The sequence below is a fragment of the Serinus canaria genome, chromosome 6 (genome assembly GCF_022539315.1).
Source record: "Serinus canaria isolate serCan28SL12 chromosome 6, serCan2020, whole genome shotgun sequence".
Lineage (NCBI taxonomy): Eukaryota > Metazoa > Chordata > Aves > Passeriformes > Fringillidae > Serinus > Serinus canaria.
The window spans coordinates 16,202,177-16,346,355 of NC_066320.1; the positions used below are offsets into that span (position 1 = coordinate 16,202,177).

Consider the following 144,179-nt stretch of genomic DNA (forward strand, 5'->3'; position numbering starts at 1 on the left):
CAGTGAAATAGTTGGAGCACAGGGTATAATTTAAGTTTGTTTTGATTTATACTAAAACCCAAAAGGAAGTTGAATGGTGAGTATGTAATCTAGTTGGTAGAAGAACAGGGTGAGATTTTTCCCAATCAACCTAAACCTCAGAATTTTCAAAGAAGAGCAAGTTAAGAATAAATGAATTAAAGTTAAGGTCTGAGTAGACAGAAATGAAAATGATGGATGGGTTTTCAGGGATCTTTAACAAAAAATTCAGAAAAGCTAAAACTCAGTGTATAATGTGCAACTGAGTGTCAAAACACTTTTCAAAGTCTTGTAGTAAAAATACTGAGCTGTACATATTTACATACCTAGCTCACATTTGAACCCTTTAGAAGAGCTGGTCACAACTGCAGAGACTGAGTCTCTGGAATATTTTGACAAGGAGAAACCAAATAACAAAAGGTTATGCAGTTCAGAATACTGGCCAGTATCTTACAGTTGTTGGGCAGTGAACCTACACAGCAAAGTCCTGGGATGGGAATCAGTCATGGAAGGAATTCCACCCCTGCCTACAGCCACAACAAGAAAAGATGCTCGTGAACAGGGAAAGTGCTGGGCTCTTGGTGATTCTGGGAAACCTGGGCTGTTTGGTTAGATCCTTGAGTATGAGTTACATTTTAGAGAGCTGCTCTTGGAAATCTTGGCTGAGTGTCTTCCAAAACATTGACATGAATTAAAAACTTTATGGACATTCTTTGGCCTATTGGTGTGCTCTCTGTTAGCACTTTATTTCCACAAAGCAGCCTTATAAAGTTTCTCTTTTTTTTTTGTGACAGTGTTTTCCAGTTCATTTGCTTAGACGTTCTGTGTATTATATGTGTGTACTGTCCTGCCAGAAAATGATGCAGCAGGTAGAAAACCTGTGTTTCTTTCATTTACTTTCTCAAGAATCTTTTTAAAAAAACCAAAAACCAAAACAAAACAAAAAAACCAGTTGATGATGGTTCCCTTTGCTTTTATCCATACCTGCATAAAGAGCAGGAGGATTCAGCTGGTAGAGCTGGTGAGATTTATCTGTTGTTCCTTTGCTGTCAATGATCAGGTGAGCAGCTCTGAATGAGTCACTTTCCCTTTCAGTTTTGTCTAATGATAAGTAGGCTGGTCAGGACAGGAATGGTGTTTTACTGTGTACAGTACATAAGGAACAGAGTTATTGTCTCAGTATCTGTAAGTGGCATTAATATGGTTCATAGTCACAGTTTGCAATGTTCCTTTCCAAGACTGCAGCCTGTGGCTGTGCTACTTTGTGTATTCACTCAGTACCCTGTAACCTGCCTGCTAAAAGCAGTCTTTTACCAGTCTGTTCAAGACCTCAGACACTGAGGTACAGATTGTATTTTGACCTGATATGTGTAGCCCAATAGGTGTGTATATGAAACCTCACTAGTATCACCTGGTCAATATTTTATCAGATTCATCTCACATGAAAATCTGTACGTTGTATGTCCAGTTTGGCAAGTCTCACACACTCAGTAAGTAAGAATAACGGCATGAGCTTTAATGTCGTAAAGAGCTTTTCTGCAGTTTGATTTTAAGCTTTTTGTCTTTTGTTTTTGAGCCTGTAATTGGCACTGGAAGGTAGAACCAAAAGAATTCACAACTGTTTAGGGAGGCTGAGATTTCAATTTTTATCACATATCCTTCTTGGAGCAAAAGCACAAAACTTTGATGTGACTTACACAGCAAGTGTGAGAAATAGTCATATACTGTATTCTGATTTTGAGAGAACTGTTTGGGTACTGCCTTGCCAAGATAATTACAATGATTCCCGCATACAGTGTAAGTGACATATGAAGGCAGAGCTGTTCTGAGCAAAACAAAGGAGAAAGAAAAAAGGGAGGTACCTGAGATGGGGTCTGTGGTGGGGTGCCTAAGAGGCAACATAAATCCAACATCAAGCAACAGCTCTGTGGAAGAAAAAGTTCCTTGGTTGGTTTAACAGCAACCTAAAGCAAGTATGCAAATGAGAACAAGGTAATGCAATGCAAATGAGAATAATTTAAAATCAGTTTTCGGAAGCAAAAGAAAAAATTAATAAAAATTTGCCCCCCTTTTTTGGGGCAGACAGCAGATTTCAGAATTTTCCAGTGAAAACTGGACAAGTTGAGATGTCCTATGAAGTTCTGCTCTCTCTGGGGAATGTTCCCAGAGTATCATCAGCTCCTAAGTGCAAGCTCCTCTCGAGTCCCATGGAGTGAGCTATTGACTTTTGCTGCCATTTTATTCCCTCTTTTATGCCTTTATATAAAATACTTCCTTTGAAATGCAAACATTTCAAGTTTGAAACCCCCTTCTTTCCTAGCAGAGAGGTAGAAATACTTTCTCTGCTTTTCCTCAGTGGATGACCACATAGGCACAGTGGCACAGCAGCTTTGGATAGGGGTTTGGAATATGTCCTGTCTCTCCCCTGTGGTATTGTGGCTTAGTTCCCAGAGCCCCAGGGATATAGCATGTCATATTTACTGCTCCTTTTAGCCACCAGAAAACCTGCAGTTTAGGAAATCAAAGAGCTCGCTTAAGATGTGAAAAAAGCGGTTTCAGAACAAAAGGTGATACCAGTTCCTTGCTTCCCACCAGTGCTATGAGGAAGGAGCCAAGCTGCAGATTGTAGTGAAAGTGAGAAGGGTAAACTCCCCCTTTCTCCTTTCCCATCCCAGCCCCAACCCAGCCCCTGATAAGGCTTCATCTCTCCGGGAATCGAGTCCCTCTGAGCATGATGCTGAGCCAGAGGAGTGACAGGTGCCTCCTGATATGCCTAAATGAGAAGAACCAATCGGAGGAGCCTGCCCAGCTTTTGTTGTCATCTGGCTTTGCTCACGAAAGATGAGTTTGATTGACAGATGCATCAAGGTTCACAGTTTATTGGTTTTTGCAAAAGAGCCAGATCTGCCAATTTAGACAGGGGAGTGACACAAAACTTTCCATCTAAATGGACTAATTTTACCACAGGGAATTCCCAGGCAGAGCGCTCCAAGGCAGGCGCAGTCCTGTTTTATATTTTAACAAGGACTGAATGACAAATATAAACGACAGTTCTAGGCTGACGGAACATCAGCATTTGACACTTCACAGGGGAGCAGTGAAATAAACAATAGGCAGAGAAATTGAATTAGAATCAGATGAGAGTCAGCTAGAGAGGGAGAGGAGGGCCTGATTCTCTACCAAATCATTTTTAAAAGAGCAAACTGAATACTAAGTAGCTATAACATTCTCACATCCTGGTTGATTAGCAAATTTAACCTACTAGCATATTATACTTGCTTGATGTTAATGGGTTGCTGGACAAAGGTGGATGCGGTCATGTACAAGGAGTTTCTGTTCATGACGGTGCAAACCCCTTCTGCTCATCTTACCCTGTTACTAACAGACTCCACCAAGTTAGAGAGTAAAAAGTATGACAGGTTGATTTAATTTCTCTCCTGTTCCCTCTGGCACATTGCCTGCAGAGTTCTGTCCAGTCTTCCTGTATTCTGGCACTTAGTAAGTTTTGGGTACCCTGCTTTGTAGCTTTGGCTCAATTCTTTTACTACTTTTTTTTTTTCCTCTGGGACTTTTCAAGTTCAAACAGGCAATTAATGATATTTTAAGGAGAATGATTCTGTGCAGAGTCTGTCTGGAACTTTCTGACTGTGGACTGTATCGGCCTGAGAAAAAAGGTTGGCTCAGGTGGTAGCATTAGCAAGCTATTATCCTATTTCTACTCAGTTTTGACAGGAGGATAGAATATATAAACTTTCCTGATGGGTTAGACAGCTAACTGTTAGCTAGATGTTGCTGCTTAAAATTAGGGTTCCTGGATTTTATGTCATGTTCTGAGATTTAAAGCATGTCTAGATAAATAATTTTCAATCTTTTTCAATTAGCAAACAGTAAGAACAAAAAGCGAGCAGTAGAAAAATAGCTGCCTGTACAGTCCATCTATGTCCATAAGCTCACCTTTCCCAGTTACATTAAAAGCATTTTCCTTAAAAATAAACTAGTGATTTTAAAAGTGTACCAACATGAAAACTGGGGGCTTTGGGTTGATTTGCTTGGTAATGATGATTTGACTTTCATATATGAGTCTGTGAAGTGTATGTGTGGAAGCTGCCTGATTATCTAGGCAGTGTAACTAACCATTACTGGTGTATCAAGGACGTTCTAAATGCAGAACCTCTCTGTGGTTGAGACAGGATTCTCATGGATGCTGACATGGGGAAAAAAAAGCCTCTTTCTTCTGTGCAGAGAGGTTCTCTATCTGTGTGAAGTTTCACCCTGTTCAGTCCATTTGAGTTTTCTGTGTAGGTTTTGTCTTCCTTTCGTGGATGTTCAGCAAGATGTGTTTGAAATTAGTCTCACGTTAAAAGTCATCACAGAATCGTAGAATGATTGGATTGGAATCGTAGAATGTTTTGGGTTGGAAGGAACCTTAAATTTTGTCTTACTCCAACTCCCCTGCAGTGGGTGAGGATGCCACCCCCTAGACCAGGTTGCTGAGAGTCCCATCCAGCTTGGCCTTGAACATTTCTTGGGATGGGGCATCCACAACTTCTCTGGGCAATCTGTTCTAATGTATCACCACCCTCACAGTCAAGAATTACTCCCTAAAATCTAATCTACATCTATCTTCTTTGAGTTTGAAATAAAACCAAACAAAACCTTCAAAACAGTCCCCTACAGCTTTTCTCCCAATGGTCAGAAGCCACAGAAGGTTGCAGTTTCAGAGGGTCAGCATTTGCTTACAAATGGCAGCAGAAAGTTAGGGTGCCTGTAGTAAAGATGAATGTTGCCTCCATCCTGAAACCTTCTGTTCCTTACTAAAGGGGACTGTGAAGAACAATGAAAACAGTAAGGATAGAGAAGGTCCTTTGAATGTGTGAGGGAAAGGGAGTAGTGTGGAAAAGCCAGTAGTACCTAAGTATGGAATGTGGGGTGCTGGATGCTCTCCCCAGTGTGTATAAGAAACATGTGGGGGGTTATACCTGGGAGGGTAGGAGGAGAGAAGGAGGAAGAGAATTTACAGAGAGTCCATGTATTCCTCATCGTGAGCCATATCAGGGGTCATGCCTGGGGAAGAGCTGGCAAGGCACGGAAAGAGATCTTGAAGGAAGGGCATGGCAGGAGACAGGGCTTGCAAGAAGCAGCCAAGGTTGAGAAGAGGGGTTCTCCTGCTACATGGCTAAGAACCAGTGGAAAACAGTTCTATCCAACCTGCTACTACAGAATGCATTTCCAGGCAGAATTTTGAACCTGAAGTTATCAAATAGGCTTTGGATGGCATCTTCCACCAAAATGTCACACAGGAGAAAACATGAAAAAACCCAAACCTTTGATAAACTTTGGTATCACACCAGCCCTGTCAGCCTTGCCAGGAGTTACTGGGTCATGTCCAGATCTTGTGACATTTGAGCTCCTTCCAAAAGCACTGAGCCACAAGGTCCCTGTGGTACAATGAGATGCTTCCTTTTCACTATAAGTAAGTTTCTGACTCTTACAGAGGAAGAGGCACCATAAATAATGGAGCTGTAGATGGCTTGAGAACACTGAAACTAGAAGGAAAATATAAGTCCTTTTGTATTTATATTATATACATGTATATAAATATACATATATACAAAATGGTGTTATATACAAATTGTATTATTTCTAATTTATCTTGTGATTTTTGCCTGTACTTGGATAATGATTTTTAAGTATGAGGTGCTTACAATACAAACATTCTGTACTTCACTGCAGACAGTGCCTGAATCGTGTAAGTTAACTGTCCTGAGGATTTTTCCAGCTTTTTTCTAAAGCAGAGAAAAATTTATATACGGATGGTTTACAAGGTGTATCTTCATTAACTGCTACTTTTTTAGCAAGTGGATCCTTCCCTCAATATTTTAAAGCATTTTTCTTTGGACACAGACATCATTGTATAGATTTACTAGATTATAGTTTTCAGGATGATCTTTTTCCTTGTTCCTTTTCATTGATATAATGTATGCTGTACTTCCATTTTTGCCAATCCCCAGGTTCTTACACTTTTTCAGTACTGATTTTGTCTCCAGTAAATTCTTCTGCTACCTAAATGAATACCTTGAGATGTGTATTATGTTTTCTTGCCTACACTCATTAAAGAGTGTATTTAAAGAAGGTTGTCATCATCTCAGAATGTTCAAACTTTTCTTTATTTTTCTTGTCAGAGTAATCATAAAGAGAATTTCTTTACTTAGTGTTGAATAAACCCTCATAATATCATTTTCCTCATTAGGAGACAGACTGTGGTGCTCTTTTTAGTTTTATCACAACATTTTCACACTGAGAAATCCCACTGATTATGCAGAATTATTAAAGGAACATAATACCAGTTTGAATGGCGGAAATAGCTCTTTCATGCAAGTATTTATTTTTGCAAAATATATAAGTTCTTGAAAGTTGGAAAAGTTTTGCTGTAGTTCTAGTGCCAGTTATGGAGACTTACACAGGAATATCAGGGTAATGATCTCTGGGCTGTATTTTGTGATACAAATGAGATAATCATGCTAGTTTTTAATCATTCTTGTAAGATTATTTTACCAGGATGAATTTTGAAAATCCATTTTGCATTTGTCTGACATATCTGGTGATTCTTAGCTGTCTTTCACGTCTGACAATGAATGTACATTAATAATTTCCTTTTATTCCAGTCAATTTAACATCTAGGATTCATCTATCAATTTGCTTTTTTGATTTTTATCACTGAGGCTTTGGTAGAGAAAGAAAATTCTGATGTATAAAAAGTGTCAGAATTGGGGAATCCAGTTTTATTCCAATTTTGAGTGCAAGCCTATACCTACATAACATCCCAGGCCTGTCTCTCTCACGGGCAGCAAACCCTGGGAACTTGAGGCCTCCAACTTCAGGAGAGTTGCCAGGCAGTTTTGCTGCAGTATTGTGAAAACTGAATTGCTTTTACAGTCTGTTTGGATTTTAGTGAATTGACGTTCACTTACAGAAAATGTCCTGTTGGGGGATTTTCTGCCTATGCCATTAATACTGCAAGGGAAAAATAGAAAATAAACAGAAGGCAATGCTTTAACTCTCTGATGAGCAAAAATATTTGATTTCATGACAGCCCTTATGCGCAGGCTTGCCTTAAGATACACATGCACTGGCAGAAAATGGGGGTGGGGCCCACTGGTTTTCATGAGGAGTTATGAAAATATTTTATAAGGACTAAAAATTGTAGGAGCAAAATTGGTTTGGCCTAGCCTGACTTCTTGCTACATTTTTAGTCCACCTCTATGACCTTAAACTGTATAGAACTTCCTGGAGAAGTAATGCTTAACTGAGGAGAAATTGGCTGAATACCTCAGTATTTGGTATGTTTATAGCATACCTGAATATAATGCCCAGCTGTTTGTTAGGTGGATAATGAATAGCTTGGAGAATGCGTAGTTTATGACTTTACATTGGGTTTTGTTCCCCAGTTCCCCTAGACAGAGACTCCCACTTGGGGCTATGAGGAAACAGGATTAAAGGGGAAGGAGGCTCTGGGCTTTACTCCACATCTTTCTGATGTTGTCGCTACCCAATAGCATTTTAATTTTTTGAACTACCTGGGGGTACCTGATGTGTTATGGATCATTGGGAATCAATTGAGTGAGATCAATAGAAGAGGGAGTCCTGCTGGCAATGCATAGGAGCGTGTGGTGGCTGCTGGGGGCTCAGAGGCTGGATTGTGCTGTAGGGTGTTGCAAGCATGTGCAGTGCCGTCCATCATGCAGCGTGGTGGTTGTTAACAATCATAATGTTGTTTACACAGTGCCCAAAGGGTGCCAGGTGCAACAAATGTAACTTCCCAGAGACCTCAAGGTGAATCTATTGGAGAGTGTGAAGTGTTGGGGGAGTGGAGGAAGAGAGAGAAAGAAGGAGAGGGAAAGAGAAACAAGCCAGAAGCCACAAAAATGACATAGAAAAAAAAATTTGCTTTTATTTCTCATGTGCACAAAAAGAGAAAAGAAAAGAGTCAAACAAAACTGAAGTGATGAGGAAAAGCCAAGAGGGACTGCAGAAGCCTAGAATGGATGTGACCCTGCACCTGGCACTGGCCCCCTCCCTCCCTGGTTTCATGTCTAGCTTAGCCTGGAGATCATCAGCAGAGCTTCTCTACGGTTGCATTTGTTATCAGCTCTGTAATTGTTGGTTTGGTCCCTCCTTCCTGCTTTGCAAGTTTGCCACCATCTTGGGCTCAGCCAAGGAGCACTCTCTGGTATTTGTGCGTCCCTCAGAAGCCCTTTCTCTGTCAGTGCTAAAGGGGGCAGCTCAGCTATGATTCTTATTTCTTTTTCCAGAGGGGTGCTTTTCCTTGGGGACAAAAGGGTAGAGTTTTTCCAACAGTTCAGCAAAACAAAGATTCCTTTAAGAAAATGTTAATAAGCAGATATAAATTTATATTCAAGAGAAGAAGGAGGTGCAGGGCTTTTTGCTTTCCTTTTCTTGTATAACATTCTCACATTTATGTTGTGATTAATTCCAAAGTCTTACTCTGAGTGTAATTCATCGCTACTGATGGGTCAGACAGCATGCAAACTTCTCCCTGTTTCCACAGCAGGACTCATTGCCACCAACTCTCCCCAACAGATTTACAGGCCACAAGTGTCAGCTTTACTGCATCCACCTCATGCAATCCTCCGCACATCCCTTTGGGCCAAAAGGATGAGAGCTTCAGAGAGCAGGACTCAAAGATACTGCCCAGTTTTGAATGCCATGGTCCCTGTTGTTTCCAGCCAAGCACAGCATTTGAGATTTTGTGAGATTCTTCCCCCATGATCGAGTGGAGACAGAGGAAACTCAGTCTCACAACATTTCTGCTTGGTCCATTAGATAAAGCTAACATAGCAACAGAACTAAGAATGACCTGAGAAAAAAGAAAGAAGAGCTAAGGAAGAAGAATAAAGAAACAAAGAATGATTTGTGTGAAAAAGGAAAACAGATAAATGTCATGGAAACATTAATTATTATTCACAATAATGCTTAAAATTTTGATAGAATTTTCTATCCAGAATCTCAAAGCACTGAGCCGGTGCTAATTAATTCAGCTGTGCAATCCCCCTGTGAACTAGAAACTGTTGTTATTCCCATTTCATAGTGTTGGAATTGAGGTGTCTGGGGAAGCTGGAGTTGACAAAGGTTTTCTAGAGCCACAAGGAGAGCTAGGGTGTTTGAGATCCCAGAAACCTGTTCTCATATCAGTGATGCTCTTCTCTCCCTGGATAGAAAAGCGCATTGGGAATGAGAAATAATAAAAGAGACGGATAGAAATTGAATGGAAAGAGAGTATGAGAAAGAAATGTGAGAAAGGTAAGAGACAGCAGAATGGAGGAGAGGTTTGTGTTATAGACTTCACTTGATTTTGCATAATGATTTCTTCTTCCAATCCTTGTTCTTTTTCCTGTAACACTTTTAAAAGGAAAATAATTAAAACCCCCCACCTATAGAAAAGCAGCTGTTGGCCTGTTGGGGAAAGGGTCCTTACAAGGTTTGGCTGTTCCCTCAAGTTCTGGATTTGTGCTGTGCTTTATTGAACACATTGTTTTGTTTTCAGTGAGCACAACGAGACTTGCACAGTACACACAGCGTGTTCCTTATCTACAGGATGAGACGAGGCTGTTTTAATAACTACCATGATGAAGATGGAGATGAACTTATATACAAGAGGAATTGCCTTCACATTACACACATTATCTTCCTACAAAGCAGCAATTGTTTTTTGCAAATAACATAATATTAAATAATTGGTAGAATTTTTGCGTTTCCTGCATAGTCCAGTCTAATGGAATCTAGATGAATATTGATGGTTTTCTTCTGCATAATATCACCACATAAATCCCCATGTCAGCTACTAGACTTGGGCTATAATACTGCTTTACAATGCATCCACTGACTGTAAATCAAAACAACCAACACAAGAAACTCTTTGGCAAATGTAATTCAGTACATTCGCATGAGGGTCTACAGATGGTGGTGGAAGAGGATTAGACTGCCCAGTCCTTTGCATAATTCTGATTTCCTTTGTTTTTTCCTGGTCAAACTACATGTTGTACTTATGAACTTTCCAAACCAATCCAATGCCTGGTGGAAATCCTCTTTTACCAGTGGAGTTAAACCAACAATAGATTTGGCCTTCCAAGGGTCAAATCAAGCCAGCCATGAGTGAGACAACTAAATCCCGCTTTCAGACTCTAGCTCATGTCCTCAAGTTTAGTGAAACACCATTAGAAAAAAGAAGCATTTCTGAGCTTCTGGCTTCTCTCAACCTGGGCCCTGGACTGCAGGTAGCCAAGTGTGAGTTGTGACACTCTCCTTTTCTCTAGCTTCCTCAGGAGCTTGTCTTTGCTGGTCCTGGGATTTCTTGCGTGTGCACTACCTGCTGAGTGAATCTGTGTGGGGCAAATAGAGCAGAGGTTGTACTGAGAGACTAAAAGAGAGACCATTCTAACAGGGTTCAGCATCTTTCTGGTGTCTATGAAGGAAAACAGAAGGAGTGGTGAAAGCGTTTTTTAGAAATTGAACAGAATTTTCTTCTCTCACAAAGTAAAATCAGACAACAGGCCAAATTCTGGTAGTGGTGATAGTGTAACCACTCTATTTGAAGCAGGTTACTCAGAGGTAAGATGTGCAGAATGACACTTTTAATAGATGAGAAGTAACCTCTTGGATTTTATTCTGTACAGGAACAGATTTTAGCTCTATATCTTCTATGTAAATGTCCCCCCAAACACCCTTATCATTTGGGCACCCCATTAAAGAAGACACAGACCTATAATCAGCTAAAGCCATGCAAAGGCTGAAAAAGTTAAGCGAAAGGGGCCTTTGGGATCAACACAGCTGTTTACTGATGGTAGATTTCATACATACAAGTTAAACTTGGAGACAGAATACCAAGTCCACTACCACATCTCCTCAGAGGCTTGGAACTTTGGATTTTTTACATGATGTTGGCTGTAGAGATTGCTCCACTGTTCACTTTTATGCCCTTCAGGGGTTTTATTCTCAATCCTGTCTTTGTCCATGGACATTAGCCCACGAGTTTTATCTGAAACCTCTCTAAAACAACAAGGATCTGCTTTGGCAGACTTGGTGCCCTGGGGACAGGCTATAGCTGCCTTCATGTTTCTTTGAGTAATTTTGAGGAAGTGTCAGTGCAAGGAACAGTTTATGAGTTTGCTGACAATACAGGATAATAAGCATTTCTATTGACATTTAGCCTTTTGCAGAACAGTGTTTGTCCGTCACATGGGAACCAAAATGAGCAGAGAATCCCTTGAGAATCATCAGGTGAGCATTTGGGATAAGGGGTAAATATTAGGGTGCACAATACAGGATTGAAGATGAAAAGATGGGACTGTATATTGGGTCTGGCTGGTAGGATGCAAGCATATGGATTTGAATGGAGGCCTATAAATTAGTAGGTGTATGAGCAGATGGGTGGGGAATCAAAGGGGGGGCCCATATAGCAGGGCTATAATGGTTAGGAAATTAGGTGTTGGGCACAGATAATGAGGTGGTTGTCACCAGCAGTGGAGATCTGGAGAATGGGTGTTGGGCATATCTAAAATTGCAAAAGTTGGGATGCAGGTGAATTGAAGTCATCACAGGTACAGAGTTTAAGGTAAAAGGACTGAAGGCTAAGGACTAGGGAACCAAGCAATTATACCAGCCAATCCTGAATTTGTCCATCTCAGTCTCAGCTGTCCAGAGGGCAATCAGATGGGCCCACATGAAGCCCCACACTTTCCACCACACAGCGCAGTGAGAGCGCAGCTGGGCTTGTTTTCTTTGTTTGCCAACCAGTGACATGGAAAACGTTTGTTGCCTCAGAGTGCTTTTTTTTTTTTGTCGACTGATGTATTTGGTAACTTTGTCAGATGTGACTTGTCCATACTGCTCCCCAGAGACAGGATTTGGGAAAGGAGGGGGAGGAGGAGGCGACCGGGTGGAGCTGGCATCCAATCCTCTCCAATACCATCATCCCATTGTAGTGCAAAACAGAAAGGAAACAAAACCCTAGAGTGAAAGAGGAGCATCAAACGTCAGAGGAACTCTGTCTGCCATTCAGGTGGTGGGGAGAGATGGGACTTGGAGTTTTATTTTTGTAGGGTTTTTTAATTATTATTTTGGGGTTTTTTTGTTGGTTTTGTTTGCTTGGGTTTTTTAGAAAACTGGGGATTTTTTTGTTCCTTTTTACAGACCTTCATGACAAAGCATAAAAACACAGTTATATTTATATATCTATTTATATATTTCTTCATTTCGTCGGTTTGTTTGTAAATGTTGCTCCATCCTCCTGTCTGAGCTGATTGTGTGTCACAGAAATTGTGGGTGTATGTGTGAGGTTCCTCCCAACTCTGGCCTGCAAAGTCACCACCCGTGAGGTGCAGCCAACTCTGGGGGAATCCATGCTGGAAAGTGGGGATGAGGTGCACAGAGAACCCCTCATGGGGTGCAGATCATTACTTGGTCTTTTCTTCATTTGCCAGATGGGCCAGGTGCTGCCATCTCTGCTTTAGCCAGACCGTTCCCTCTGTCCAGGGTGAGCATCACAGGTTACACACACTCAAGAGTCCACCACAGAAGAGCATATCTTTGGGGAACAGTGTTTCACAAGCAGCGTTCTCCCCTGCTTCCCTGGCCCTTGCCGCTCCCAGAAAGGGGTCCTGTAAGGCAATGGTTGCCAGCTGCATTGCTTCCCAGTCCCCCTGGAGTCCTGGAAGCCGAGGGGACTTTACATGGCTGAGCTTTACCCAGGGGTGTTGGAGGGCTCCTGCAGGGGAAGCCACTTGGCTGCAGGCTGTTTCTGGCGGGGGCGGAGGGCAGGGGGAACGAGGGGGTCTCAGTCTCATGTGGTGAGCGCTTGGTTCGGTGCCTTCGTGGCGAAGAGGAAGGAGCTGGACTGTGGGGAGGAACGGAGAAGGTCTCTTCACCCTTCCCAGGGATGGAGGGAGGTGATCAGACAGGTACAATGTGGAGGCCTAAGCTGTCGCCCTGCAGTTTCATGTGGTTTCCATGGTAACTAGTGGCGGTCATAGGCAGCGGCAGCAGTGGGAGGTGCGGAGCCCCGGGATGTGGCACTATAATAATAAGGGGAACCTGAAAGTTAACACAGGAGAAGAATGGACTGGTTGAAAGGACAAACAGTAAACAAAAAAAAAACCAAACCAAACCAAAAAAACAGAAACAATCAAACTAAGAAAAGAAATTAAGGACAACTGAAAACAAAAAGAAAGGTAGAAAGAAAGAAAAGCAAAAGAACCAAAAGAAGAACTTGGAGACTGAGCTCCTAATGGGATTAGGGAAAGGCAATCAGTGGAAGCCAACTGAGGGCCATACTTCAGTCGACAGATGCTATGGTGGCCTCTGGATAGGATGCCCCTCTACGGGAAGGAGATCCTTTTGCATCCTCTGACAATCAATAAGTTAAGCCCATGAGCATTTGTGCAGGTTTTGGCTGGGGTAGAGTTAGTTTTTTTCACAGTGGCTGGTAAGGGACTGTGTTTTGGATTTGTGCTGAGCACAGGATTGATAATACAGATATGTTTTTGTTATTGCTGAGCAGGGCTTACATAGAGCCACAGCTTTTTCTGCTTCTCATGCTGCCAGACCAGTGAGGAGTCTGGGAGTGCATGGCAGGCTGGAAGGAGACACAGCTGGGGCAGATGACCTGAACTGGCCAAAGGGATATTCCAGACCAGAAAATATCTCAGTCACTATATGAAAGCAGGGAAGAAAGGAGGAAGGAGAAAAGTTTGGAGTGACACTGGTATTCTTCCCAAGTAACTACTGTGCATATTGGGGCTCTGCTCTCCTGGGGATGGCTGGACGCCTGCCTGCCCATGGGAAGGAGTGAATTCATTCCTTGTTTCGCTTTGCTTGTGTGTGTGTGGCTTTTGCTTTTACACTGTCTTTATCTCAGCCAAGGAGTACTCTAGTTTTTATCCTTCCAATTCTCTCCCTGATTCTCCTGGTGGGAGAATGAACGAGTGGCTGCATGGGGCTTGGCTAATGCCTGGAGCTAAACCACAACAAACATTGCAGCATGATATGCCACACCTGATCCGTAGCCACAAAGAAAGTATCAGGGCCAGATGTTCTGAGTGCACCTGACAAAGTGACTTTAAAACCAATCGGGGAGAAATGAAACAAAATTACAGTGTTGTATTAATTGGGATTTGGGTCACAATTGGCATAAAAGCTCTTTAGATGGTTATCGAATGTGTGTTAAATAGTGATTGATTATTAAGATCACATTTACTGAAGTTTAACAGCTCTGGAATAAAATGTGCATCTATTATCCAGTTGTTAAACCTCAGTAAATACATAGGCAATAATTACAACTGATTTATTTTACATATAGTAAATCTCTTCCTGTTCCACTGCAAAGAAATATTGTATTAGAAGCTAAAGTCTCATAGGAGTTTTTTTCCCCCTCTGAAAAAACCCTGACTATTTCTGAGTGTATCAGTGACTGGAGATGGATATATATCCCTGCAAGAGAACTCTACTGGCTATTATAAATCTTGTGATGCAGCCTGTCTCCCACTCTAGACATTAGTCCAACTGGTCCAGTAAGAAGAAATTCTATGGGATTTAAAGATTTCCCAGGAATTGACTCTGGATTTAGCCTGGGAGAGGAGTGAAACCTTATCTGAATTTTTAACCAGGCCTTGAAAGTATGCTGGTTGTGGCCTAAGAGTAGCAGAACGTAAATTTAACTTTTGATATAATTTGTTGATATAATTGTGGATGCAGTCCATGGAGAAGCCAGAGCCAGAACTCGAGTTCTGAACTGTCTCATGAAAGAGGAACCCGCTTCAGAACTGGTACAAAATATACCTGAGGTATATACCCATGTCAAACTGGACTGGAGAGTGAGGAAAAAGGCCTCTCAGCTGCCCAAATAATTGAAACCCCTTTTCAGAAACAAACAAACAAACAAAAAACCCAAAGGGAACAAAGAAAAGAAAACAAAGAGACAAACAGAAGGAGCGCGAGGCTGGGGGTGTGCTGTGGGAAAGAGGTACTCACTTAGTAATGCAGGGTTGCTGAACCGCCAGGCCTCGTTGTAGGTCGTGTACTGAGGGTGGCTGTAGGGATTCCCTGAGAACTCGCTCCCTGGAAGAGACCAAGGAAGGTGTGCAATACAGTAAGGAATAAAGATTAATGTCAGCTGTTCTATCAGACCAGTGTTCATGCCGAATCCATTTGCCAGCAGGAAACCTGGAGTATGTAGCTACCTTGTCTAACTGGAACTCTCCCCTTCAAGTCACTGCCGTGGCTGTTCAGTGCAAAGTTGCTTACCCATACCATTAAGCATCACAAGATTGACATCTTCACAATCAAGAAATCAGTTCAAATTCAATAATACAAATAAAATATTTAAGTGGGGTGTTTTTTTTTCTTTTTTTTTCATTGCCTTCTGTCTTCTAATTCTCAAGCTGCAGTAGGACTGTATATGCAAGTTTTTATGCACTTAATTATCAGTTTTCTTATTAATAACATCAGAGGTTCTCCAGTATTGTCGAAACAGCAGGCATGGAAGGTTAATGGGACAAGCTCACAAGGAACTCTTTGGAGCTAGCAGTGCTGTTGATAGCAATATGTATTGCTAGATTTTTTTTATTAGGGTACTGAGGGTGATGGCATATTTGTGGAGAAGAGTATCATTCATTTTTGGAAATGTTCTGAGTTGGCTGTGCTTAAATACAAAACAAAATGGAAAACACATGAATCACTTTCTTTCTTACTCTGGATGATGGTATTAGTCAGAAAAGTGATTCATACATGATTAACCTCTCTTTTATGCTTAGTTACTGAATTATAGAGAAAACTTACTGCATTCTAGCTCTGGAAAATGTTTTTCTAATGATTAGCACTTTGTATACTGAATCTGAAAGACAAGTTGTGCTACAGCTCCCCTTTCCCCTGCAGCTCCCCATTAGGAAAATGGGCTCAAACCAAAATACTTCCAAATTTTGTGACCTAGTAAGACTCTGAACCAAGATCTGAATGGTGCAGAGTCTTTTGAAACATTCAGTTTTATTGTGCAGAAGAAGTTGAGTCTCCCTGTTTCTTAGAAGGCTGTGCAGGGTATTTGGTAACTGAAGGGGTCCAGTGCTGCATTCAAAATAAACAAATCTCCCCAAACTTAAACATGTATGCTTCTATTATGGAAAATCATTACATGATCTGATCAGAAGCTCAATTTAATGTAGTATCAAGAAACTGTGAACAATTAAGGCCATCTGAAATGCCTTATGTGCTTAAAAGGCAGTGGAAGAATAGTGTAGGTATTAGCTTCTGGTCTGCCCTAAGGCAGAGGTGGAATTGTTACAACAGAAGTGCTTGAGAAGCACCTGGCAGTTCCTCCTAGATACTGTGGAACAGAAAATAAGGTAATGCAAGATGGGATGGATGCCTGTGATGCAATTACCAAAGAATCTCAATTAATTATGGCATAATCTCTGCAAATCTCCTCTCACTGGAGTATTGAAGCCAAAACCACAGATTCTCAGAGGGTGGAAATGAAGCCTGTTCAAGTTAGGGGATTTGTACTGCTTTAAACTTGAGGAGAATCTTTCCAGCAAGGTTTTTAGAGGTACTCAGGGTGATAACCAAAGTAGTCAGTGTAAAAATGAGTATGAATCAAACTAAATCATCATCCAAAGGTATTTTAGTCCCAGTAGCTTTGAGTTTCAGTATAAAACCTCATTTTATGTGAGAGATTTTGCTAACTACTGTTTTAATGATGATAACTCCACATAATTCCATAGCTAGAAACATCCTGCATGGAAAATCTGACAACTAGCTGGGAAGGAATAGGCAAAACCTGTGAAGATGACCATGCAATGCACAATCCAGATTTTTCTCTACTGAATTATTTGTGGAATATACTGGAATTGGTTTGCTTCCCAAAGAAGGAGAAAAAACCTATTCTGATGAGAATTTCTGCTTTTGAAGTGCTTCATACGACAAAACTTTACTGTATGGAGAGAAATTGTTCTGATATTTCAAGACTTTTCTCTCACTCCCTGCTGAGTTGACGCCCTAAACTGTTTATAGTGCTGCTAAAGCATGGGTTAAGCACAGGAGAAAGAGCCACAGCTATAGAGCGCGGGGAGGAGGGAGGGCAGCCACTGGAAACAGTGTTTATTGACGAGGAGTGAAAGCATGCATGCAGCAGGATAATGAGCTTTTGAGCTCAACTGTGACCAAGAGGAACTGAGCTATCGCCTTCCCCGATCACTAATGAAACAAGTGTAATTTCCTCATCAACATTGGATTCTGTTTAACGACTCCCTGCCGCTGCCGTCCCCAGCCCTCTGCAGCTCTGTGCTGCTCTGTGTAAACTTCAGTTCCTTCCGTGGATGCTGACTTCACTAAAACAGTTTGCAGAAACTTGACGTCCTTTCTGGGAAAGAGGAAGAACTGAGAGAGGGATCAAAGTTATTCTGTTACCTTTGTGGGTAACTTCTCTCAGATATGTAGGTTAAGTGTAGCCCAATACCTGATTCATTTGTCTGTGAGTGACTAACCCCTGCTTTTCCAAGTGTGTGCTCAGGACCAATGGCCTTCATCCATGTTTACAGCCTGGGACCTGAAGTTACAGGAAGGGCAAATGCAGGAATACGTATCTTGTCACGTCATCTGCATAAACCTCAGAGATATTTGCATTTGCTGGCCATGTTGCACGATTGTAGTGCTACAGGAGACATGCTTTTCTCTAGACTGTGTGAAGTGAAAGGTTGTGATGGGTAGAAAATAGCAGCTTTGATTAGCAATGGTTAAGCAATCTTCTCAGAAACGGTTTTCCACTGGAAAATGCTGTCTCATTGAAATGGAAATGTTTTGCTCAAGCTTGTCAGCTTCAATAGAGTTTTGGAAAGAAAAGTTCTGAAGTTATTGCATATTGAAACAAAGTATTATGTTTCAACTTTCTTGTTTTGTTTCATTTTGCCTTTCTCATTTCATTTAATTTCCTTTCAGTTCTTTCATTATTTTAATATGTCTTGACATCTAGAACATGTTGATGTTATTGAAATGTTTCATCCCTATGTTTGCAAATTGAACTGTTGCAAGGTTCTGACTCTACATACCAATATAAGATAAAAGCAAATATCAGGGAATCAGAATTTTGAATGGGTTAGAAATCTGATTTCTGAGCAGTTGTGTGTTTAGCTCTGCACCTTTGTTAAAAGAAGACAGAGCCCGTTCCCATGTGTTCTCACATCTGAACAACAGGTTTGTTTGCATGTTAGTATGTTTCTTAAAGATACTTCCTGAGTAGTCATCTTGCTGGCTTCTTGTTTCCGGTGTAGGTAAAGCACTGGCTCCTGAACTTTCTTGGCCTGAGGGCACATAACAAACCATTGACACCACTGTATTTGATTGTTCAAACTGGACTCCTAACAGAGGTTGTAAGTCAGCACAGAGGATTGATCTCAGGAGGCCTATATTCTGTGCAATTTGTGCTCAGGAAATCTTTACTAACACTATTTCTTGGCATCTGTATTTAAATCTTATTGGTTTAGCCTTCTAATACAGAAATGATGAGGCATGAAGTGAGCCTAGCAGGTGTCAGGTTCAGAAAAAATAAGGGATATAGTTTTCACAAAATATGTAGTTTAGCTGTAGAACTTTTTGCAAAAGATTTCTGTGCATGTTAAAGGCTTATATGAGCTCAGGAGACTTTTTTTACATTTCTAGAGGGAAAGCCTATCAAGGGTTTAATATTAAATAGAAAGAAGTCTGGCTTAAAAAATTTCTTAGCTGCAATGTGGAGGCTGGGAGATCTTTCAAGAAAGTACCAATTCATGCTTGCTCTACTCTTACACCCTTCCTCATATTTCCCCTGTTGGCCCCTGGCACAAAGTAGTGGCTGCAGAGATCTGCAGAGTGACCTATTAAAGCAAAATCTCCTGTTTCTTCCCAGGAAGCCTCTTTATCTCCATCTTGTTGGCTTCAGTCAGACTAAAAAACAGGAAAAAAGGGGCTTCCTGGCTGGGTCTGACCAGTGGGGTATGACTGAAACAGCCAGAACCTGATGCTCTGTTGAAAGATGCAGTAGCTACTGCAGGATGCCCAAGTAGGCCACTGGAAAAATTCCCTCCGATTAAATGTTGACATCAGATTTAATGTGAAGATATCGATTTGACCATAATAATTTTTTTTTTAACTTTGAAGTATAACTTTACTGGTTTTTTCTGTATAATTCTGTTCCTTTTCTTTTGGGGAATATTTCTGGGTTGGTTTTTTTGGGATGCTACTATCTTATATGCATCCTCCACATCAAGGAGCTGAAATACCTTATTCTTGGATAAATGACCCCTGATATTAGTGGTCTTAAAATTTTTGTCCCAGTTTAGAAGTCTGTATCATCCTTGTCATGAGGACATTAAACTTACAATCACTGAACAGTTTCTACTCAAAGAGCCAGCTATTTTGATATTAATAATAACTTCCATATGCTGTGACCTCCTATAAGTTTTGACTATAAATGATCTAAATATTGTCATCTGAATTTACCTACTGTTACTGGGAGAAGTTGTGTGGGGGTGTTAATTGATTTTATATTGTCTTAGTGCATGTTTGATTCTGGAGCAAACCACCTTCCTGAATAATTTAGTGTAGGACATACCCAAAAATTTGCCACTGGAATAGGTTGCCCAGGGTAGTTGTGGGTACCCAATCCCTGAAAGTGTTCAAGGTCAGGCTGGTTGGGGCTTTGCACCTCCCGTAAAGATGTCCACCCATGACAGGGTGGTTGGAAATGGGTGACCTTTAAGGCCCCTTTCAACTCAGACAGTTCTATGATTTGTCACTTTAAGATGTTAAGACTTTGACTTGGAAACATTTCCTGAGGGTTGTATTTTCACTGTCCTCATTGATGTGAATGTTCATTTAGCTGTCTGTTCTGAGATCTGGGTAAGGGTTAAATTAGGCTTTCCACTTGTAAGCCCTGGCAAATCATATGAGAGTAATTTAAGAGCTTTCTGTCCTCAACTTGTTGCTGCTTCAGTTCTGGACTCATCTCTTCAGAAGCAGAGGCTGCAGAATGGGCTGTGTACCTAACCCTTAATCATCACAACTCACAACCATGGGCCATAAAAAGCAGAAATCAGTGGCAGATGAGTTCTGAGCTCTGAGCTACCAAGTCTGAGAAAAGAAAATCCTGCCTCTTCATTTATCTACTGGGGACAACTGTCATCAGAGGAGAGTGGGTAATAGAGCCTGAGGTAATAAGCTCTTCAATTGTCCAAGAGTAAATGGTTCTCTCTTCTTCTGAAAGAGTGGGAGAATCCATGTGCTGAGATAAGGTATTTCTCCAAAGCATTGGGTGTCAAAGAAAGAGTTGGATATAGGATTAAGTTGGTAATTTCTTGGATTGGAGACACTATTTTAGAAATAGGAGGTCGTTAAGTAGTTGGTTGCTAAGAGTGAATAGTTAGTTTCTTGTGAAATGCTGGTGATAATTTCTGAGTTCTTAGTAAGTTTAGGCTATATAGACAGTAGGTCTTCAAATACTGTAGGTATTAAATTGCCATTGATAATTTTCAGCTTGATGGCCATAGATTTAGACAGAAGGTGAGTTGTCACCCTTAGTTAGTGGATAGGTGAGTTTCTTGAGCCATGAGCAGTACATAATAATCTACATGGGTCATTGGAAAATAATTACATTAGTTAATGAATACTAGGGTTAATTAATTACCAATTAATTGCCACAGGTTATAGCTAGCTAGCTGCCCATTGCAGCAGAGAATCAGTTACTAGGGGGAAAGAGATACATTACAAAAAGGGTTGTTAGCTACATTGGTTATAGGCTCCTGATGGTTTCTTTATGAAAAGAATAGCTCTTCATGTCAGCAAAGCAATAGCCAAGCCAGCTGTGAAAGCTCTCACAATACTGGTAAACGTTCAGACATGTGTGCACCATTACTGAGGGTTGGCAGCTGACTTACCAGGAACCATTCCTGCAAGAGTTGATGTTGGGTAGCTGCCTTGTCCGGTTGGGGGAACATGGGGTGGGTAGCCAGGCAAGGTGGTGCTTGCCATATCACGACCTGGAAAGGCAGAGAATCAGGACAGGTGATCAATACAGATAAGATCTTTCAATATTGATTTGGTATCACCTCTTGTCCCACTGTCACACGACTTGATAGGCAACTACTGCACAGCCTTCTCTTACATGAGTTCTGTCTACCCACTGAAAATTTTGGGTGAAGATTGGGGCAATTTTGATCTCACACTATAAGAGAGGATGTTAAAACTTAGCTTTGATGAGGCTCAAAAGAATTTGGTTTGATTTTGGATCTATTTTAACTAAATCAAAATGGCCTTGATCTGCACAGAGAATGGCAGCGTATTCATTGCCAGAGTAGCTGAGGTCCTGTCTATATGCCATGGATGTGGTTCCAAAATTGTGCTGATGTTGCTTTAGGGCATGATCAATGTGCAAGGCACTGGGAAGTGATCCAAGAGTTTTCTGTGCCTGTCTCTCTTCCCACCTTTGCCATTCACTTGCATATGGTTTTAGGCAAGTCACTTAACCTCTCTGTGCTTCTTTTTGTGCTGCAAACTCTTTGGTGCAAGAGCACACTTTTAGTGCATTTGCACAGTGCTTAACATGAGACCAATAATGGTTGGACTCCTTACAGGTGCTGGTGTGTACTATATGTAATAATAAGATCATGCAAATTAATTTGAGTCTCACTTCATTTTTATCACAGGTACAAGTTTTTGTTTATAATACTTTAAGTTGTGATAACTTTTCATCACCAAAGAAGTAGAGGGGTGTGGATTTGGTGTATGATTGTAGTTTATTTTTCCTCTCTTAGGAAGTGCAGCTGGGGGTTTCTTGGTTGATGCCAGAGGCATTTCCTCATTTGGACTGGTTAGCCTGAAAATGGGCCAGCCAGAAGGGCATTTGCTGTTAGTGCTTATTGCATTTAAATGGACTAAAATAATCTCAGAAGCTGCTGGGAGTTTCAAGCCAAAGCAAAACAAAACAAACAAAGAAAAACAAAACAAAACAAAAAACTAAATAAATTAAGATAATCTTTCCCCCACAGCTGCTGAGAGATTTACAGCTCAACCTCCAACACTGCCTGCTGAGGTGTCAGCCTGTTCCAGGCATCAAAAGCCTTTCACATTCCCTAGGTGAACTATAGCTCGCCAAGAAGTTTGTGCTATTTGTTGTTCTTTTGTTAAATTTTGTCTCTCCTGGCAAGAGTCTGATTCACCTTTAGGAGTGACAGGCTAAGTAAAGCCCATTAACACCACTGGAGTCACAGGAACCATGCTGGGATATGCCAATGAAAGAAGAAGCATTGGGTTAACTCTACTACCAGCAGAATGATAACTGATAAAAGCAGGCCCTGGAACAAGCATGAACCTTGGCTGGGGAATCAGAAATAATTAACAGTTACAAGGCAAAGCAAAAACTAATAAGCATGGAACATTAACCTGAAGGGGGGAAGCTTCTCTGGGTTGAGGTAGGCTAAACCAGTGTCATTGCTTTCACAGGTCTTGAGTAAGGATTACTGAGGTGATTTACTCAAGAAAACAGAGTTGCAAGTTCATTCTTTCTTACAGAAGAGGTTTCCTATCAGTGGCTGATGTTCCTTGCTTATGTCCTCTTAGACAGCAGCTGAGCCATTTTCCAGCCACTCCCCAATACTGATAAAAATAAATACATAATGTATCAGGGATTAATATTCTACACTCTTTTAATCTCTTATCACCGTAATTCCTTTAGTGACTTGTAGCTGTACGTTAAACCATATGAATAACACCTAGTAGATGTAGTCATTTTTTTTTTCACTTTGGTTTAAGGCAAGAATTTTTTATGCTTAAAATTCTTGTTCTTTTAGTTTCATTTAATGACTAACTTGAGAAATAACAGGTGATGAGCTTGGAAACGGTGTCACTGAAAAGTTAGAGATAACATTATCTAGCTGCAGGCAAAATTAATTCATTTTGACACTTTCATTCACGTGGGATCACATATACACTAACTCTGCTACTGGATGTGTGCACATATGCCTCTGTGTTTTTATTCAGACATGAACACACAGAGGTTGATGTTCAAAACTGAGCATGGAAAATTTGTTGGGAAGCGATAATTTGTCAGAATCCCAGTCTTGAAAAGGAAGATAACAAATATGTACTGTATCAGTAACATCAGTAAGAGTCTCACAGAGAAACTCTTAAAATGCTGTTACATAAAAACAGGCCCCTTCCATAACCTTCTCTCATTACAAACATGTAGACAGGATTATTAAATTCTTGTACTGCAGGGCTATGGTAAAGCTAGCTCTTGACATGCTTCCAGCTGCAGCCATTCTTCTTCCTGCAAGAACTTTCTGAGTGAGGAACAGCACCTGAATCACTGTGACATCGTTTGTGCTTTTGAATACTTAGTCCCATGTCTAATTCCCTATAAGAGTCTTAAGGCATGTGCCTCTCAAGAAACACAGTGCCTTCTAGGCTACAAGATGATTGTATATAACAGTATGCCCAGATATCTGTACTTTGGAGCCACTTCTTGGCTTAGGAAGTGCCCAGAACTCAGAGGCTCTTACTGCCTGCAGTAAGGTAGGACCAAGATGGTCTTATGAACACAAGCCTTCTTACTTGCTGTTTTCCTTCATGGTGGTTTAGAAATGGAAATCTCGCATGACAAGACAAAGGAAGGATATTAAGTCAAAAGAGAAAAATAATATAGGAACATGAAGAAGGCAGAAGTAAGATATATTTCTTGAGTGTTAGGAAGAAGATATGTTTCTTGAGTATTAGTGTGGTCCGCACTAAGACTTGTCTGTTCTGAAAAAGCCCAGATTACATCCTTTGAAGAATAGTCAGCGGTCACCCAAGAAGATACCCACTATTTCACCAAAGTCACCCCTGAGATTCTGCAGCAATGTTGCTTCTGTCACCTTGCTCAGGAGTTTCCCTTAGTACCTACCTGAAACTTGACCTTCCTCCCCATCTTTCCCTCCTGCCTACTGCCTATTAATTCTGCCATCTTCTGCAACCTATTTCTTCACTTCTGTTCTTCCATTAAGACCTACCTCAGCTCTGTATTCCTTTGGCTGTAAAATATAGTCTTTCACACATCCTTCCTGCTCTTGATGTTCAGACATGATGCTGGGTTTCTTAACTGCTTGGTCTGTTGTGTAACGGCACCAGCTCACACTGACACTCCCAAATCAGGTGACTCAAATACTGCTCACAGCATAGCTATGGCAGTGCTCACCAACTGCCCGTGTCTATCTGACTTAGTAGCTGCAGCCCATGCTGAACAACCCAGGCAGGCCTAGAGCTGGCTGGGATCTTCACGCTGCTGTCATCTACCTTAGGCTAGCACACTGTATTCTGTGCCTGCAGTACTCAGGGACGTTATGGCTATTGAATCAACACAGGATTTTACTGTATGCATGTTTCTATACTAAGTCCCAAAACCAATCCAACTGGGACACCCAGTCACTTCTAGGTAGTTACAGCTTCTTTTCCCATTTTATTCTAAAAATGAACAGGCATGAAAACTTTTTGATTCTTCATGGAGCTGAGAACATACACTGCAGATGCAGACCTGGAACATGGTTCCCACTTGCAATCAAAGAGCTTGCAGCATTTACTTGCCTCCCCATCAGACGAAACTGAACCCCTTGCCTGCAGCATCCCCGCTCAGTTTGTGGCCAAGGCCGGTTACCTGCTATCAGAGGCTGGCTGCTGGACTGCCCAAAGTGGGCACCATGATGAAGGAAGGCACTGTAGCAAGGCGTGGACGCATCGTCTGAAAGGGCCATGTGGAAGGGCTGAAGATCAGCCTGCCCAGAGCCGACCGGCGTGGTGGGGGTGAAAGGGGTGAGAGAGGCTCCATGAGGCTCTTGCTTTATACTGAGGGGAGAGGAGAGGTTTTCTGTGGTAGGGTAAGGGATGGACACAGACAGACAAAGGGAACAGGGGAAGGAAGAGGAGGGTGGGGAAGGGAGGAGAGGAAGAACAAAATGGGTAAATGAAAATGGAGTGGTTAAAATCTACAGGGAAATTAATTTTAAAACAAAAATAAAAATAAAAAGGCTAGGAGTAGATCAGAGGAGCCAGTGCTGAGACAACAGCAGTAAATGTGCCTGGGGGCTAGGCTCAGACTGCAGGAATGCCTCTGCAGAGCAGCAGGAGATGAGGGGAATGGAGTGCAGTGGCAGAGGGGAGGAATGGGAGGCAAGAAGAGAAGGAAGTGAGGGAGGGAACATGCAGGAGAGGGAGGACAGGAACAAGCATAGGATTGGGAAGAAGAATGCTCTGAAGCTTTGATGCTCCCTTTTCTGCTGCTTTCTTGCTGGCCAAGGGCATATGAAGATGCTACACTTACACAGTTTGGCCCAAGGAATTGCACCACTTTTTCTCTTCAAACCCAAGGTAACCTTCCTCAGGAGAGTAGCCTTGCTATAAGCATCTATTAAACAGATTGCTGGCTGTAATGGCCAAAGCTTCTCCACCCAAATTTCATAAAAGCGTGACAAGAAGGGTATAGCTGGAGTTTGAGGTTAAAATACAAATGGGACTGTGCAATTAATAGGTGGATAGACAGATGGATCAATCAGTTGATCTTGTTCACAGTGGCACATTTTGGAGATTTAATAATAAAAACAGTCAGGGCTGATTCTGATTATCCCTAGAGTGTAGTTTTGCCAGATAGATACCTTGACAGAGAGACATAATGGAAGAGAGGAAATATCGGGGACTTGTAAAAGGTCTAATTTTCATTGTTGTTTGCATTGGGCCTCCATTTCTGATGTGCAGATTTTCACAGGCACAATAGATTGAGCTTTGCCACTGTTCCTAAGTTGGTCGCCAAGCAGGATGTTTGGGAATTGGAGAACTCTGTGACCTAAAGCATGAGTACTCCAGAACACCCACTCCTGTTGGGTCAGCAGTAATAGAGTCCTGTATTTGAACACCTGAAAGCAAAGCATGGATGATGTGATCAAATCCAATCCAAATTATCTAGCAAACTGTCCATCCTCAGGTAAACAAATTCAAGCCAATAAATGAAAGCCGTCTCTCTGCTGTGATGGCAACTATTGCCAATGGCCTATGAAATAAGTTAGTTCTGGTGATTTTGATTTATACAGAGAAATAGAAATGTGACATATAATTAGGTCATAAATCTGACTTCATTAATGTAGAACTGGCTTAATTAACTTTAGGCACCTTGTTGCGAGGCTGTAGTGCACACCTAGACTGTAAAGGGCTGGGCAATTTCTCTCTGTGAATGCTGTTTACCCTGAGATATTTGTTTCCTAAAGATTTGCTACCTGGCAAAAATGATAGTTTGCCATCGGTGTTCTACTCCAAGTACTTCTGACATGGGTGGCCAGCAAAGGTCTCTCATCACTAAGACTTCTTTGCAGCAAAGACATACGCTCATGTTTCAATTAGTTGGGAAGGATCTGTCCAAGAGGGATACACTTCCTCTTCATTTACTAAGTGAAGTCACTGGTATGCGAAGTGAGGATCGTAATTTCTTTTCCCTTTTTGCTACAAAGCTCTGTTTGGCAAGGACCTTTTGTGGAGGATATGGGGAATGGAACTTGGAGTATCTGGATTATGTTTTACAATTAATTAAAGTCCCCAGAATAGGCAGCCCATGAGCACCCAGCTTCTGCCTTTTACAACCATACACTGTCCTGCTATCCCACTAGTGAGCCTTCATGAGCCAGAGCCAGTCTCTGTAGATCGAGAACCACCCCAAGCTATTTTTCTCCTGCATCCTCTGTCTTCTGCAAGGCAAGGAATGCACAGATTTACTTTCAGACCAAACAGGCAGAGTCACCACCAGCATTCTGGTAGTGCTTGCAGCGTTTATTCAAATAATATTGATACAAGATAATTTGGATGAATACACCAGTCTGCAGGCAGAGGCCCAAAAGTTCCCTGGGCTTTCACAGGCTGCGAGTGAAGGGATATTTTTCAAGGAAGCCATTTGACAGTGATACATAAATAAACTGGGGACAGTTTGGTCCTGGGCATTTTCCATACTCCTATTTCAACTCTCTTTATTGTACAAGAGACAGCAGGTGTGGAGAGCTGCTGAGGAGGAAAGGGCAGAGAATAAGGTGGACGTGGAAGCATGGGTGGGCAGAAGCAAGAGGTGCTATGGGCAGGGGTTAATCCTGTTTGCACAGCCCCCAGGCACGTTGGGTTTCTTAGTCCCTCCCCTGCTTTATTTCTCTTTTAAAGCATGGAATTTTCACCTATAATCCTTCCTAAACCACAGCATTTTTCAGGCGCTCTGTGTAAGTGAAACCATAATCTCTGGTAAAACAGACCGCTTAAGCTGCTGTAGCATTAGGCCAATCTGATCCAGCCCCTGGATTTCCGCTCTGCCCAGCCACCACAGAGAGGATTTCAGCCTGAAAGACTGTGTAAAGCCCTTTCAATGGGAACAACAGTGCTAGGCCTTGCCTTGCAAAGCTGGGAAGGGTTAAGGGACCAGGAGCTATTTGTCCCAATGTTGTGAGGCTGTTAAAACCCCTGTCAGACTCACAGCGGAGATGAGCCCAGCCCTCTCTTGAACACATCAAGGCTTATGAAGAAAAATTCCTCGCACCTTCCAGAGCCATCGCCACTTACTCAGTGTGTGGGGGGATAAAGAAGTCAACAGTAACATGGCAAAGAGACTTGAACACAATAATGCTTAACACTTTTCTCTCTAATAGTGGAAAGGAGGCAAGGATAAGGTTAGACAGCAAATGATTGCACAACCAAAACTGAGACTTATATGTGTCTATTTATCTGTCTATCTTTCCCTCTATACTCTGCAACTGCACAGACATAATTTATATCCCATGTATCTTTACTGATGGATGGCATTTACCATTTTTTACTCCTTTGTTGTCCAACTCTCCACTGACTAAAAGCACTTGAATTCTGTCTCTGGTATAACTCCTGCCACTGCTATGCTGGAATAATTGCCCCAGCAGTGAATTATAGCTCCAAAGCATGTCACTGTATATGAAATCAATTGATTGATCTATCTATCCACCTGTGAATGGCACAGTCTCATTTTTCATTTTAACCACCTCAAACTTCAGCTGCATCTTTTATGTTTTCAATTTTGATTTTCTCCATTCTCTAATTCTTTAATATTTGTGATGGAGAACTTGCCTCTGCCTATCCCAAGTCCCACTACTGCCAGCAAGCTGTGAAGTAGTGCAATTTTAGCTTGTCTATGTTTTGTTGGGAGTGTTTCTTAGTAAGGCTCCTTCAGTGAATCCCAAGGTATATCCTTCTCCTAAGGCTGGAATAACAACCTGAAATCAAATGGGAGGGGAGTGGAGTGGAATGAGTTTGCAGCCCCTTTCCAAAGCAGCAGAAATCTACTCCTGCCTCAGTCTCCTTTATTCTTCTAAAAGGAGAACAGGATCCTTGTTTATAGGTGGCATAAAGAATATCACCCACTGTCATGGTGGGGGAAACATGAAAGTCAGCAGGGTGGGGATATAGCTGGAAACATGGCAGAGGACAACATTTTGTGAATCACCTACTCCTCTCTTTCTGACTGTATTTTCTGAGTTATGGTTGGTTTTCTTCCATTCTAACCCTCTCCTCTGTTATTTTGGCAGAGAGCAAGAACTAGTGATCTCTAGCCTAAATTCCTACTGTGAATGAAGGGATTTTGGCCAGACGGAGTGAGAGGAAGATTCACAGCTTTGGGTTCCTATGGAGACTCATTTTAGCTTTTATCACACTCTCTCCTGCTGAAGAAAAGGGAAGTTGGGTGGGGGTTGGTTGCAGGACTACATAAGCTGCTTGTTTTTCATTGCTGGTTTCCTGGAGGATAAGCTATCTGCATCTAGTGCTCCTTTTCTTTATAGTACACAAAGAATACCAAAATGGCACATCCATGCATGAGGGATGGCTCTCACACACCCACTCTACCCTGCTTGCCATCTTGAATACGTTTCCTGTTCTTAGTCTTTTCCTGAGGTCTCTATCAAATATTTGTACGACTCCAGTGTCCCACCCTTTACAACACATATCCTTACAGAATTGCTTAGGGGTCACACTTTTATCAGTGAGGAACTGAGCCCAGAGAAGAATACTCAAATTCGTGTAGGAACCCTGTGCCAAAGCTGAATCTTATCTCAGGTGTTTTGAATTCTATCCTTGCACCCACCTCTGAAATGTCTTTTTTTCTGTATTTGTGTTCTCTATTCCTTAGAAAAGTTTTGTTGTGGTAAACAGAATGGGACTGGGTCCTCAGAACTCATAAACTGGTGAGTTTACACTATAGGCAGTGGAGTTACATCACTTTCTCCCTTGTGGTGATCTTGTCTCCAATTCCAAAAGTGATATAAAAGACCAGACAGGACTCACACAGCATATTGTTGGCTTTTGCTTACTGTCATATCAGAATAACCACTCTTTCAATTCTTAGTTTCCTGGGTTTTCTGTTGCAAGAGCATTTTTCAAGTTGCACATAAAATAAATACTGTCCTGTGTTTTTTCTCTTCTCTGATCATAACAGACCTTTGCTAGAAGAACTTACAGGTGTGCTAAGATTAACCTGCTTCTCATTATACCTTTCTTGTCTTCCTTCTGACTGGAGAGTGTGCCTTGTGTGTTTAGGTTTTTTTTCTGTTTGTGCACACATTCACCCATGTTCTTATCTTTGGGCTGCTTTCCCCTAAGAGTCAATGCTGTTGTGACATCACATCCCACATCAAATTTTGTAATGTATTTTCTGTATTGTTTTCATTAAACTAAATGTTATAAATCTAGATTTTATGTCTGGTCTGATCTGATCAAGTTTACCAAGTAAACTGACCTGCTAACTCTGTATACTACTTTGAAGAGAAAATTTTATACCCTTCATATAGAATAAAGCATGGAGCTTCCAGTAGACCTGTGACCTGGACTTATTCTTTGAAGTTACTTGAATACTAATTAATTACTTGGGAACTCTACTGGAGCCTATTTCATGTGGCTCTCAGTACATTTGTTTAAAGATGGAGCTGAGGAGGGAAGATATGCTTTGAAGTCCTGGGTGGAGAGGAGAAAGATATGCATGCAACTTGTGCACTTGACAAACAGAGAAGTTCAGTGGAGTTTACATTGCCCCCTTTCTTCAGTCCAGCCCATTGGATTTGGCAAGTTCTTCCTGTCTTGAAATGAATCATGTGCTTATTCCTTGTTGTTTTGTGACTTGATTGTTGCCTCTTAAACAAAATGCTTTTGAAATATCTACTGGGCAATGCAAAAGCTGTTAGTTTTTCATGCAGTCCTCATTATAGGTAGCTCCAAGGATTCTTCATAATGGTATTTTCTGATCACAAGATAGGATAGATCTTCCTTGGTAGCCCACAGCAGGGGTAAATTTAGAAAGATGGGACAAACATTACTCTAAGCTCTCAATTTCTCTGAAAGACTGCAGTGGACAATTTTGGTTGTACAAAAAGTGGGCCTGATTAAGTCCAGTACAGTTGACAGACACCAAAAGTTATTAATGTCTGCTTAACTCAGGTATAAAGCACAGTCTTTGCTACACTGGGCATATGTATATATCGTAAGAATTTTTATCAAAATTGTACTCATTGGATTCTTCATTTAACCTCAGAAGAAAAGGCAAAACTTGAATTGCTGGAAAGACAATATAATACAATTATTTTCTTTAAAAAGTCCCCTTTTGTCCAGCAGCATAGAGTGTGGCAGCCTGCAATGCTGCCTCTTGCTGAAGAAAATTGGGCTGGGAATGCCAATTCACTGCTATTGTCATGATATGACATTATTTTCACTCACTGCTATTGTCCACTTAAATGCCAATTTAAGGAAAACTAAGATATTATTTCTTTTAGGCCCATCCATTTCTGTGTTCTTCAGTTGAATATGCCTTTAAAGCCCATCAGCTGCTTTCTTAAGCATCATAAAGTTACTGTCAGTGAAAATTCCACTGAATGCATATAAATAGCTTATGTAATTCCTTCCCCTTCACCCCCATTCCTGTCTGTTTCAGGGATCATTCATCTGACCATCTATCATTCTCGGCTATTTGGTCCCAGAGAAGAATAGTAACACCTTTTGCTTTTACAAACTCCTTGACTAGATAAGAAGATGCTATCTCTTCTTAAAGAGGGGAAACGGTTGATTAAACTTGGAGGTCCTGTGGACTTCTGGTTTTGCCAGCTCCTCATCTTTAATATGAGAGGCTTGCTCTCAGAAAATATTACCTTCATTTTCCTGAGGCAGGGTAGTAGCAACCTTGTAGCAGATGCATGAATGACTATCATATTCCATTTTTTGGGCGTTGGAGCACCCAGAGCTGTGCCCAAGAGGCTGTTTGAGTGCTGCTGACTGCAGCCCTGCTGCTGGGCTGCTGGGCAGGGTCAGCGTCTGGGATCTGCCATCACCAAAGCCAGCTTGCCCCCCCCAGCAGTTTGCTACACAGGTTTTTTTAAGTCAGATGAATCAAGCCCTGACCAGGGCCATTGCTTGCTGGTATCAGAGGCTAAAGTAGACTGGAGTAAGACAGGAATTTTTCACCAGTACAAACAAGGAAAAGGGGAAGGAAATACTTCCCCTCTCACTGTAACATTATAAGTACAATTGAATGTAATGGTCAGTTTTAGTCATGATTTAAAACAGCAAGCTAGATCAACTTGTTTTACATTTCCACTGAGCGGCTGGTTTCTACAGGCTTGAATTTTATGGGAGGTAACAAATATTTTGACAAATACAAAATTCACCCTAAGCATAGTTATTTCAGTTTTTGCTAAGTAGATGAACAGCATCATGTGCACATTTATTTAAGCAATTATGTTGTTTAATATAATTTGTCTTCACATATTATTACATGGCAAAATAGTGAACGATGAGTCCATATTATTATTTTATTAGATTATTAACTTTTTACTTGTTATCTGTGTCAAGTTATATTTGGATGGAAATTAGAATTAAATTAAAAACAGTATTTGTAATTATTCATGCTAATTAAATAAAATGACCATAAGTTCCCTGACTTCCTAAATATATTAGAACAGAAAAATCAAGCTTTTCTAAGCAGGTTTTTCATTAAAAAAATTATTTATTAACTGGAGGAATGGAAAGCTAGAAGGAGGAATTTGGATTGGTTTAAGAATCCTATTTTTAAAAGAACAGCTTTCATCCTTTCATACCAACTCTAATTTCACTTAATTTGAGGAAAACCAATGTTCCTGCTTTTTCAAATCTGAGTTTGTTCCTTCATTTTAAATGATCAGGTTATTGAACTGAACAAAATTCTCTTCAGTTCACTCGCTAATCTGAAAGGAAGGAAGTAGCATCTTTTCACCTTGCAGGAGGCTAAAGTTTTCAAAGGATTGTTTAGCATTTCAGAAAATCTTTCCAAGTGTCTAGCCAGTGATTTCCTCATGATTAGCATCACTGCTTTCCTGAAAATCAGATTCTGTTGGAATACTACTTTATGTTGTTCAGGAATAGCAAGTATCCTTTTTGGTCAGTAATTCCTCCTTTTTTTTGCATATATTCATGTATGAATTAAAAAAGATAAATTGAAAAAAACCCCTGATTGTATGCCAGAGAGGGGAGGTCTGGAGGAAAGTAAAATCCATGAACTTTTTTCTCTCTCTGAATCTTCACAAGGCAGTTGAAAATTTCTGTTCCATATGAACGACAGCAGGGTAGGTTTCCTAGCCTGGTGTTCAGCAAGTCACTAAGTGACAACTCATTCATGGACATTCCTTGGACATATTTAATAGGGAGAGATAAGGATGACCTGTTTGCTCCATAATAAAAAAATGGTTTTGTTTACTTGCTTTCAGAGATGTGAGTTATAAATGAGCCATCTAGGATGTGTTAGTAGAATGATTGTCTGAAAGGGAGTGTTTGATATTGGCAGTACTAGGCAAGGCTGGGCTGTACACAGTGGTGCTAAGCTGTGTCTTTGAATAGATGCCCAGGACTTTGGGGAAGGCCTTCTGGCCCATTGAAGAGGTGGCTGCCTGTTTTGTAGCGTGTCCAGCTCTTCAGTTCTAAGAGGCTCCCAGACGAAGGGACTTCAGCAACATCATTCTTTAACGATCTCACTACATTTCTTAGTTAGCTACAGATTGTTGAGGGATTGATGGCTTATGGAGAGGTGAGGTCTCAGAAGGGTGTGAGCTGAAAGAGCTTGCTGAGGACAATTAGTCATGAGCCAGAGAGAAGGACTTTCTCTGAAGTCTTCAGACAGGAAGACTTTCTGAAGACTGTATGATCTGGTATCATACAGCTATGGTTTGGAAAGACCAGGTGATATGTTTTTCTGTCTGGGAAGACTAAGCTGGGGAGACTTGCCTATAGACTGAAACTCTAAATCTCACATTGTGAAGTGACTCCACACAGAATCTGTACCCTGAATGGGTTCACATTTGTGTCAGGTATCACCTGAATTTACAGACTGCCCTGGGCATTTTGTGGGTTATTTCAAGGATGATACCATAGCAGCAAAAGAGGCAGCCTGCAATTCAGTACTCACTATTACTCCCATATCCCTTCCTGAGATCAGGAGCTGGGTGATACCAAAGAAATCTGCATGCCTCTTCCTTAATTTCCTAGCTGGGGTAGATCAGTAGGCAGGACAGAGTTCCTCACATCTCTGGTCCTTCCTGAAAGCGTTGCCCAGCCCCATAGCAAACATATCATGAATCATTCATCTTTAATAGATTATGCAAATTGAGAACATCTGATCAATGAAGATCAATATCTGCAACCATTTAATTGCCAGCAAAAACATTTTAAGAATAAGCATTATCTGAAGTCCTTTCTTGGGTAATGGCACCATTAATCCAAACATTGGATCCTGGCCTAAGTGTACAGGAAAAATTCTCCACCCCTCTTCCCCTGACGCCTTTTAGGTTACTGAGGGGCTTTTTCTTCCCCTTTTCATTTCCAGTTTCTAAGTTTCTCCATCATTACTACCAGTGAACAGCTCCCAGTGCTAATAGTTCTGCTTTTGTTACTCTGCACTGATTGAAATGTCGCATACAGATTGAGATGTTAGTGCTAAGTTGCCACCTGGGAATGTCAAGCTGGGTCTGAAATGAACTTTTCTTACTCTTGGATCCAGATGGATCAGATGGGGATGTTCTCAAGCTGAGCTGGGAGTGTGGCAGAGAACAGAGTAGGGGTAGCAGAGGGTGGGAGGGACATGAAGAAAATGTTTTTCCTCAGCCTATAGTCTCTTCTGTGAGACCAAATCTGTCTCATGCTGTGCCCTTGTGAGAGTCATGTCCAAGGCTTGTTTAGTGTCCTAGCCTTCTCATTGACAAGCTAGAATGCACCATCTTCACTTAGGCAAAAGGCTAAAAAGAACTATTTTCATGGCCTCTTTGAATCTTAAACTCTGATTGTAGACACATCACCTTTACATTTAGCTGTGGGGATTTGCCTTGCTCTCCTACTGGCTTTGCCCCTCAAAGACAAGAAGATATTTCCTGTAAGAGATGTGGATCTGCTAAACAGCTGAGTTTTGCAAACACAGAGAAAGGTAAAACACTTTTGCCACAGCTAAGCCATTTTGTTTCTGGTTGGCTAAGAAACTGCATGTCTACAAGGATTCTGAATCAAGCCTGATAGCTGTAAAAGCCATGAAAAAGATCTGGGATGTCATACTTTCTAGACATTCCTGAACAATATAGTTCATCTCCCATGTTCTCCATGATATTTTGCAAACACTCTGTGTTTGAGTTAACTGTTACTAATCCTGCCTGGTCCCAAAGTTCTTGGTAGCCAAAAGTTGCATGCAACAATATTCCTTTGCTCAATGTTTTCTGAACAAGCAATGACTGCCTGCCTCAGCCATGAGCTGCCCTGACATCAGGGGCTATTAACTGGAGCTTCTGCAAGAAAAAATTGAGATATATACTCCAATGCTCTTGATTCTGTGCCATCACAGGACAACTTTTTGGTCAAGGGACAAGAAGCTTCTTCCCTTACTAACAGGACTTAGACCTTTGTCATGAGTTGTTTCTCAACTTCTGCCACGATGTTTCTAGAGGGGCTACAAAAATTGTTGAGAAAGGGGAATATTCCAAACAGGGGCAGGTCACTTGAACCTTGCAGCCACTTTAGCTACTCAGGAGGAGATGTGCAAGTCTGGTAGCAGTGTGAGCAGCCACCAATGGCAACCAAGGCCTCAAGAAGAAGGGCTGTGACACCAGAATATTTCCTTCCAGCTCTAGACACACACAGGACAGGCAGCCTACACCAGTATCAGGACAGTGTGGGAGTGACCCGTGGCCTCAGGCCAAATTGTGCCACTCAGGTTCTGCACATGCCACCAGGAAAAAAGAAGTTTCAGTGAAGCATCTGCTAGAGGGGTTGCCTCCTATTTCTCTGCATGCCGATTTGTCTGCTTTCATGTGTTTGCTCACAGTTTCTACTCTCCCAGACACACCTGAGTTTAATGTGCCCACACATGAGGAAAGGCTGTGAACAATTTTTTTTTTTGCCAGCTTTCCTAAGAGACTCATGGACTTAAGGAGGAGGGAGTTTAGCAGTTGCAGTTCAGCAGATCTCAGTTTTCAAGGCGCAAAGGCACCTTCCAAGTGCCAGGGCTGAATAAAACCTAAACTATTATTTCTCTGAAAGAAAAGCAAGTGAAGATCATGGATAAGCCATGACCCTGTTGTTCTCAGATACAAAGGAAAAAAATCACAGTGCATATTTGAACATACTTGTTCTCCACCAACATCCCAGCCTTAAGCCCCATCTGGGCACACAAGTTTGTGATTCACATCTGGTTTTCCCTTTGAGCCACACTTGGACACATCTAAGTGTACCCAAAACTGCCAACACTCTGAATTTCAAACTTCTGTTGAACCCTTATGTTCTCCAGAGTCTTTATGTCTCTTTCCTTGTTTGCCACAGAGGGGTATCTTGCATTAGCAGAAAAAGCAGAAGCTAATGGTGATGAGGGAAATAAATAAAAAGCTTGGTTCTGCTGTTTGGTCAGGCAGCTTACCGGTCACCACAGGGTACGTCTGGGGTCCTGACACATTTGTCCCCAGGTCTGGGTTAGCAGAGGTGGATAGACTTGATTTGACTTCATCGAGACCAGGGGTCAGAGCTGGGAGGGAGTACTCATTACCCTGGGGAAGAGAGGAGAAAGACAGCTCGCTATTGATGTGATGGGAGAAAGGGAAGGGTGTACAGATGGGGGGGAGGAAGAGGAGAGATGCAAACCCTTGCACAGATGGAAGAGGAGGAGGAGGAGGAAATGGAGAAGATAAAGTGACAAGAAGGTTGAGGGGGGATGAGGAGGGGGTATCCTAGGATGAACTATCCCACCTGCCTGCTTGATGCTGTGAAGGGGAAGAGAGGTGAGGGATCTGGCCTGTTATCTGTGGTATGGCTGAGCCCTCATTTGATGCTGTGGGGATGAGGATGGCTGTGCCAGCCCATGGGAAAAGAAAGGGGAAACCCACATCCCCTCCTCTTGGCTGAGTGGAGATGGGAGGTGTTTGCCCTGGTGACAAGGACAGCTGGGGCATAGGACTACAATGACATGACTAGGACAGGCAGGCTGTAGGAAGCAGCCAGTGTTGGCGCACTGTTGCCAGGGTCTCTGCCTGGGTCGCCTGCCTCCCCTCCACTGTTACCTCTGTCCTAGCTTTTTTAAAACAAAGAAGCCTCATCCCCTGCCTCTGTCACTCTGTGCATTGGGGTATGAAATTGGGGAGGGGGGAGCCACATGGCTAACAGAAGGGTGGGAGGGGGAGAGCCATTGAATCTGAAAGGGTGTCCTGTCCGAAAGGCTCTGGTAATTGCCTTTTTATTGTGGCAGCCTCCAGACCAGACGCGGGAGCTGGAGAAACCAGGAAGGCTACAAAACAGCAGGAAAAGTTGCTCTGATTAATATTACGTTAAATTAAAACTGATTTTCTGCTCTTTCTCCTCTGTTTTTTTCCATGCACTTCCCCAGCCCCCTCCCCACATCTTCCCCTCCTCCAGCAGGTTCCACGCATGCTGCCCCCTCCCCGCCCCTGTCCCTGCTTGGCTAGGACTGCCTAGTCATTTCCAATTCCTTCTTGTATTGATCTTCCTGTAGAAATCAGTTTTGTAATTAGCTGCAAATTAGGCCTTCTACTGGGGGTGAGCCTGCCCCCTGATTTATCACCAGAGTAATTCGCTGTGATCGGAGAGAAATTAAAATGAACTCAATTAGGCTTTGGATTTGCTTTATGGGCCCTGCTCAGAGTTTCAGGGGGAAAAATGACTGTGCTGGTGCTTAATAGTCTAATGAAAGTAAATAAAGGTTATTCATTGTAATAAACCCAGGGACTCTGGGATGAAGGGAGTCCACAGCCAACCTCTCCTTCTCTTCCTTTGTTGGTTTATGGCTTGGGGCGGTTTAAAAAGACTTTTGATTTTCATTTTATTAAGACAAACAGCTTTTGGGATAAAAGGCTGGGAGAGTGGGGGAGTAAAGAAAAGGTGGGCAGAGCTGCAGAAGTGTGGAAAACTATGTTGGAGATGGGAGTTGAGTCTCAGCTTTAGGCCATGAAGGAAAATGATCCATTTAAACCCATCCCTGTGGCTCACTGGTCAGCAGTGTGATCTCAGAGTGCAGGAGTTTCTATGCAGTGCTGTCTGCCAGTGAACATGGATGGGGGGTAGGCATATTCATGGCAAGGTACAGACAGGTCTGTGTGCAGAGGGAAAAGTGGTCATGGGGACGTAGGGGAGAGCACAGTGTGCACATATGTGGCAGGTTTACCAGAGGAGGTAAAGCTTGTGTATAAGCACAGTGATACAGTTACAAATAGGGCTGTAAAAGGTATGTGCAATAACAGGTCAGCATAAGAACAAGGGACAGAGAGGGGAATTGGTGAGGGAATCTCCCTGCCATCATCCTCGCAGTGCCTGTGGGTTCCCATTACCAGGCCAGGCCCTCACCTGCTCAGATTTGATGTGCTCTGATGTTTGAAAGACGTCAGGGTAAGAAGGACGCTCAAACACTCGATCTAAAGCTTCCAGCTGCTGCTGGGTGAAAGTGTCGCCACGAAGGTGCTTCCGCAAACTGTCCACGCTGCTCTGGGAATCTCCATTGGGAACTGAGCCCTCGGATACATCTGCAGGGCACAGACAGAGAAAACAGGGAGTTAGCACCACCCTGGCTTGGATTGGTAATGGATGCAGGACAAGGACAGAGCGGGAAAGAGGAAGGCTCTGTGCCTCCACCCAGGTAGCTGTGCCACTCCTGAGGGAAGAGGAGGCTGCAGGGGTCCAAAAAGAGCCCCCTCCTCGCTGATGGAGTGGCCAGGCTGCTCCAGTGGGTTCTGTGGTATTCTCCTGCCCAGAATGAGTGAGGCTGTGGAGAATGGCGCTTAGCTCAGAGATGAGTTTCGGTTCCGCTGATTTTCAGTGTTAAAAATTGCCAAATCTCCACTGCCAAGCATAAAATGGGAGCAAAGCACAGCGATTAGCATCGCTAGAAGACCACTGGAGAGGCAGTTCGCAGAGAAACAAGAGTGCTGAGGTTGGGCTGTAGTGGAGAGGACTGAGGGAGCCTGCACTGGGAAAAAGGCTCTCTTACAGTTTGGAAGGGAGGCAGTCTCTCTTGTAGCTCCCCAGTCCTATGAGCAGCTATCACTGTTCTAATTTCATCTGATCACATCCTAGATGAGCCTTTCATTCCCCATAGATAACAGGGAAATCTGGTTTCTGACTCCATGTTTCACCCGAGACAAATCTCTCCCTGTGGGGCAGCTGTCCCATCCAACATATGTTGGTTTCTGTCCCATTCACTTATGTGTAGCTTGTGATTTATCATGACCCATATCTCTGTTATAAAACTACCTCCAAAATGGGATGAATCTTTGTCTCTGCCAGTCTCCTTTCTTATCCAAAATGAATTATTGTATTACAAAACCTAGGTGGGAATTACAAAATTCCCACCTGCTCAGTAGAATTCAGCCTTCCTTGTATTACTTTGTTCTTATTAGGAATATAACTGCCTTCTGGTAGAAGCTTCCCTGGAAGTGCATCTCTGTCCCTACAACAGCCCTCTGACACAGTCCAATCTCACAGCAGTGCCTCCTGCCATGCTCCAGGGTGTCTTTCTTTCTGTTGTGCCATCCCATGTCTCTTACAGCCCACTCATCCCCTCTGCTGTGAGTCCATTATAAATGGCCTGCCCCATCCAAAGCGATTTTTTTCCTGTGATAAACCATCTGATCACCTGTCTGGGTTTGAGTTTGGTTTGGTTTTTTTCCTCTGTTATCCCCCAACTCAAATGAGGTGCATTTTTCTCTGTTATAACCCCTTTTTATCTAGAGTAAGTCTCCTACTATTAGCATCTATCATATCCAAGGTGAGTCTGTCTGTTCTAACCTCCTGTCCCAGCTGAAGTGAATCTTCCTCTGTCATAATCCCTCATCTCATCTGAGGCAAGTCTTCTCATTATAATCTCCTCCAAATGTGCTGAGTATCTTTCTGCTGTCACATCTCAGCCTAACTTTGGTGTGCCTGGTAATAATCCCCTCCTTCATCCATGCTGATATGCCTCCATACTCTCCATGCTGAATCCTTACCTACTGTGCTTCATCAGACACAAGTCTGACTGCCCTATCACCCCAACTAACCTAAGATCAGGTTCTCCCTCTTGTGCTGTAATTATCTTCCTGGTTTTTCACTAATATGCCTCATACTTAGGCCTTTCTTGGTGGCCTCCAGTCTGTGAATCTCAGAAATCTGCTGCCTGTCAGGAAATTGGTCCAGGGTTCTGTATAGACCTTTTCTTTCCTCCATGCAATCATGAGGTGCTCATGGACACATGATGCTCCCAGAAGCCTGGAGTGACATTCAGTGTGCAGCATCCAGAACAATACCACTCTGCTGCTTCCTCTTTTAGCTCATGGATAGTGCCAAGATGGTATTTTCCTGGCACAGTTAATGCCCAGCTGGTGGCCCAGAGTTATGACTGAGCCTGCTGCCTTCTGGCTATGAGATATATCCGTTTATAGGTGATTATACGATATGATATAATCAATAGTACATTATATACAGTAGCGTAGTACAGTACCACTCACAAGACCATAGAAAATATTACATATTGATTTGTCCCTGCCAGCAGCCTTCCCTCAAGCAGCCTCTTCTCTCTTTTTTTTCCACCCCAAGCCAGAGCAAGGCTGTTTACTGGCACTGATCCCTGGAGTTTTCTCATCTCCCTAGGCTTATTTGCCCAAGAGAAAGTTATCAATTTCCTGAAATATGGAGTTCATGCAGATTTGACTAAGAAAGCAAAACAAGGATCAGGCTTGGTGGACTGCACACTATGTGGGTCAGTACAGTTTTTATGTTTTATATGACATTGGGCTGTTTCTGTAGGTGCTGAATATCAGGAGAATAGAACTCTGGTCTTCCCTGCAGAAAGCTAGCACAGAACTCCTGGGTCCAGACTCAGAAAAAAAAAAGTTTCTGTATCAGCCTCAACCTGTCTGCAGTCTGTGAAGCTGTTTGTCTTTGAAGATTTTTCCACGTGTCAGTGAGTGTGCATGATTGTACACACCATGACACTAATACACATGGGTATTTTTGCAGTAGATAATTATTCTGTTTTTCTTTAGAGTCGGCATCACAGTACATACCTGACTAGGCATTCATCTGTGGCTGATGGTTTTGGCTATACCTGATTTTCAAGGATGGCAGCCCTAAACTTCGCATTGTGTTTGGTTTGAGTGGACTGATGTACAGTAAAACTTTCGCTGATTGTCATTAAACTAGATTTTACCCTTAGTGAGTTGCCCTGAGTGGTTACACAGATTTGTGCACACATGCATAGGTATTTGCAATTCTGTCTGCCTTCAGAGCCCTGTGCACATGTGTCTCCTGCGTGTGCACAGGCCATGCCTTTGTGTGAAGAAGCTGAAATCACAGCTTTCCTGAGTAGCTGTAAGAGTCTCTTTTCCTTCATTTATTCAGGGGCCCTTCAGATCTTGACAAATCTGTCACTCTAAATTTGCGGGAGATTATGGTGCTCTCTGCCTAGCACCGAGAGAGGTGATATATGATATCTGCTGCCCCTATTGATTGCCTGATCTGGTGGCAGAGGGCTGGCGAAATGAACTTGAAATGAACATCATGCCTCAACTCATTGTGCGTATAATACACTACTTAATCCCACATTTTTGAGCCGCTATGGAATTCAATTGATCAATCATGTCCCTCTGATAGTACTGTTTTAGGGGTTATTGCTGCTCTGCTCACTGACCTTTCTATTTATTTATTTATTTATGTCAGTATGTGTGCGTGTGCATGTGCACACATAAGCGTGTATGTGTATTTGGGAAACCCAGGACCAGCTGATGAGAGAGCATCTGTACAGTCTATGGGAAATGAAAGAGAAGGATGAAGGAAAGAGAAGGGTAAACAATAGGGTTAAATAAGAAATAAGAATGATCAAAGCAAATGGATAGAGAGGGGTACAGAAGTTGTAAGGAGAAAGACAATGCCTTAGTTTAGGTTGAAATTCCTGGAGGGGAGAAGGAGGAAGGAGGGGGATGGGCGACTCTGCCCTAGCCTGTGCTTTAAAAATCTGCGTAAGCAAGAAAACTTTGGCAGAGGCCTGTAGGGTATCTCGAGGCCAATCTTGTCTAAACAGCTTGCAGTAGGATTTGGCTTAGTAATGGCAGAATGCATGAATCCCAAACGTCACAGAGCAATTATATGAATTGTGCATATATATTTTACTTTTGAAGCAGAGGTTTCACAGAGGTGATCCTGAAAAACAGATTTGCATGTCTTGTGTTGCTAAAGCTGAGACATTCACAGTCACAGATCGTTTTATTTTCTTCAAAACCAAATGACTGTAAGTTCCCTGTGTTTGTCTTCTGAAGTCAAAATCTACAGAGGATGTGTTTTCATTTTTTCCCTGAAACTGCAAGGGCCAGACACTCATATCTGGTTTTATATCAAAGTTGCAATTCTCATCTAAGGGTATGATTCTGTAAGCTGGACTATCAGGAGAAGTTTCAAACAAAGTATGAGCGTTGACAGCCACGTGGGCATGAGCAAGGGTGGCAGAAAAGACAAGAGAGGACTTTGGAGAAGAGACAGAGTCCATCAGAGGGCTGTGGGTGCTAGTGAAGAAAGGGGTTAAGGGGAAAATCAGAGGGCTGTTGGTTCTAGTGAAGAAAGGGGTTAAGGGGATTTGGGAAAGACTAGCAGATCCCAAGAGGAATGGCACTGTGGTGGGCAACAGTCACTTCAGCTGATGAAGAACAGTGCTAAAAGCTTATGGGACAGGTATTTGCCAAGAAAGCAGATATTGGAAGGGGTCCTGTTCAAAGGAGTAAAGGAAGACTTCAGCTGCAGGATGAGTCTGAGGATGCCACATGGGTAACTGTGGTAACTGAACCCAATAGGAAGCAGCATCATCACCTTTCCCAGTTCCCTTTTAGTGGAAGGGAAACCTCTCTTTTAAATCATAAGAATCTTAACAAACAGCTTGAGAGGCAAACCATGGCCTCAGTCACTGTGTCCCTCACAAAGGCACACATTGCTGTCAGTGTGATCAGGCCTTGCACATGTGACAGGAAATAACTCTCCTCCAAGGGACAGCCAAGGGAGTACACACAGCGAATGTTCAGAGTAAACCCTCAACACAAGACGCAGAAATGCTCCACGGGTGTCACAGAACTATTCTGACAAATAACAAGGAAATGCTGTGCCAAAGAACAACAGAACAACCTTGACTACATCTTACAACAGGGAATATGCCCATTAAATAATTCCAAAACAAAGAGACATTCTCAGGGCTGGAAGCCACAAAGACACCAAAATGTACATGTAGCACAAAGTAGCATAATTCATTACTTCCCTGGCTACAAGTGACAGAGAACCCTTGCTCAGGGTGGGACAGGACCATCTCAACAAATAACTCAAAAGTACTGCTGACATAGGGAGATCATTGTGGCACAGAAACATCTAGGAAGGTCATGAGAAGCTGTGCAGCTACCACACAAACATGGAAATACTGCTTTCTTTTAGAGAAGGGGCTGTTACCATCCCTATGACATGTCTGCCTGCAGTGTCGTGGGGCCCTGATCTCAGCTGGGCCCTTGCAGCTTTACCAATAAAAATCGCAGTCATAACAAAAGCGAATGTGACTGGCATGAGAACTGCCAGCCAGGTGACACAGCAGAACCCATCTAATTGTCAAAGGCTCCGAGGGAAGCGCAACTGTCTGATGCAGTGGTGCTGAGCTGGCTGCTCCAATGCTGTCCCTCTGCACCAGCAAGGCTACCCTGTCCTCTCTTGCAGCCTGCCTGCACCATCCCTGCCAACTCAGGGATGCTCCACTCAGAGCAGCCCTCTCCCACTCCCTGAGCATTTGTGGACACATGTGCTGCCCCTTCCCAAATCACACTTTTGTGTTAAGACTGCTCTTTCCCTTTTTCCAATTTCTCTTCTCTTTTTTCCCCCTCTGATGTGTTCCCTTGTCCCCATGCAGCCTGGGGCTGTCAGGCAGCTTTCCTGTCCATCCCGGGGGGCCTTTCCCCACACTGCCAGTTGTTGCAGTTTCAAACTCAATTGTTCTCCTCGGTACTGAGGCAAATGGAGTCATTAATTACCTTCTATCGGCTGGGCCGAGTTCAGAACGCGATCGATAGCCAGTGCTTGTCATTCATGGCAGCCAGCCCTGCGCAGGCCCTCGCGCTGCGTTCAGTGCAACACGAAGGACCCCAGCACTAGCAGAGCTGGCCTTCAAACCCTGGTCTCAAGCTCCCGCTGGGAATAGCAGACCTCCTGCATCTGTGTCTGAACTGACCCCCAAACAAGAGAGAGACCAAGGACAAGGACCTTGTCATGAAGTAGTGGGTCACACATTTTCGGATGGCCAGGATTGTCTGGTACTGATGTCCTGATCCACACAAGGTCATTCAGTCTTGCTGTCACAATGTTTCTAGAGACACTGTTTGCATCCTCAGTAATTATTAAACTAATACTGTACTCCCCCCAGTAAGGATAAGCGCAAGGACTGGCAGTCCTAATCTGGTGATCTTTTTGCCTTTCTTGCCCCACTGGTTAGAGATTTGGAAAAGGAAGGCTGTAAATTTTGAGTTACATTTCCTTCCAGGAGAATTTTTATGGTCTTTTAGACAGTGCGAAACATGTAACCTCTAGATGGGTCAGCTCTGTGTTTTAGCATGTGTTGCAAGAATTCTGAATGCTTTGATTATGATAACTGGTGGAGAGAAAGATGAACCTCAAATTCAGATGGGAAGGATCCTAAGTGAGTGCAGAATAGAGCTGATGGAGCATGGAAGGGGCTTGCAAGGTTCAGGATTGCATAGAGGAAGAATGTTACCAGGGATTTACACTGCAATGATGAAAGATACAGTACAAGTTCACCTTATGTACAGTATCCTGCAGAAATAGGGATGGTGGGACATAAATACTGGAGGATTATCACCTCAAGGAAGACCATCAGCCTTCATGAACTCCATAGTTGTTCAGATTCCTGTTGTCCATTTGCCTCAAGGGAATCCACAAACTTGAATTTCAGTATGCTAATTGATAGTACTGTGCTGGCCTATGTGTCTCTGTAGTTTAAGTGTGTCAGCAAGATATAGACTGTGTGTATTTCTTTCTTACATGCTCAGGCTTAAAGCATAAAGGCTCAGAAACAACGGATTTTACGTTTTGAAATGAGGGTATAGCTCACATGAGGAATTGGTGAGCAAGGAAGGCTGCTCATGCAGGGAAGTGAGTGTGCCTGACTGAGGAAGAGTGAGATGTGTGCTGGTGCCTGACAGCAGTGCTTTTTACACAGGGGTTGTGTATGACTGAGTACCCTAGATGGAGCAGGGACGGGCAATGCAGCTTGAATACAGGGCTTACATGAGCAAAAAACGGCAGTGCTCAGTGAGAGTGTAAATGTAATGAATTGTGTGTGCAAATGTGTAATGAAGTGTGTGCTCAGATCTGTCTTGGATGATCATGGGAGCATGTAAAATGCATTTAAGGAAGTGAGTGTGTATATGCACATGAAAATCATATGTATTTACTACTGTACCTAAGTGTATGATTGCAAATTTGGACAAGAGCATCTGGGAAGCTAAGTCTATGTTGGATAGTAAAAATCAGCACATTCAGCCTTACTGAAAATGCCAGAAAAAGTCTTTCCAGGTGTTAGGATGCAAGCAGCTGTCTCAGATGTGTATACAACATGTGCTACAACATGTGTGGGTGTGCGGGTAAGGGGTTTTAGCCTAGGTAACAGTTTCCTAGTTCCAATATCTCTTACTAGTGCTATTAGGTTTGACTGTTAGACAAACAGAAATGCAGCTGCCTCTAGAATCTAGTATACTGGCTTTGTTTACATTGACAGAGTAGCAACTGGCCTTCTCATACAGTGAGCCAGATCCTCTGGTCAGTGTAAATCTGTAAGTCTCTTGCATTCAGTGGTTATACTGATTTACACATCCTAAAAGTTATCAGAAGGGTTATCCTGATTTATGCTGTTGTGGTGTCCACAATATTGCCTTTAGTGCACTGTCCTCAGGTACAGCTGCTGCTGCAGGGAAACAGGGCTCCAGAAGCTATGCTTTCCCTCTGCCAGAGAAGGTGATGCTCTCAGCATCATTGGCGTGGCTTAACTCTCTTCTCTCATCTTCCTAAACATGTTTGTTAGGGAGCTACTTCTTGGCAGGATCCCCCTTGGTGAGCATATAAAAAAGGGTGGCTTTTGTTAGCTCCAAAGGAGAGAAGCAACACAAAAAATTACATTGCATGCAGCCCTAACTATGCTTGTTTAGAGAAACTGCTTGCATTTATGAAGTCTTTGGTGCGGAAAGCAGGGTTGCAAATGACTGCATCAGAGCGACAGTAAAGGCCATTAATTTCCTGTTATGTTTTCCTGTGTTGGGGGCTTTATTAATTTAATTTTACACTGTCGAACAACAGCGAGCGCTGACACCGCCACACTTGGAGGGTTTGTTTTTTTTTTTCCTCAAGCAGTTCTTTGCCTGACATGGAAATCAACACTGCTATCAGGACTGCTAGACACAAAGCAGGGAGCCCAGAGCTGGACTGTCACCATCCAGTTCCACCTCCCAGTTTGTGGGAATCCCTGAGATTCCAGTGGAGAGCACTGAGAGGACACCAGCATACAGACTCAGCAGATCTGGGTCAGACCATGGATGGTCTAGAAAATATTAATTCTCCTTTAGACTGCTTGGTCAGCCTGGTCCCCCACTAATATGCCTCCTTTCCTTCTGTTTCCCTCTAGACTCCACCTTCTTTTCATTCCACCTATTTTCCCCTCATGTACACTTTTACCTTAACCTCATCAGTCAAAGGAGTCTGTACCTGTCCCTGAGCCAGATACTTGTGAATCATGTTATTGGAAGCTCTTCTGAGTCAGCACTAAACCAGTATTCCAGCAGAGTGTTTTTAGAGCTGCCATTTTTGACGTGCCATAAAACAAAGGCTCCAATCACTCAGAGTCATTAAAATTCCCATGGCATTTTTTGCAAGAGTGCAGACATTAACCTGGCTGTCCTGAACAAAATCCAGCCTGAGTGATTACCCACAGCATATCTTAATTCTCCTGTGGTTTCATTTGGACATGGCACAGCAAAATTTCACAGTTGATGCTCTGTATTGTTCAACATCTGCCATGGTCCACCTGAGAGTCAGCCACGTTTCAGTAGAAAATGAGATCTTAAGAATGGGACAGTTAATAAACAACATATGATACAGGATGGATAATTGTAAAATGCCAGGCAATAAAAGAGCTACAGGCTTGCAATACGCAGCGATCTGCTTGAAATATCACCATGCAAAATATTTTTTTTGATTCCTCATTCCTTTAATAACTGTAAACCATTTGTAGAATAATTTGTCATCTTTTTGCATGAGGTCATATGAAGGCCATTACAGGTTCATGAAGGAACCTATACTGATGTGACCTCTATAAAATGTGTATGGCAGATATGTTCCAAATTGTAAGAGGTAGTCTCCAAACAAGAGAGGGGTCAGCCATGGGCAGCAGTCAATTTCACAATCAAGTGAGGTCTCTGCAGAGAAGAGCCACAAGTATCTTTGAAGATTAGCTAGTGGAGTATTGTTTCTCGTTTGCTGGGATTTAATAAAGTTGTCCCAAACTCTAGAACAGTTCTGATCTTTTTGGAAAGTCAGTCCTTCTGTTCAAGGCCTACCTCTTCTCAGACTAGATGCTGAAAGCCAAAGCAAAAGAGCACCAGGTCCTTTGAGAAACCAGGCATGGAAGTATACCTGTCCTTTATAACAGCCTTTTCTAGAGCATTTAAGAGAGGAGTAGAAGGCACTCAAGGTTTGATGGACATTTCATAACAACAATCACCTCATTAAGGTTTGATCAGGTGTCTAAAAATCTGTTCCAATGCAGATCTCCTAGTTTAAAAACAGGATAGCTCCTCTGACCAAAAAAAAGGGAGGGCCAAGAGAGAGCAATCCTGGCCTGATGCACATCCAAAAGAAAACCGTGATACCCATGACCTGGCTCCTGTGCTGGCACTGTATTCATGTGTTTTCTGTAGCTGTTGACCTCTGTGGGAAGAGGCCTTTGTACCTTGAACCTGTTGGGATGTAACCAGTAGGATGCTTGGATGAATGAAGGAAAAGTGAAAGGAAAATGTGGATCTAGACATTATTTTTAGGCCCTTTAACAAAACTCTGACATTTTAAAGGGCCTTAATATGGGCAAGAATTGCATTTGACACCTATTTAAAGCATCCTTTATTTTATCTGATTGATTCTTGGAAAAATCATCTTCAAAGAGCTATGGATAGAGACAGAAGACAGAACATGTCTGGTGTGTGTCAACAGATAGCTACAAATATGTATCTGTAACTGCTTATTTCCAGCCATCTGTACTAACAGAGTTATCCCTCATATGCAATATCCTAGAGCTTAGAATAGCCTCTGCAGGCCAACACAAAATGCTGTTTTATCAGCAGAGATAGCTGGAGACCAGAAAGTCCTGAAAGCATCATAAAATGTTCACAAACTGCATTTTTTTAAAGCAAGGTCTGGTGACAAAATGAAACACACTGTTTTTTCTTTCTTTCTCCCCTCCAATCAAATTGCCTCCTTGCCCTTCATCTATCCAGTCGAGATTCTCATGGGCTAATCTCTTGGTGAGATCTTGTTGTTCCCCTGGGATCCAGTGAAACAAGGCTAGAGGATCTGATACTGTCACTTAGGGAAGTAAAGAGCTTCTGCTTTCCTTCCAAACAGCAGGAGTAGCAGCTCCCATTTTGGGAGGAGGAGTTTCTGTGGCCCTGACTGAGAACAAGATGCTTAGTGTTTTCCTTTAGCACAAGAAGACACTCCTCTATAGGAATGATTTACATCTATAAACAGCAAGCGATGCTTAATGTTACGCTGATGTAGACTTGGGAGTGCAGAGATAGCCAAATTAGGAGCTAATTGGTGCACTGGGGACTGACTGTTGGGCCCCCTTGGATGCTGGATCACTAAGAGAAAGAAAGAAAGAAAGAAAGAAAGAAAGGGAGAGAGCAGGAGCCATCCTCCAGCCAATGCCTCTCTAAAGGTTGGGATTCCTGAGGCCGCTTCTGTCTAGTGCTGTCAAGGTCAGCAGGTTCAGGTTCACTGAACGGTCAGGATGGTTTGAATTACTGGCACTGCCTGCCGATTCCTCCGCTGATCGTGATCCGTCTTCCAGCACCAGCTGCGGGATGATGCTCCCCAGCCATGTGCTATGCACCGTGTGGGGCACAGGGAATGTCAGAGAGGCAGATGCTCTTGTTAAAAGGATAAGTTTTTAGGAAGATTTAAGGACCCAAGGCAACGCTGAAGAAAGGCACATGCTCCAACTACTGAGCATGGGAAGACTAGGTTTCTAGAAACAGCCATTCTGGTCCATTTTTCTTTTACCTGGATAACTGCACATTAGTATGTGCAAGTCTTTATTTAAACAACATCGCTTGGACATTTTCTCCCCAAACACACATAGCTGTGTGAGCAGGCTAAAAGGCAGGGCAGCCAGCATGTTCCTACAAGGCAGTATGCAGAGAGTGCCAGAAGGTGCTCAGAAAGCCGACTGCCAGTGTGCCCCGCAGCAGGTAGTCTTGGAGCCACTGAAGAGACCTCCCCAGAGCAGGTGGGGAGAAGCTGTGTCTGCAGAGGTATGAGTTTGCATAGCCAGGCTGGCAGTGTCACGCATGGGTGCTGGTGGTGGCACCAGTGTGTGGCTGAGTGCCTACGTGTGTGTGTGCCATCCAAGCAGCCACAGCAGCAGTGATAGCAGAAGTGAGAAAGACAGTGGCAGGAAAGAGCAATAAGAGGGATTTTGAAGACAACAGGGCTGTGTAGAAGTAGTGTCTAGTGCTTGTCTTAGACAAGAACGTCTCCACAGGCATCCTTTACTTGCTTTCAATAGAGTTGCATTACAGAGAAATCTGGCCCTCTCAATCTGTAAGCTGAAGTGCTTACTCTTGCTTCTTACTCTGAGCTCTGTTGTGTTCATCTGGGAGTCAGTCACTTGTGTGCAATAGCTAAGAATACACAGCTTTTGTACTCACATCTCTGTGTCTGCTTGCATGCACATTTCTACACCTGTTGAAAACTCCACGTGAAGCTGAGAATGCAAGGGACTGCCCATACCTGGTGCCCACACACAAGGCCTCTTGCACAGCACCCTGGCTGCTCACCAAGACATGGAAGAGATCAGGGTTAATGTCATATGATCTGCTCCACAGAAGGGAAGCCCCCATCTCCTCTAAGCTGAGCACAGGTATTCTAACGAGCTCTGTGTGTAGCCTGCTCTAGGAAGTATGTTGTGCCTACTGTCACCTCTCTTCAACTCCTCTCCCACTTCCCTCTTCCACTGCAGAGGAAGGGGCTATGGCAAGAAGGGTCAGAAACAGTGCCCAGTATCATGCTGGTTAACATTAATGAGATGCACACAGTGTAATCCTGCAATGGAATCAGCTCTACAAAAGGAGGTAATAGCAGGCTGCCATGAGCAGAGCAGCTCAGGTAATTGGTTTATCTATCTAGAAGCAGTAGTAGCAATCTCTGCACAGACAGAGTAGCAGTAAAGTCTCTTCCTTAAGGCTATTTCCTTTGTCTTTTCAATTGCTTGCACATCCATGTGAGATAGAGAGAGAGAGAGAGAAAGAGCTAGAGAGAGAGAGAGGGAGAAATGTTAATTTGTGAATTAATGGCTTTTCTCTGCGGAATTGTAAATTCAAATGTCACCTCACAGGGTGACACTACACTGGGCTGCTGAGGAAGCAATGATAAGATCCCCCCATCCCCATGCCGACATATACCCATGCCCCTCCCCTCCCTGAAAGATAGCTGCGAAGTGGAACATGCTACTTTTAATTTGCAGTAACACCACAGCAGAGGGATGCAAGAATGACTGCTTTCCAACCCTCCCTTCCACAACAAGCTGGGCCACATCTTTCCCTCTCTACCTCCTTCCACCCCCTCTTCAACCCCTCCCATTTTAAACTGTGTCCAAGACAACACATTATCTCAACTCCCCCCACCCTGAACTAATCAAAGGATGAGCTAAGGGAGGGCTCTTTAGAATGGATGCCTCTGCAACCCTCTCCTCTCCTGCAATAATCAGGTGAATTAATGACCCTGAAGTTAAAGTGAGCGCTGATACTCAGGCGTTGTGCAGCGTAGGGGAGAAAGCCTTCATTGTTTTCGAGCAGGAGGCGGGCAGCAGCAAGGGAGATTCATGGATGGAGATTGAATATGCAATTTTCTTTCACCTTGCCAAGAGCTGCCCCTGGGCTGTGCCTGGCCTAAATTTTTTTTTTCCTCTTGCCATCTCTGCCTTATCCGGCCCTCCCACCTCCCTTCCATTCTTTCCAGAAAATTACCTTCAAAATTGATTTCCACTTTTACAAACAAATATAATGGGAACATGAGGGGGGAAAAAATCTTGGCCTGTGATGAATTAGGGCTGTCAGGTGCTTCCAAGTCTCCTTTGTTTTTGTTTTACTGCCTGTTAGGTTCTTTGTTTTTCCAGCAACTGGGAATAATGCCCCTGCCCACACAGTCCCCGTGGTCCATGGCTACCTTCACAGGATATGGCTACCACCTGATGTCATCACTGTGTTATCCCTGCTCTCCATCACTGTGAGCAAACAGCCACTGCTAAGAGACTGCCCTTACCCTTCACACCAGGACACAACTGTTCTGGCGGAGACACTGCATGTCCCAAACTGCTGGTGATCTGGGTCCTACAGCCCAGGTACAGGTCTGTTGATTTGCCTTCTGATCTCTTCCTCCTGTTTTCCCTTGCCTTATTCAGCTGATGGACAGATTCCAGCTCTCCCTGTTCTGACAGATCAGCCTGGGTCATTGGCATGTCACCATGACCCATGTTTTGTCTCAGGGCCATGTCACCTTTATTCCACTGTAGTATTGCCCTTATGTCTCATTGCCATGTCACTGGCCCCAAACCAGTGTCTCTCACTGGTCATGGCATCCTGATCCGCTGTTATACCAACAACCCTCTGAAGTACCATTTGCTTGCACATTGCCAGCTATTTCTGATTCCTTTTGCGGTTGATTCTGTCATTCACCGCACATTAACTTGGGACCTCATGGATTCAGACAACATGCTCCCTTGGACTCCCATACTCTTTACATCCATGACAACATATAACAGCCACCTCCATGATTGCAGGCTACTCAATGTAAAACTCATCTAAAGTGAACAAGAAGATCCAGAGAATCAGGCATCTAGCAAAACTGGGGAGCGGCCTTTGCACAGGTAGAATCATTGAGGAGGCAGAGACACTAGGAGGAGTTGTAGCTGCCTGACTCCTGTTGACATGTTAGCTGCAACAACCACTCCCAAAAATGAGTCAAAAAGTGGAAAAATATCTAACCACAAACTAAATACCCATAATAAGCAGTCAGAAAAGCACCCACTTATGGTACTCACATAAATGAATGTAAAGAAAAGCTCTGTGCATAAATAGCTCTCACAAAACATAGCAAATTAACATTAAAGACACAAGAAAGCAAACTGAGGCACACAAAGGTACTAATGTAGGTGCATATCAATTAAATGTAATTTCTGAATAAACAAATAACTTACAGAAGTATATGTATGCTAACTAAATGATAACCTGCAACTCAAAGTAATTTCCTTAAATTAACATGTACAGAATCAAATAAGGTAAATAAATACAAAATATTTACATAAATAAACAGCCTTTATACAGGCAAGAACAACCAATATGTGTATATATAGATATATATATAACGTACACACAAATATATAACCTCAATGCAAATACACATCTGTACAAACTATATACAGAAGTGCACAGCACTAGCAGGCTACATATTCTTATCCAGCAACCACAAAGATACAATAATACTCCAAGTATGTAACAACACATACACTCAGAATATACATACAAATATACAACATTCACATATGTGCTCAAAATCTGAATACAAATACCTCACATTCATAAAAATACATAGCACCAATACTGAGCCATACATGCCCAGACATCCATATGATCCACAGTATCCATCCTCTTACTAGGCAATATTATACACAGCTTAACATACACGTTTTCTAGGTCTCTATAGGCATGCACAAAAATACGGGTCCAACCTGCCACTCACCCCAGTACATAAGCACAGATAAGTAGAGACCAGTGGTCCTAACAGAGAAATGCAAAAAACCAACAGATGTGCATTCCTAGAGACACAAATACACAATCAGAGATGCACACAAATACAACTGAAGCCAGATCAGCTTGTCTTCAGAGAATACCAGACCCTGCCAAACTAAGCAGCACTATATGCTTTAGAAACAGGGCATTCTGTCCAAACTGCTTTCTGTGATGTAAGCTGTTAACTCTCCCTTACCTGACTTCTTCCTGAGCAATGTGTACTCCCTAAACTCCCAGCGTGTGTGCCGACACCTCACACAAATACATGTATACTGTTTCTCCTGCTTACAGACTGACCTCCAGATTCCTGGTGCAGCAGCCCACATTTCTGTCAGTACTGTGCTGCTTATTCATTGTCTTCTGCTTCATCCAGTTTCCCCCTCCTCTGTTTTCCTATACATACTCTCCCTTTTCAGACATCCTCCTGCAGTTTATTTATAGAGGTGCAGGATGAGAGCCAGGTGCTTTTCTTATGTCCTTCCAGGGGTCTCACTAGCCAAAAACCCTCAGGAGGGAGAAGTGGGTGATCACTTAGAACAAACTCCCTCTTCAATTTTTATTTTCATCTAGAATGGCAGGGAGTGTTATCTAGACTTGTGTGTATAAACACAGTGAGCCTGGTCCCCTGTGACTGCTCCTGTTTGCAGAGATACACGATTGCTGCAAGCTGCCAGCCACTGGAAACTCAGCTGTGCTGCATAAAACAACAGTCCCAGGGAAAGTAGGAGAAAAACATTGTGAGAGTTTGAAAGACTCCAGAATCTGCTCAGCCAATCTGTACATCTATAAACTGCTGTGTGGACACCCCACAACTCTGTGTGATGGTTGGAACATGGGGTTAGCACCTGAGGCAATATAACTGCATGTGTCTCCAGTGTCATTAAGACTATTGCTGACCTGCAATAAAGCAGTCATATAGAATAACACAAACAAGTCTGCTGTGGTGACAAAAAATCACACTGTGAAACAATGCAGGCTCACCACAGACAGTAGTGCTGTTCCGTCACCTGTAGGGGTCCAAACACACCCTGTTGTCTTCAACAATTATTAGGGTTTGAGGAGAACAGAAAAATACCTAATATGCCCAGAGATGAACATACATCAGGCCATGACACAATCAAGTGGAATGACTCACTCATATTCTTAGCAAACATATGCAGGCAGCGTAGAAAAATGAATGAATGCATTTCCCCTCAGGACAGTTCTGGGCTAGACCTCTGCTCTGGTACAACTCCAGCATAAGCAAAGCATCACCATACTGCAGATGACAGCATAAGCACACTGTATGTTCTGAAATGACCCCAGCATGCTGGGGAACACTAATATCACACTTCATGAAAACACACCATTCTGAACATGGTGCTGCAGTGACATAGCTATATTGACTTCACTGTCATGGCCAGTCTGTTTTCAACCAACACATTATATCAGCTGCAGTAACAACTCTATGAATTGCAGTGACAGCACAGTAGAAACTGCGCCAGTGAACCAACAATTACCACGTTGAAACACCCTTACTGCATGCAGTGATGCAAACATACCACAAAAAACAATTCACAGCTGCTCCTGTGAAGAGTGTAATGGCCTTGAGTGTAATGGGGCAGCAGCGTAAGTAGTGATACAGTTAATCTCATCATTAGCATCACAAACCCACAACCTATAGTGATAGTTACAACAGGATAACCACAACCAAACTGCCTGCAAACATAGTGTGCCACTGACAATGACACAGTCATTTGAAATCTCATAGCTATGTCTCTCAAACTGTATTATCCCTGCCACTCTGAACAACACAAATGGGGTCATACTTGCGTTGGCATACTCAATTGCTGTATATCTGCTCAAAAACTTAGACACATTACACACCTCTCTGCTCTGTGTTACTTTCCACTTGAAGAAAATTTTGAACTCAAGTCTTTAAAATAATCTATGTCCTGGGGCAGTTTTTAAAAAACTTTCAATACTGGGACTGTCACAGGTATCCCTGCCTCACACTCCGCCAGAAGGAGTCATTTTTAATTTCCCAATATGAAAATCAGATCACAGCAAGGTAGGAAAAGTCCCAAGCTAAACACTGTCAAGACCCTGCTCTGCACTAGAGTCCTCCCATTTGGAGTGAGGAAAGAGAAAACCACCTGTAACAAAAGCACTGATTTTCAGTAGAGGGTGTTCTGGCAAAAACAGTCTGAAAATTATATGAACAGCACCAAATAGAAGGGCAGTGATGCTGCCTATCCTATAACTCCAGGATTAACAGTGCAGATGCTCCTACAGAGAATGGGCAGCACCCTGTTCAGCACAGCCCAATCCCATTTGAGGAGTATGGTGAAACATCTGCACTGATACTGCTAACACTTCTTGGAAAACACCACCAGATCTGTAGAAATCTTGGTGACTCTTCATTGTCCCCCTGCACTGACACAGCCCTGCATTACTAGGCATGTGTCACTCACTCTAATCATCAAAATGACAAGTCAAGAATGGGAAGGAGAGACTTCTGCCTTCTCAGGCTTGCTCCCCATCTCTGCTGGGGATTCCTTCATTGCAAACGCCATGAGTATTATTGCCATTTACAGTAGCAATCACTCCATTCCCTCCTCTCCCACAAACCTAGTGCTGATATTAGCACTGATCACACTAACAAGCCTTTGGGTTTTATTACTACTGATACTAATAATACTGGACACATTACGTCTGCTCTCACCAATAACAGACTGCAGATATGATCCCTGCTAATGTCGATAATACTGGGGGATATTATCTCTGCTGTTGTCGGCACTGCAGATATTATTGCCAGTAATGCTGTCAAATACTACAGATACTGTCAAGGACCAAGATTAATAATGCTGAGAATGTTACAGCACCAACCTCACTGGAAGTTGAATCCCAAATGAGAATTTAGGTTTAAACAGGAAGTCTGTTTGCAGCCTATTATGGAAAGAAAGGGCCGTGTCTCATAAGAATGGTTTTGTAAAAATTGCTGAAGTTTCACCCAGCTGAAGATGCTGTGGTACACTGGCAGCAGCTTGATACACTCTTTTCCTGTTATCTAATTATTTATCTATATCCATCTATCTATCTATCTATCTATCTATCTATCTATCTATCTATCTATCTATCTGTCTGTCTGTCTGTCTGTTTTTCACTTTCTCTTAATTTCTCCTTTTTTCTCCTTGTACAGTGCTTAAGACTACAATATGAGTGATACTAAGTTTTTGTTAGTGCCCTGGGTCACCCCAGTTCTCATTCTTTTATCTGTCAGTTAAGGGGTTATGAAAAAGCAGAAGTAGTTGCATATTTTTCCCTTTTGTCCTTTTGGATATTGTATTGCTGCTTCTTAGTCTAGCAATGACCCTGCTGAACATGGTTGGCCTGCCATCATAGAGTACAACAGCACTCAAATCATAAAGAGACAGGAATTCATGTTTTCTGAAGCAACTTGATAGTGTAAGACTGGTCTTGAGAAAGTCATCAGATGCTGCAGGGTGACTTCTGCCTTTGGAAGATGGAAAGAGAATACCAGAAAGGTATACCTGCAGGTCTTTCCATCTGCAGGTGAGTGTAAGTGATGGTGGGTGTAAGGTCAGAGGGAAGTTACAGCTCCACTGGCAACACCCACAGACCACAAGAAATGGCACACAATGTGCTACACAAATGGTGGTGAACTTTTTTAGTCAAATTATTTTCAAACTCGCAGGAGACCAACTCTATCACAGGAGTCAGAAGTTTTGCAATCACTGGTTATAAACTGAAACAAAAGTGTAATTTGATCTTAACAAGGCACATCCTGACCATCCATTGTTGGCATTCACCTGAGGAAGACAAACTGAGTTTTGAGGAAGGACTCATTGCCAATAGTTCTTTGTTGTGACTAGTAGTAGACACTCAAAGCTGCTTCCCAGCTAGCTCTCTCTCAATGTCATACATCACCCAGACCACCCTTGCACTTGCAACCAGTGTATTTGGTAGGTTGGGATTCCCACTCTTCCCTCTAACTCCCTGTGGGCAACACACCTGGCTGTCAGCGTCCATCTCTGAACCCACCTCATGCATCCGTCTGGCTCCTTCTCTCCGACTCGGGAGTTCTGCTACATCATCTTGACACATAATTATCTCTCCTCTTCTTAATCATCTGTGCTACTGTCTAATGTAGACACCAGCTGCAGCAAGGAGGACCTGGGGGAGGGGGTGTGCTCGCATAGAAGCTTCTCTGTCTTTCTCCTACCCTCTTCCCCCCAGCTATCACAGAGGTTGCTAACAAGGTTTTCAGAACTGGTGATTCAGGAACAGCTTGGTACTTCCCCTTTCTGCTGAACTGTATTCCTCACAGAGGAATCCTTGCAGCAGAGCTGGTCCAACAGAGCGGAAAGAAAGAGAGAGCAGTGTTGCTTCTTCTGCTTCCTTTCGGGAAGAACCACTCCCTAAATGCTTGGAAAGTAGATGTGCAAAGCTCACAAGGGCTTTTCAATGTGAGAATAAAACCTGAAGTTAAGAAAGAAACTGCAAAAAAGTGTTCAGAAGCTCTGGGAAATGCAGAGAAGGTGTATGCATCCTGCATGAATGTGAAAGAAATACTCACGTTGTATCTCTTGACAAACTTTTCCTACTCCCCATCTCAACTAGAAATAATCAGATTTTTCAGAGCTACAGAGGAGACTGCCCAGGAATCCATGCAGATCACTGGCTTTGCAAAACTTCCCCTTGCACCCTTCTAACCTTAGAACTCAGCTCCACAAAGGGACAATATTTTCCAGCATTTCTGAAGGTCAATGTGAGCCCAGATAATGCAACTCATTGTTAGAGATATTGAGCAGCTAGCTTGGGGTCCCATGTGAGCTTTCTCTGGGTCAGGAGCACAACGTGTCCTTGCAGCAGATATCTGGGATGGCAGGATTAAGGCTGTTATCTAAGGCAGTTGCAACCATGTCATGTAACTGCCACCTAAAACTCTGAGAGCTAAAGACAAGCAACATCTTCAAGATTGTCTGGTTGGTACCTTTCTGATTCCTAGTGGGATATGTGGGCACTTGGCCAACAGCAAGGAGCTGCACAGTGTCACTTGCCTAAATCAAATCCTGAATTAAGGACAGACACAAAGAATAGTTCTTACTGTCAATATATCATTGTCAAGTGTCACAGTCTTAGATGGCTGCTGTGCTGTTTCTGTGTTTAATTGTACTGTTCCAAAGAAAGCTCAGGTTCTGAGGCTGGAAGTGACTGTGTGGCTGCATCTAAAGTGGGATGATCTTTCCAGGTATAGCCTGAATAGTAGCTAAAGCCAGATTGAAGAGCTTAATTTCTAATGGGATGTGGAGGCACCATGTTGAGAGACGGTGATCACCACATAGGACGGTATGAGAAAAGGGATTCACAAAACCCTCAAAGAACTGCCAGGAGATCTGCACAACTGTTAGAGAAACGTGTCATTCAGTTTGAAATGAACTGAATACTATTTCCTTTATATGTAATGAGGGCAAATGTGGGAAAGGTTTGCAATACTTGTCCCTTGTTCCTGACATTTTTTGACTTTGAGGCATTGACTCAGCCCTTCCATCACTACATATTTTTTTCTTAGCTGGGCCCTACTGCCATCTAGCTGGGAAATGGATCTTCCTCTGGGGCCCTGATCCAGTTTCCAATGACATCAGCAAAAATCTTCCCATTTGCTTTAACAGAAGCTGGATTGGGTCCTTGCATCTTGTTTTACTTTGTATAAGGGAGAAAGGGAGTGTGATGATTACCTTTTATTCTTAGGATTACTGTGTTTATTTGGATAAAAAACATACAGATGTGAACATCACCAGAACCAATACTGAGAAAATTACTAGCAAAACCTCAAAATGCAGCATCTGTCTCAGGAGAGTTTTCTCTTCTCACCACATATCACATAGAACTCTCATGTTCTTATGCACTGCACAGCATTGGGATTACAGCACACACAGCACACTGAGCCACCTGTCCTAAGAGGTCTTTCCATGCAACAAGCAACACAACATACTGAAGTCAGAGCTGAATCCAACAAACTGGTCAGTCAATATTCTTTAAAAAGTTCACCTCCTAGCCGTCAGTTTTAGAACAAATCAAATTTTAAAAGACAGATTTAAAGTAAAGTGTTTGAAAGCCACCATAAGAGCACCAAGACCTTACCCACCCCTCCTGACTAAGTCTATTTAGACCTGAGTCTCCAGCTTTTGATTAATTTCAGGATCTTTGTCCTGAATACTTCACAGCAAGTAGGATGCAAAAGGAGAAAGCTTAATACTATTTCTTTACAGCCTTAGTGAAAGGCTTAGAGACAACCTTAGGATCACAGTACTCAGAAGACCTCCTGTTCTGCTTTTAGACTGTTGCAAGTGTGACAGTTCTGCTGTGGTAGATGCTACTCACTGAAAACCGGGCCCTTGTGATCACCAGCTAATGTAGCTCATGGCACATCACAGGGCAGGAACTTGTTTGCAAGGGGAATGAAAGACAACTCCCACATTGCTGGTGCTTCTCCAAGATGGCACTTAGTTTGAAATCAAGTGAGTCAGGGAAACCGTGTTTACCCACAGTTCAAAGTCCAGGCACCTGCTGGCTCCTGGGGAGCTCAGTTCCAGCCGTTTCCAGCAGTGAATGAACTTGGGATCAGCTCCAGCAATGGAGACGGCTCTCTGCCTGCTGAGCAGATGTCTGGAGACGCAGCCTGTCATGAAAGGCCTCAGAAGAAGAGCATTCCAAGCCAGCAGGGCAGTGGCGGGGAACTGGTCTCTTGCTAAAACTGATCTAGCCCCTGGAGCAGCTGCAAACCTTGGCCTGAAATTGGAGCCTGTACATGGGGACAAAGAATATAAAAGGGAGGATGAGCTTCTCCCCTCCCCCTACCTTCATCACGTTTCCTCTTCTCGCCATTCGACCGAGGAATCCCCAGGATCCCGTTAATGGAGTAAGAGCCCACTGGATCATTGGAGGCACTGGAGACAGGAGGGGATGCTGTGCTGGGCACTGGATGAGAGGAAAAGGGAGAAAGGGCCATCAGGAGAGCAGCACAGCACTCAGGGATCCCCAGCTGAAAGCTATTCATGCCACCAGTCTAATAGGAAATCCTGGGCACTAAGCAGATTCCTGGTCCCTCATGCTGAAGGACTTACTCTACTGTATCCCAGAAGAGCTGCATCCCAGCTTTGCTTGTCCACTGCTATACTATAGCTTCACAGCCTTCCAATGCAGGGCCATTGGTAACAAGTAAGTGTATTGCATCAAGAAGCTAAATGTTGTTACATCCCAGTTCAGAAAAGGCTTTTCAAGGTAATGGAGTAAAATGCTGCATAGGCCACATTCTATAGTGACTTCATAGTCCATCCATATTTTACCAGATCGTTTCCATTCAGTATTTTTTCACCAGGAGTGCACATGCTCTGTCTTAGGTGGACTAGCCTCTTACATGCCCACTTCAAACACTTAGTGAAAAAATTACCTTCTTAGCATGGGTTAGAAGCACTTCAGTGCTGGCCTATTAAATTCAGTTCCCTACTGGAATGACTGGGTGATACCTACTACCACCCAGATTGATGAAAATCTAGTGCCTTCTTTTTGTACTGACCAGTATCAATAGGCAGAATTCTCTGGCCACTTGGCTGTCCAGGATTGCTCATGAATTTCCAATATATCAAAAGTGGCAAGTAATCCAAGTTAGAAATGATCTCTTCATGATAATCAGACCTTTAGAAAGTAGAACAGGTAGACCTATGCATCCAGCAGGCATACCTATTGTGTCCCAGTCCGTCCCAGTAATGGAAAGAATATCCCAGTTCTCTTACAGGCCACTATTCATCATTCAGCTCATAAAGCACTGATCTGAAGCAATCAATACATCCAACAGAAGCCTTTCAGGATGGAGCAAAACCTTTCCAATGTAGAGAACACTCTCCCACGTCCTAGAACATCCCAGAGCAATGAGAAACTCCACTAGAAGCACTCACAATCACTATCCCAGCTCAGCCATTGCATTCCCTAGATTGCACTACTGTTCCAAGAAGGAATCTGCCAGCTCCATCTGTTGTGATCAGTGATTGCCAGTCCAGTGAGCAAGTCCATATTAAAAGGGCATCCAGAAATGTTCTTCCATATTTGCCCATTCTAATCCTGAATACAGTTTGTATACAGGTTATCTACCATCTCTGTCCCATGAAGATGAGCATTTTCTGCTAAATCCTTGTGTAGCAGCAGATTCTCAATAACCAACAGAATCTAAGAAAGTCTTAGGCCACAAATAAGCCACTTTATTTCACAATATCTCAGAATACTGCATGTTTTTCCTACTCTAGTTTGTCACTAGATAAAGCTATGCTAGCAAGAGCAGACATCTCCACCTCACAGCCCTCAGATTAGAAAGTATCTCATCACACATCTACCACAGTACCTCTAAACAGACTAGGAGGCATTTGGTCATTGTATTACAGCCTCCATCTTCTGTTCACCTCAACAAACCAGCAAAACATCTCCCACAGCAAAAAAAAAAATGCACTTTCTCAGTGAAATACACCCATGGGATACTTGACTGCAGAGCTAGAACAATTAAGAACTTAGTTGTGAAGCAGCAGGAATATCTTACCCATGTTTGTGTGTTACTACCATTAAAAAAGGGACCACTTCAGTCAAAGGGAGAGGAGAGAAGGAAAATTGGTAGGGAGGAAAAAGAGAGTCAAAATAAAGACAAGGGAAAAGGTGAAGACTGATGCTTAGACAGGACAGCAGTAAATACTTCTCTATAAGGAGATGAGGGAGAGAGCATGAACAGGAAATGAATGTTAAGGCAGAATCACTTGGGCAAACCCCTGCTTTGGACTAGTTTCTCTGTGATTAATTTCTCTGCAATGCAACAGGGGAGACAAAGAATAGAATACTCTGATTTTCATGGAGTCTTCTTTCCCCTCACCCCTCCTCCCTTTTGCTCTGCTTAGCATCTGCTTGTCAGACTTTGTTCCCTCAAGCAGGCTTCATCCCCATTTCCACTTGACCTGTCACCACCCCTCATGCCGGTCTACTTACCAATAGTATGTCCTGGTGCAGTCACACCTGTCCCACTCCCATCTGGTGTTGGGTGAAAAGGTTGCTGAACTTTGGTTCTGATGATCCTGGAAAAGAATGAAACACATTCAGAACTCAAATGCATCTTCTCTGTGCCTTTGCAGACCCACAGTCCCAGATATCAGAACCTGAAAGCTCTATCTGAGCTCTCGGTGCAGCAAGTGGCTTCATTTGTCATGTGGTTCTGATTCTACTGCTTTAATAGTCCAGCTCTCAAAGAATCATCCTATTTCTGCTCTGTCTTCTTTATGCCAGACTTGGGTGTTCACTGAATAAGGATGGTGTTCAGTGAGCAAGCTAGGATCTTCCATGTGTTAACAGCTGCATTGTCATTTATGGTCTGATCTGTGAGTATAATAACAGTGCAGTCTTCACAGCTAATAGAGACATTGCTGAATTTACAAATGGAGTAGCTTTAATTTTGTTGTCTACCTGAAGAATACCCTTCTAACTGACTATATGTTTTGTACTGTGGAAGGTTTGCCTAAAGCCCTTGCCCTTCATAAATGAGGTAAAAGCAGAAGGCATCTGTAGGGACTGGTGATGGGATATAGATCACCAGGAAAAAAAGGTCCATCAAACAGGGCAAAAATTGGTGTTTGTCAGGTGGTGAATGAACACAGTGTGGGAACTCAAAAAGGCATCACAAAGCTTATAATGTAGCTCAGAATGACAATAAACTGAACTGTAATTGTCAGTGCTCTCTTTACATGATTTGTTACATGAAATCTTTCACCTCTAGGTCACTGGTTTAAATCCAGCTGAGGTCAGTGGTGAAAGAAAATCACTAGTACCTAGTACCTGACTGCAGGTTCCTGACTGGCAGATATTGGGTATCTGTGAGTTGGGAACAGCTGTTCCACCAAAGAACTCAGTAAATAAACCATGACCTGTGATGGCCATGGAAACCAACTTCCTTTCTGAGATTAGAACAAGCCTCTCCTCTCTTCAGCCACTCCAGCTGGGGTGTAGACTGCAGATTCTCTTCAGCCTGAGCTTCTGGAGCTCTTGGCCCTGCATTATATTAGCTTTATTTTCTACCGAAAAATCTCTCCAGAAAGTGAAAGCAAATAGAAGATTCGTCCTGCCCACTTGAGAGCTTCCATTAAAAAAATTGTTCAAAAGAATAAGTTGGAAAAGCTTCAAAGAGCAAATGTGTGGCTAGTGGGTGATATGGCATAGATGGAGATAGGCACAGACATTGTGGGGGCAATTTTTAAAAACCACTACTTCTGAGAATGAAGCCTTAGGAAAAGAACGAGAACATCCCATCTCAGCATGTTAGAAAACTCTGCTGCAAGCTCTATGAAGCCTGACGTGCAGCTGGAGTACCTGGGACATAGCTGGAGACAGAGAATGTCAAGGTTCTGGCTGAGGATGGAGATCCATCCACTTCATATAGATCCGTGGTACCAGATGCCCTAATCTATAGGTGCTGAGAACCTATACAAAAAGTGTCTGAAGGCCTGAGGGCCAGATTCTAAGGTCATACGATTCATACTAGGTGAAGAGCTGATCTGAAAAGTGTGCTACAGCAAATAATATAACTTTTTTTCTGCTTTTGTTTTTTTCTTTTTTCCTTTCTTGTCTCACATTCCCCCTAAAACCCCCTGAAGTGCCACTCTGGTTGTGTGAGTTTATTGATTTCCCCCAGCCCAGAGAAACAGAAAAAGGGGATGGGGTGCAGGCAAAGGGATGGAAATAGAAAGCTATAAATTATTTGTGACAGGAAAGCAATAGTGCCAGAGTGCTGAGCACAAGTCCCGTGTCACTATTAGATTCCTTTTAGCCTGATGACACTGTAAAAGAGGTTAAGTGTCTGATGGAATCGTACACCTTGGGGGCAGGGGCAGTCCAGGAGCAGAACAAGCCACAGAGAGCGGGTATATCAATTCTCCACGCCAATAATATTCCCCTCATTGATCGCAACACAAAGTTCAAAAATCTCATTATAGCTAGGCAGTCCTGGAACTTTTTTAAAATCAATAGAGTGATATAATATATGTATACTTTGTATAAATGTTTCTATCCATCCATCTATCCATCTATCCAAAATCTGCCTGAGGGTGTCTAAGTTAACCTACACATTATACTGTGATATGTTCTATTGTAGTGTAGCATACTGAATGGATTAGAAGATTTCCCCTGCAGCCTTAGATGACATATTATAAAACGTCCTGTTAGCACTGATGTGACATCAGATGGTTCCATTCATACTGAGATATGACATCAGATTTACCATTTGTACTGGGAGATGGCACCAGACAGCTCAGCTTCTACTGAGGGGAACCATAAGATGAGTCTAATTACACTGAGATGGCAGATCAGGCTGTGCTGAATCATGCTGCATGAAAATTGCAAAGTTTCAAAAACCCATTTAGAGTAAAAACAGCCAGTGAAACGCTGCAGGTATAAAATGCCTGTCCATAATAGTCCAAAACCCAGGCAGGGGATGAAGAGGAAGGTTTAATTTCCTTTCCTATTCAGTTCGAGGTCTCTTGGCTGAGAACACCAGTTAGTGCCAGTTGTGACTGTGTTTACTGAGATGTGTCCATTAGGAACTGGAATGAGACTCACCAGCTCATTGCACCAAGTAGCTGTCAGCTGGTAATGATTTTCGGTCACTACCAAGCAGGGCCAGATTTCTGCTAGTGACCCAGAGGTGAAAGGCTCTGTTCAAAAACATCCCATTCCTAAGAATGAAACCGGTCTTATGTCAAAAGAAAGTGTCCAGAAACCGTGAGCAGAGGAGAGCAGTTCTGGTTGTGCTGCCTCCAGTGGCCTGGGTCAAATAATTTTTGGCATCAAATACACAGTGAACCTAATGAGGTATCTGGTAGAACACATTTTCTATGGCTAAAAGAAGAGGCAGGTCTTGAAAAGACTCTCCCCAGCAGTGTTTCTTTGCCCTAAAGTCATGACTCAACTCCAGTGTTTTAAGGAAAGAGGGGAATTTCAGGACTTTAGTGCTTAGTACAGGACACGGCAGTGCATCTCCCTGGGTCGATTCACTTAGGGACAGTGATAAACAGTGGAATAGATAGGCAGCACTGCTGCTGCTTTGAGAGGCTTCAAGTGAGTCTGCCTTACAAAAGAGCACCTAATGAAACAGCAGATGAAAGATGAACACAGCTGACCTAGCCCCATAGCAACAAATGCAGCATAATAATGTTGTCTTTAAACTTCAGTGTTGCTGAAAGCTTCTCACCCTTACCAGGGATTGGAATACGCACTAAGCCAGCTCTGCTGCCTCAAATCTAGGATTTCTGGATTATTGCTGTATAAGAGGTCACAAAACCTCAATCACCTCTTGCTGTCTTTGATAGACTGTTCTTGCCTTCAGACACTGGAGAAAGAGAAGTCTTGAAGATTACATCCTCAGCCCTTCCCAAACGCAGAAGGGACACAAGTCCTGGCACATCAGTTAGCAGTACTGATTTCTTGAGATAAATGCCAATATTTTCAAACAACTTTTTGCAAGAGAAATTGACCCTTTGGACTAAATTCATCCCTGTTCTAATAACATCACAGTCAGTGACTCCAATAACAGCATTTGTATTTAATTAGGAACATAAACTGGTACTTACTGTAAATTCCCATTTTTCATTTTCCATTGGGAAATTTTTGTACAAGTTGGCTACTTTGAGTTTTGGATAATATAAACAGATTTAATATATAGCCTTCTGAAGTTTCAGCAACAGGACATTTATAGATCTTTGATTGCAATAAAGCAACTAAACTTCATTTCACAATCTGAATTTAATATGCAATATTATGTTAAGTGATGGCACATAATGTCATTATAGTAAATAGTACCATACTGTGAATTATACATCCATCCTGGAATTCATGAGTTGCTATAGTTGGCTTGTAGTAACTCCTTCTAGACTTAATATTACATACAGCACCAGCTGAAAAGAACAGCTTATTTCCCAATGCCTTTGACTTGCTTAAATGTTCAACATTAGATCATGAATTTCCAATGTTTTATTTCTATTTCATTATTTTTGTCAGTTTTAATGGAATCCCTTCTCCTGATTCTGAATACAGATGGACAGACAAAAATCTTCTCTTCCAGTATTACAATTGTAACAAGCTCTAATCAAGAGATGTAACAAGAAATATTAGAAGTTAAAATTAGCTGAGCCAGACTGCTTTCTGATAAGAACTTTCACTCCTTGCAAGTAAGCAAGTAGAAAATTGCTTCTAAATTTGTCCAGAAATTACTCAGTAAAAGAACATAGAAAAGATGGCAGAAAACTCACCTTGCTTCTCTGACTTTTCTATCCAAACTCTCTTAAAGCCTGACATACTCGGTGGTTTCTTTTCTCTTACTATGTCTGGCAGAGTGTTTTGACAGTCTCTCAAATAAAAAAAATCATACTAGGGCTGATCAGAGGGATATAAGGTAGGACTGAAAAATCTGGAGTCACAATCTAGCAGTTGTCTTTAATCCTGGAAGAACAGAGTGAAGTTCAACTTAAGGAAAGATTGGTGGTATCCTGCTGCCTCAAGAAGACCCTGACAGAGTTCAGAAAACATTGGTATCCTCACTTTGATCAGATTCCGTTGTCATGGATTATTTTTGAGGTGGAAGGATACACTTAGCAGAGCACCAAACTCCTTGTAATTGTTTTGGAGTATTCATATTTTAAATGCTCCATATTAGAAGCACATTACAAGACCCCAGGGTGTGCATTACTGGGCAATTAAAGTGGTTCTTGGAAGGCTAACATTGTGAAGCTTCAGCCTTTTCTCTGCGCTGTGTCCAGGGGAGGCTGTGATGGCCAAGGCACACACACCCTGCTGTGCCGCGCCGCTTAATTAGTGCTGGGCTGTACCGCTGAGCCGCGGGCTGTGCCGGCGCCACGCACAAGGCAGCCTGCGGGGCACACGGGGCAGGGCTGAGAGAGACAGAAGCCTTCTCTGCATCAGATAGCTTCCTACAAAAGGGCTTGTGACCATCCCAGTGATCCTGGCAAAGGGGGACAACATGGGGTGAGAAGAGGCAGCTTTGGGGTCTTTGGTGAAAGCCCCCATGGAGCCAACAATATCCCACCTGCAGACTGGTGCTGCAGAGGCATAAAGAGCTCTGAATGGGGTTTCCGTTCAAACAGGAGACAGTCTTATGTTACTGTGCATAGGTTGAAACACAGCTGAATTCATGGTTGAGCAAAATAAGAGGGGAGGGAAAATCTTGTTTGCCCAAAGTTCAAAACAGAAAGCAAGCTTTGTAACATGGTGAGGAAAAACAGCCAAGGGATTTGGGGGGGAAAGGAAAGGAAATAGAAAGTCTGATAGTTAGAGCCTAATCCGATTTAGGGAAGGGCTTCAGTTCTTGCTCTGTCATGAACCTCTCTCATCAAGAGTTTGGACAAATGGCATTTCTCTCTGTGCTCTGTTTCCTGCCTGAAGTGTGAAGATAGGAGCATTGCTGTGCCACCTGGGGCACAGTGAGGACAGCTGGAAGGAGGAGTGAAGGGCTCAGACTCTCTAATAAACAGGGGCCAAGTAAGTGCTTCAGCGAGCTGTAGCACAGTATTGGCTTCGTTCTCCTGCTTGAAGCAGAAGTGACATGTACCCTGCTGACAGTGGCTCTATGTGAAGGGAAATGGGCAAAGGCAACAGGAATTGTATTTCAGCTGCACAGGCTTTGATGGTGGTGTTTGAATTTGCAACAGCAGATGTACTTGGGAAAATCAGAGCTGCAGTTGCTACATAAAAGCCAACCAATAATTTCTCGTAGGAAGTAGGGTGGGGGCAGTAGAAGCTACTGCTCTCAAAATCTACTGCAAAACTTAGAACCTTCAGAAAAACAGCTGACATTGGCAGGAGCAGCTTCCTCGCTAGCTGGCCTGGGGCTCTGGCACTCCCTGCCAAAACAACAGAATGCCTTCAAACCCTGCCATATTCAGGGGCCACAAGCAATATTCACACATTCAAACTTGCTTCTATCATGAAAATTGGATTTCTTTCTCCCTACCTTTTGGAAAAGGAGAGAGAAGATGAGTGATCATGTACTATGTTAGCATATAAGCACAAGTATGAGATTAATTAGACTGATTAGATTGATGGTCCTAAAAGGTATATGAAGAGGGATTATCTGTTTTCCCAAAGCTTCTAAATAGATGAGAGGTCAAAATGGAGATGCCTTACATATCTCAAAAGACAATCCCAGCCCTCTCTGAGGGGAATTGACTCTGTATGTGCTGTTAATCTGTGTAGGTCCATCAATTTCACTGGGGCTAGACTGACATTATGCCTGCAGACATGGGGAGAAAAGTGTCACTTTGTTCCAGGTTAGCCTGCTCAGTACGAACACGAGAGAAAGTCCAATCCTGCCCATTTCTCTCACTGCATTTCTTGACTGCACTATAAGAAGACACAATTCACAGCATCAGTTTTACTATCTGAAGGGCTTAGAGTGGAGCTAGGATTTTTTTGTTGTTTTAAATCAGTGACCCATGATGACACCATATGGTTTTATTTCATTTAATTTGAGCAGAGCATTAACGTTCAGCTTCTAGCAGATCTCTACCCATTCCAGTTCTGCTGTAGTGCATGGTACAAGTGCAGACATAAGGAAGAGGGGTAGAAAGAAAGAAAGGAGAAGATGTCTGCCTCCTGAGAGTAGATGTACCAGGCAGGGGGATGGCCTGCCGCCTCATTCTGCTGAGCAAGAGTATGCAACTTCATGGCCCTGGTACTGATGATTGGCAGCAGTCAGCCCCACATGGATAGGTTGCCTAGCCTGACCCCCTAGAATGAATTGCTGCATGAGGCTGTGAGAACCATTTGTCCACCTGGGAAACAGGTGTACTTGAATATTTGCTGTGCTATGCAAAGCTGTGGCTGTAGAGCCATCAGGACACAGGCTGGCTGGCTTAAAGGTAGCTAAAATATGTCTACAAGAGCTGCACTCAAGGAGTGACTGCAGGATAGAAATGTCCTCAGGCAAGTGTTTCTACTTTCATTATACTCAGTTCATGCCTGGAAGGCTTTCTTCCAGAAATTCATTAAAATCTAAACATTTAGAAGATGTCATACAGGTACCAAAATACTGTAAGTAAACTTGATCCTGGGCTTTTGACATCCTGGTTTTAAGGTGAATTAAGGAAATCTTAAATGACAAAAAGAGTACTACTAGTCTTGGATGTAGAAACACAGGCCTAGGAGGAACCATTTTGTTGAGTCCAAATTTTAATACCATAGGCAGCCATGGAGCAGACATTCAACTCAGAGCATCCATCAAAGTATCCATCAAAGCATATACAGATCTACCTTTCCCCCTCAACAAATTCATAATCTCTGCAACAGAAGACCAAAAAGCTGTAAAACTAACAAGGCACAGGAAGAGAACAGGAGAAAAGCATCACTAGTAGCTAAAGTCCCTTTAACTAGCAAGACATTTCTGCCATGAAAAGGCCCAGAAATTTTTGACCTCTTAGGAATTAAGAATTGTTTTCTGATTACACCTACACTTCAATGATGTGTAGTTCATAGTGCCAACTCTGCAGTTCAGAGTGTCATCTTCTGTTACCTCTAGACTGGCCGGCTTGAGTCCTGCCAGCAGTGCTGCTGCAGCAGCATGGAGCTGGCATAGGGCACAGCCCCACGAGCTGCCAGCACACGGTGAGTGCCGCGCAGCGCGGGCTGGAGCTGGCAGAGCAGCGGCTGTGCCAGCGGGTGAGTTAAGAAGATCTACAGAAACACACGGGCTTGCCAAGGTTAAATATCTTAATCTGGGTAGTATGGGAACTTTTAATTGAAAGCTTTGCTTTGAGCCCGTTTCCAGTTATTAAAATTCAGGAGTCTGTGCTGAATTCCTTGTGGACATTCATTTTGATTAACAGAAGACATGTGTGTACTAGGAAGGGAGTCTTGAACTGGGAGGAATCAGATAAATGTAGATAACATTCTCAGCCCTCTTGCAAGTTATGCCATAGCTGGTATTTTGTGTAAAGCCTCAGATCTTGAAGATTAACAATTAGTTCAGCTTTCATTTAATACCAAGGTATTTCTGGCTTTCATAACTGCAAGGACCAGGTGGAAGTAGGACCTGGCTGACTCCCAAGGGGCCAGAACTGGAGGCAAAGGAAAAAAAAAATCTTATTTACAGCATTGGGAATTTTATGCCAGTCTCTTCATTTTGGAGGGTACTGACTCAGGACTTTTTAACTTTTGGTTTTGGCAGCATTGTGTATTAGCTGTGTATTATCTCTGTATCCTGCAGAGTGCTGCACTGCAGTGTATGCTTGCATGTGTTAGATAAGTAAATGTTTCCCTTTACAGGGATGTAATTTTGTGTGCCTCCCTTACACTCCTCAGAACTGGGGAAAATTTTCACAGTGGACCCTTTACTGTTAGAAGATTTTTGACAAAAATAAATTTAAAAAAAACAATGCTGAGGATGTGTTTATTAAATCCAATGTTCTTTTTACCTCAGCTTGTAAAAAATCAACAAAATTGTAAGAAAAATGTAAATATTATTAGAGAGGAAACAAATTGGGGTTCCTCTTTAAAATTACCCTTTTGAGATGAATTGTTGACTATGCTAAAAATGAAAATAATATGTTTAGATTTTATTGAAAAGGTAGGTTCCAGCTACTCTGAAATGTAGAATTTTAATAAAGTTCTGATTCAAAAACACATCAAAAATATTCACAGAGAACCAGAATCTTTTCATTCCTGTTCTAGTCCTTGTTGTTCTTGGTGTCATTTATTCCTTTCTTCATCATGTCACCCAAAGCAGTTAAGCACAAGTGGGCACTTCAGGGTGTGGGTGCTACATAGACTCCCAGCATCAAGTTGGTGCCTGTCTCTGTAGAAGATTGTCTGGTTTTCATATTTATAGGACAAAGACAGTTCTGTATAGTGAAAAGATAAATCTGTAACCAGTCTGTTTGGCTCATGTAAGTCACTGTCAGGTCAAGTGTTTAGAGATACAAGCTGTATGTTTATGTGTCCATATTGTGTTGGCAAATGCATTAGCATTTGTTTCTTGGTATGTTTTAATTCCCCACAGAGCCAGCATACCTGTTTATCTTTACCAACATATTGGTCTGCATTTATAACAGATTGGTCTGCATTTATAACTGTGGGCACATGGAGTTGGACATTTGGGTCACATATTAAATATTCAGGTCCACTGAAGAATTAATAAATATTTTTCAACCATTTCAAGTTTTAACAGAGTTTTATGGGAAAATATTCAAATGTGTGGCTTGAAACCATCATCAGCTATCTATATGGATGTTTTTGTACAGCACATACTTATTAAAAATTATAAGTCACAATCACCTAGCACTAGTCTTTAACAAGGCTTTAATATCAATGATGTAATAGCTAACATATCTGAATACTGATCAATAATTTATGTGGAACCTTTGCTGTATTATAAGGCCCGTACCTGTGTTTACATTTCGATAATTGTGTAAGTTTGTGAATGCAGAACTGCTCTATTCTTAAAAAAATATTTCTGGCTTCCATCTGATTAACTACACAACTGTGTGTTTCTGTGAGCCTTCACCAACCTATTATATCCATCCTTTTCTATTAGAGTTGCAGTGGCTGCTGGAGTATCCTGAGCCTCTAGGTCCCCTTTTTCTGGCTCCTGTATAAGTACAGTCTCTGTCCATAGGAGTTAGTAGATTAAGGGTTTATCTACATAAGGCTCTGCAAAATAATTTGAATTAACTGAATATGTGAAATTAAAGTGGTCTAGTTAAACTGCATTACACCTCTGACTCCCTTGTTTAGAATTAAGGCAGCTTTAATTTAGTTTAGCTTAATTCACTTTGGAAATGAAGTGAACTTAATTCAATTTAGAACACTCAAATTTTGAATGAGCACCTGAACAATGTTTTAATGCTTTTAACCAATGTAGTTGCAAAGTTAATTCAGATTAATTTTCCCGTTTGCCCCTGTGTAAACAAGCCTGTTTTCTATTCCCTCTCAATGAAACCATCTCAGCTGAGACTCCTCCACCAACTCCGAATTGACAACCAACCTCCCAAGAGAAGCAGTTTAAATGATCCTCCCACAAGCACAAGTGTCTCCTTATCCCTACATCCCCATGCAGACAACTTTTCTCCCAGTGAGCTTTAGTGATCTCTAAGACTGATTTGTCTAGAGCTTGACTTTCTGAACCAGGCAGTAGCTGGGGTAAACACAGAAGAGATGCAGCAATTGTTTAGCACTATCTGAAGACCTGAGTTATCAATATTGAATTATTCAAATTTTGCAGTTTAGGATTTTGCAGTTGAATACAATATTGCAAATTATGATATCTTATTTCTGCAAGTCATGATATCCTAAAGAATTTTAGTGATTTTATTCAGTTTCATTATTTCAAAACATGGTCCCCTGAGTCTGAATTAAGTACTTGTTCACCTAATGAATCAGAATGCCTCCAGCTGTAAATCAGCATGTATTTAATTTTTTTTTAATCTAACTTAAGTTCAACAAGATCAGATGCAATCAGAATTCATAGGCAGAGGAATATAGAGGGATGTAGGCAAGGGTATTTAGGAAACTATAGTACATTGGCATTTTTTGTTGAATGTATTGTAGTCTAAGAACACAGGAGGTAGCATAAGGTAAACCAAAGATTCTATCATGTCATTTTTAAAAGGCAGTTGCAAAATCAATCATGAACAAAATAACCTTAGAAGTAGGACAGAAGCCTATTTTAATGCAGGAATATTCATATTTTTAGAGCATCATTATGGAAATTTCAAAATTTTCATTACCTTCCTTAATTTTAAAACACACTGTGTATTTGGTCAAAAGATACCCTAGGAAGGAAATTCTGTCACATATCTTTATCACAATGCAAAAAAGCCCTTGAAAAATTGCCTTTTGGAAAATCTCATCTCAGAAAGCAGCTGCCCTAAGATTTTGCTAAAAAGTCAACCAGACCAAAAAAAGAGAAAAATTCTCAAAAACTCCCAAAGAAATCAAAGAAAGCCACTTAAATGTCCCTAGCCATCCAGTGCTGTTTGATTAGATGGTTAGGCAATATTTTGTGTGCTGTTTTTTATGGAGTTATTGCTTATGAATAGTGTTATTTGATGGCTACAGCAGTCTCAGATCTTTGAGTGGTAGAAAATTAGCATGGTTTCACTGAAACAGTCACAGTATAATGCAAAAAGGAGACAGTCCTATATATTAATATGCTGGTGCAGAATGCACTTCAGTGTATGTGGGCATCCATTTATGTGTAGCTAGCTAAGAGGATGCCCCTGCAAGTAAAACCTAGGCTAGCAGAAGCAGTGACTTTCAGAGTGGCTGTGCTGCTCTGTGGGGCTGTACTGCTGTACCAGTGTGGGTGTGTGTGTGTGCTCATGGGTTTGTACACACAGGCCATTGCAGGTCTGTCTGTCTGCAGGTGTGCTCCCACTTCTGTGTGTGTGATCTGGCTGTGTTGCTCTCTGAATGTCAATGAGCTTAGTGAAAGCATGTATGTATTTGTATCTGTGTGTGCATCTATCTGCATATGGATGGGCTTGTATGGTGTCTGTAGATCCATTTCTTTGTGTGGTTTGTGTGTCCCTCCTGTGAGATGGGGGTCTTCTTGAGGCCTGATCTCAGTCAATGTGAGCACTTTCATTCTCCTAAAAGGCACCATCATTCAACTGCAAAAACACAAACTGGACACCCGGAGACCTGGATCCCTGTTGATGAGCTCTGTGAGTGAGCAGTCTTTTAATTTGCTCTGTGCCTCAGTTTCCCCTCCCAGCCTTTTTTTAAACTGAGACTGTGGACACACACTCCTTGGTACTACTATATGGGCATAGTATAATTCCCTGTGTGAATGGCTCTATCTGGTTCAGTCAAGATACTGAGTCCTGAGAGTCCCTTCTGATGCTGTGCCACTGCCTCCCAGTAACATTCATCCCTGCATGTACCTGCCTTTGTGTGTTCGTGTTTGGGGTGTCCATCTGTGTACTTTGTGGCTGGCTATTTGTAGTTTTTATCTCCCCCATGTACAAACAGAGCAGGGGAAGATGGAAAGGAAGGAGTTATTAAATGCCAAGCGGATATGCAATAAATCCCATTGATTTTACAAACTCCAGCTTGTCTTCAATCTCTTTTCATTCTTTATCCTGGGGGCATTGCAACAAAACCCTGTTTTAAATACCTTTTCTTTCCCTTCCCCCTTCCCCCCCTCTCACTTCCAAAAAAGTGTCAATATTTTATTTGGATTTTTAACTTCGCTCCATAACAGTTGTTTGACCTCCTGACTCATGTGAGTCACATAAATTCTGGGACTTTATTCAGGAGCCATGTTCCTTCTATTGAATAAGCAATTTGGGAGGGTGAATTAATGACTTGTGCTGTTGCTGGAAAGTCCCTGAAGAAATATTAAAATTGCTTGCAGACCAAATCAATACTCACTGAACACCCAGCGTGAGGACCTGGGCTTTTTAATGGCTACAAGCAGCAGCACTGGGTAGAGGAAGGGGAATTCCTGTACACACAACACACGCAGGCACACACAGCCAACAGTAGCCTTCCCCCAGCCTTGCTGGCTGTTTCAATAACAGCACATTCTTGTGCACACAGCCTGGTACAAGCTGCTGCCTGCTGTGCCAGGGAAAGAACTCACAGTCTGGTTCCCCCATCTCCCACCCAAGAAGATCATGCAGGATTTGCAAAAGCTGCCTGTTTCAGCTGTGTGTTAAGCTCTTGGGTTAGCATGCTCTGGCACAATCTGCAAGGCACAAGGAAGGTTATTTGTGGCGTTAAGAGCCTGTTCTATGTGTCACTTTGCTTTTTTCCTCTCTGAAGAGGAAAGACACTAGTGCTGTGTTAGGTTTGGGGGTGCTGCTGTGGTTTGGGAAGAGGATTTGGCTGTGTTACAGAGGCACGTCTGTGAGATGGTTCTGTGGCTTTGGGTGCTGAACAGTAATTTGATCTGTCCACAGTGTGAATTTGTTTTGTTTGCAATATTCTGTGGGATTTCCTTTCTGATAATGGCTTGTGTTTTGGTGAAACTTGAATGTCATGCTCCCCTTCTTGTGTTAAGAGTGCCTGCATGATGCTTTCGGTCATTGAGCAGGTGTCACTTCACTAGATCAGTCTATTTCAAGGCTATGGGTGCAATCCTGAATGGTACTGAGTGCCCTGGGAGTCTACCAGCCTCGATAGGACATGAATATGCTCAGTTGTGCTGCTCTACAAGCCTTTTACTATTTGCTGCTCACTAGACTGACAACTGCCAGATTTTGCCCATACCCTAAGACCCCTCTGGCAAGGGTGGGTTTTGTTACCAGAGTTTTCAAGTCTCCCTTGGGAATGTGGCCCCATGTTTTGGTGTTTTGCCCTGTGGTCGTGAATGGCTGTTTTGTATTCGCTTGTTGGGCGGCTGTTATTGTGTATTAACACCAGGCTGGGTGTGCTTTTTGTGTCTGCATGTCTGTCTCATTGATTCCATCAGTATTATTTTGTAATCGTGTGATTGAGTTAGTGTGCATTTCAGGGCTCCTGTGTATTGAATAATGATGTCAGGGATTGGGTTGTTTGACTGGGTAATGGCCTCTTTTCAGTGTTGTAAGTGAATGTGTCCTTCTCCTGTTTCCCTGTCTCAGCTGGGGCAGGATCATTTACACTAGGTGATTCCTTAAGATGCTCTCATGCACTAAAAGAATATCCCTTTGGCTCAGGAGCTCTCCCTGCCCGCAAGGCATGCTGAAGGTACATCTCTCGTGTGTGTGACACGTGGGGTGGCATGTCTGGCTGCCTCTCAGCTACATGCTTCAAGGTGTGCGTGTCTTCTGGTGTATTCAGGGATTTTGCTAAGACCTTTCAGTAACGTTTTTGGATAAGGTTCTTCACAATTACATGCAAGACAATTCTGTGCAGTTTCAAATAGATTTGACTGAGTCTGTGAAAGGATCTATAAATTACTACATGTCTTCAGCGAAGTACACGCTTGCCTTTGCAAGGGTCTTCTTGTATGACTTTCTACGTTAATGCATAGAAGGGCATCTGTGTCAGTTAACAGATGCTTCTGATCTGTGTGTGACTGACTAGCAGTGTTCCCAAGTCTGAACTGACCTGGGTCTCTCATATATGTAAGAAAGAATGGGATTCTGTGTCAGCAGCATTTAGCAGTAAATATATGTGTTAAGAAATTTTAAACGTACAATGAATCTCTGGGTTTGTGCAATGGCTTCTGACTTGTGCGGGTATTGTGCAGTAATGCTTTAAGACAGTGTGGCCACATTTGGTCCCTTGGAAATGAACAAGAGAGTTCAGTTATTTTTCAGCTGATGATTATGTGTCATTGCTGCATGAATTTATTTGCTCTGCACAGGCAATGTATCTGGCATTGGGCCTGTTCTGTCCTTCCTCAGTCCTCATCAGGATTTAGCCCAGCAGCAGTCACATCCAGACAAAGTCTATGAAAAAGGATGTGAGATCCAGAAAACTTCCAGAGGGAGTTTTCACTTGTACCCTCTCATCAAAATATCAGGGAAAGATCTATGACCTCTCTCAGTTAGGCCATCTGTATGGCTGGGATTTAGCAAGCCAGTGAATTTAGCTTATATTTTTCAGTGAGGTTCCTAACAGGTAACTCCTTACTCATCCTCGCATTAGCTCAAGCCTTGTTACTTCCCTTGCTCTCTTGTTTGTGCTCTCATTCTCTTTTTCCTACTTTCTCCTCCATATTCCAGCCTGAATTTGACCTTGAACAGATTACACAGTCCTTAGTCCAACCACTGCTTTACCAATCCCACCCCTCACACTGGGGTAGCAGCATGAGGGTAATAGGGAGAAGAGAAAAAAATGAGGGAGTGAAGAAGGGAGAGAGGGAGGGAAAGAGGGAGAGAGACCTGTTTGAAAAATAATTGGAGGCTGTTAAACAGAGGAGCCCAGCATATCACTCTAGTAATGGAAATAAATTCCATTGTATTTGCATTTTAATTTTCCACATAAACAAAGGCCCGGAGTGAGCTGGCTTCGCCAGAATCACCGGCCAGAATTTAATTAGAAATGAAAAGTTTATAGGGTCCTCTTTAATGCGATTAATGCACAGTTAACATTTATCACATACATATGCTGGAATCGCCTTTTTTAAGCAACCACCGGCCATGAAATGAATTTCTTTTCAACTTTTTTAGCATGCGTGAGGAAGGCTGTCTCTGGTGAGGCGGTCCAGTGAGCACACTCCTGACAGCTTGGTAAACTGCAGCCCACAGAGGCTTAGTAGCCCCCATCCTCACTGAGGAAAGTTCAAGGTGGCTTAGAGGGAAGCATGGTCTAGTGGTTAAAGCCTGAGGTTGGGAGTCAGGGGATCTGGGTTGTATTCCCAACTCTGCCACATGCTCACTGCATGACTGACTTGCTCTCAGCGTCTGTTTCTCTGGGTGTTAAAAATAAAAGAGAAATCAGCTGGAAGAAGATATCTCAGCCCCAGACCCCTCCATGTCTCAGGCTTTCCAGCAACTTGCCCAACCCTGTTGTATGGGATCTGGATTGTATCCTGTACTATGCTGACCCCTCAGCTCATCTTCCTGTGCCTGAGCATTCCTATGCCAGCTGCAGGGATGGGGGAACACCCACAGAGCTGATGTGAGAGGCTGGGCCTCCTGGAGGGACTTCTTTATAGTGCCCCAACTGCCTGCACATTCATATGCATCTCACATGGGCACGAGTTCCTGTGGATCTCACATAAGCCATCTCACATTGCTTCTGTGAGATACGCATCTTCCTGCCAAGGAGCGTGAGTCAGGAGTGGAACAAACTCTGCCTTTGCAGTGGGGGAGCCCCTGCAGCCCTGCCATGAGGACCTGTATTCACTGCTGAGACAGCTTCATGTTTCTTAAGGGGATCCCAAACATGCTGGTTTGGTCCAGAAAACTACTAAGAACAGCTTGTGAGACACTGGGTCCGTCAAACCTGAACTTCGGATACTAACATAAACCTACCCAGGAGCAGCTACTAGCCCTCCTTGTAGAAGGGGTAATTTTGCCTCAGTCACCCTGAGGGGCCCTGAGAGGTTGCCCTGTGAGTGTTTATAAAAGGCTTGAGCTTGTCTGCACATGGATACTAGGGAAAGCAAGTCTAAATAAAGAAAAATTATCAATATCCTTTCATTGGAGAGCAACAATGAGATAAAAGGCCAAAGGTGAACACCTCCCTTGTTAATCTGTGCCCTTGCCAGAGCCAGAAGGGGATCAGACTTCTCACCTCCCTGCCTCCTCATGAGTTCCAGAGGAGACCGTGGTCCCTTCCTTATGCCCCCTTGCCTGCTCTGGCTGTGTGGCAGATGGGCTGCAGCCCCATTCGACTCCCACACTTCCTTTCCAGTCTTGCAGACAAGCAGAGTAAATAAACCAGGCCCATGGACACAGAGTGTTAGCGTGTTAGGGACACAGCAGGGGAAGGAGGAACATGAAACCTCTATTGATCCCTTGAGGAATGATGTCCCTTCCTTATCTTATCAGATTCTCTTCACTCTTCAATTATAGTCTGTTGAAATTGGCCTCTTAACCCAAACAAGATAACCTGGGTAATGAGGAAAAGAGTGCAATGGGAGGGGAGAGGAGAGAAGGGCAGAGTCCAGTGCATTAAACTATAGCTATAATTAGAAATATCTCCTTTTGTGTAATCTCCTCTGCTCCACTATTCCCAGGTATCCTCTTCTTGCATCAGGTGAACTACCACTCATCCTCTCCCTGACAAATATATCATGCCATATACACCCCTCATTCCCTCGGTCGCACTTGGTACCCACAACAGGCACATGTCCCTACATTTGTGCATGACATTTTCTTTTATATACATATTTGCCCTGTTGTACACATTTTGTGTTCACACATCTAGCAGATGCCACTTTGTCATACACACGCTTGCACACGTTTATGTTACTGACACTGCCCATCTCACCAGCTGTGTTTCCTCAGCACATCCCAAAGCACCTTATCCCCACATCTGTCCAAAAGAACTGCTAGTGAAGATATGAGCACTGTTAGGACTCCCCCTGTATCTGCTTAGAGCTATATCTCATCAGTACATTTACAAGACTCTCTGGCCCTTGGGAAGCAGTGGCACAGAATCCCGTGCAGAGTCCCACATATTGCTGTGCCTTTGCTCACCACTGTGACGCCCTGCATGTAACTGCAGAGTTGCGACGTTGTTTCCCTGGATAAGGCTATTCTTAGTTCTTAGACCAATAATACCTACTTGCTAAAAGTCTATACTCCCAGCTGGACATGTTGCCCTAGTGATATGCCCAATGCTCCTCCTTGTACACATGTCGTGGGGTATAGGGCATGTCTCGCCCAAATATCCATTACAGAGAAGATTGTCTAGTGGAACAATAGAGACTCAAAGGTTTATCTGCACAAAAGCACCCAGGTTTCCATGCTCAAATTACTTCACTGTGCACAGAGTGATCCTGGAGCATATTCAAGAGGTGCAGAAAGTACTTTCATTTTGGAAGGTGGTGCTCTGAGCAGTGCTAAGGCTTCATTTACAGGGCTGGCATCCTCCTCATGCATGCATGCTTCAAAAGACTGTGCTCCCCAGAATCACTTTATCCCTTGTCTTTCATGTGCCAGAGGCATTTCCTTGTATACACACCCACCTGAAATGGACCACACTCCCTTCCACTTCATGTCACCCTCTGCTACCAGCTCTCATTTTTTTCTGTGGGGTGCAAAGAGCAATTGGAATTCCATAAACGTGTATTTTTCTTTAAATATTTGCAAGTCACAAAAACTCATGTAAACTGCAAAGGGGGTTTAGAATCATGGCACTCATCTTTTTACAAATTTGTTTGTGCCTTCTCATCTGCAAGCATACAAACTCATCCATGCAGTTCCTCCGTGCTCTCCAGCCTGCGCCCCTCACAAGAATATGCATGCAGCCAGACCCACTTACTCTGTCCTCATCTTGTCTGCCTTCATACTCACAGACCCTAAACTCAGGCACACATGTAGCCTGAAATTGTTAAAGCCACATAAGGGAGTTGGATGTTAAGATTGAATGACTCAGCGTCTTCTTTGGCACAGTGGCCCAAACTGCCTTCTGGAAAGCCACAGCAGGTCTGATTTTGACAGTATACAATTCAAATCTGCTTTAGCCTTTCACTCCATCCTTATCTCTTGCTCTCTCATTATCCAATCCCACCCAACTGTGCTCTCTTCCTATTCTGGAAACACCATGTTGTGGCTCATCTGTCAGAAACAGTACTACAAATACTGTCTCTTTTAAACTCTAAATTTGCTTTTTGTTCCAAAGAGAAAGGGAATTTGGGACATTGCACATTTTCCACTCTGCCTCCCCTTGCACTGCCTTGGCATGTTTGTGCGTAGTGTATCCCTGAAATACACTTCCCCATGCACTCAGTTTGCAAACATGATATCCTTTTCTTCAGAAATGTTATTCCTCCCTTTTCTCTTCTCTTATACATCTCCTCCATTCACATTGATTTTATAAATTATTATATATTTTTTGTTTATGTGTAATTAATGCATAAATGTTTAATTTTTCAAGTTCAAAAGTCTGCAGTTAAACAACCAAGAAGTGGCCTAAATTTAGGCAAATATTAACACCAGGCACTATTACCTAGCTACATCATGGTCCTTCTCTGTAGAGGCAGATGACCAAAACTTGCTCTTAAAAGAATTTTTAGAGAAACATGGGTATATTAAAAGGCAGTAATCCCTTTAAGAGCCCAATTCTTAGTGCTCAAATAACCTAGTGCAATTTTAAAGTGAGAGCTTGCAAGTGGGCAGTAGGGTAATGATGTTGCTGTTGTATTTTGGCCCAGCTTGAAACAAATGAGGATTGATTTTGGGAATCAAAGGGCTGTGATATTATTCCTTCCTGACCAATGAAATGAGTGCTCTTTTTGTTGCCCGAACTATCCAAACTACCTTGGAACTAGAGGTGGTACAGGGCATCCTGTCTGACAGATACATGAGGGTTTCTTTTGTGACTTTGTTGTCTGGTTGCAGACTCTGCTTTTCCTTGTGTAAATTATCAAGCAGACATCAGTCTACTTGCAAAACACGGGTACCACCCTTCTCAAAGAAATACGGTGATGGGCATTTTGAGCAGAGCTGATCACTAATCTTGAAGCAATTTGTCTTCCAAGCAGAGATGGCTATTTAACCCTTATGCCTTGGACCCATAAGAGAGGGAAGAATTCTTACATTGGAAGGAGGAGGATCTGTTGAAAATGGAGCTAAACATAAGAATAGTAAATTTTCTCCCAGGAGTGAACAATTATTAGAGGCAAACTCCATCCTACCTGTGTATGTGTGCATGTGTTAGGGAATTGCTAGAAGCCTGGGGAACAGTATGCTGTGCAAGTTTTAGAAATGCTACAGGAACTGCAGAGCTAAGGCATGACAAAAGCAAAAAATGTCCTATTCCTATTTTTCATAGAGGGCAGAGACAAGCCACCAGAATCTCCCTTCCTGAAGTAGCAGTGAGGTTTGGGTAAATGTTTCATATATAGCATTTTCTGGGAAGTGTATCTATGTACTCACAGTTTGTTAGCTCAGGCTTTTGGCACATCACTCTTCCTCCTCTCTGTCAAAACTAGTATACACATAAATCCCAAGCCAGACAAAGGACAAAGGAATATCCTTCCCTGACTGCACTGAACTCCTGAATATGCTTCCTTTTGCGTAGCAACATTTTGTGTCACCATCTACGTGCCTCCTCAGAGTCACATGCTCTCTACCATATGCCAATATGTAGTATCCTACCAGCAGGCACGTTTTCCCAAAGGTACCTATCTGCCTTGCCCTTACAGTCCCTGTATAAATGTCCTGTACAAAAAATGCAGTATAGTTTGGCTTTTTTGTTCCTTATACCCACCTCTAAACACATCAACCTTTCATATCTGCCTACTATATACTAATGTACCTTCTGCACTCCTTCTATATCATCGCTCCTCCTCAATGTCTGTATGGACAGACATATTCTCTCCATATGTCTCAAGCATTTCATGCATATATCCTGTCATTCTTCATACTCCAACCACAGCTATTCCTCTCCTATGGCTCCAGGATTGAACTATTGTGTTGTCCATTTCCCAGTGACAAGGGGTCTAGTTACAGGGTTATTGATTAGTTTTCATGCAGACAGATGGATCTGCCTTTGGTCTCCCCACCAAAATCCACCTCTGTATGGGCTGATTGTCACTGCTCCAGGGATAGGATTTCACCAGGAGACCACCCTCCATGCAAACATCCTTCACCCAGGCCACGGATGGTAATAAATGGAGTCAGGCTGAGCCATAATAAAAGCAATTGAGTGGGTTACCTGTGCAGACATGAGATTTATACCTCCTCATATTTGATGTGATTGTTTTATTGAGTTCTCAGTGCAGTTAGGATGCCATTTATTTATTTATTTATATGCCTACTTATCATGGAAGAGGGGGGAGGCTCTTTCAGCCTGGCTGGTGTGCAGCCTCCGTCTTGTCAAATATGAGCCCATAGGAAAGGACTCTTCAGTTTTGCTCTGCTTTTTACCTAGACTTGGACTTGATGAGTGAGCCCTTCCCACATATCTCATTTCCTGTGACAGACAAAGATGTTTGTTTCAGAACCCCTGAAACCTTGAGGACTGTCTGAATTATGAGCCTAGTAGAAGCAAAGGGGTTGGTGTAAACCAAGACATGTGTATATGCTGATTTTCTAAAAGTGCCTCTTGAAAGAAATTCCTATTTACGCTGTGCCTGTTTTGGACAATGGTTTGTGATCTATGCACAGAGCCTCTTTATGCTATTGCAATAGAAATAGGAATCACTGGTGTTTCTTCTGACTCTGTGATCACATGCAAGCATTGAGAAATATTAGCAGGTGTAAATTGATTGGAAATTAATATCTGTAAGTGCACCCTGAGGAATTTAGAAACCAAGTGATTAGATTTGTGATTTTCAGCTGGGTAGATAGCCATGTAAGTGCTGCAAAATCAGCCCTCAGTAACTGGCAATAGAGAAAATTGGAGGCTAGTGCTGAATATTATATATTTCGTCACAAGCCTAACCGTGGTGTTTTGGGTTTTCCAGCTCCTCTAGTCAAGTGGTAGCATGAGAATTTCAGTTTTCATTTAATAAAGTATGTTGCCAGTGCTTGTGGGGGCTTGAAAAGGGACCTGTCAGCTCTCAGAAGACTCAAAGGACTGCATTGTTAAGATGTTTTTAAAGATGCTTAATAGGAGTCAGATATCCAAATCCTCTTTAAAATTTAGAGTAGAAAAGAGAAAACAAGTGAAAACAAACCTACATTGTATTACAAGTGCTGGTGATTCTTATGCCAATTACACAGTTTAGGCTCTACCTTGGCATTTTTAAACAGTTGGGACTGATAAATATGCCAATGCAGCTATGGGCTCCAATAGGTTAATTTGAATTACAGTGGAAAAAATCCTCAGTCCTGTTAGTCTCAGTTTAAAAAATAATCATTTGGGAGAAGAACTCAAACCTTTCTGATGCTTTTATGGGTAGTAATCATTGTTAAAGCCATCTACACACAGATGGGATTTCCTAAACCCCCAGTGAGCTATGTGGATGTCAGGCCAGTGGCAACTGCTTTTAGAAGTCTTTAGCTTTTCATTTATAGAGACCAGCAGCAAAAGTGTGATATCTAAATATTTTGGTGATTTTAAGTGGAGAGCTTAAATTCCATCTGAATTTCACAATTACTTAATTAAGGACAGTGGAATCTAAGTGAAGATCAGCCTTGCTCAACTGTTTTGAAGTCATATATTGTTATTCAAGTAAAATGAAAATCTTTTGTTTGAATAGGCTTTGGGGTTAGAGATGGAAGTTTTCTGATATTTGATATATGTCTGAAAACACGACTTTGTTTTGTATGCACTATGTCATATCATAAAAGGTCCAGCTGGCCTGCTAGACTATTATCTGTCTCTTTAGCCAACACAAGATTATTTCTTATTGTATATTTGCTTGTTATTAATGCCACCTACTTATATATATTCCAAGAAATCAGGAATTCCTATGGGTTGCAATTCCACATTTTAATGGACCTCTCTATCAGAGGATACCTTCTGCTACCATTTAAATGTTTCCTTTCTTATTTGCCTCCCTTCATTCCTGCCTATAGTGCTTTGTTTAAATGTGAATAATTCCTTTCCTGTTGGAAGGACTGTGCCCTTCAGATCCCTATATTGTTCTCACCCCTTCATCATTTCTTGGCCAAGCCACTTATATTTTCTCCTCTTTTCTCCCAGAGTCAAATGAGTTTTTTCCACATAATACTGATTCTGGTAAGTGAGGTTTAGCTCCATAAGACTCACTCACCCAGCACAGAACTGCAGCTACCTCTATGGCAGAATGCAGCAATAATTCAGTAGTTGCAAAAGCTGGAAAATATTTAACTTCCAGCAAAAATCAAGTGCTTTTTGTACATCTATAGAAAAAAGAAGGGCTGGGATTTTTAGGTGATAAAGGGGCCGATACGGTTCTGAACTTCAAGGTTCACAGAACAGGGAGTTCAAAACTTCCCAGGCACAACCAATTCTACTTGCTGACTGGCTCTGTTGAGCTAATATCTCTGCAATATGAAAATTAGAAAAAATGCAGCTAGCTTATTGTACTTCCCCCCCCATACAACCTTCCAATGGCCAGATACGATGAATAAGACAAAGAGAAATGCTGTGAACATTCATTTACTCTTTCAGCTGCAGTAACATTGTCTGTAACCTCTGCTTTATGAGCCTGTCCTTTATTTGCAATGATAAAAAGAAGATAATACCAGGTTTGTGTCTGATGGAAAAGAGTCTGAATTTAAAGGAGTATATTCCCTGTAATGAAGCCCTGTGTGACCCGATTACATTCTTTGCTCAGCTGAAAGCAACTGGCAGGAAAAGTCTTCTACCTTGAGAGCATGCCCTGATGCAGGAAACCGCATAGGAACCTTAAACTCAGCATCAGCTGGGAGAGAGGATTCCTGCTGGAATCCCGAGTTTCTTCTGTGCGCGCAAGGAAGTGCCAGTTTACAAGTCCTGGTAATCTCCATTGATTACTGTCGGTCAAGTTTTCTTCACCCCTGCCTTGCAGCAAAACAATGTCAGAGGCAAACCCAGTAGAATATTTGGTGTCTATATTGAGAAAACTGACTTGTGCCTGCTGAATACCAGCAGTGGTGATAGGTTTGTGTGACACGCACGCACACCCACCCACACGCTTGCAGGTTAAAACTCAGGCAGCTCACCCCAAGTTCACTGCAGACAATGCAGTTGTCACAACTTTTGATCACTATGAATAAGCTCCCATTAGAGATATTCTGTACTCTTCCAGCTTCTCCCTAGACTCAATACCTTTCTTCCAAGAATTCCAGATTTGTTGAGGGGGAAGGAAAAACAAGGAGATTTACTTTGGTGGGATGTCCTTTGGGGATTTCTCATGTGCTGCTGGCTCGGAGGGTGGCTCAGAAAGCTCTGTTTGGGTAATACTGATTTCTTCTGCATACAACACAGCCCCTGCCCTAATGTGCCCGCTTCTTGGCAGACAATTGTTTGTCTTGAAATGTTACATTTACCTCAATTGCATGAGCTAAAGCCTCAGCTGATGTAAAACAACCTAGCTCCAGTTTTGAACTTTTTATTGTTATGTGTTGGATTCAATGGAAATTTTTAGTGAAAAATCATACTGAGTTTTACAAAAGTAACTAAAACCTGTTATTTTTGTTTTACAGATGGCAAAACAGCCTTCTAAGGAGTCCGTATGACCTGCCTAAGATCAGTCAGAAAATTTATGTCAGAACCGGTAAGAGAAATCTGATCTTCGAATATGCCATTCTTTGCTCTGAACTAGAGGCCAGCCTGCAGCCACTGAAATTGGCCATATGCTCAATAATATTTCAACATACAAGTATATTTCTCTGGTCCTTATAACACAAGTCAATGTATGTGTCTTTCCACATGTATTTTTAAAAGCACATCATTACTGGAGACTTTAACTAGGCATCATTAGCCAATTGCTATATCGTGAAAATGGAAACATCTCCCTAAACCATATGCTTAACACTAGAAATTAATGGATACCCAATACCTAAGAGAAGATCGAAAAAGCATCCAGCAGTTTGACTGAGATAATATATGCACTAAACTCTATTCTCTGCCATGGGGTATCAGTTAGGTCTGTTCTCAGGGTCCAAAGTGTATCCAGAAGATTGACTGAACTCTGAAATGCTTTACCTTTGACATACGTTGGCTAAGAACTAACTGGGAGTTCTCAGTACTGAACCTGGCCATCCAAGAACTGGGATAGAGGTGAAAATCAGGGGGAGGTTGTTTTGCTTTGCCTTTTTGGACCTCATTCATTAATCCAAGATATTTCATTAATTTAAGAGAAGCAGGAAATAGCGCTTAAACAACAATTGCATAACTTAGAGTACTGTGAAAGTATTCTGTGACCTGCTCCCTCCTGTTCCTACTAACGTACGCTGTCTAATTCAGATTTCTCTGGGATGATTATCATCTCGTGAAAATTATGTTCTTAGGCAAACTATATGTTCTGCTAAACAAAGGAAAAGTTCTCACTAGCATCTGCCTCCAAGTTCATTTTTAGGAGACTGCCACAAGGAGCATCTAAATTTAGCAGTGTCTAAATTCACTTGAAACAGTCTAACCTGAAAGGACCAAAGAGAACTGGTTTATAGTTATATGATAGATGGGAAAGTTTGGGCTGGCAGAGTGCTCAAGAAGCAAAGTGCTCAAGCAATTCAAAGCACTAATTGCTTACCGAAAAATTCACACCTTCTGTCATTTGCCTGCTTCTCAATTACATGCACTGAGTATATGTGTGTTAGTTTACATATATACATGTACATATACACGTTTGTATGTATGTATATGTGTATACCTACACATACACAATTGGTATATACTGCATAGTGCTTAATGTATGAAGTGGGAACAGGAAAGCTGTTAGTGCAGAGATAACTGATCTCGGTCCTGTCATTTCTGGTGCACTTTCCTTGTTAACTCATATACTCTCTAGATTTTTCCCATAATTCAAAGAAATCTACTGTGTAGCAGAAGACTTAAGTATTTTTTCCTGAATCTTGACGGGGTAGTTAAGTCATGCTTTTTTTCACTAGAACTTGTATCTGCCCTTTGTCTGCATGAGTTTGGAAGGAAAACGTTTTTGATAAAACTCAGAACTAAATAACATGTTGTCCCAAAAGTGTCCTGCTATTCTCAGTGCAATAGTGACAGATCACTGCAATGTAGGCACACAGAATTTTTTAAAAATTGTAAAAAAAATTGAAGTGTTTAAGGGAGAATTTTAAAACTGAATTGAAACCGTTGTTCTGTGGTCTCTCACCCAAAGACCTTTACTAATGTTAGATTCATTCTCAGAAAGAAAATAAAAGCTAATGAATACATTTTCAAAAAGTCTTATAATTAACAAAGGTAGTTTTTTTCTGTCTACAAGGACATCTCCATTTTGAAGCACAGTATTCACAGTCTATCTCGGGATATAGGTAACTTCTTTTTCCGTAACTTCTTTTTCTTAAGGCCTTGCTAAGTGCCTTAAGATGTTAAAACACTCCTGGATGTAGTTCTAACTGTTCTAGACACTGGGTAAAACCAGATTTTGCATTGGGAACTCCACATTTTGCAGAAGTAAGAAGACAGGTATTTATTGATGGCTAGGTTTTAAAAGTGTCATCTCTCTGAAGCTGCTCAGAGACTAAATGTTAGATTAATTCCAATTTGTGATTGGTAATCAGAGAGATGACAATTTACTGCAGGTGAGGGATTTGCTGTTGCGAAGAAACTGTCCAGATTCTCTATGTGAATTTTTACAATGAGGGAGAGAAAAGTGTGTATTTAAATTGTGAGCTTCTTTGTGTTTTGTGAGTTCTGTGAGCTGGAGTCATGAAAGTCACTGGAGTGATGAAGCTCACGCTACTCTCCACAGCACTAGGATTGGGCCCTAATATACTCAGTATTTCTTATTTCACTGCAATTTTTTCCCTGTTCTTGTCTAGGACAGACTTGCAAATTTTATGACCTGTGTTATGGGCTCACTTCCTCACAGATGTGAGTTTTGGGGAGCTTCATACAAAGGTGAACAGTGGTAAGTTTGGTCTGAATTTTTAAAAGGAATAGAGAAAGACTAAATCTCATGAAACTAAAATGCTCTTGAGCCTTGGGGACTACACACTCAAATACCATTGTCATGGTGGGTCACAGCTGAGCCTCTCTAGTATAATAATACTTAGCAGCTACAAAACACTTGTCCTCAAAGTATTTTATAAGCACAATCTAACTGGCATCTGTTTCCACCTCCTTATGAGAAAAATTAGCTTTCATTTCCACTGTGGGGAAACTGAGGTACAAAACTCCCAAAACCCTGCCACAGACTGGTAGCATGATGGGAGCCAAATCTGATGCTCAGCTTTCTGCCTGGGACAACACAACCCAGATGTGAGGCACTGGGTCCAGCAAGCATGAGACTGAGACTTCAGTGACTTTTGGATGTTGAGATCCCTTAAGCTAGCTGAAGTATAAATATATGTTGGGTCTGTACATGCTATTTCTCCAAAGAGCCTATGGCCATTCCTCTGGACTTCCCTACCACCAGCTCAATTCCTTTCAGAGATAGCTGTCTGTCCTTCCACCGCTGCCTTTGTAAGGTGTCTGAATGTCAAACTGTTATTATTTCAATACCTGACTGAGAGAGTAACAGAGACCTGGAGGTTTTTTAGGAGGGTGTATAATTAGCCGATCAGTATTATGTTACCCTGTTCATAACTTAATAACCATTTTAATACAGATGGCACACACAGGGATAATTTCCTAGGGTAGCCTAGCAGTATATTACAGAGACAGTGTGTCTGAGGGAATCTTTCTTAGCCAAGGTACATTCCACTAGCTAATTCTACCTGCTGTTTTCAAGATGATTTGGGATAATTCCATATCATTTGCAAAATATTAAAACCCATTTATATAGGATGCCAGATTTAGAAATACACCGTCTGAGTTATTAGACATATTTTGATAAATCTGCCATGAAAAGTGCAAGACAAAAAAATACCACTGTGTTTTCCTTGGTATTTATTTTTTGCTTCCCTTGCTATAAATACACCAGGTTTTGGTTTTGGTTTTTTTAATCTGGCTAAATTTGTTATATATCAAAAAGGCCAGTATACCGATTTGTGCATTTTATCTGTGGTGACACTACAGAAGCCTGCAAGCTTATTTACACATACCCTGTGTATATTTATTTGGCTGGGAAGACACATACATTTGGTATTGCATCCAAAATTTCATGTATTTTTACTCTGTTGGTGAGGTATTTCATGCCTATGTATTTACCTTTTGCAAATATCTTTGCATTACTCTGTTTCTAGAGGTTGTATTTCTGTGGACACAGTCAGGGTATCTGTACATACATAACTAAAACGGTGTAATTACTTTTACTGTGTGCACAAGAGTGTTGTGTTGCCAAAGTGTGAAGATCTGATGTACGTTGTGTTTGAACGTGCAGGCATGAGAGCAGTCTGAGTGCTTTGACGTCTGTCAGTACTTGATTACATCTATTCCTTTTTCTCCTACATCGATCCTGGTTTTTTGCCTGTCATATAGTTATTTTTGTCACCTCAAACCTGAGACCAAATCCGAGTCCCTCCAAGAACAAAATCAACAAAATCTGCACCCTAGTAGCCGGGGGAGAAAATGAGGAAGGCGGAGGGGGGCAAATGGTTCGCTAGTGCGAAATCGATTCTGCTGCTGCCCAGCCTTCTGCGAGATCAGGGATCAGACCGAGTCGGGGCCACAGGGACCGCGGAGAGCAGTGCTCCCCAGCCGGGTAAAGAACCGCCCGGCAAATTTAGCCGTTCCCTCAGGCTATCGATGAGGAGTGAGCCGCGGGAGTGGGTGCAAGGGAATCCTTCCTCCCGCGCTCAGCGGCTCGCGGCTGTGAGCCCGGCTTGGCAGAAGATGACGGCAGCCTTTCGGCTCAGAGTTCTAACACCCTGGCGAGGCTGGAGGTCATCTACACCCCGGTAGGGGTGTTCGAGGGACACGGGAAATCCCGGCTCCGCAGCCCGTCACCCCTCCAGCCTGAAGAGCACCCAAACCTTGCGGCAGTGCCGGGCTGCTCGGCGGGAGTTCAGCTGTTCTGGCAGCAGCGCTGCCCCGGCCCCCGGCTGTCCCCGGGCCGGGCGGCAGGCACAAGCTGCGGCCCTGCCGCAGCGAGCCCCGGGACGGATCCGCGCACCCGGTGCTCGGGGCGGCTGCTGCGGGAACGGGCAGCTGCTTTCCGTTCCGCTGCCCGGAGCTGGGCTCGGAGGTCACGGTGAAGCCAGGGAGCTCCCGGTGAACCGGGGCGGGGACTGGCGGGCTATGCCCACGGGTCCCGCTGCGGACAGGGGACCGGAGAAGGCTGGATCTACCCTGACCGAGGAAGGATTAGGCCGTTCTCGCCGTTGGAAGGGGTTTTATGGGGCCGTAAAGATGTGACTGGGCCGCGAGTGCGGGGTTGCTCTTACCTGTTTATGGAGGAGACGCTGGGGACCGTGTCGTTGTCGCAGATGCCCTCGGCCAATAACCTGTCCCGGATCTCCCAGGCGAACATTGTCGGGTTTTGTCTTTTGTACTCGGCGATTTTATCCACTACTTTGGGGGTGGCCACTTTGGGTTTGGAGCCTCCGATCACGCCGGGCTTGATGCTTCCCGTCTCGTAATACCTGCACAAAAGATGGTCAGGGGCCTGTCGTCCTCGAGCACCCAGAGCCCCACTGACCCTCAGAGCACCCCGCGGACCCCTGCCCCGTGCCCCACTTCGGTTTCGGCCCGCGGGTGCGCGGCCTCGGGCCGTGGCCGCTCGGGCGCTGCATATCACCGCTCCGCGAGGCGCCAGGCGGCATGACCTGGGGCTAAGGCAATAAGGCAATCCCTTCGTCTCTCTAGGGCTCGCTCTCCCTTTTTTTTTTTTTTTTTTTTTTGTTTGGTTTGGTTTTTTCCTTCTCCCTTCCTTTTTTTTTTTTTTTTTTTTTTTTTTTGTATGTGTGTGCGTGTATGCTAGAAGCGAGGGGCGCTGCCTCCTCCTTCCCCCGCTTTACTCGCACACACTTCTTTTAGTCTTTTAGGCCCTTGGGTCGGGAAATTAAACAGAAATCCTCTCCCCGATGCCGCCGTCCGGAGGTGAAGCCCGCCGAACGCGGGATCGGGCCGGGCGGCAGGGAAGGGGGCGTGGGGAACGGGCAGTGGCGGGCTCGCACTCCCCCGCCTGGATCTCCCGGCCGGCCGCTCCCGAATAGGGGCGCTGGCCGGGCTGCGGATGCAGGAGAGCGGTTTATCCCGGCCCCGGGGTCCCTCTAAAGCGAGTGCTCGTACAGGGCAGCGCCAGCCCCCTCCCCGCTGTCCATTAGCTCTGCTGCCCGCGGCGTTTCTGTCCCGGCCTTCTCCCGGCACGGCAGCGCGCGTAGCGCACGCACCGGCACTGCCGCCTGCTCACACCGCTCCTCATCTGAGCGGCCGGGCCAGGGCCCTGGGTCTCCCTGAGTCGCCCCTAGGGATATTGCACACCTCATTTGGCGATGAACGGTTACCGCGGGCATTTATTTATTTATTTACCCCGTTGTTTGTTTATTTACCCGTGTATTTGGTAAGGCTGCTTACGGCTTGTTGTGAGTTAGGATTTTTTGTTGTTGTTCCTGATGGAATGGGGATTTTTGGTCGTTCTTTCGTTTTCTTTCTCCCGTCCCTTCTCATTCCCTCTCTCCCACCCACTCTTCTCGAATTATTTTGTCTTCCCAGGAGTTTTCAAACACCGCCGGTAAGGGAAGGGGGAGGCGGGGGAGAAACACGTCCTTGCCAGCTGGAGGAGGGGGCCCTGCTCAGCCGCGGGCTCCCACTGTGCGAAGGTGCCGGGGCCGCTCGGGGTCGTGGCGGGGAGAGCCCGGTGCCGCGGGAAGGGCGGAAGGTCATACTGGAGCGGGGAAGGGATGCAACGTTGCAGTCTCAGGGGAGGGGAAGGAGCTGCCTCTTTCCTTACCTGCCCAAGATCTTGCTGACACAACCGTGGCTGACCCGCAGCTGCCTGGAAATGTCACAGGGTCGCACCCCCTGGTGAGCCAGCTCCACTATCCTTTGTCTCACCACGTCAGGTAGGGGCCTGCCGTTCACAAACACCCCCCCGAGCTGGTTCACACCCCCGTGCCCTGCTGGGGAAAGAGAAATAAAAAAAACACAACAACCCACGCACACCAGAAACACACCGTTAGTCGTGGATTCTTTACCACTCGCACTGCAAATTCCCCAGTCATTACAGATGGATGGAGGTGATGGCGGGGGGTCGAGAGTGAGGAACAGGACGTGGGGAAGTGAGAGAAGATAGACAGAGAAGAGAGAGAAAAGATAAAAGAGAGCTAAAAAGAGGAGAATAGAGAGAAATAGAGGAGAAAAGAAAGAAAGAAAGAAATAAGAAAGAAAGAAAGAAAGAAAGAAAGAAAGAAAGAAAGAAAGAAAGAAAGAAAGAAAGAAAGAAAAGAAAGAAAAGGATGGAAAGGGAAGGCAGAATGAATTTTCCCGAGACGGAGGAAGATTGTTCTCCACCTTCCCGCACGCCGCCCTCCCTCCCCGAGCCGCTCTCCTCCTGCGGTCCCGATCGGGATGCCGGAGCGGTGGATTCTCACGGCCATTGTGATGGGCCGAACATGGAAACAGCGCCCGCGCCCGCTCCTCTCCCCAGAGCAGGGCACCGATGCACTCCCAAACTCTAGAGCTCGACCTCTTAGAGGCTTCGGGCGGACTCTGCCGCAGTCCCCCTTCTCTTTACTCCTGGGCTTTTTCTCTCATTTTCTTTCCAGGATTTTCTATCACGTTGTCAATTACAGTTCCTCCCGAACTCCGCCCTCCCTCACCCCGCGGCATGTCCCCCATCCAAGCAGTCCTAGCCCGTTATTTTGGGATGCGAGTTGAAAGGACTCACAGAGAAAAAGAGAAAAGGGAAAAAATGGAGGGAGAGAAAGAGAAAGAAAATATTTTGAGTCCCGCAGCTAGTGTTCCTTTACAGGCAGACCCTCTTTCTCATTAGCTTTCGATCTTAACAGGAAAAAATTTCCAGGGAAAAAAAAAATAACAGACTCATACTGTTTCGGGTCTTTTTTTTTTTCTTCTTCTTCTTTTTTCCCCCACCATACAAATCTAATTCAGGGAGAATTTAAATTCTCGATTTACTTCTGTTTTCCTCTTTCCAGGCGAAAACCTGCTCTCTCTCAGATAGGACTGCTAGGATCTCTTTTTTCCCCCGATCTGTCTTTCTCCATTTCTAGAAATAACTTGGGGAAAAAAAATAAGTATGCACCTGCTAAGAGTTGACACGAGAAACGGAGTGATGGGGATAGAGGGAAATATCTCCTTTTGGGACGCAGTAAGACATTTGGTCGTGAATGAAACGTCTGCGTTCGAGCCGAGAGCAGTTTGCCGTTGCCAGGGCATGGGGAGATGCCCGCTCGTAGGCGATACAGCTTCGCTGGCGCTGCTACCTGAGCAGCGCAATATCCAGCTGATATAGCTGTGGAGTGCACTCTGTATTAAAGCTTTCCTTTCACACAACCCTAACCTCCTGTATTTTCCTCGCCAAGAGATCTTAGTTCGTTTTGCAGTTTGCTGAAAAATGATCTGTTTGTATTTTCGTTGAGGTTTTTTTCTCTCCTGCTTCTGACACTGACTTATTGGCTCTGAACTTAGTGGAAACTCTCATTGCCCTGCGATCGATCCAAGTCCTTTCGTACAAATAGAGTTTTTCCCATCTCCCCCACCCCTTCAGTAACACCTTCACACATCCCCTCCCAGCCCCATCGGCCGGGGCGCCGGCTGGCTTTCCCGTCGTTCCCCGCTCAACCCGGGTTATGTTTTGCATTCTTTTGTTAGTCTTTTTAAAAGCATATTTAGGGTTTCAGAGGGGAAGGGGGATATTTATCTTCTTCCACTAAAACCCGCTGGTATATATTGTTGAGTTATTCCTCCATTTGTTCAGAACCCCTTCTGCACATGTTGCCTCTAAAGTTACAAGATAGCAATTTCTTCGGCAACTCCACGATAAATAATTCAAAGCGCCTATTATAACTCGCATTACAAAGTATTAAAGGGCAACAGATGCAAAAAGATTAAAAATTAATAATTCAAATTATTGCAGTCCGGATATTTTTCACACGAGTTTGTTTCATTCTGCCCCGTGGTTTTCTAAGATTCTTTCTATCAGATCAGTCATATATTTACGTGTATTTATCTGCATGTGAGTGCCGGCATCTGTATGTGCACAGACTCAGTTGTGCCGCTGTCGTACCGATCGCGGGCGCTGTCTGTATGTCAGGAGCCTGTGCCCGCATCTCTTTAAATTGCTTAATAATATCCAGGTCTGTAGCTCTAGAAATACACTTTAGGAAACTAATCAAATGTTGGTGGGGTCTTTTTGTTTAGATGTAGTGTTCTTTTGGGGTTTTTTCCCCTAATCGGAAGCCAAAAATTGGTCAGGAATGTCCCTGGAGTTTTTAAAAAATCAGCGACAGTGAAATGCCTCTTTCGTCTGCTGACATGTTTCGGATCGTACTGGAGCCAGAATTACTGACATCGCGTCTGGAAACAGATCACACTGCTGAAAACTAAAAATAATGTCTAAAGCACGGAGTGTTTGCTGTTAAAGCTCTTTGGAAATCAAACCTCACATTTTAAGCAATGTATTCTGGAAATCAGTATTGGGAAACAGAAAGGCAGTTACCTACTTCCGCGTTTGGGGATTTAATCTTGGGTTTGTATTTTTGCACCTTCCTTCTCAAGGCAAAATCGGGATTTTTTTAAAAGTTCAAGCATTTCCATTTTCTATCTTTTCGATTTGTGTTTTATGCAGTGGGCAGGGCGTGTCCTCAAAAGTTTCGGTGTCAAAAGTTACAAATTGCTCTTAATTATTCATTTCCTGACTCAACATACTCTCAATCTCGGTTTTCTATTTGTATTTTTTTCCTCTTCAATTTAAATCTTGGAATTATTTTCTCTCCTGCGGTTTAATTAAAATCACTGGAAATTCCTTGATACAGTCCCTGTTAAAGGAGGCTTTTCACGTTCCTTCGTCCCCCTCTTAAGAAAGCCTTTAAAAATTGAAAATGTAGCATGAATGCCCTTTCCTCTGTACCAGGAATGTATTTAAAATTCACACCGGGTATCTGGTAAATAAACCAAGAGGGATCGTGACTTCTTGGGAGCCTCCAAAGCCACTGCATCTCCCTGCCATACAATTGTCCTATTTTTCCCGCAGTCCAACCTTTCACCAAAAGAAAACGACTCACAGAACAGCCACCGACTAACCCGCCATTAATTCGAAACTGGCGTCTTCCCTCTCTGCCACCGAAATCCAAAATAAAACAAAACAGCATCGCATCGCGGGGAAATCTGGGGGGTTAAAGCAGCGGAGCGTTTCGCGGAGTACCGGCCTGGCCGGGCACGGACAGGAAAAGGGCCCGTCCCGGGGGCTGACACGAGTCAGAATAAACTCTTGTTGTCTGAGGGGCGATGGAGAAAGTGTATTTGCGGAGCATAGCTCTAGTTCGGAGGGGGCTTTCCTTCGCGCGCTCAGGGCACGCAGCACAGGCACAGCAGCACTCAGACCCCTGCCCTCGGACTGGGGGTCCTGGCCCCCGCCGCGCTGCCGGCACGGAGCTCTGCTCCGCTCAGCTCCCCTCAGCTCGGGGCTGTCCGGCATCCTTGCTCTGCTGCTCGGGCCGGCAGTATCTGTTCTGCCGTCTGAACGCCTCCCTAAGCCCGGTATCTACCAGGGTGAAAAGGTGGACCTGGAGGAGGATCAGGTGAGGAAGGATGGCTGGGGAAGGAAGAATGAAAGGATGAGAAAGGGACAGCAGCGGAAGGAGCCGGGCTCCAGTACTCACGGTGCATTGCTGAGAAGGGGTCTGCTTTGCAGTGCATATCCATGGGGAGGCAAAGGAAGGGGAAGAAATCGGCTGAAGCCGCCGTGTCGCCTCTAAAACTCAACTTCAAGACTTAGGGGAGAAAAAAATTGGAAAAAAAAAAAAAGGAAAACAAAACAAAAAAGAACGCGAGGAGAGGAGGGGAGCGGCGGGATGCGCTGGGCCCCCGGCCCGGCGGAGCGGGCAGCGAAATACTTTCCGGGGGGCGGGAGGGCTGCGCCGGCCTTGGGGGAGTCAGCAGAGTCCGTGGGAGCGAGGGACTGGCGGCGCCGGGGGGCAGGTGGGTGTCATGGCTGGGAGGGCTCAGAGCATCCCCGGCGGCGGGGAGGGGGTGCCGGAGCAAGGTGCGGCCGGCGGCCAGGCGGCAGAAGGCTCAGGAGGACGCGGCTCTCCCTCCTCCTCCTCCCGCGGTCCGGGGCTAGTTCATTTAAGTTCAAAGCAGAGTAGCAATCCCCGGGAAAGCGGCGAGCGGCGGGCGGGCGCGACCCCTCCTCTCGGCCGGGCGGCGGATCCGGCGCCCGGCGGACTTTCGCCCGAGGTGGGAAGTGCTTGCGAGAAGCCGGGGCCGGAGACTGGAGCCTCCGCTCCCGGTGTGTGTCTCTCTAAAAGCCGCAGCGCCCTCAGCCCCCCGCCCGCCTCCCCGGAGATGGATGACTTGTCAGACAAAGGCAATAGATTCCGACACTCTCTGATTCGCCAGCGCGCCGAGCCGAGCGCGGCCAGGAGAGGAGAGGGGAGAGGAGAGGAGAGAAGAGAGAGGAGGGCCGGGCCGGCGGCGCTCGGCGCGGGGGGGGCCCTCGCCTGCGGGACCGGCGGCGGGGGAGCCCCGGCCGTGCGCTCCGGAGCGCCCCGGGCCGTGCGTGTGCGGGGCGGCGGCGCCGCTGCCCGGCCCGCTGGAACGGACGTGAGCCCCGCTTTGTTGTCACTTGCGGCCCAGGATCCTTAACTCCCTTATTTAACACAAGCACACACGCCTTGCTAGTTTCACCTCCCTTCTCACGCTCAGCTTTTTTTACCGGCGACGTTACTCGGTGCAAAGCGGGACAGGAGGGGGATTCGATACACATCAAGGCTTCCGTGCGGCTTAGTGTGGGAGAATGAAAGAAAGGAGGTGAGGGGGAGAGAAGGAGGAAAAGAAAAAGGAGAGAGACAGAAATAGAGGAATGTTTAAAGAAGGAAAAGAAAGAAATATAAATAGAAGCCAGACAGAGAGAAAGAAAGAACGAGACATAGAACGTAAGAGCAAGCCAGCTTCTTGCACCTCTTGAAACCAAGAGATTAGGCCCGTTTCACTCATTCACTTATTGCAAAGTTTTCCCTCACATGCATTTGGGGAAATAACAGCAAATTCAGCCTCACACTTTCCACATCTCTGCTGCTTCTCCCTCTCTCTCCCAATTATTATTTTTTTTAATGTTAGAGTGGGATTTTTAAATTATTTTACAAATAAATCTACTGCTAAAATAGACAGGGCTTTGACCTAGCAGAGAAATATAGAGCAAGTAAGAAACACCTTCTTAGGGTAATAGCCAGGGGCAAAAAGGCAAGACAGAAATTGCTGTGATCTCAATTTTGATTTTCAGACTTGAGAGTTTACCATCACCTGAAATATACTTCCTTCTCTTTTCTTCCTTCATTCTTCCCCATCCCTCTGCTTATCTGTCACAGAACAGGCGCCCCCCAACCTTTTTTTTCCCCCAACCACTCTAAGTAAAGAATGTCTGAGAGATCTTTATGAAATATTTTCCACTGTCTCATAAATCATTTTGGCACTTCAGCTGATGTTTTATCTTTCTCTCTCCTCTCTCTCTTTCCCTTGTGTGCAAAAAAAAGAGATGATTTGGAAAAGAAAATTTTTTTGTTACACCACGGGGATTACACAGAAGTGAGCCCTCGGTGACTGCGGGGCTGAGCTGCGGACAGGCGCGGCTAAGGCGGCCCTGCCCGCCCCTGCCAGCAGCTCCTGCACAGGGTGAATTTTCCACGGGACTGGGGGGCTCTGCGCTGCCCGCTCAGGATCTGAGCTGCCGCCCGCCTGGAGAAGGCAAAGGCACCGCTCCGTCTCTCCCGGGGAACTCCCGCCACACGCCAAACTGAGGGCGGCCGCCGCTTCCCGCGGGCTGCCCCGCTGCCGGGCCAGGATGCCCTGCTCACCATGGACGCTCCGTGGCTCTGACCCGCCGGCCGCAGCTCGCCCAGCCGCCGGGTCCCTCACCAGCGTTCCCGGCCCGGGCCCCGGGCCCGGCCGCGGCGAGACCGCCCCGCGCAGCGGCTGAGGGGGCGGCCGGGCTCAGGTGCGGGGCGGCGGCGCTCCCCACCGCGGCCTCTAGATGGAGCCCTCCGGTCGCTTGGCAGAGTGGAGAGGAGCCGGTGGCGAGCCCGAGCCGCCGCTATCCCGCCGGGATCCCCGGTGCGGCCCGGCCCGGCCCGGCCCGGCCCGGCCCGGCACGGCACGGCACGGCACGGCCCGTGCGCATCTGTCGGTGGGACAGCTGTGGCTGTCGAGTCCCCCCGGCGGCAGAGTCCCGTGTTCGCGGCGGGGCTGGGAGCCCTCTTATCGCCGTGCCGAGAACCCGTCCCGCCACTCTGCGCCTCCCGCGCTGCCCGTGGCTGGAAACGGCCCTGTCACAACTCTCCGTCACCGACCGGTCTAGGTCGCTTCTCGTCTTGCAGTAGTCCCCCCCGGCCTTGCTCCCTTCTGCCCCAGGCAGCCCCGATGGCCCCGCGCGCTTGGGGCCGTGCTCAGGCGCTCAGCCGAGCCGAGGGCAGAGCAGGAGGTGCGGGCAGGAGCCCCAGGCAATGCCGGGTGGAAGGGAGCTTCCTACACCTGTACTAACACTTGGTGAGTTCATGGACCCTCTCTCAGAGATGCTCTGAGCCTTTGTAACTGGCGATTGTACGGTGAGGAGATAACAGCTTGGTAGAGGACTGGAGTAGCCGGCGATTCCCTAACCTCTTCCAGATAATGTATTTTGCTTTAGTTTCTTCACTATTTTCCCATATCATTGAGAAGAAATACAGGAATAGCAGGCTCGAGAAAGACAAAAGAGCATTCCGCGACTCCAAGCCTGAATCCCACACACGGGGATAATCCGAGTAAAACGGGGAGCCCTGAGCCTGGTAGAACAAGACAGCTTTCTGAGGAATGGGAAGGGGAAGGGGAAGGGGAAGGGGAAGGGGAAGGGGAAGGGAAGGGAAGGGAAGGGAAGGGAAGGGAAGGGAAGGGAAGGGAAGGGAAGGGAAGGGAAGGGAAGGGAAGGGAAGGGAAGGGAAGGGAAGGGAAGGGAAGGGAAGGGAAGGGAAGGGCAAGGGAGGGAAGGGAGGGAAGGGAAGGGAAGGGAAGGGAAGGGAAGGGAAGGGAAGGGAAGGGAAGGGAAGGGAAGGGAAGGGAAGGGGAAGGGGTCTCCACTTGCTGTCCCCTTCCCCCATCACACATACCACAGTATCACCTGGTACCCCTTCGCACACTAGACTTCCTAGAAGTATTGCTTTGTCAACATTTAAATCCACTGAACAATTTCTGCCAACCAAAATTAAAAATACCGGGCTGTCTGCGCGCCCCCGGGCATTGCCGTGTGCCCTGAGGGACCAGGCGAGGCCAAGACCGTGGGCCTCTTTCCACCCCCATGGCTTCCCATCTATTCCTCTTCACGAGCACTGAGTGTTTATTTCCCTCTCCCACTTGAGATTCTTTTTCTAATCTCTTTGCTTTGCTTTGGCTTGCTTTTCCTTTTTTTTTATCTCCTGCTTTTATTTCTTTTTCTCAAAGAGAATCTGAGGATCTCCCCCTTCTTCTCTAACCCAGCCTTCTCTCTCTCCCCCCCACCCCCCCCGCCTTCCCCCAAGCTAGAAACATTTACACTTCAAAAGAGACGGCCGCCTCTCTGCGGAAATTTCAAGAAAAATAAACTTTTGGGGGAGTTTCAATGATAGCCATCTTTCGATCTGCTTCATTAGCCGGCTTTCTCCATCTGATCAAGTCAAAATCTTCTCCATTGATCCTGTTTCCCACCCTTGGTTCCAATACACATAACCTCGAGGGTCCTGTCAGCTTCCCTTCGAAGTCATTTGAGTTCTCCCGAGCCGCCTTGGCTTCCCTAGCTTGCCGCCTCGCCTCGTCCCTGGGAGCCAGGTTCTACAGACACTGCTCTCAGAAACTGCTCCCCCTGCTCCTCTCTCGGCTCGGGAAGGGCGCTGTGCCCAGGAACAATAGGGGTCCGGCGGAGCGGGGAGCCCCTCGGAGGGCTCAGGCCTGGAGCAAACGCTTGTGCCTGCCATCGCAGTTGGCTCCAGAGCCAGGACTTGCGCACACGTTGGTTCCGTGTTTTCTACGGGTTGTCTGTAGCCAGTTATGCTGGAAAACAGCTAAACGCGACCTATGGCCATAGGATGCAGGACGGTGTGCTGCAGGCAGAGGTAGAAGTTTTGGATTTGTACACCATGGAGATGCCGCTAAGTTGTCGGCTCCACGCCCTGTCTATCTTCTTCCTCTTGTCAAGTGTGCAAATGCTTACAGCCTAAAGGTTGCTAGTTTGGAGGTGATTCAGCTCAACCCTTAATACTCTCAACACCATATTTAAGAATTCACAGAATAAATCTACGCTGACCGTCTAGGTGTGTTTTTCTGACACATAGTTTCTGCGTCAACTAACTTAACTTTCACCCTGAGAAAGCTAGTGGCAAAATCCCTGTCTGTGAAAAGAGAGAGGAAAAAAATGATAACACATTCCCCCCTGCCCAAAGATGTGAGCATTTAAGGGAAGGAGTCGGCATGTGTGTGTCAGAGGGATCTTCAAGGAAGAGCACGCTTTGATAAAATATTCCTGGACGACTTTTTGGATGCTTTGTCTGAGGAGAGGATGATTTCTGGCCTGAGATTTCTCGCTGCCTCTCACCAACGAGCACCCAGATGAAAGGGGTATGCACATCTTCGCTGTATGGGTGCTGTGGTCTGATCATACCGGAGGGGAGCAACTGATGGGGTGCCGAGCAGTAGCGTGGAGACATGGGAACAGGACCGAAGCTGCGAGAGATTTCTGAAGGGTGCGTAGGGCCGGGCGGGGCTGGGCAGGGCCGAGCAGGGCAGGGGGAGGCAGCCAGCGTCCGGCTGCTCCTCCCTGTGCCCCCCAGCCGCTCTGCCCAGAAGACCCAAGATTGCTCTTGGTGGTCGAGTTTAGCAAATAAACATAAAGTTAGGTTTTAAACGAACAATTAATAAGAAAGAGGGTGCAAAAAGAATAAAAGACCCCCATCCTTCCCCTCCCCCTGTGTCTCCGAGCCCCTCTTCCCCTCACGCTCTTTCTCCCCCTCTAAGCACCTCTGGTCACGTTGGAGGATGAGTTTTTGGAGAGCTTCTGGTACAATATGGAGCACCACGGGCTGCAATTTCACACTCCACAGCACATTCCCCCTAAAGCTACTTTCTTTTTTTTCCCATCTAAGACCCCCTCATGTCTCCCCCTCTCTCTTTCTCTGGCTCTTTTGTGAGCCATGGGTGGGTTGCATGTCTGGGGGACGCCGGGGCCGCGAGGAGGCCGGCGGCCGGGCCCTGCCAGCGGGGCGGGTGCGTGTGTGTACCGGGGGGGGGCTGCGCTCCCCCCTCGCCCTGCCTGCTGCTGGCTTTTCCCTTCTCTGCATTTGTTTGCCCTGAATGGTAATAGCCCACGTGTGCTGCTCTTTATTCAGTCACCGACACTTTAACCTCTCCTCTTTACAAGAGAGCGTTTGCCACAAAAACGAGACAAGCCGAAGACCTTTTGCAGCCTCATTGAGGGGGAAAAAAAAAGGAATAAAAAGGAAAGGGGAAAAAAAAAGAAAAAAAAAAGGAAAAAAAAAGAAAGAGTAGAGGGGGGGAGGAGAGCCAACAATGTGAAGAGACACTTCTGCAACAAAGCCGCCTCTCAGCGCACCGGGACGGCCGGAGCTGGGGCGAGTCTCCAAGCCTCGCGGGCCAGAGACATATGGAGACAGGGGCGGCCTCAGCGCAGCCCGCCCCAGCCTGCCCCTTCCCACCCTAGGCAGGCAGTCAGGGAGCGGGCACACGGCTCCCAGCACCGAGATGGGCTCTCGGTCCAGCCCTGCCCCCGAACATCGCACCTAGTGCGGGCTGGAGGAGCCTCCGCTGAGTCCCCGCTGCAGGTGGGGTCCCCAGACCTGTTTCCCGTCGAGGCGGCCTCCACGGACTGGCTTCGCCCGCTCACTACAAAACTCCTGCCACCCATCTCTCCGTTTGTCTGTCCCGCAGTCCCAGAGCCCCTCTGGTTGTCTGCCTGCTCATTTCTTTGCCCCGGCGCGGCGGGGCGGGGGTGAGGGCAGGGGGTTTCGTGTTGCTTCTCTGACCCAAAACCGAACTGGCCCAGATGTGAACCCTGCCTCTTTCGTGATAGGAGACTGAGCCACTGGCAAGACCCAGCTGTCTTTCGCCTTTGCCCTGGGCTGCCTCAGGGGTAGAGGCATGGAGCCCCCTCTACTGCCTCCTCCCCCCCAGGCTGGAGATTTTTTTTTTTTTTTGTCCTGTAATTTCTCTATAAAGCTCCCGATGAGTGAATTAGACGCTTATTAAAGTCTCCTTTTAATCAGCAGTAGTGGGAGATCCTCCCTCCCTCTATCTGCCCGTCCAAGGTTAGTTTGCCTCAGGGCGATTTGCAAATGTTAGGATTTACAGTTATCACACGCAAAAACATTTATATAACCCCTAACTATAATACACCCATAAAAACGGGAAGGCAGGGAAAACTGCTGCGGATCAGCGAAAAACCCTATGGCTTGCCCATTAAAGTCCCCGGAAAGGGTAATTCCAGCAGTCAGAGGGGCCAAAGTGTGGTAATGACTGCCTGGGATTCACATCTCCAAAAATGATCACACAGAAGGACCCGCCGGGGAGAGGGGCGACTGCTTCGCTCCACTCCCTCCACAGGGCCGGCGGGGGAAGTTGGAAGCAGACTTCTTCACACATGCACTAGAAAGGGAGGAGAGAGGAAGAGAGAAGGAGGAAGGAGGAAGGGAAGTGAAGTGAGGGGAAGGGAAGGGAAGTGGAAGGGAAGGGAAGCGGAAGGAAGGGAAGGGAAGGGGGAAGGAAGGGAGGGGGAAGGGAAGGGAAGGGAAGGGACACGGGGAAGAGGAAGGGCAAGGGAAGGGGGCGACAGGGAAGGAAGGAAGGGAAGGGAAGAGGAAGGGGAAGGTGGAAGGGACGGGAAGGGAAGGGAGGAAGGGAAGGGGAGGGAAGGGAAGGGAAGGGAAGGGGACAGGAAGGGAGGGGAAGGAAAGGGAAGGAAGGGGAAGGGACGGGACGGGAAAGGGAAGGGAAGGGGCCGGAAGGGAAAAGGGACGGGGAGGGAGGGAAGGGAAGGGAAGGGGGAAGGGAAGGGAAGGGAAGGGACGGGAAGGAAGGGCAGAGGGAAGGGAAGGGACTGGAAGGGAAGGGATGGACTGTCACACAAGTAAGTGACGGTAACGTGCAGGGAGGGAAGTTGGAAGGGCTAGGGACTGTTAATTTCAGGGAAGTTCAGGTCACGGAGTTCCAGATTGCATTCACTCTTTACTGTATGGTCCGTTCCCATTTTAATCTTTCTGCCAAGCTTGAGCCCGAACCATTGCTGTACATACACAAATCCACCTCCCCAGAGAGGGGAAAGTTCTGCACAGCCCACGGTTGCGTGTTCTGGCAGTTGGTTCCCCAAGGCCCTGTTGTGAGCCCTGCTTCTGCCCCCAGTTCCCTCCGCCACGGACAGGCTCTCCGGTTCGGAAAATGGGATGCGCCGGGAGCTGGGTCGGGGAGGAAGGGGAAGGCAGGCCTCGTCCACCCGCTAAACAAAAGGCTGGAACGCGGGAGGAAACGCACCCCAACAAAGAAGATCATGGGAGAGGAAAATAAGACACGGGACTCCGAGAGACGAAGGTGAGGGCGGGGCTTGAACGGCACCCCGGGAGAGGGGGGTCATGCCTGAGGAGCAGCTGCATTGGAATCCGGAGGCGGGGCGGGAAGATGCGAGTCGCACGGGCCTTCAGGAGAAGAATGAAAAAATGAGAAAAATGGTCGTAAAGTTGTGGGGAAAATTTCTATACCTTCCCCTCTTTGTGGGAAGCAGGGGGGAAGGGGAAAGGGGGAAGAAAAACGGCGAATTTAGCTCTCTATCCTCCTGTGCCATTGACAAAGACGGGCTCGCTCAGTCCTTCCCCTCGAGCCTCACACAAGCTCAAGTTTAGGCGCCTAATTAACAAAAAGTGGAGGAAGACTACCCACGCGAACGAGGTAAAAACGGAAATCCTTCGCCTTCCACTCTTCCCTTCCTGCCACTCTACTCCCCCCCCCCTCACTACCCCATCCCCGCCTCCCCCACAGCCCCTGATCCCCTCCAACCCCCCCTAAACCCCCCCCCCTTTCCCCTTCCTCTCGCCCCCACCCACCCCCCCTCACCCCCCTCCTCCGCCTCCTCTCCCCCAGCCCCCGCGCCCCTTCCCCCATCACCCCCCCCCGAAACACCCTCCCCCCCCCTACCTCCCCCCCTTCCCCCCCCCCCCTCTCCTCCCCTCCCTTCCCACCACCTCTCCCAACCCCTACACCCTCCACCTCCCACTCACCCACATGATGTTTAATGGCACTCGGAGTTGACTGCCTCGGAGGGATACGGACAGCAAAAAAACGCAGCTGCAAGATGGAAGACAGGAATGGAAGGGGGAAGGGGAGCGAACCCCCCCAAACCAACCCAAAGGACGCTGGGATGCTGAAACGACTATGGGTGCTTGGGCTGGGCGGTGAGGCCCAGGGGTAAGCCCCCTGCAGTAAGTACATTCCGCCAGCCTGTGGGGAGGCAAGAACAGAGAAAGCCAGCACCGCGAAGGCACCCCAAGGCCGTGAGGGAACCAAGAGGGAATAATAACGTCATAACAAAGCGAAGTACTAAGGGACACGCGGGCTGCCAGAGGAGGGCGCCGCGGAAGCAAGGAGGAAAATGCTCGAGCACCGACCACCAAAAATGAAACTCCAGTTTCCTGGATGCATAGTCAGGGAAAGCCTTAGTGCGGGATGACTGGGCTACAGGAGCCAAAATAGGTGAGGGCTGGGGCTTGCCCGGCCGGGCGCGGGGGGTCCTGCTTGCGGAGCAGTGCTTGAATCGGCGGCGGGGGGGAAGATGCGAGTCTGCAGGGCTTCAGGAGAAACTGGTCGTAAGTTGGTGGGGAAACTTTCTATCCCCTTCCCCTCTTTGTGGGAAAGCCGGGAAAACGGGCGAATTTAGCTCTCTCTCCTCCTGTGCCATTGACAAAGACGGGCTCGCTCCTTCCTTTCCCCTCGAGCCTCCAAAGCTCAAGTTAGGCGCCTAATTAAAAAAGTGGCAGGAAGACTCATGCCTCTTAACATCAGCTGTTAATGGCCTCGGAGTTTACTGCCTCTGAGGAAGACACAGAGGGAGAGGCAGAAGGATGAAGTGTGCGGGGAAACAGAGGGGCTGAAAGAAATGTGTGTGTGGGGGGGTCTGTCAGCGTTGTGGAGGAAGAGAAAGAGAGATTAAAGGAAGGGTGGGGGAAATAGGGAATCCTAACTTATAAAAAGGAACTGGAAGGTGGAGGGGGCGGGGAAGGACTGAACTGTGAGCCCGCACCAAATCCCTCCAGTTTCCCTGGCTGCCTCGTCTGGGCAGCTCGTGCGGGATGAGGAGTCAGGGAGCAACTCTGCGGGTGCGGGAGAGTGGCACGCAGAGAGCAGAGAGGACGAATGGATCCGGGATGGAGGGACCGACTGAGGGAGGGAGGGGGGGAGGTTTTCCGAGCGCGGAGCGTTGTTCCCGGGTGCCTGCCTTTCCTTCTCCTCACTCGGACCCTGGTACTTTCCTCCTTCCTCTCCTCTCTGAGGTTTGCAAACCAAACGTCACCAATCAATACGAACCCCGGCTCTGTGGGTGCGTGTGTGCGTGCGTGTGCGTGTGTGAGCGTGGTTGTTGATCCTGACCTGCTGGACTTCAAAAATCTGCCTCTTCTGACTCCCTCCTCGCCTGTAAGTTCAGAATTACAACCTTCTACATCTATGCAAACTTTTATTTGTCGGAGAATTCCTTTCTCTAGGAAAAAGAGAAATTGTCGCCACGTGAACAGCTGATTTCTGACACATGGGGATTTACCCCTCCCCCAGCGTGGGGAAAAATATCTCCCGTGGATGTCTTTAAACTGTGCACAATCCATAACTTTGGCAATGTATATGTAGTGTTATTTCTGCGAGGCAGTTTTTCAGGGTTAGGGGAGGTGGTTGCATTCTGCTAAATGGATCCTTTGTGGTGAGTGCAGATTTATGCCCAGTTTTGATTTATAATTAAATTAGCTTCTAATTTGCAATATGTGCGTCTGTGTTTAAAATGTATCTAATCTGTGAAATTGAGGACTGGGGCACTTTAAATGAAAATCTACCTTTCGCCTCAAGGGTTTCTTTATGAAGGGATAGCCGGCAGGGCAGCGTGCAGCAGGAAAGTGAGGCTGTAATTTCCATTAGGAGATGTCAATCAATCTTTCTTTTCAATACATCAATTAATAAATCCGATTGGTGCTGCGGGCTGCTCCCCCCCATCCCCCCCCTTCCCCCCCCCCCCCCCCCCGCCCCCGAGGCGCTCTTTTTTGGCCGGATGGGGAAGTGTGAGGGGAAGGCAAACTTTGGCAGGGAAGTCCCCGCAGGCAGAGCCCGACCCGACCCGCCCTCCCCCCTCCCCTTCTCCCCCGCTCGGGCCCTGTACGGGGCTCCGGGACCGGCTCCGGCCTCGACGCGGCACTGGGGGAGGCAGGCGAAGCCGGCGGGACACCCTCCGTCGGCTCTCGGGGTTTGGCAGAACTAAATTGACACAACTTGGTGAGATACGGTCAAATTTTTTCGCCCCGATACTGGGGGTGTACACACGCGGTTAGATCTGGGCCCGGGACCCCCTGTCTTAGTTGATTTATATTTAGGCTTCACTTATTTAAGCGACCCTCCCCCATCGTTCCCCCCCACGCAGCTCTAACCCGGGCAATAGTATCATCGGTTTCATTGGTTATTTTTCAATGGAACCGCAGCCCCTAGCTTTAATTTTTCACAATTAAAAAGTGGTCGGGATGGCGGGGAACTCCTCCAGCCTGACAGCTCGCCCTAGCTCTCCCTGCTGTTAGCGTATGCTCCACACCTACAATAACCGCGGAAATGGGGGAAAGGGGGTATTTATTACTATTTTATTTTTTTTAACGGGCAAATGCAGTAATGCCTCTAATTTAGCAATTACACTGATTCTCCTTTATATTCAAGTGGCGCTGGTCGTTCAGCAGAATGTCACCGTGGTGGGCAGGCGGGTAGAAGCCCGAGGACAGCCCGGTGCAGGAATGCCCAGTGCCCACCTGGGGACAGTTGGCCTGGCAGGGACAGTGCAGGTGTGGGGAAGGGGGACAGAGCCAGGACAGGGCGGCACCGAGGGCCTCCCGTTGGGTCTCTGCTCTTAGAGCTTCGCAGTCAGGAAAACAGGACAAACAAAACTAATTCAATGTGTCACCTCTCCCTGACAGAACACACACAGTATTTTATAGAAATCCGGCTACAGAAAGGGCTGACTTTCCTGAACCCACGACCAATGTAAATAAGATGCTCAGAAGGAGGGGAGCATCCTCAAACTACTCCGTTGTCATCGTCATCATCATCATGTCCGTTTGATTTAAAAACAGCACGATAGGGAGCACGCTCTCACTGAACGCTGTCTCCACAGCTTTCTTTTTTCCTCCCAATCACACGGCTTTGTACCCTCAGATTTGCGGGCTACTGCTGCCGGTTTGAGTTGCTCTACACAAGCAGCGTTTTTCGTGTCTCCAGCGAGAGGGGGAACTCTGGGTGAACAGAGGGCTGCGAGCGGGAACACGGGGGCTACGGGGCTGAACTTCGGGGAGGAATGAAGTAAAAAGAAGAGAGAGAGAATGAGAGAGTCTCCCAGGCAGCTCGATCCCATTAGCTCCGTCCTTGGGTTGCATATTTATACGGTCTAGGAGGTGAACAGATGGACTATCAATTTAATTCCATCTTCAACACCATCAGAGATTGATTTTCTACTCGCTTTTAATTTTGCCATAATTAATTAGATCATTACAACTGTTTTCTATTGATCTCCCTATTTAAACCTCAGATGCAAAGGGACTTCGGCAGATCCTTTAAAAACACAGAAGGGAAAAGGAACAGAGGGGTTTGCAAACTTTCTGAAGGTTTTTTCCAGTTTTGACTTGGAGGATTTTCGGTGCAGAATAGCAAAGAACTGCCTCTGTGGCGTTTTCTTTTAGAAGGCCTTTGTAATTTTCTTTCGTGTTTGGTGAATCTTTGTCATATTTATATATAGTATACAGCATATATAATAGATTTAATTGGTTCGATTAGGAAAACATAAGCTTGCACGTGTATATGCATATATATATATATTCACACACAACGTGTTTAAAATTGAGATTTACAGAGGTGGTGCACACACATTTATATATGGGGAAACTATCGATTGAAGAGATGTGGTTTTCTGAAGGGCGAATATTTTTATTTGCCTCCCGTACGTGTCTCTCTGTTTGTGCACTTGAATCCCTCTCTAGGTGGGGGATATTTCACCCTGCGACTCCATCAGAAATGACAAAAGAAAACCAGCGCTGTTAGCTCCTCTTCCTAGCCTCGGTTCCCAACGCTCGCCGCAGCCTTTCTTTTCCAAGCCTCCCTTGCAGCAAACGACTGGCAGCCGGGGCAACAGCTCGGCTCTGTGCTGACAGTCGGAGAGGTTTGTATTTTAAACCTCTATGTTCTTTTCCCCCTCAAAAAAATCCCTTAATTAAAAGCTCTGTTTATATACTTAATTTGAGGGAACCAAACCGCGTAATTGTGCTTTTACCGCGAGCGGCAGCGCTGAGGAAAACCTCTCCGGCGGGGTTTGTTTGAAGCTTTGTTTGCAAATCATAAAATTGCTGACTGAGAGACGGGGGCGATCCGGAGACGCGTCCGTCGGCGGAGCAGGTTTGGGGGGCTCAGAGGCAGCCCCCGCTCGGGGGCGAGGCACTGCCGGCCCCCGCCCGCCTCAGTCCCGCGCTTCGCCCCCGCAGAGCCCGGGCAAGGCGCTGGGCTGCCCGAGGGGCCCGAGGCGGGGACAACGCAGATCCAGAGCCAGCACGGCAAGCAAAGTTTCCCGAGGTGAGGAGGAAGAGTTTAAGCAATGCCCTGAACTTTCTGCAGACGGGAGACACCTCCGGGACTGGGACAAATAGACAAAGGCCGGCGGAGGGGGCTGCTCGGCCGCCCGGGGCGCCTGAAGGGCGGCGAGGAAAAGCGCCCGGGGCCGCTGACGATCGGACCGGGTCGGGAGGGAAGAGACCGGGGCTCGGCCCGGCTCTCGCTCGCGTCTGGGGGCTCTGCTGCAGGTCCTTGCCAAGCTGCCACGGTAAACACGGTGGGAACCCAGCCTTTCAAGGGGTGCTGGAGCCGACACCCGTAAAGAAAAGGGGTATTTTTCAGGTGAAATAGCGAGTGTTAGAGGGAGATCTGGCGAGGTGAGGAGGGTGTGCATGGAGGAGAGCAGAAGCAGGCTGCCTCCTGCCAAAGGAGGGTGTTGGGGGTGATAGTCTCATCCCTCCCTGCTGAATATTCAGCGCCCCCCGCCTTACCTGCTCTCCCTGAGCTCTGAGCCATGGCTCCTCTGCCTAATGGCCCGTCTCCCCGGGACGGCTGCAAGCCAGTAGATCCGCCGCGGCCTTTTCTTCGCTTCTCTCCTCCCCGCTTGGGTGTCTTGCTTTCCCCCGCTGACTTTCGAGATCTAGGCGCAACCACCCAAAACTAAACGGTTTAGATAACAACACACACACACCAGAGCACCACCACCACCAAAAAAAAAAAAAAAAAAAAAAATAGCCAGCCACAGAGAAAGAAACGCCGCTCTACTGAGCCGGGACAGGCTAAAAGGAGGGGAAAATAAATAACAATCAAAGCAAATGCAGCGCTGCTGCTTATAAAATTGGTGAGGGGCTCACCTGCTCCAGTCTACCAGGGCTGTGCAGCCAGGGAGGAAAGGGGCTGGGGGGGATCCCGCGGGGATCCTGCGGGATGGGGGACAACGCCTGGACTTTGAATGTGCTTCCCCTTGCCCCCCTCCTTCAAGCTGGCTACCTGTAGGGAAGTCTTGTTGCAACAGCAGATTAATTTGTTGTCTTATTACCATAAAAATGTGCTCGGAGAGGGGGCTGGCAAGGGAGAGGGGGACGCGGGACAGAGGAGGAACTTCCTCCAAGTTGAAAAGGGAGGCGGTGGGCTCAGGCTGAGGGGGGAAGCGCGTCGGGGACGGGCGGGGAATTGGTCTGGATGGTGGTGCAGCCCACCCGGGAGCCGGTAACTCTCAACTCGGGGTCCGGGCAGACTCCAGTTGGGGCGGCGGGGGATGGGGATTCCGCCGGTTAGTTTGGAGGAGACAGAAGGCAATCCTGTGGAGTCTACCTCTGTGAGCGCCTAGCTTTTTGCCTCTGAGAGGTTATTTATCCGTCCGTCCGTCCATCCATCCATCCATCCATCCATCCATCCATCCATCCATCCATCCATCCATCCATCCATCCATCCCTCCATTTATCCGTCCACTCGTCTCTTGTCTTGCTCTTACGACCATGTTTTGGTAAAGGCTTTGCGACGGAAAATAAATAAATAATAAATAGAACAAAGCTCTGAAGAAAAGAAGAAAAATTCCCAGTGCTAAAGACATCACTGAACGAATATTTTTCTTTCTCTCTTTCTACTCCCCCCTCTTCTATCTCCCCATTGATTGAAAGTCTCTCTCAGCTCCAACAAGGAGTCCCAGGAAAAATGAACCATTCTGCTATCGATTCTTCATTAAAATTACATTTCTGCATTTGCTAAATTGGTTTTAAAAAGCTTCCCCTGTTATTATTGTCTTGTCAGAGCCGGCGGTGCTGGGCAAACAGTATTTAAAAGCTTGGGACCTCTCCAAGATGAGGCTGTTGGGGGTTATGTGTGTGCATGTGTTTCTTTTTCTAAAGTGTTTAGGAAAATGTTAACAACGCAGACTGGCAAAAAGCACGCCCCAGACAAGTGGAGAATTGTAAAAATAAGAAAGGTGGAGGGAACGCTTTCCTTCATATCACTAAAAAATCATCGATTGCCTCTTCAAGCAAAGAAAAAAAAAGTTTCATTTTAAATATTAAAATGGGGCACCAAAAGTCAATAATTGCAGCAACGAATATTTGCCTCAGACGCCGTCTCCAGCCCGGTCTGCAGCAGCCGCTGGATCTGTCTGGAGTGGTTCCTCACCTCCCTGCAGCCCGAGCCCCGCTCGCAGCCGCGCTGAAATGCTTCCTCGGTGAGATGTTTAAATAAGTCCAGCTAACCCTGACACATGCACCAGATTCCTCCGACCTTACCCCAGCAAACCCCACGGAATCCCCGTCCTCCCTCCCCAGACTGGTGTGGGAGAAACCCAGAAGGGACTCTGGGAGATTTGCTCTGAATTCTGCAAATCTCTCTCGAAAGAGCAGGGAAGCAGAAATGTCTTCCTGATGTGTTTATCCCCTAATCAGTTCATTAGTTATAAACAACATGACATTAGAAGTTAGGAGGCAGTTGATATTAATTTTTATTTAACTAGTTGATGTTTAATCCGTCACGCCAGACTGCTTAGAGAGAGCTGCCTGACACAAACCAGTTAGAACTTCATACACCGCGATGATCGGCCGGGCATTGGGACAAACAAACGCCGGCGGGGGGGCGAGGGGCAAGGAAACAGAAGGGAAGGGAGCAAGGGGGAGAGGGGTAAACCCGGGAAAGAGGGGGAAAAGCAGCAAAAGAGACTGGAAAATTCCCCCTTCCTTGTATAAAATGTTTGTGTGAATCGGCAGATAAGGGAAAGGGGGGAAGGGGGGGCGAAGCATGAAAAATATCGTCAAGAAGCTGAGCCGAGTGGGCCGAGAAGAGCAGGTGCCCATGCCAGCCACCTCTGTGGGCCATGGGGCGGGTCGGCGGGCGGCCCGGGGGCTTGGGGCGGACTGGGCGACAGAGTTGGGGCTGCCCGGGGGTTCAGCCCCTGGGGGGCGGCAGGAGCCGACGTGCGGCTGCGCGCCTCCGGGCAGAGCGGGGGGCACTGCCAGGAGTGTCCTCTCTTAATTAAAAGGGGCACAGGTTAATTAGCACGAGGCTAGCCGAGGGAGAACAACAACACATGGTGGGGTCGGGATAAACGGGAACCGGAGTTTTCCCGGTTTCCCGGTGTGTAACAGTCCTTTTCGGTGTCAGACTGCGACCCTTAACCAAGGAGCGCAGGTGCTGCTACAGATAAAAGACTGAACAATTATGGGTACCTTAACGGACACACGATTCTTCCTGCCTTAAAGCTGTGCTAAAGTATAATCTAACGAGAGACTAGAATTACAGACTTCCCTGTTTAAATTTCATGTTTCTCCCATTGCTGTAAACTGGTGCCCCATGAATGGTTATAGCGTACCTGTCTGGCTCTACACCATCTCTGTATACGAGAATATCTGTTCTTTACCCTGCTGACACGTTGGACACCCACCCTCGCCTTTGCTCCCGAAGGGAGCGCCAAGCATTATCCCAACACTTTCCCCTTCTGTGGCGGGACTCCCGGTGTTTCTTCCCCCGGCGCCTTCAGTGTGCCCTTTTGCTCAGCACTGTTCAGATGTGTTAATGCGAGCTATTATAACTATATCTGCATGTATTTCACAATTAAAACATTTCTTGGCGAACCAGGAAAACCCTCGGCAGCAGCTTGGAGCGTTGCTTGCCCTGGACGCCTGTTCCTCCGTGCAGCAGTAGCCGTGAGACTGTGACTACGGGGAAAGTGTTCTACGACACATATTTTAATATCAGTTTCCATATTAATCAATCACCTCAAACATCTATCTGCTGGATAAAGGAAATAGTTCGCATTCCGAAGAAAATTGCCTTCTTTCCTGCAGTTAATAGTTAACTCCGTAATAGAAAGTTCCCAGGGAAATGCAGAGGCAGAGGGAGCGCGGCTCTCCCTGCTCCCTGCCAGCACCGGCCGCCGCTTCCCCCTGGCCGCTGCCGCTCGTAGCACTCAGGAAAATCCCCCCGCTCCTCCGCTGTGGGCTCGGGCTCTGGCTGCCGTTGCCTTTTATCAAGGAAACCAGGACGGAGTGTTTCAAGGAATAAACTCCTGACGGGGCTGTGGTGTGCAAAAGGGAGGCTGACAGGCTCTTTCCCCATAGTCCGAGACAGAAAGTGGTGCAACAGGTAATAGGGCAGACACTAGCGACTCGGGGAGCAGGGGCGATTTCTAATGGCGGGGGGAAATTCACATTGCTTGACTGTTTGGCTTGAGAGCATTGTAAGGAAATAGGCGCCTTTCCCGTCGTCCAACGTCTCTTCTCCCTTTCTCTGAGGCAGGGTGTGATTTGAAGGGCAGAGACGATATTAAAAAGAAGACCTGCGGAGGAACGGGCCAGGGAGACGCAAGGATAGAGGCGAGGCTGGACCCCGGCCTGGGTCTTCGGCACTCGGAGGCCGCTCCCTGCGGTTCGTCCGGCCGGCAGCCGTGCACGGGCAGATCCAGCCCTTTCCGAGAGTTTCGGGGCGACTTCAGAGGTGCGGGATGTCCGTGCCGCTGTCGCTCTACCCCGCACTATTTCCTTAGTGTTGGGCTGACCACCTGGCGCTTTTTCATGGTGATGGTGAAACGGGGGAGGACAAAGGGAGAGGCGAGAGGAGCAGGGCAAGGAGTGAGCCTCTCCCCTGTTCCGGGGCTGTCCGTAGAGGTCGTGAGATGAGCGGGAGTATTTAGCTACCAAAGTTGCAGGGGTGCTGCTGGCACGGGAAAAGGCTGCCTTTCCCGTGGCTGAGCTGGTGTCAGAGCAGCGGAGTGGGAAAGGGTTTGCCACAACTTTGGGGTGGGTGGGGTGAATGCTTGGGGGCGGTGGGTTGGGGGTGCCGTAGGATGGAACCCTCCAGGCCGCCCGCGGGACGCAGCCGCAGGGGCTATCGCTGCCTTTCGGGTCTCTCCGGTGGGGTGCCTGGGTGCTGGCGGGGGTGGGAGGTGGGCGGGAGGGATGGAGCCAGGCTGGCTGCGCCAGGCGACGTTGGTGCAGGGGCCTCGGCGTGAGGTTGCCGACCGGGACGTGGCGCAGGATCGAGCGGGCTGTGCGGGCGTGCCGGTGGCGCCCCGGGGCACGGAACCAGGCCGGCTGAGGGAAGCCAGGTCCTCCACCAAGATCAGGCCGGGAGCTCCTGCACCGGCTCGGGGGCAGCCGGGAGGAGGGTGCAACAGCAGAGCGGCCTCGGGCCAGTTCCCTGCAGGGCTGCCGGGCCGCGCGTCCCGCCAGAGGGGGCAGTGCAGATCGGCGGCGCCGGGCACAGGGCCCCGGCCTCGGCCCAGCCAGGGGTGCTGCCCCAGCCCCGCAGCCGGGCAGTGTTAATCCCTCGCTGCCCTGTGGTGACGTTTAGATTCAAAAGCGCTTCCCAGAATGTTTCTACGGCCGCGGCTGGTGGTCCCCGTTGGAGGGGGTGGCTGGCAAAACCCGGTGAAGTCTCCCTGGGTCGAGGTTACCGCACCCCCTGTGCGGGGCTGTGGGGTGGCAATGCTCTCCCGAGAGCTGGGAAGACGTCGCTATGAATCTCTTATTCCTTCTCCAGGTAGTTCAACACAAGTTTCTATGTCAAGGAAGGGGACCCGGCAGCCAGACGGCCTGCGGGTGCCCAGTGCTTAGGGACATCCTGGGTCCACAGGGCCAGGGGAGTCTGGACGGGCAGGGAATCTGGAGAGTCCCAGCATGGATTAGGATAGGATGAGGGATGTGGGCACATAGGCAGAGAATTGGAGAAAAGGAAAGGAAAATGGAAGATCACGTAAAAACCACGAGAGACTGCGGCAGCAGAGCACGCCCGATGTGCAATGTGCAAAAGAAGGTGAAAATAAAAGAAGCATGGAACTAAGTGAGAAGATGGAAATCAGGATGAATGGGTAGACAGAAAGACATGCATTGATCTTTAACAATATTAGGGAAAAAGTTCTTAATAAAGAAGGGAACGTTTAATTTGATGATGAAAGGGGGATGGATGGATGGATGGATGGATGGATGGATGGATGGATGGATGGATAAATGAACAGAATGGGCGAAAAAATAAAAAATATGAGAAGAGGAAAACAACCCCCCTTTCTAGTGTTTGTGGATGGAAAGAAGTGAATGAGGGGGCAGAGGAAGATAAAGGATAAGAGAGGAAAGGGTAAAAGGAAAATAAGTAAAAAGTAAAGAGGTTTTTAAGAGCCGTCAAACACTTGGTAGACATGAGAATTAGAACAGAAAAGCTGAAACATTTATGGCAGCCTGTGCCGAGGTGATTTCCCCATTGGCATTTTATGGAGCTCCTAAATCTCAGCTTTACGCTGTTTTGAGCTGTAAGAACTATTTTCCGCAGCACTTTTCTTTTTTAGGTTGACTTCCAGTTTCCACTGCGAGTGCCCCGGAGCAGGCGGAGCAGCTGCCCCCCAAACAAGCGCCTCCCGTCGGGCCGACGGGCAGCGGGTAGCGGGCGCTGCCCCTCCTCACCGTGGGGGACGCGGCAGCTCCCGGCTCTCCAGCCCTGGCCACCCTCGGTAGCCCGGGGCTCCCGGGGGTAACAGCAGGAGCGGCTGGCAGCTGCCTCGGAGGCGCCGGTGTGGGCCGGTGAGCAGAAGCAACAGTTCCCCGGCACGTCGAGGGAAGGGAAGCCTGCTTCTCCCCCGGGCACGGCTTTCTCCGCATGAGGAGGGAGCAAGGGGCGGCGCGGCTGGGTTGCCTTGCTCCGCGGCTCTTGCCGAGCGCGGGGGCTAGTGTTAGGGAACGGCTGCGGGAACAACATAAAATAGACCTCAAGGTGCAAGAAGTGAGAAAGCAGTGGTTCTCCCTTCCCAGACAGCCTGTCCTTACACGCCGTCTCCACGTCGGTGGAAAACTCCAAACCTCGGTGGAAAACTCCAACACTCCAGGCACTAGTAATGATAAGAGAAACAATAAAGACAACAATGCTAATGTCTTTCCGTATATTAAAGCATAGAAAATAATTATCCTCCTATATCCTCTGCCTCCCTGCTCCCCGGATCTCTTGAACGCGCTGAGTTTTCAGTATTTTGGAGTCTGGAGAAGGTTTGAGAGAGGAACATTGAGTGGAAGAGTAAAATCCGGGGGAGACGTAACTCGTGTGCCTTTCACCTTTCCCCGGGAACACAACCATTGTCCTTGTGACAAGAATCTCTGTTATGGTCTGGGAGCTGTAGAGAAAAGGGAACTTTGCAGGTCTGTCTCCTAACTCTGCTGCAGGCAGCTCCCTCCGCCTGCCCCCCTTGCCCCGCAACCCGGGCAGCCCCCGGGCTCTGAAGCAGTTGATATAAAAGTGTGTATGAGGGGGATAAAAGTTCCAGTCTCTCATGAGGGGAGAAGGCTGCAGGGGCAGAAGCAAGTTAATTTCCAGCCGATTTCTCATTACTCTTCTTAACGCCTGTAAGGGAGAGAAAATTAGGCACACAGCACACGTTTTGGCCACTTCATAAAAAATGCAGATTTGAGAGATGATGTGAAATGTGCCCTCGAGTCAATGATTAAAGATAGCTGACTAAATTTTTTTTTTCTATTTGGAGTTGAGATGAGAAATGCCCCTGAGCTCTGTAGGTCCAGGAAGGGTCCTTTAATAACTGATAAATTGGCCCAAGAACTCCCTTTTCCCCTCTCTCCTTCCGCCCCCTCCACCTCCACCCCCCCAGTCCCCTCCCCGCCCTATACCCTCCACCATCACACGTCGTCGACCGTCAGGGGAGAGATGCAATGCGCTGCTCTTCGCCCGGCGATCAATAGGAATCGCTCTCGGGGGATTATTTCCCGAGCGGTCCATGTGCCTGGACAGGGCCAGGCGTGACACCCCTGTGAGTGCGGAGGGGTGCGGCCACTCCTGCCTTGTCCCACTCACTCGCGTCAGTAACTTTCGCTCCCCACTATCCCCTTAGCTTGTCAACTTTGTCTGCGAACCGGCCAAGAGACAGAGGTTCTGATTCAACAGCATTAAAGATTTGCACTTAAGAGAACTCGACGGAAGAGATGGCCATTCTGAAAAGAGGCGTTTTCCCACCGGTTTTGGAAGGAGAGAAGGTTAAAGCAAATGGCCACGGGCATCTCTGTCAGTTGTCATCTCTACCCGATTGTCAGAAGCTGAGTCTTCCTCCAAGTTTCCTAAGAAAGTTTTGGCATCGACGGATGTCCATGTAAAGAGGAAGAACTCGCCTCCCCCTGCCACGGCCACTCCTAAGCGGACAAAGAAGCGTTCGCCGAGCCCTGCCAGGGGGAGGTTGAAAAGTCCAGTGAAGGGAAACTGTCAGGGAGAGCCCTGATCTGTCTCTTCCCTGCCTGGCGTCGGAGGTTACAGAACGCCCGGGTTGCTGGCTTCCAGGCTGGCATTGTAGGAGTTAGGAATGCTGAGGGTGGGGCGAAGGAGAGCAGTGCCCTCCAAAAAGGTGCTTCAATTTCTTTCTCAAAAGCATCCTTCCCTGCGGTCCCCATCACAAACTTGAGAGGAAGAAAAAATAGAAAGGGAAGGAAAGATGAGAGAGAGGGGATGGGGGGATAAAAATCAAAGCTTTCCAGCCCGCTGGAAGAAGAAATGTGTATTTCTTTTTTCTAAACACTTCTAATTTTTCAAACCAATTGAAAATAATAAAATGTATAAAGAAAGCAGGGATGCAGTTTTCCAGAGCTCAGCTGCTGAATAACTCCTCATCAGCCGCACCGATTTCTTTGATTAATCCCGAGGTCTGAAGTGGAAGCAGTTCCAGTGTGATACCTTACACGCCAATATGCTTCTGCTTCCCTACTTTGTTAGACTCGTTTATGCGCATTTTTTAACAATAATTTCTACTCCTTTTCCCCTTAATAAATCCATTTTTTGAAGCAGTACCTGCTTTTTAATTGCCCTGAATATATACCTTTCCCCATCTCCGGTTTCCCAAGTCCGATGGCACCCCAGTGGAAAGGTGTTCGCAGGCACCAGGCCGGGGGACCGGACCACCCCAGCTTCTGACAATTTCCTCGTGCTCTTTAGTCAGGAACTTGTAATTGTAATTTCGTGTGCGAAACGGTGCGGACCGACATTCACTGTCTTAATGGGGCTTAATGTAACTGTACACGATCCTTTATGCAACCATATATATAACGAGTGCTCTCGTTGCTAGACTTATTGCCAACTCTCAGATTCCCTTGTAACTATAAGTATATATGTTATGTTCACAACTACGCACATATACCCAAAATAGATTCGTCTGTGGAGAGGAATACGTGGCAATATATAAGAAATGTATAATATAAACCTGAGCCTTTATTTCAAAATGAAGAGACTTTAATTTATATATATTTTATTGCATATAGCTATTTCTTTTGGAGACAGCTAGGGAGCATTTAGTACGTGGAGAGATGCACCTGTGTCGGGATCTGAACGGGAATGTTCCCTTGTGCTTGCATAGCTTGTGCTCATGAACATATATCACATGTATCTCTCTCCCCCCCCCTCCTCCATTTATAAAATATCAGTGTGATGCTTTAGAAAAGCTGTGAGCTCTGCGCAGTTCTTTACCCTTTTGCCAGATGATGCCGTTGTTTATAAAATCGCACTTCTCTGCCAGGCGGCTTGCACCCTCCGTACTAATTCACACTACCGAGTCATTTATCCAGCTTTCATTTCTCTCTGAATTACCCGTCTCGGAGTCAACCAGAAGCACCAAATTCCTGCCTTTCTGATGAATGGACAATATTGTCTGCTCTTTTCAGGGCGAGAGAAAAATAGCTCGGGCAAACGAGAGCGAAGCCGGGGGCTTCTCGGCGGCTGCCCCACAGGGAGCCGGGTGGGGCCGGTCCCCGCTTCTCGGCCGAGCCTCTCCGCGCCGCGCGTGGGCGAGTCGGAGATGCGGCTGCGGCCGCGGGTGGGAGACGCACCGGGGAAGGCTCGGATGGGAGCCAGGCTGCCCCCGGCACGGAGAGTCACAGCCCGCCTGCCTCCGCTCCCCGGCGTGCGGTGCCTGTGTGCGGTTTTCCTGGGCTGGCTTTGGGCTGCTTCGCAGGAGGCGCTAATTAGAGTGTAACTGCCAGGTCATTGATTTCATGTTACCAGAGTTGTTGTTGTTGTTTGGTTTTTTCTTCTTTTTTTTTTTTTTTTTTTTTTTTTCCCTCACACATGAAATGTCAGCCCAGCTCAGAGGCAGTAAGAGCTGGGTTAGGGACAGTCTCAGACATCCCCCAGACCCACAAAACCCAATTAACCTAATACACGCACACTGCTGGCTTGGGAGTTTCAAGCTCCAGACCCGCGGATCTGTCTGTTTTCCCTTTGTTGCTTTGCTGTAAGTCTCCTTCTGAAGACGATATCTGAATGCAGGGAACATTATCAATGACTTTTAAATAATAACAAAGGGGAAAAAATAAAAAATAATCAGCCCCGCCTCTTCCAGTTTCAATTACTCTAATTAAAAACCCGAAAGGCAATTCTTAGGCAATACCTAATAATAGAATTAGCAATCGGATCCATCATTTCACACGGGGATTTACTTGCAGGGGTTCTCTGCGAGCTCTATTAATAATAATAAAAAATCCTGCTAACCCTCTTTTTAAAATTAATAACTCTGTAATTATAATAATTTTATGTGCCTTTTTATAAGAAGAGGTTAATGTTGCCACAGTCTGGGGATGGGAAGGATGAAGTGAAGCGAAATACTGCTGCTTAAACTGACACCTTCCTATTTTATTAGGAGACATTATTATTATCAGACATCTGCAGGTAGAGAATTAAAATTAAAATCGCTTTCAACAATTCAATACACTTTTTATCAGCCATCTATCTGAAAATCATGAACATTCATCATCGGAGGCATTCTCCCTGAAAACAAGAACCCATTCAAATTTTATACAAATTATCATATTTATCATAGTCTGAAACTCTGAAGTAACATCTCCACAAACTGTCTGCTAACTCCCCAGGGAACTGAATTCCACTCCGCAGTCGCTCAGAGCAATTCTCGCTCCCTCTCCCTCTCTCCTGGCCCTTTCACACTATCTGCTTCTCGCGACTCCGCAGCCCCCAGAACAGAGGGAGCGAGGACGCAGAGGGAACGGGGTGGGGGGAGAAGGATGCGGCAACAAACAACATTAAAATAACACATAACAGGGGGAAATGCGTACCTACTTCTTGCAAGAGAAATAAGTTTCGCCTGATATAGGAGACTCTAAAGACTAAAACTCTCTCTGCCGATTTTGGGAGAATGGCATCGGTTTCTCTTTGAAGTTGATGTTTTTGCATGAGACCATTATTAGGAACAGAATATTAGTAATAATAATAATAGTAACAATAATAGCAATAGTAATAGCAATAACAATATCTGATCCTCGCCAGTTTGGAGGGGTTTGTTTTTGTTTTTTTTTTTTTTTCTGGGCTTTGATTGTTTGGGGTTTTGTAGGGGTTTTTGGTTTTTTGGGTTTTTTTTTTGTAATAGTTAGTGGGGTTTTTTTGTTTGGAGGGGTTTTTTTGGTTTTTTTTTTTTTTGTTTGTTTGGTTTTTTGTTGTGTTTTGTTTTGTTTGTTTGTTTTTTTCCCTTGAATTCCACCAGCGCAGGGAGATACTGGCTGTTATTCGTGTGGGCACTAGGTGCTGGTGACAAATGACACGAATCCGTGCTTCCTGTTTGCGGGTTTGGATGAGACAAATCACTTCCCACGCTTTGCTAATGACATAAAGTTCATCAGTGCTGAATCAGGGGCTGGAGCCGCGCCGGCTCCACGCCTTCATGCATCCCCTCCGCAGATGCGCTGCTCGCGCCGAGGGAGCGGCAGCGCGGAGCGGCTCTGCCCCGGCCCCGGGCCCCCGGCCCCGCCCCCCCCCGCCCCGCGCACCTCTGCACCGCGGAAAAAAAGTAGTTCCAATACAATGTTTGTTAACTAGGTTATCTAGGCTGTAGAAGATTTTAATGTTGAATTTTATAGCTTTACCACGCTCTACCGTCCTTGTGAATATTGTAATATTGCATTTTTTACAAGTTACTCTTCTGTTAATGTTCCAGCTAGTAACTTTTATAATCCTCCTCAATGAAATTTTTTTGTATTCTTCCGCACCGTTAACCTCAATGGCGGCACCTCAGCCCCTGGCAGGAGGCAAAGATGAAATGAATTCCTCTTTAATCAGAAATAATAATAATAAAAACACACACAAGGCTCCCTCTGCCTTTCATTTCAGTTTCCCTTTTCGGGGAGGGGTGATGCCTTGGGAGTCTCCAGCCCCTGCCCCCTGCTGTGCTCCTTGGGTGTGCCTCTGGCAGGGCTGGAGGTGGGCCAGGGGTGGTGATCGCCCAGCCCTGGCCGCTTCATTGGGGATGGGGGCTATAGTTTGTCCAGCTCTATTCCCTCTTCCCCCTACCCCCCCTTTGCTGCTGTGTGCTGCTGACAGCCTGGAAGCTGCAGGTGTGAGCAGGAGGCCTTCTCAGAGCTGCCCACAAGAAGGGAAAGTTAGGCACTTATTTTCCCTCTTCTTCCATATTTCTGTCTGTGGGTTGATTGAGATGCTCCACAGAGCAGCAGCAGCTTCAGAGCAAGTCCTGCTGGTGTCAGTCAGTCGAGCTCGACTGGCTCTCTGGTTTCCGTTGACCTCAGCTGGGCTGGAGGTGCCCAAGTCCTAGCTGTTTGTTTTGCTGAGTAGTCTGAGATGCATCTAGAAGAGGTACATGTTCAGAAAATGCACTTGGACTCCTAATGAAATAAATCCCTTTGGATGTAAATAAAGCTGGAAATCACCCTCCCTCCCCCCCATCCCACAAGCTCCCCAACTTTTAGATGCCCTTAAAAATTAGTCAGACTTGCAAGCAGAAGTGATCATCAACAGCAGAAAAAGGGATCATACAGTAGCAATGAACTGAGTGCCTGTTAGCTGAAGGGCTGCATTTTGAACAAGGATTGGATGCTGTTATTTCCCTTGGTTGCTAGATTTTAAGAACTTTGTCTCAGGCTTAGCCTGAGTCTTGTGTCAATTAAATACTGGAGGGGTTTCTGTTTTCATTCTGGGGCATATGTGAGGGCTGCCTCTCAGCCTTACCTACCAGCTACCTTCAAAAGCTGCCCTGAGAGCTCTTGGATTACCCTAACCAGCAGTTTGTCTCAGTCCCATCTCCTGGAGTCAAGTGATTAAATACAACTCTCAGCTTTAATGTATTTTCAACTAGTATAGCTGTGAGGAAAAGCCCAGCTAAAACCTTAGCAATAAAATGAGAAGGATGTAAAGTTTGTAAATTTGTTCATATCTCAAGCTATAATGACTCATGACTGATACAGGGTTTGGGGATGGCAATGGGAATCTTGTGTATTTAATGAATCAAAACATTTTTCTTCTTTAAAAACACTCAACAAGATTACTAGTAATTTCTGAGTGTAATTTTTCTCTTAGAAGTCTACAGCTGGCTAATCACATAAATTCATATGTTAGTGTTGAAGAATAACCTGAAACCAAAACACACAAATAAAAAACAACTTAATTTTTAAAAATTATTTTCCAGTTATGCTGTTCCTTTTAAAATGTATTTGTTTAAAGCTGAACAAGTCAAATAGATGCAAGTTTCTCTTAAAAAAATATAATGGTGCAGGTAGGTTAGATTATTTTAACAGAAATGTAATTATTTAGCTAGTAAATAATCTGGTGTCACCTTGGAAGGCAAAGATACAGAATAGTTTTTGCTCTAAAGTATTCATTTAGGAAAGAATTTTTCCTCAAAGCATCTATCTGAGAACCTTGTGGGATGCCTTTCAGAAATGGTTTTTGAAGTTAGCACAGAACAGATAAGTAGGAAAAACAGATACAGGGTTTCTGTGTTATTGGTGAGAAGCAAAGGCAAAAGAAGGAAGGCACAGAGAAGAAGAGTAGCAGATCTGGGAGCCAGGTTGTAGCTAATATTGTAAAAAACTACTAAACAAAATTTTTAAGTTGCCTCCTCAGGCTTGGACAAAATCAAGAGCCGGTTTGATCTTCTCTTGTCTAGAGACCAGCAGGTCACACCAGGTTTCCTGAATCCCACAGAGAAGCAGCTCCTCTTAGCAGAAGCCCCCTGGCAGCTCTTGGGTGCTCTTTCTTGGGATGTCCATGAAGTGGCATGGGCTATAGAGAGCTCTGTTCTGAGCAGGCTGGCATGTTAGGCTGCTTGCATCCTACTAGGACAAAGTACCATCTTCTGAGAAATGGTGCCAAATGTCCCAGTGGACTTTAATGCTCTGACCAGCCTCACCTGAAGCCTCCACATGGCCCAAACCCTCTGGCCCATGGGCTGGGGCCAAGGAGGTCCATTTAAGCTCAGACCTGGGCCTTGCTTTGTTTATGCAGTAGGTGGATCTGTTTTCCTGACCTTTTGGATAGGCTTTGGCCTTGCATTGTAAGTAACTTGTTTCCTGGCTGACCCCCTTATGCACATCTTACAGTTTACCTCCAGTTACGTCAGTTAGCTGTGACTTTTGCATGGTCTTTAGGCCCGTGTTGCAGTGTTTTTTCCAGTCCTGTTTGACCCTGTTGATGGAGCCTGCTGGCAGCTCCTGGCTGTGCCTGCTGTGCTCAGGCACTGTGCAATCCTGCCCCACCACTATGTGCTTGTACTGGGGCTGCCCTTGGCCCCTGGCTTGTTCTCCCTGAGTGCACAGCTGGCCCTTGCTCTTCCCTCACAGATGTCTTTGCTTATCCCACAGAGCACTACTGCAGCCCTCTATGCTTCCTCTTGAGGTTTGCCTTTTTTTTTTTTTTTTTTTTTTTTTTGAGAGCTGATGTTGCAAACTGAGGCCTGAAGACTCCATCAAAGGATTACTTGAGGTTCTTGATACTGTTTGTTTTTATCCTGGCAGCAGTCAAGAATTAGAAAGATTACCTAAACGACTATACTCCTCAGTGCTTTTCACCATGACAGCTCAATAAATACTTGCAAGGTAAGAGAGTAATATTTTGTGAAGTGTTGGCACTTAAGACCTGTCCCTCTTCTGTTGTCTGTGAAATCAATATTCAAAACCCTTTCCTAGGATCAGTGCAGGATTCTTGGTCAGACAAAATTTGATGGAGATGTTAAGAACATTCCTTTCCCTCTTCTCCTTCCCTTTACAGTTTGGATACTTTTTCAGATCAACACCTTTGTAGTGTCTGATTATTCCTTAAAGAGACTTTAAACTTCTTTTTACTACTTCTTCTCCTACTTAGTGTTAGGATGTTTTAGTGCCAGTGCCTTTTTTTTCCTGAAGCTTTTGATAATACTCCAAGAATGCATTGCTAGATGTTTTTCTAATATGATCATGTTTGCTTTTGTATGAGCTTTTATGGCCAAAAAGCATATGAAAATTTGCCATCCTTGACTTAAATTTGGTGTTCTCTTAGTGTGGAACAGTAGCATCCATGTGTTTGCTTTGGCATGTGAAACAAAGTTAACTTGAATTTCTTCATTTAACAACAAAAATACAGCAGAGTTTTTCCTCATGATTGTTTTCTTTTTCCTTAAACTCACTGCTTCTCTTCTGAAAAAAATTATATGCAGTTTGAAGCTAGCTTATGACTGCTGAAGTGATTTGGAGACAGATCTACTGAAGTGTTCTCTGTGTAAGTGCTAGAAGTTTTAGACTTAGCACCTCATACTTCTTGGGGGCAGAGTCTGGGAAAAGAGAAGAGCAGAAAATTCTGAAACAATTAAGTTCATACGTGTAGCTTTTCTGTTACTAGCATATCACTGACTGGTGAAGAATAGATACTTTCAAAAAAGTGTGAAAAAAATCCCATTGGAAAGATCAGTGATGAACTAGCACCTTTGGAGAAAGGAAAATATTCTTCTGTGCAAGTGAGGATTCAAATTCACACCAGTGGTTGTGTTGATATGTAAATGTGTGTGTGAGAGACCATTTTGCCTTCACCCTGTCCCAGCTGCCTGTGTCAGTGCTCGCACAGATCCGCGCTGTCCCTCTGCGGAGGCCGGCAAGAGAGGAAAGCTGTGGGTGACTGCTGGGAAGCTGGAGGCACAGAGCTGTGCAGTGGGAAAGGGAGAGAGTGCAAGCAGGTACTGCTCACCCAGGCACTGCCACTGTCACCACCTATTGTGCTGCACAGGAGGGAATTCAGATACTGGCTGTAAGGTCACTCTGTACAGCTCACTGTGGGCTCCTGACCTTCACCTGGCACCTGGTAGTGCTGTACTACAAGCAGCAGTGGTGGACACAGGGAATAGGGGAGCAGATTTTTTTTTCTCTTAAACTGGTTTGTGAGGAATCTTTAATGTTAATTATGGTAACAAACAGCCGCAGTTGAGGACTGCTCTGTGTTTCTACCCCAATGATGAACTGCAAAGAGAAAAAGAGCTTAATCGTTAGTAAAGAGCAACTCTTCCCCTTACAGAAATTTCAACAATTCATTTCTCAGTAAGGTTGTTTTGCACATACATAAATGAACATGACTTAAAAGTATTTCTTTCTGGAGGTTTGAAGTGTATTTGCAGTCTCTGCAAGCATGTTCAAATATGCATGTTGCATGCATGTCTTGTGTGTGAGTATTAATTTGCCTTATGTCTAAAGGGTATGGGCTGTGCACATGGAATCTGTGCTGTGGTGCCTGTGAATGCTTGGGTGGTGAATGAATAGGAGATGGAATGTATCTCTGCAAGTGAAGGCACTATCAAACATGCACACACATTGATATGGATACAATTATGCCTGAGGTGAGAAGGTATGTGTGCCTATGTGATAATGTAAGTTCCCCTGTGTATCCTCAAACATGTGGTGGATGCCCATATGCAGGCAGCCTGGGGATTCTTTTATGTGAACACATGTGCAGGTGTCTGAGTTATGAGTGGGAACTTGTGGGGCATATGTGATTGTGAGTCTGCACATAGGTGAGCAGGGTGTGTGGATAAGGGAGCACAAGCGAGATGCACATCTCCTTTTGAGTACAGGCAGAAAACTACAGTATGGGGAGGACCTTGGCTGACAGTCTGGCAGAACCAGGCATATTTGCAGGAGATGAAGCAGAGTAGACAACATGAAAGTTATTTTTGTCTATCAGCTGAAGCTTTATAGAGACATCAACAAGCTCTTGTCTCATGCCAGCTTAATTCCTAGTTAATCAGCAGTCTGCTTGGGCAAAGGAAGGAACTCGCATCAGGGGCTGATGATGAGCCAAACTTCCCAATACTGTTTCGGGAGCCTGCAAGGAGCCCTCAGCATTGCTCTGCCTGCACTTGGCTTCCTTGCTAACCACTGGGGAATGCTCTGGGACAGCTGAATGCATCACCAGTCAGGTTTTGTGGAAACCACTCCTGCACAGGGAGTATGGGTTGGTCCTTTGGGTATACCTCCTCAAGAGGTAAGTAGAAGTTTTTCTTTGCTGTGTGTGATTAGATGCCTTATCCAGGAAAGTTTCAAGTGGCCTAAATAATTCCAAGGCTTTCATCCTCTCTCTTGGGGTACTTCCATGTAACCTGCAAGTTGACTTTTGCTTGCTTCATTTCCATTACATTTAGTGAGATCTTTCTCTGCTGTGGTGTTCTATAGAAATACTGCTTCTTCCTTCCCTCATTAATGAGCAAAACTCCTCTTTTGCTCACGAGCTTTGTATATTGCAGCTGAGGGTCAGCTCACTGTCTTTTCCAACAGGACTTTCCCATCTACTTTGCTGAAAACCCAGCTTTCTCCTTATTTTTTTTCTAGCTTGTTTCTCTAACGCCACCAAAGTGATGTGGGAGGGTATCTGGCTGCTCTGTGACTGGTGTGTGTTTACCACAGACCTATAGCCAAACTAATTAAAGTGCTGATTGCACAGATTCTGGCCACCAGCCTGATGGTTACTTTCTGGGAGCTACTGCCATGGTGCTCAAATGTCCTCAGATAGTAACGGGAAACAGGAAATTCTCATTTGTGGCTGGTTGAGATTCAGCCAAAATGGTTACCATGGGGTCAAATGACCTTGGGAATGCCTTGAACATTAGTTATTTTGGCAGGTTCTGTGCCAAAAGGTTCTACGTCCTTGTCCTGCAACACTCCATATGAGGGCAAAGTCATTCAGGGCAAACATTCCTCATTTCTTAATGCTTACAACAGAAAAAAAAAAAAAGAAAAATAATAAAAGAAGATGAAGAAAAAAAGACTAAGCTACTATGAATTTCCTAGGTCTTGAAAAGCACCCATGGGTAGTTGTTTTATATAGCTCGTGTTCATGTCTTTTCTGTTTTCATATTGGGTTTTTATCATGATGAAGTATAGTGTGATTGAACCATCAAGCATTCAGGTAACCCCCAGCACACCAGCTTGCCTCCAGCTTTGCTAGGATGACTGATCTTTTTTCCTTTTGGATGCTGAGCAGGATGGGGTTTATTTCATTCTTACAAGGGAAGTGATCATCACAGAGAGGGTGCTGTGACCATAACTGTGGCACAAGAACTTGTGTTAGGCATAAAACGAGAGTATTTACTTGGCCCTATCTTCATTGCTGAGCTGACAAAGGAGAAAATTTGGTATCATCTAGTTAAGAGTTTGATATCCTTTGCTCTATGTTATTAATAAATCTGAGAATTGGCCTGACATGATACTCAGCTGTTCCCTTCCCCATGCTGATCATTACTATGTTGCCTTACTTTTGTTTTATGGGCCATCAGCCAGGTTTGAGTCCACAGGATGGTGTTCTGTGCAAGCCCATCTGCTGCAGCTTTCCTACTAGGGTTTTCCAGGCCTGTTTTTCAAGGCTATTACAATACTGCTGGACTTCCCACTCTACTTTCCTGTACTGATACAAGGTCACTTGTATCCCAGATCTTTCCCAGCTTCCCCAGTAGGCTGTCTGCCAATGGAGTTTGTCACTGTTACCACTGTAAGGCCAACAGCTGTGTACAAGGTGGTGTAGAGACAGAGCAGGTATGTCTAAAAGCACTGAGATAAGTGTGCTTGGAGGGGGAAAGTTGAGAAGAGATAAAAGCAGGCACTGAGAATGGAAGTGGCTTGTATTGCTTCCCCTAACACACAGAGATTAAGAGTTCTTAATCTCTGTTTGCTAGAAGGCCAGGTTAAATACTTCTCAAGATTTTCCTACCTTCTTTTTAATCAAGTACTCCAGAATCAAATACCTCCATTGCTTCTGAAGCTCTTTAACAATGTTTTCTACTCTAGGATCTTCCTATGTAACTTCAGCTTCTTTGGCCTAAGGAAAATGGAAAGCAGATTGTGAGAATACTTTGATGGAAAGCACCTGGCCAAAGCCTGACAATAGGGGAACAGCTGATGTTGGCAGGAGGAATGGAAGAAATTATCTGGAAATGGGCTCCTATTCTCTTCAATGAAGCAGTATTCCTGCTGGGTTCCTGGCCTTGGGCAGGTATTCCTCCTGATGGAGCCAGGCTAGCCAAGTTGTTTCCATGGCAGTCATCTGGACTGCATGACCATGCAATCTCCTAAAGTCTCTGTCTCCCCTTGCAGTTCACAGTGCAGACTGCTCTGTGAGTATTATTGGGCAGTGTGCTAAGAGGGGGCTGCATTATTTCACATGATCTCTTAGTGTCCTAGAGGGGACTGTAGAGATGCACAGTGACCTGCAAGTCTGAAGGACTCCAGTTATCTCCCAGTATGGAACAGGATGTGACATACTTTCCAGTTTGGCTTGGGGAGGCTGATGGCAGTACAGATGAAGCCCCAGCACTGCAACCAGTGTGTGTCAGTTACTGACTCTGAAGTTTGGCAGTATTTCAGTTTCACCTCTCCTGCATCATCATTTATCTCTCTAAGTACAGTGCCTTGATGTTCTGCAGCACTCACTCCCATTCCTTTTTTATTCTCCCTACCCATCTGCAGCTCTTTGCCCTGCCCTGGCAAAATGACTTGTTGAATCTTTTCACCTGGAATGCTGGATATTTGAGGCTCTTTGTATTGCTAGCAGAGCCAGAGCTGTAGTCAGGGAACCTAAGATGTGACCTAGGATTCAAGTTACATTCTGGAGCAGTACTTGTTCTTACAGGCTAAGTGTGTGCTAGTGAAATGCCTAGGCTGGATGAGTGAAAGGGCTGGAGAAGACTTAAGGGAGACATGTCAGTGTCTCCCTTAAGTCAGACAAAGTTGTAGAGGGGACGTGGGGAGAACAGAGCATGGGTAATGAGATCTCTTTAGCAGAAACTCCTCACTGATCTCCCTGTTAATTCCACAGTGGTCAGTGCTGAGCAAGCGTGTATCCCATCTCTGTTCTATCTTGCCTGGGGTCTCCACTATTAAACAGTGCCATGCAGAGAAGTTTGCCACAGAGGAAAACATTCTGGCACCTAACAGGCTGTGGCCATGACCACTGGAGAAGGAGTTGACACTGATGGGGAGGGTGGCTGTGTTTCTGCCTCTCTAGCCTATTGTCAGGAGTTGGCAAATGCTCCATGTATTGTAGTTTTCTCATCTCTTTCTAAACCCATCATCTTCATTATAAATGACATAGGGAGATGTTCATCACCAAGAAGTGGGTGGGGAAGGCAGAAGAGACATTTCTTGATCAAAGTGAAAGGTGGAAATTGCCCTGGTATGTCTGCTTTGGCCATGTCCATCTTCATGTCAAATTGAAGGGAACCTGCAAACGTATTCCAGCTTCTCTGATTGCATCTGAGTAATTGAGGGCTCTGCCTCTGGGGCCTTGTTTACTGTTTGGGAAGTGGTCTTTCCAGTTATCCTTCCTGTATCCAGACAGGGTCCAGGACTTGCTTCCTCCTTGTCAGCTCTAACAGTGATTAATAAGGACACACATTTCCTGGGTTTTTCACCCATTTTTCTTAAAGACTTTCCTGCCAGTTGTAAGGAGACTGAGATAATAAACCACTGTTGGCATGTGAAGGGCCTGAGGGCAGCAAGTCTTGGAGAAGCTGTGGGGCAGTTCCAAGCATATAGAGAACACAGGGCAGCTTACAGAGAGAAATTCTGCTGTCAGCTGTAGGTTTCTTGTAGCTGAAATGAAACACTGGAATCTGTGGTTCATAGTTATCCACACTGACACCTTCTTGGAGGTGACAATCCCAATAATAGCTTTTGTGGTACTTCAGGCTCTTGTAAAGCATTTCTTTGCTATCTCAAAGATCAAGAAAAGCCAAGTGAGCATCCTGGTAGATATCTCATTGGACTTTAGATGTTTGCCTCTCGTATGTTTTATGTGAGATGCAATGTGTCAAGAATCTAAGTGTTTAAGTGGATGTTCTTTTGCTCACCTTTCTCAAAGGGATCATGGTCAAGTCTTCCCTTGTAATCAGTTAGTCTGACCTAAGTACAAAGCTCAAGACCAGCCCCCCTGTAAAAAAATATAAATACTGACAGATGAGCGGCAGGGAAGGTTTCCTGGGACTTCTGTACTGCCTGCCTGCAATAATGTCATGTTGCCTGAGCTCTTATCACCTAGTTCTATTTTAAAAGCCATGTCTGGAAAACATATGTTTTGCAGTCAATCCTTTCTTCCCTGTTCTATCTTAGAAGGGAGTAATTGCCAGCAGTTTCCTTTCACTCCCATCTTTAATGTCTCCTTTAAATGATTTGGTCACATGTTTAATATTTAGACCTAAATAAAATCTAGGATAGGATCCAAACCTCCTGCATATTTGTGGCTTCACTGAGTGTTGTAGAAGATACTGGATGAATTTATTCTGTGTTTTTACCCTGTCTTTAAGACAGCAATAACTGTCCTGGAGATACTGTGTAAGGATCTCCAAAATGTCTTGGTGCTGAAATACTAGAACAAATCCATAAAAGTGATTCAGGAAAAAATATTGTAAAGCTTCTAGACAGGCACAGTCCTCTCTTGAAGAGAGAGTGGCACAGAGCTATATAGATGCAGTTAGCAGTCCTATGGGGCATTGAACTAGAAGATTCAATCTTTGTAGTACCACAGCCAAACTAGAATGAGTCTGATTGCAGCCAGAAATATAGCCTGGAGAATCATCTCAGTCTAAATGACTAGAACCAAGTTTGAATGGACATTAGAGCTCTCACAGCTGCTGAGTCTTAAGTTTTTCTTGACTGTAAGGATGGGCTGTCCATTATAATTCAAGTGAAGTTTTAGGTTGAGGAAGTCAAAATAAATGTGTTCTTTAGGGTTGTCATCCTTAGAGAGACTGGATGGCAGTTCTGACTATCACTTGTTTAATTGCACACTTTTTTTTTTTTTTTTTTTTTTTTTAAGTCAGAGTCTGCTGAGCCTTTACAAGGAAGGGGTCTGGTGCTTTTGGACTTCGGTGTTCTTCATTCTACTTTACTGCAGAGATGAGTGACAACCCCGAAGCTTGGGTCTTGGTAATCATGAGCACTAAAGTTGAATGCTCTCTAAGAACAGAAGCTTAGAGTAATGTGAGAGGGAGTAATTTGTTTTCTTGATATAATGCCGAGTTGTTCTAATGGCATATTACAATGATACTGAGGATTATGGCTAATAGGAGCAGTGTCTCTGGAAGTAACCCCACCCTGAGAAATCAGAAACAAATTAATGCATATAAAATCAGGCACTGAAAACTTTCTTATGGTATTTTTTTTCCTAATTGCTTCATTGAAAGAGAAAGAAGAGAGATTATTCTGTACCTGTTTTTCAGTTTTCTGGAGTACTGTGAAAATTCCCAAGTTCTGTGTTTCAATCTGTCACACTTTGAGAGGGCCCCGGGACCTGGCCCTGGGAGGGGAGTGCAGCCCCTTCCCATCAGCAGTCTTCACTCCTATCTTCCTCCTCTGCCTCACCCGACATAGCTGCACCTTCAGCTTAGACACCCATCAGCTGCATGCCATGCTAAAATGCCTTGATGAACCAGAGCTCCCTGGTGCTGCCCCAAGTCCTGTGGGGACTTGCTGAAAGACATTGTTTTCAAGAACAGTCAGTGCTCAGCTTCTGGATGAATTTAGTTCCAGCTGCCATGGGGTAAATGCAGTCTTGTGCAGGGAGGCAGGAGAGAAGGATCACTGTGTGACTACTGCAGCCCACACGTACGGGAAGGAAAGATGGAGGAAAAAAATAAGTGAAGGCAGAAAGTGGAGAGGATACCATTTAGTAACCTCTGAAAGTGGGGTTAACCATATTGCTTCCAGTGAGGGCCAGATCCTGCTTCACCTGCTTAGAGCCAGACTTGTGTGAAGCTGGTGATAGCAGCCAGAATGCACCAGCTCACAAACAAACAAGCAGAGAGAGAAATAAAGGAAGGCAGGAAGACAGATGCCCCTTGGGCGAACACTTGTTAAATTGACAAACTTGTAGAAAATGATTAAGGCTCTGGCTGTTCCTAGTCCAGAGGGGCCCTGAGCTGCTGCCTCGAGCTAAGATACAAAGGTAGTTCCTTGGGAGCCTACAGTGGACAGGGCACACAGGGAGGTGAAACAATTACTGCCTGTCTCTACGGTGCAGTCTCTTGTCAACTGTTATTTATGTTTCCCCAAATGTTGCAGTCTTCTTACAGGGAAAGCAGGCCCTGCCAATCTATGGCAAAATAATTGCAGCAACGTTTTCCTCCCTTCCTCCCTCCCTCCCTCCCTCCCTCCCTCCCTCCCTCCCTCCCTTCTTGCCACTACTCTCTCCAGCTCAGATTTACCTTGGACTCCTTTAATAATGAATTGTGATTTAACTTCCACTGAGATTTCAGATCTCTCACACACTAGTAGGGTTGAGTGCTCGCTTGTGCTGGGGATCCTGCTGTGAGCCCTGCTGGAAGCCACCCTAAGACAAGAGACCCAGGCCAGCGCAGCAGATCGTGCTGAAAGCATTTATGCTGTCTTTTGTCTTTTCTCCATAAGCTTGCAACTGAGGCAATCTAAAAGTTCTTCCTTGTCCCTCACAGCTGAAACATACTTCCAGGAAGGTTCTGTATCTATTCTATATCTGCCTGTTGTCCTTGCACTTGGTTTTCTTTAGAGATCTTCATTGGGGCAGCAAAGAATCAAACCAAGGACCTCAGACTGGGACAGTCTGTGCAAATAAACAACTTGAAGCAGCCAGGGCTGAGCCTGTAGTTAGTTAGTATGAAAGTGTGGTGCAAGGTTATAGTTGTGGTGGGAAGATCCTTTACCAAAAACCTCAAGTCTTCAAGCAGCCCATGGGGTTCATTTAACAGAGGAGCCTGTGTTCCCCTCTGTCAGTGGCACCAGATAGTCCTGATGGAAGGTAAATGGAAACAAGCAGAGAACTTTGCCATCTCTTTTGGACTCTCTCAGAGCGGGCGTGTTTTCAGAGAAAGCCATCAGCACTAGGACACAGTTTCAACTTTGGGCTTCCTCTTGCTTACTGTTCTGTCCAACATCCCCCCTTCCCTTCATTCCAGATATGCATAAAGCTTGTCAGGAAGGGGTTAAGTGCTGCTTACCCCAGCCAGCTTTGCGTATTTAAAGTGAGTAAAGGTTTAATTACCAAATGATGACAGTGTCATATGGTTTTGGTGATGGCGCGTGGCATTCGATGAATGCAGAAGAGGGGAGGATGTGAGAAAGACACTGAGTGGCAGTGGGGAAGCGAGGAAGCTAAAAATGCCAAAGACAGTAAAACATCTGTAATTTGCAATTCGCTAGTGTTCGCTGATTGCTCATGGATTAAAGATTAAAATCTATTCTCTGGCAGATGGGGGAGAGAGAGAGAGGAAATTCTTACGAGCATGTTTTGCATCTGCATTTCATTCTGCTCCTCTTTACAATAATCACGGATGAGGAAATAAACCCAGATCTGGGCTGGCAGGAGGCGGGGAAAGCGCACAATATAGGCAGGACTCAGCATGCTTCTCCTGTTCGAGAAATGCCAAGCACAGAGAAGGAGCTGACATCAGGATTGCTCTTCTTGATGCCTGGGACTCTGTTTTGGCTGCGTGAGGATGAATGTTCCCATGAGGCTCGGAAGTGCCAAGAGCCAGAGCAAAGTCTTTCTTCTGGTCACCCCAATTCTGCATTCTGGGGTTTCTTTGATAGGAAGGGGACGTTAGCCATCTGTCCCGTCTCAAGGGATGACTGAGCCTGGCTACGGTGTCCATGACGTTAACGCTTGCAGGCAAACAATACAAGTAGAAATAATGTTTGCAAGTATAAATCATTTTTATAACTTCAGCTAATCAGAATCTGTCCCTTTTATGGGCATGATGAGCTCTCTCTCTTTCTCCCTCTCTCATTCTGACTCTCACACAGGGTTTCTCAAGTGTGCAGGACATTAAAAGAAAAATGGATAATAAAACTGCAAATACAAGGCCTGCTCCTTAGAGGGGCTGGGTACTCATGACTCTGGTTGGCTTCACTGGAGCCAGTTTTTGTGGTGAAGCCCACAATTTGAAAAGTATGAGGCAGCCTTGCACGCCCTGGCAGCCTTGTGGAAGTTAGGGCACTCTCTCCCTGCAATGGAACAGAGCTGGTGGTCTCCTGCTGGCAAATGTGCCTGGTCTGCAGAATTTCTGTTCTCTGGAAGGAATAGGGGTTACATCAAATGACCAGGATAGCACAAAGGGGCTCACAGTTCACCCTGCTCCTGGATCTCACTCTGTTCTTTAGGTAATTGTGGTTGCCAGGAAGGGCAACTTCTCCCTGCAGCAGTATAACCCAATCTTGGTGAGGAACTTCAGCTCCTTTCTGCTCCATCTGCCTCCCACTTCAAATAGAGCTGGCTTAACTCCACACACACCAATGGGTTTTTTTTCCCTATGGGAATAAAGTTTTGTTGGGTGTCTTTGGAAATATTGTCTGAATGTGAAGCTGCTACAACCTATCAAGGAAAGTGTTTTTTCCACAAAGAGCATGCATTACCATAGCATTTGTTATATGAGCACACCTTTCTGTAAATTCATTGCCATACACTTATCCCCATCTGTATGCACATACAGAGATGCCTCTAAATCCCAGTCCTCATCCAACAAACCTCTGCACTCTGACTGTTCAAATATTACCATCATTTTTGGGTCACAGCAGTGACATGAACATGCCAAATGGAATTTGGACTGGGCAGGGCACAGTTCAAATGTTATTTGCAGTGATTGTGGAAAAGGTTACTGGCCTAAGTGTCCTTGGAGTCCCTCCCCTCATATCTCTATTGTGTTTCCATGTCCCTATCTGAGCTGCCATCCCCCCCCGCCATGCTGGTGCCTGGGCTTAGTGTGCCCCTGAAATAGCCCTATACCAACCCACAGTAAGCAGATTGTTTCACAGCCAATACCCAGGTCTTTGTGAAGTGTGAGACGGGGGGGGATGGTCATGGATGCTGTTCTGGTAGGCCTGTCTAGATATTGTGAAACTGCACTCTAACTGGTGAGTGTTGCTGCTGCTCAGCCACCTCTGGGTTTTAGTATATATTCTGTCATGGAACAGCCCTACACTTCCTGCTCCTTGATGCTTTTCCACCCATTCTGACTGGAATGCTGGGTTGTGCTTTCTACTGGTTGTTACAGTGTTACCTGGAGCTAACTGGAAAAGTTAAGTGGAAGATGTGTTTTTTCCTGAGTGCCTTGTACAGCTTGCCTACAGCTTAAGAGGAAACTTAGGGCTCAATTTAGAGTTGAGAGAATAAAAGAGCCGAGCTGTAATAGGAGGGGGCTGGAAAGATTCCGATGAAGGGAAATGGATTGCGCCAAGATAAATAAGCTGGTATTTTTTTCCTTTTTTTTCTTCTCTCTCTCTCTGTTTTTTTTTTGTTTTTTTTTTCCTATGGTCTGGGGAACAACTGGTAAGTGTTGGGATGTCGTTTAAATTTTTATTTAAAACAATTAATTTAGTATTTGCATTTGATAAGTGGGAAGGAAAATGTCAGAGAGAGAAAAAAATGTGCACAGGAAGAGGAAAAAAGCCCCAGATGTGTGGGCAAAAAAGAGCCCAACATTTGATTAAGAAGAGGAAAGTGATCTCTTTGAATTGGGTCGCTGCTGTTGGACCACTGGGAAAGCTGTGTCTCTGTTTGCAAGTGATCTGTTTCACCAAGCGAAAAAGATGAGGCAGAGCAGAAGAAAAGCTGAAGAAAGATCAATGGGAGGAGGGGGACAGCATGGCAGATTTAATTAATTACTGCATATTAAAATGTTTGTTTACAGTAACAAACAGCTACAAGAGGTCTGATGTTAATTAATTTACAGCATTTTTCACCAGTCCCTTTGCCGTTGCTGGCAGTCAAGGAGGTAACACTGTGGCAGGTAAGATAATCTCTCTTTGGATTTACAGCAGCGTCTTGGAGGTGAGCTGAGGAGGCAGTGCAGTTCTGACTGGCTGCCTCTGCACAGCACAGGACTGAGGGGATCTTGTCCAGTCAGTAAAAGGGAGATTGTTTGGTAGCCTGGGCAAATGGTGCTCCAGTATAACTTCAGAGCTGGGCAGTGTAAGGGCAGGTGCCAGGCTTGGGTAAGAATGCCAGGCTTTTTGGGATGGGGTTTTGGTTATGCTGCTGAGACAGGGGTGCTGTTGGATTGCAGTTAAGTTCAGTGTGGGTTTTGCAGCTGCAAAAAAATCTGTGCAGATACTGTGGTATTTAGGACTGTGTAATTTAAGCTTTCTAGGACTGGCTAGAATCTATCTATCACTGTATCCTCCATGTGTGAAAGATTCTGGAGTGATGTGTTCTGCCCCAAAGGTGGATGTGGTCAGTCTCTGGGGGCACTAAGCAATTTTGTTCCAAGCTGGGATCATTGAGGTATTGGTGGGTTGATACAAGGGGAGAGCAAACCTGGAAGAGAGTTTGCAATTGGAATATGCCTGAACAAGGGCATCTTTCTTTGAACAAATCAAAGTTCAGGTTCTAGGGAAATCTACATGTATGTTCCTCCAGCCCAGTGTGGCTATTCTAGCTACCCACCTTAAGCTCTGGCTTCAGTCCTCACCTAGATGGCTTTGGAGGGCAAAAGAGAGATGGCACTTTTATACCCCTGTCCTGATTGTGCAATAGCTGTGTCTAGATGCCTTCAAAGGGGGTGAGAATGTCTATGTGAGAGCTCAGAATATGAGTCGGGTCCTAAGTGCAATGTGAGCATTCTGCAAACAGAGGAAAAATTCTCTAAAGTTTTTTGTAAAGCTCTGTCTGTTGCTCTGAAATTACTGGAGTGCTCAGCAGAGGTCCGAGGAGCCTTTTCACACACTGCATGATGAGCTTATGGGTGGACAGCTAATTAAGCCCAGAAAGACCAAGGCTGAGTTTAGAACCTCTGATCCCAGATTCACTGGTGTCAACATTAGCAAGAAGCAATACAGGAACCCTGGCTGGTTCCTCAGGCTGATAGAGCTGTGCTCTTTTTCCAGTGAGCCCTTTGCAAAGACATCTGTCTCCTGACCCTCTTGGTAGGTCTTTGACAACCCAAGATAAGTTATATAAGTATATCTTACTCCTACCACCAGTAAAGCCCTCACAGCTAAAACCCCAGCTGGAGTAAAACAGCATTGTTTCCTGAACTTCCCTGAACCTCAGTTGTGCCAGCTGTAAGAGACTGGTCCTCCTCTGTATTTCAGCTGCCTCGAGGCAAAAATAGTCTTCTCCCACTTTTGGAAGCTCCTCATCTGAGTTTCTCTGTGTGGCTGCAGGTGGGCTTTGTTCTTATGTACTTGTAGACCTTTGCTGTAATCCCATAATTGATCTTTATAGTGGCCCTAATATTGGCTCTGTCATTTTAATTGGCAGTTAACACTTGTAATTTGTCCTGACTGTATCCTGCCGGCAATTAGCTCTTGTCACTGTGGTTCATTTCCAAGTCCTTGATACCTGGTGTTAAGAGGTTCTCACTCTGGCCCTCTTAAACTGCCCTTTGCTGTTTGTAATTTGACTGGCTGTAACTTTGGACATGAGCCACTCTGCTCCACCCTGATCTCCACCATACCCTAATCCCAACATTAACACTCCTAGTAATCTTCCTTTCACTGACCTCTGCAATCAATCCCTGTAACAGAGAATCATAACAGCAATTGAATGATTACCAGCAGAAGAAAGCACTCTAGCAGGGAGACATGCTGAAGCATGGAATTCAGAAAAACTGGGTCAACTTCTTAAATTCATGAAACATTCAGATTAACCTTTCTGAGTGCCTGCAGATAGTCTTTACCGGGTGGGTGCCTCTTCACATCTCTGTCCATCAAGGCACCAAATAATTTCTACAACCCAAAGAGAGAATAGAGAGTGTGGTGAGTTAAAAAATGACAAGGGGTTTTTAGGTGCTAAGTGTGGCAGGGTGAGAATGAGTTTTTCTGTAAGTACCATATTGTTTCAGAGATAAGCCTGCAAGGCAGCAAAACCTTTGCTGACGAATGATTTCTCAAACTGTTAACCGGCTGAACATAGCTGAACATCTGGGGAAGGCACCGGAGCAGCTGTTGCTGCTCTTTAACTTTCCCTCAGCTTTGCCTTTAACCAGAAAAGTGCTGGCAGAAGGCAACAAATGCGAAAAGTGGAACTTCTCAAAGCAGCTGTATCCCTGCTCTGGACAGAGAGGTTGCACAGCCCTACAATGAGATCACAGACCATAGGGGATATGTGTTTGCACCTGGCAGTTTTAATGAGAAGATGACCTATGGCCTTCTAAGAGGTCTGTAGACATATGTGGCTCTTGGTCCATCAGAAAATTCCTGCTTTGTGGTGATTTGCTCTTTTCATGGTTAATCCATGTTGCAGTAGTAAGGGCAGATATCTTTAGTGACCTCAGATGTCTTACACAGGAATGAAAGTTCTTCTGAAGGAGAACTGCTGCAATTGAGATTTGAGCATGTTCCTTATGTATGGAATACTCAAACAAAGAACTGTCTTCTAGAAAGCCTTTTTTGGATTTATGAACAGGAAAAGGTGAAGGCTAAACTTGCAACAGCTTGTACTTACTATGAAAAATGTCACCAGTGTTGGTGGTGAAGCAGAACATAAATACTTCGATGTGGATATGTTAGCATGGTTCTCCTGATGCTGTGAAGTGAACAGAGGATTCAGAGACCCTGGATTTAGTCCTGCCTATTGTATGAGCTGAGCTGAACCACTTCACTTCTCTATATCCTGTTTCTTCTTCCTTTCTGTGTCTGGCCTGTTCATGGTGTGACAGATGTAACATATGGGCTCCTGAGCTCCAGCTGGGCTCCAAGTGTTATTGCAGTAGGTTTCTTACAATACTGTAACATGCTGACTAGGAACAGTGGAGTTATTTAATTTCTGACACATGGTGAACAAATCAGGTTAAGAGATGGCTGAATATCTCCACATGAAAGCCATGTACCAATAATGGCTATAGGGTGGTCAAACACTAGAATAAGTTTCAAAGAGAGCTTATGGGGTTCAGGCACACTGAAAATTCAGTTTGGAAAGTTTGTGTTTTGACTCACAAGGGTTGTAGAGGCATTCTTTCTTTCTTTCCCATTGTTTTGTTCTTTGGACTTCTTGCTCCTTCTAGACTGATTTAGCGTAGATAGAATTGAGAGCCTACCCACCCATGCACTGAAGGTGCAGCTGGAAATAATGGGCAGAAAGACCAGCCTGGAGGTCTGAGTTGTGAGGCTTCTCTAGGTGAAAAAGTAGCCTTTTTCTCCAAGATCTCATCAGGTCACTAGACTGGGAGCTGAGACTTGAAGAAAAATTGTGACTTGTATGGGCTCACCATGTAATTGCAAGACTTGGCAGTATTTTCATCATCTGAGACTGTATCCAGAATATACCTGGTTTCTGTCTCCTTTTATTGCAAATTGTTGAAGCAGGTGCTGTATGTCATTACTGATCAGTGCAGAATGTAGTGGAGGGGACTTTGGCCTTCCTAGGAGCCCCTAGGCACTGAGATCATACTTTGTAATGAATAACAGCATATGGACACGGGGTGATCTCGGACAGGGTCTGATTACGCTCTCTCCCTGTCTAATGTCTGCAGGGTTTTTATATGAAATCAGTGAACTGCACTGATGTGTATTAGTGGAGTGTCTGGAGCATTACTCCTGATTTACACCACTACAAAAGTGATCATAGACTAAGTAGGTGCAAATGTACATATTTGATGTAGGCCTTCTTGGAGTGCTTTTGGAGTAACTTGCCAGTATATTTTTGCCTGTAAAGCCTCTAATTCTTCTGTGAAGAGCAAAGCAAACATTATTTCACAAGGAGAGTACAATGTCTGTCTTGATAGAGAGATCATGATAGAGATATACGTCTGTAGTAATAATACCAGTAATAATAATTATTATTATTGGGTAATCTCCTGTTCAGGATTCTGACTGTGCAGGCAGTTACTCTGCATTCTGACAGCCTTGTGGTCAGTAAGAAAGCATTAAAAATGATGCAAGCATTTAGCATTTGTGAACTTAACTCTATAAACTTGATGGAGTGAAGAGAATCTTTTCGTTCTGTGCTGAGCTGAGAAATACTCTGGCACTCTGGACACCTGCCATCTTCCCCCTACTGCCTTTTTATGTCCTGCTGTGAATCTGCAGTATCTTCTGCAGTGGCAGCAGCTGGCAGGACTCCGGTACCTTTACCCCCCCTGACAGCTCTCTGTATTTGTACATCACCTTGCACTACATGGCCCAAGTTCCTGTGCAGGGCTCCTTAGGGCTCCTGGAGTGAGTGTGATAAATAATGACAATAAAATATGTCAACAGTGAGCAACGTGACCCTGTAAATCATTGGCAGCTAGAGCAAGTGTTTCCTCTTCGGAAAATAGCCACCCTCATGTCTGTATTATTCTTTCATCTCTTTATTGTCTTTCCCAAGCTAACATTGGGCAACAGCCATACAAATCCACAGGGTAAATATGCCAGAGCACATCTACAGCTGAGTTGGGGTGTTGGTAGATGCCATTGTGCAGCCCCCCTTGTCCCTAGGACAGCCTCCTGTAACACTAAACTGGGTGTATTATTCCTGTAATCACTCAGTAGGCATATTTCTGAGAATGAGATCTGAGCCAAGAGTAGAAATCTAATTCAGGATCTCAGACGATCTTTCTTTCTTCTAACTGGTGGCCTTGGGCTCAGAGTGACTGACTCACACAAGGAAATGAGTGTGACCTGTACGCTGCTACTGCTGTGTGTGCACGTAAGGGCAATTGAGTTGGTTGATATCTGATGAAATCACTGATGACTTTTTGGTGACCTCTGATGGAAAGGTCATGTTTGAGACCAGGAGAATTTTTCTGCACAGTGGTCTGTCATAAACAACTGCACCTCATTTCCACATGCTGGCTCTGCAGGAAACAGCAGCAGTCCACCATTTTCAAACTTTCCTCTATAGAACTTAAGGTCTGAACATTTAGTCAGCTTGGATCAGTGTAGCTCCCTGGGAATCAAGTGAGTTGTACTTGTCTCCCCAAGTTGGTTCCTAAACAGAATGCACTGAATACTGTAGGGTGCCCAGGTTTCTTATCCCATCCCCTGAATGGGTGTGATACTTAACTCTAACTTTTGAGCAGCCAAATATTCTTAGTAGTAGAGAATGTACAACTAAGAATCAAATCTTTATTTTCAAGGCTTGAAAATGTTGGTCAGAGAACAACACACATGATCTCTTGTAGGTCCCTGGAACTGGCACATATCTGGTTTGTCTGCAATTTGGTAGTAAGTGAAGAGAGACCTGGGTGGCATACTATCTGGTTCATATACAACCTTTGATGTTTAGGTATAAAGTCAGGAAGTAGTCAGAGGGATGAGTTAGGGGAAGACTGAAACCTCTCCCTGCTGGCTGCCCTGAAGAGGGATGGTGTGCAAACTTGGAGGCTGTGGATTGCATAATGCAGAAAATAGGTGATGGTTAGGAATGTCAGCCTCCTGAACTGTGGGGCTGACAAGGAGGTGGGGAGCCAGACAGACCAGACATAGCAGCAGCCTGTGGCCCTGGTGCTATGTTTCTTCACCAGTGACCAGTCCTACACTGTCTTTGCTTGTCATAGAGCTGGCCTGTCTTTCACTTTGTGAAAGAAACTTTGTACTGACAGTTTGAGTGTATAAATATGTATCTTTTTTTTTGGAGATGCCCTACCAGTAGTGTTTTCCACTGATCTCACTGGAGCCTAATCCCTGCTCTCCCTCTGCTTTGCTGTCAGCTAGAATCCAGTTCTCCATACTGCTTTGTAGTATGTGATTATTGAGTTGGGCCTATTTGTCATATCTCAGACTGCTCTCTGGTCCTCACTGTGGCTTCTGTCTGCATGCACTGAAGTTAAGGAAGAGGTAAGGAAGAATACTGATATCTTGATGATGACAAGGGATGAGCCTAAGGTGAAGGGAAAGGTTTAGGCTCAACTGGTTTCACAGCTGCTATGGTCATTGGTGTCAGCAGAGAGCTTGCTTAATTTCCTTACATGTTTTTAGCTGCATCATCATATCTTAGAAGCTAATTGAAGCAGCATATGACTTTCCACCAGCTAAGAACTGGCCCTCACCTCATGCTGCTCCTCTGCACAACTCTGCTGCCATTGTATATTCTTCTACTTGTCTACACTTTCCTCTGCTGCCTAGGACAGATTGGCATGTGGACAAGATTGAATGTGTCTCCCTTTCCTACTTGGGCACTAGGTAGAGTGAGCAATCACAAACCTCCAGTGGTGAAATGTGCTTTGAAGAGTCAGTGAATGGCTCTGGAAGGCCCCTTTTGCATCCTGCACTAACAAATAAAGCTCCTTGTGCTTTCAAAGTAAGATTGATAACTCCTCTGACATTTCATATTCAATATTCTGAATATTGAGAGTTGTGGGTTTCCCTTGAGATACCAATCTTTCTGCTTCTCTCCCCCTTTATCTCCAGAGAGCCTGCTGGGAGACTGAGGGGGTAGAGAGGGGGGAAGACATAAAAAAGACTTGGGGTGAGGAAAAGGAGAAAAATGACACAGAGGAGCATTTTCCTTTTTTGACTTCATCAGCAGTGTCTCTCATTTCAGACCATGGCAAATGGAATTGTACTGCTCAGCCACGATGAATGATCTTGTTTCCTTAGCCAGCCCCCCCTCAGCAGGGTCATTGAAATAGGCTTCAAAACAAAAATAAAAATGTTCCTGTTTTTATGGACACTGGAATCTGTGATCTGTTTCAATTGAGAACTTTGGAGAGGTCAGAGTTGGGGAAGATGAGAGAGACAGAGAAATAAAGGGAGGTCAACAGTCTGAAGCATACTTTTTGTTTTTAATTTGCCATCAGTGGGCAGCCCAGGTCAATTTGTCTATCCAGGTACTCAGGGGTTGCTTAAAGAATGAGAAATGGAAAAAAAGTAGTTTGATTGCAATTCTCCCATCTCTACTCCTTCTTATTACTTGAGGATGTGAAAGGAAAGGGTAGTGGTGCCTGGATCAAAAGTGGATACCCATAAACGTAGTTCTGGTCATATCTTTTCCAGGTGGGATTTGTCCTAGCTCAGTTCACTGTTAAAAAGTTGGCCCAGACTTTCTGATCCAGCTTGTTAGATGCTGAATGGAAGATCTTAGATGCAGCTTTGTAATACTGTTTCTGTCTTATTACACCTGGAAAGGAAATAGTCTGCAGTTCCTGCTGCAGCATGTTAATGTCTCAACTGATGTCTCCCTTTGTGACCTCTGTGTCTCATCAAATCCACTTCAGCCAGAACACAGATGGAAAAGCTTCGTGTTACCTTGCTCCGTCTCATCTGCTTCCTCAGCCAGTCAGATGAGGTGGTCTAAATTCCAGCTAGTCAAGCTGGAACAGGTGGACAGGTATTAATTTTTTTTTTTAATTTTCCAAAGGAAATGTGTGTGTAGCAATGAAATTTTGGTCTGACTGCATCTGGCTGTGGTACTATTTTGGCCCATGTTTTGAATGGATTCACAGTATGTTACTGAAGGGACCCTGTGCCATCGAACCTGGCTTGTCTCCAGGTTGCTGCCTCTCCTCCATTATCCCCTGAAGACCCTGCACAGGTGCACATGCTGGCAGTCCAGAGGGCAAACCTGTGAGCAGGGAAACAGGCAGCCATGGCAGTGACATCCTGGGGCAAGAAGTGCTCTGTTGGCAGCTCAACTTTCCTGGTGAGAGTTTCCAGTGCCACAGCTGAAAAGCTGCGTGGTGTGGAGTGTCTCCTATGCTGCTGAGAGGTGTTGTACAGATGTAGTACTACTGGCTTGCCTTGCAGTAGCTCGGGGGTGGCCTATTCCCTGTAGAATAAAATACATTGTCCAGTGAAATGGGGTGGATTGCAGCCTCTTGTGTAAGAAAAAACTCTCTCTGCAGGCAATAGCCCAGGGCAGACATTCTTTGCTCACTCACAGTAATTCACCATCTCTCAAGGGACCCATTGAGCTTATTTAACAAAGGTCAGCTAAATTTTCTAGTATCCTGCTGTGAAAGCAGGATTAGCAGAAATCTTATTTATCCTTGGTATCCAGCTACTTGACTGTTTCACTTCAAACTGTCATGCTGGCACAGTCTGAATTTGGTGTGGTTGTGGTGGATAGAAACTTAAAGCACCTACTGCTGACTAGCAAGAGGTTGCAGCTGTACCAGGAGGGCTTGATTTGCTTCTTCACTTTCCTGCCCTGATTTTCATGGCTGAGACTCCC

The 144,179-nt window shown here is 45.1% G+C and overlaps 1 protein-coding gene across 4 annotated transcripts; it reads right to left on the bottom strand.

Moving 5' to 3' along the window:
• Positions 1-12,987: 12,987 nt before the first annotated feature.
• Positions 12,988-95,816, bottom strand: PAX2 (paired box 2). 4 transcript variants are annotated; one of them, XM_009087363.2, is made up of 10 exons: positions 95,714-95,756; positions 91,825-91,993; positions 90,317-90,514; positions 61,779-61,864; positions 59,613-59,732; positions 37,975-38,150; positions 36,041-36,167; positions 20,994-21,095; positions 15,064-15,150; positions 12,988-13,109 (listed from the first exon to the last, which is right to left on the bottom strand). In XM_009087363.2, the coding sequence occupies exons 1-10, from the start codon at positions 95,754-95,756 to the stop codon at positions 12,988-12,990; spliced, it is 1,230 nt and encodes a 409-aa protein (XP_009085611.1). The 4 variants fall into 4 exon arrangements, with proteins under 4 accessions (XP_009085611.1, XP_009085612.1, XP_009085613.1 ...); XM_009087364.2 differs by having other exon boundaries at positions 13,052-13,128; positions 95,714-95,816; XM_009087365.1 differs by having other exon boundaries at positions 13,052-13,128; positions 61,806-61,864; positions 91,825-91,990.
• Between the last annotated feature and the right edge of the window lie 48,363 nt (positions 95,817-144,179).

Bases quoted from the DNA above. Each gene is read 5' to 3' on its own strand.
- PAX2 (XM_009087363.2), bottom strand. From the start codon at position 95,756: ATGGATATGCACTGCAAAGCAGACCCCTTCTCAGCAATGCACC. The intron at 59,733-61,778 runs GTAAGTAGACCG...CCTCTCATCCAG, and splicing joins TGCACCAGGACATACTATTG to TGCCCAGCACAGCATCCCCT. The intron at 21,096-36,040 runs GTAAGCTGCCTG...CTGCCTTTCCAG, and splicing joins GACGTACCCTGTGGTGACCG to GTCGTGATATGGCAAGCACC.